The sequence below is a fragment of the Onychomys torridus genome, chromosome 13, assembly GCF_903995425.1.
Source record: "Onychomys torridus chromosome 13, mOncTor1.1, whole genome shotgun sequence".
In the NCBI taxonomy this organism is placed as follows: domain Eukaryota; kingdom Metazoa; phylum Chordata; class Mammalia; order Rodentia; family Cricetidae; genus Onychomys; species Onychomys torridus.
In genome coordinates, this window is record NC_050455.1 from 56,134,149 (window position 1) to 56,278,318 (window position 144,170).

General features: G+C 41.9%; 2 protein-coding genes, 1 non-coding gene and 1 pseudogene across 5 annotated transcripts; 3 read left to right on the top strand and 1 right to left on the bottom strand.

The window, feature by feature from the left end:
• The first annotated feature begins 1,516 nt into the window (after positions 1–1,516).
• On the top strand, positions 1,517–26,628 carry Seh1l (SEH1 like nucleoporin). Of its 3 annotated transcripts, none has more exons than XM_036205128.1 (9): positions 1,517–1,816; positions 6,138–6,188; positions 11,794–11,940; positions 13,684–13,895; positions 16,394–16,492; positions 20,934–21,074; positions 21,540–21,697; positions 22,906–23,056; positions 24,303–25,721. In XM_036205128.1, exons 1-9 carry the CDS (start codon positions 1,706–1,708, stop codon positions 24,313–24,315), a joined length of 1,083 nt encoding a protein of 360 aa, XP_036061021.1. In that variant the 5' UTR covers positions 1,517–1,705; the 3' UTR covers positions 24,316–25,721. The 3 variants fall into 3 exon arrangements, with proteins under 3 accessions (XP_036061021.1, XP_036061020.1, XP_036061019.1); XM_036205126.1 differs by lacking the exon at positions 24,303–25,721 and adding an exon at positions 25,847–26,628 and having other exon boundaries at positions 1,521–1,816; XM_036205127.1 differs by lacking the exons at positions 6,138–6,188; positions 24,303–25,721 and adding an exon at positions 25,847–26,525 and having other exon boundaries at positions 1,520–1,816.
• Positions 26,629–30,562: 3,934 nt separating this feature from the next.
• Cep192 (centrosomal protein 192) lies at positions 30,563–117,784 on the top strand. Its single transcript, XM_036204906.1, is given in 47 exon segments — positions 30,563–30,641; positions 31,050–31,220; positions 38,675–38,842; positions 40,256–40,384; positions 42,352–42,503; positions 44,136–44,188; positions 45,051–45,171; positions 47,056–47,183; positions 49,161–49,302; positions 49,913–50,040; positions 51,396–51,756; positions 52,949–53,092; positions 55,929–55,993; positions 57,356–57,565; positions 63,230–63,353; positions 64,828–64,958; positions 69,317–70,139; positions 70,229–70,349; positions 73,585–73,744; positions 75,968–76,874; positions 78,064–78,212; positions 81,323–81,553; positions 82,966–83,091; positions 83,271–83,414; positions 83,540–83,600; positions 84,143–84,282; positions 84,381–84,473; positions 85,080–85,198; positions 86,298–86,474; positions 87,542–87,632; positions 88,672–88,848; positions 93,043–93,195; positions 93,197–93,304; positions 93,664–93,779; positions 95,524–95,633; positions 97,690–97,840; positions 101,258–101,460; positions 101,887–102,010; positions 103,834–103,939; positions 104,712–104,916; positions 106,810–106,889; positions 107,485–107,580; positions 111,041–111,160; positions 111,615–111,736; positions 113,271–113,397; positions 113,981–114,039; positions 117,356–117,784. Coding segments are annotated over 46 exon segments (7,704 nt in total). The 5' UTR covers positions 30,563–30,641; positions 31,050–31,110; the 3' UTR covers positions 117,495–117,784.
• On the bottom strand, positions 68,370–68,473 carry LOC118595069. The gene has a single exon (XR_004946447.1). It is a non-coding gene; the product is annotated as a U6 spliceosomal RNA (small nuclear RNA).
• Positions 117,785–137,752: 19,968 nt separating the features above from the next.
• LOC118594839 lies at positions 137,753–139,314 on the top strand (annotated as a pseudogene).
• Positions 139,315–144,170: the final 4,856 nt, after the last annotated feature.

Below are 144,170 nucleotides of genomic sequence, written 5' to 3' on the forward strand. Positions count from 1 at the left end.
AGCTCAAAAAAAAAAAAAAAAAAAAAAAAAGATAAACTCACTGGGTGATGGTGGCGCATGCCTTTAATCTCAGCACTTGGGAGGCAGAGGCAGGCAGATCTCTGTGAGTTCGAGGACAGCCTGGTCTACAAAGCGAGATCCAAGACAGCCAGGAATGTTACACAGAGGAACCCTGTCTTGAGGAAAAAAAAAAAAAAAAAAAAAAAAAGAAGATAAATTTGGCCAGGTGATGGTGGTGCATGCACGCCTTTAATACCAGCACTAGAGAGGGAGAGGCAGGTGGATCTTGGTGAGTTCAAGAGGCCAGTCAGCAGTGGTGCATGCCTTTAATCCCAGCACTCAGGAGCCAGCCTCGTCTACAGAGCTGAGATCCAGGACAGGCATCAAAACTACAGAAAAACCCTGTCTCAAAAACATCAAGAAAAAAAAAAAAAAAAAAAAGTATCTCTTGTGCTTTTATATAGTGGTTTTTTTTTTCTCGGAATGTCTCAGGACTTAGAGGTTACAGTTATTAGTTTTATGTGCAACTGATGGACTTGGAGTGTACCTCTAAAATAGGAATAAAGTATTTAAAAATAATTACTTTTGTTTTTAAGTCTCTCTGTGTGCATGTGTATCTGTTATGTGCTGGAGAGTGCAGGTCTTCATGGAAGCTGTTTCAGATTCTCCGAAGTCCAAGTCGTCTCTCCACCCCAAATCTTTTTAATTTAAAGAAGGCTAAGGAAAATTTCAGACTGGTAAGATCATTTCAGACCTGTCTCTGCGGGTTTCTGTACAAATCCATCAGAGAACAACTGGGACTAATAATTTTGAGAACTTTTTAACCTCCTTTTTAACACGACTCACATTCTTTTTGAAAATGTTTATTTTTATGTGCATGCATGTTTCACCTGTATTTATATCTGTGCGCCACATGCATCCCCATGCCCATGAAAGCCAGGAGCGGATGTTGGATCCCATGAGAATTAAAGATGACAACCTACCTCCCAGCTAAAACCTGAGAAGAATGAATCAATGTTCCACTACTTCCTAGATTTGACTGAACCCAGATTTGAGCACTTTCTATCACAGGCTTCTCTCTGCGAGCTATTTTTATTTCACTTACTTCTCCATTAAAGACTAGCTCCAAAGCAAGTCAATTCTGAACATCATTTTGGGTCTTGCCCTTCCTCCAGCTGACTTAAATTTCTATTTCCTCACTCTGGTTTTGCTGACCCTCGAGCCTGTCCTACTGGTAACATCTCTCGGCACTGACCACTGTTTTAGGTCCTCCACTCCTCCGGTCTCCACTCCATCCTTCCGGCGGCACTTCGTGCACGCTCAGCGGGACTCCCTAAGCCACCTCTTTGGGCGTCTCCATCTTTCCGGGGAAAGCTCTCGTGAAAAGCGGCTGAGCTCCGGGTTCAGATCTGCAGCGGGACGTCTCTACTCGCTCGGGGCACCGATCACGTGCTTACGAGCAGCCCACCTCCAGGTCTGACTCCGGAAGGAGCATTCACTTTTCCACCGTCCTTCTCCGGGGGCGGCGGCGGCGGCCGCAGCGAGGTCTGGGCACAGGCTCCGCCCGCGCAGGGCGTGTCCCTCGGGGCGTGGCGTGCCGGGGCGACGCGGGCCGACGTGCCGTACGCGCCTCCCCGCGGCGGTCCGGGGACTGCTGGCCCCAGCGCCGGCCTCTCGGAGGCGGGCCGGGCAGACGGCGGCGGCCATGTTTGTGGCGCGCAGCATCGCGGCGGACCACAAGGACCTCATCCACGATGTGTCTTTCGACTTCCACGGGCGCCGGATGGCCACCTGCTCCAGCGACCAGAGCGTCAAGGTGCGCGCGGCGCGCTCGGCTGCCCGGGGCTCGGCACGGAGGGGAGGGACGGACGGCACAGGAGGGAGGGAGGCGGCGCGGAACGGACCAGTCCCGACCGAGACGCACGCGACCCGCGGGCCCCGGACGCCGCCGCCCCGGAAGCGGCGAGAGCCCTCCCCCGCCGGCGGGTTGTGGGGTCACGGCCGTCCGCGCTCGCGGCGCGCTCCTCCTGCTGCGCCTGCGCGGGAGGGCTCCCGGCTTCGGGGTGCTGAGCGCACGCGCGTGCCGAGTTTCCGGAGTGGGTCCTGGTTGGGCCCCGGTTGGGGGCTCCCGCGCTTGTGCGGACCCGTGGCTGCCCGTGGAGATGTCTTTTTATTTTTTCTTCCCTCTGGCAGCGTGTGTCTCAGTCCCGTGGGCCTCGCCTGTGTTCCTTTGCCGGGGACACTTCCCCCGATGGGAGTCCCGTGGAGGGAAACTACACACAAGGCAGTCCTGTTCTTTTTGAGACTGTCTCAGTTTTGTCCTCCAGTCTCCGCTTCAGCCATGCTGGGGTTACAAGCATGAGCTCCGGCACGACGCCAGAATAGCCGGAAACCGGACAGTTTTTTTTTTTTTTTTTTCCTTGTTCATGTTCAAGTGGTCTCTGAAGATAGTTATAACAAGTGTCCGTTGACTATGATAAGATGCATTAATTTTTGGAGGCCAGTCTCAAGTCTGTAGTCCACCCCCGGTGATCTACCTGCTTCTGCCGGGAGTATTGCAATTAGAGATGTGCGCCGCCAGGCACGGCTATGCCCCTCCCACACCTCAGTTTTAAAGATTTATTTTGCTTTGTATGAGTGTTCTGTCTGCATTGTATGTATGTGCACCGCCTGGTGTCTAGGCAGGTCGAAAGAGGGCGTCTGATCCCTTGGAGTTAAGGTTGTGATTCATCTTGTTGGGAGAACGGAGCCTTGGGTCCCTTGGAGCCCTTAAGGGCCGGGCCAACTATTGGCCAAGTTGGACAGGTAACAGACATCAGTTAAGCCCTTAGGAATGGTGTTTACTAAGATAATGTGGCAATATTGGGAGAGAACGTAATTCTGCATGCAGAATTTACATGTATACACTACCATGACAGTCAGCAAAGGGGCTGCTTCAACTGTCAAGTTACCACACTGCTTTGCCACTTTTACAGCGTAGTCACTGGACTGCTAATCTGGGTGCCTCGGCTGTCTCTGATGACTGTTACCGCTTCTGCCCCATGCTGCCTGAAGCAGGCAAGAAATGACCATCTGGGAAGCCTTTTATTAGGCATAATGTTGTCACATAAGGAGAGACAGGACAGGAGAGTGACCTCCAACTGACTGACTCAGTGATTCTGAGCAGCCTGCTTATACAACCAGAGAATGGAGGTTTCTGAACCACCTTTAGCATCTGTTTACAACAATCCCTGCTAGGCCGAAAGGCCACCACCGCCCAGCTCAGTTAACTTTTTCTTTTCTTTTCTTTTTTTTTTTTTTTGGTTTTTCGAGATAGGATTTCTCCATGTAGTTTTGGTGCCTGCCCTGGAACTTGCTCTGTAGTCACAAAGGTCCACTTGGCTCTGCCTCCTTAGTGCTGGGATTAAAGGCATGTGCCACCACCGCCTGGCTATCAGTAATTTTTTCTAAGGAGAAAAATCTAACATTTGCACAGATTTAAAAAAAAAAAAGTGTGTATGAATACAAGGCTCTTCAGTAAGAAAAAGTAGTCTGGCCAAGTGTAGTGGCTCATGATTTCAGTCCTGGCACTGGGAGGCAGAGGCAGGTGGATCTCTGAGTTTAAGGTCAGCCTGGTCTACAGTGGGAGTTCCAGGACAGCCGGGGCTACAGAGAAATCCTGTCTCAGGAATTAAATAAATAAACAAACAAATAAATACATAAATAAAAGCATGCGCCACCACTACCTGATTTACACTGTCTTTTAAAGAATTTTGTCAAGGTGGGTGCGGAGTGTGGTTGCACACACCTTTAATTCCAATGTTTAAGAGGTAGAGGCGTGCAGATCTCTGAGTTCCAAGCCAGCTAGGTATGCTTAAGTGAGTTCCAGCATAGTCATGGCTGTGTAGAGACCCTGTAACCTCCCCCCCCCAAGAATTTTGTCAACATAGGTTCATTATGGGATAGCTGAATGTCAATGAAGACTCTATAAGGTTCATTACTTTTATATGTGTGTGTATGTGCACGCGCGCACTGGGTTTGGTCCTCAGCTCTGGGAAAAAAAAGTAGAACAGAGTGATATAAAAATCCATGGGCTGGAGAGATGGCTCAGAGGTTAAGAGCACTGGCAGCATGCTCTTCCAGAGGTCCTGAGTTCAATTCCCAGCAACCACGTGATGGCTCCCAACCATCTAATGTTTAGATAATGAGATCTGGTTCCCTCTTCTGGCCTGCAGGCATACATGCAGGCAGAACACTGTACATATAATAAATAAATGAATCTCAAAAAAAAAAAAAAAAAAAAGAATTGGCAAAGTGCTCTCCTGCACCCTTAATTTTACCATTTTCGTGTGTGCTGGGGCTCAGATTCAGGACCTTACATATGGTAGACAAGCAGCCTACCACTGAGCTATGTCCTTAGCCCAGTTTGTGCTGTGCTACATCGTGAGAGTAACAGTTTGATGGCATCATGGCGGGATTGGCGTTGTCATGACTGTGTGTGTGTGGTACTGGACGCCTAGCCCAGGCTTGGCAGATGCTTTGCTTCCAAGCTCTTGTCATTCGTTTTACTTTTTATTTTGATACGCGGTCTCCCTAAGTTACCCAGGCTGGCTTGTACTTGGGGTCCTCATCCCTCAGCTTCCTGAGTATCTGGGATCGCACATATGAACCACCAGGCTGGCATTTTTTTTTTCCCTTTGTGATACTAGGGGTTGTACTAAGCGTCTCAGGTACTAGGCAGCAGAGCATCCTCAGTCCTTAAGACATTTTTGACTGATTAAGTTTGAATTGTTTTTCTTTCTTTCTTTCTTTCTTTTTTTTTTTTTTTTTTCCGGAGCTGAGGACTGAACCCAGGACTAAATCCCCAACTGGTTTATAATTTTTTTGGGGTGGCTATTTTAGCTTTTGTTGCTTATGGAGTTGATCAACATTATGTGTATGTTTATGTTTAATTTTATGTGAATGGATGATCTGTTGGCCCATATATCTGTGTGACCACCAGATGTCAAAAGAGGGTGTGGGGTACTGAGAATTTGAACCTTGGTCCTGTGGAAGAGCAGCCAGTGAGTGCTCTTATCCACTGAGCCATCTATCGAACTGATGGCTGCTATTTTTTTTTTTTTTTTTTTTTTATTTTGCCTCATTAAAATTTGTTACCTCTAAGTGAATACCCATTGTGCTCCTCCTTCCCCTCAAGCTGATCTAGAACTCATTATGTAGACCAGGCTGGCCCGGAACTTAGAGATCCACTTGCCTCTGCCTCCCATGAGTTGGATTAAAAGCATGAGCCCCACTGTGCTTTTTGAGTCATTTACCAAGAATATGGGATGGCCATCTACCTGTAGAATATTCTCATTCTAAATTGGCACTGTGTCCAGTAACTCCCCATCCCTGTCTCCCTAGGGTTCCTGGTTACACCTTCCCAGCTTAGATGGAACAGTATGACTGTCTTTATTTGGCTCATACAGTAAGCAAATTCTTTTTCAGAGCCCACTTAGTGCCATGGTTTGTACATTTATTCTTGTCCTCATGTTGGTGAATTCACAGCTTAAAATGGTTTTTGCTGCAATGCTTTCCAGTGTTCTGAAGCACAAGAAAGTTGTGTTGTGGTTTAGAAAATGTGTTAGGTAAGTGCCCTTCAGGCATGATTACCGTGCTGCTGGCTGCTGGGTAGAAGCAGACGAATTGCCAGTTTGTATCAAATAAAGTGTCTGTAAACCGAGATACACACTAAAATCGGTTATGTGGTGTTGATTGGTGAAAAGGATCCACCAGATACAGGGACCTAAACTGCTATAAACAATGTTTCAGTAGTCAAAGTTACTTATTAAGGGGAATTGGGGGTATTACTCAGGACTGTCTTAGTACTACACTTGGCAGGCACAAGACTCTGGGCTCAGTCTTCAGTATATCACCAGCACCAAAAAAAAAAAAACAAAACAAAAAACAAAAACCAAAAAACACAGGAATGTGTTGTGTTGACTCTATCTGTTAGTGCTCAGCCTCTGGGTGCCTTAGAACCTGGCCCAACTCTGCACACGAATTCTAGGGAACATTGGTTTAAGACAGGAACGATTCTTTATGCTGCTTCCTGTGGAGTTAACATTTTCCTTGTGCTTAATGCTCATTTGCCTTTTTTTGTTTGTTTGTTTTTATAGGTCTGGGATAAAAGTGAAAGCGGAGATTGGCACTGTACTGCTAGTTGGAAGGTTAGTTTTTATTTTCACATGGTTTGAGAAAATTGAAATGTTTGCTATTTTAGTATTAATGACTAATATTGGTATTCAGCTTTGAGAAAATGATAAAATTGATATGGTATTCTTTCCTGGAAAGATAATTTCTGGCTTATTAAATTATTTTATTATTAAAGCAATAGGAAATTTGAGAATAAGAAAATTTGTAGGTTTGGCCAGGTATGGGATCCTAGTGCTTTGGGAGACTGAGGCAGGAGATTGCCCTAAGTTAGAGGCCAGCCTAAATTACTGAGTGAGACCCCGTCTCAAAAAAAAAAAAAAAAAACCAAAAAACCACCACCACCACCACCACCCCCTAAGAATGGAAAAATAGTATTTTTGTTGCATTCTCTAACTATTAGGATTTCAGCATATTTCATGTTTTTTTCCCTCCTCATTAGCCACCCTACTTTATGTTCTTTTTCCCCTCAAACAAAAACAAAAGACAAGAAACAAAACAACAACCCCCCCCCCCCAAATGTCTATAAAACCACAAAAATGAAATGTAAAACAAGCAAAAGACCATAGGACAAAAAGTACCAAACGAAAGCAGAATAAAACAAAACCCCATGAAATTACCACTGAGGTCTTTTTGTGTTGGCTACTCCTGGGTGTGGGGCCTGCCCTGAGGTGTGGTTGACAGACTCAGAGAGACTCCATTGGAGAAAACTGACTTTTTTCCTTTGCCAACAAGTACCGATTGCAGATAGCTTCTTGGTTAGGGGTGGGACTCTGTCCAATTCTCCCTCTCAGCCCTGGGACGCCTCTGCCTTGAACCCGTGCATGCTGCTGTAGTCTCTGAGTTGTGCATGAGTCCTGTTGGGCTGGAAGACACGATTTCCTTGGAGTGTCCATCACCTCGGGCTCCTAAAGTCTTTCCACTTTGTCTTCCGCATAGGTCCCTGAGCCTCGAGGGGAGGGTTTTGATGAAAACATCCCATTTAGGACCAAGTGCTGCAAAGTCTGTCACTCTGCACATTGTCCAGTTGTGGTCCTTTGTGTTAGTTCCCATCTACTACAAGAAGCAGCTTCTCTGATGTGGGTTGAGCAGCTATGAGTATAGCAGTAGTCATTAGGAGCCTTTATTACTGTGTTCCTTTAGCAGAATAATAGGAGTAGGTGACCTGTCTAGTCACAGCTTCTTGGCCACTTTAGCAGTGTCAGATATGAGTTCTGTTTCATGGAGTGGGCCTTAAATCCAATCAGAAAGTGGTTGGTTTCTCCCAAAATATCTTAGCCACTACTGCTTCCATATATTTTGCTGAGGGGTCACTTGTAAATCACAGGGTTTGTAGCTGGGTGACCCCAACTGTGACTTTGAGGTACTAACATCAGTTGTAGGTTTAAATCATTGTCTCGAGTTCTGTGAGTGGGTCTAAGAGGTCTTATGACTGTCATTGCTTGAGGGTCAATCTGGTCCTCCTCAATCTGGTCCTCACAGAATCTTTACTTCTGCTTATAGGTGCAGCTTTATCTTTACTTTTAATTGATTGCCCTTTAGTGTGGGCTGGTCGGTCCTCTAATTGGCTTTTCCCATAAATAACCCCAGGTGACTACAGGTTTAGTGAGAACAGTGATTTCTTTCCATGGCTTCAGCCTGGAAAGGGGGATGAGATGAGTTAAGACAGCTGTTCCTTAAGTGATTAGCATGCCTATGTAGAGCAGGGTAGCCCCCTCAGCTGCTTATAAAATAATCATTCAGGGGTTGGGGATTTAGCTCAGTGGTAGAGCGCTTGCCTAGCAAGCATAAGGCCCTGGGTTCGATCCTCAGCTCCCCCCACCCCCCAAAAAAATCATTCAGAGGCATATTATTTATAACTGCTCGGCCTTAGCTCAGGCTTATTACTGACTAGCTCTTACACTTAAATTAACCCATAATTCTTATCTATGTTTAGCCACGTGGCTTGGTACCTTTTCTCAGTTCTGCCTTGTTATCTTGCCTCCTCTGTGTCTGGCTGACTCCTCTTGCCAGAATTCTCCAGGCCTGCTTGCCCCGCCTATACTTCCTGCCTGGCTACTGGCCAATCAGTGTTTTATTAAACCAGCGTGCAACAGCATTATTCCATAGCAGAGCAACAGGAGTTTGACCGTACCGATGAAGGCACAGGTGCTGGTTTCTCATCCTGTGTTCAGTTGTCTTTGTGGACCTGTCAGGAGTCCATGGCTTTTAGCCAAAGCAGTTTCTGAGTGTTGGTTATGAAACCATATGTTGCAGCAGCCCTGGTTTCTCCTGGCCTCCCATGACTCCCGCCATCATAAAGCTGAGTTGCCCTGGTGACCCCCAGAATGCCCTGGCCCCGCAGTCACAGTAAGGGAAGGAGTAGACAGCACAGTGACGGCTAACTCGATGCTAATGGTAGAGGTTATAGAGCTAGCTGCTCACGTGCTGTCTCAAAGGGAGATGGGGAAGGGTCCGCAGATCCCCTCGAGACTCTCGTCCCCGCTCCTTTCTGCTCTAGCCACATATGGTCTTGGGTGTCACTTGGTAATGCAGTTCCTTTTTGTTTGTGGTGATCCATTCTCCAGGAAAGTCGTCGGTCCACTCAGCTAGACTCGGATAGACTCTGTTGGGCAGAATTCTATTTGGATTCTCTCTCGGAAAAGTCACACAACACCGTAATAGCTTATATAGTCATATATATATGACTATATAATTATATAGCTATAGTATCTGCCTAGATTCCCTTAGCCATTTTTGTTTTGTTTTTGTTTTTTCGACACAGGATCTCTCTGTGTAGTTTGGTGCCTGTCATGGATCTCGCTCTGTAGACCCTGCTGGCCTCGAACTCACAGAGATCCACCGGGCTCTGCCTCCCGAGTGCTGGGATTAAAGGCATGTCTCACTGCCTGGCTCTCTTAGCGTATTTTTGAGGTTCATCCATGTTGTGTTTTATGTTTTTTCTTTGAGACAAGTTCTCACTATGTAGTCCTGGCTGTCCTAGAACTCAGCCTAGACTAGGTTGGCCTCAAACTCAGATCCACCTCCTTCTCTCTCCGAAGTGCTGGTGTTAAAGATGTGTGCCACCACACCAGCATTATTTGTTTTTTATGCAATGCTGAGCAGTCCCAATGTGTAGATAAGCCACATTTGTTTATCCACTCACCTGCCAATGGGCATTTGAGTTCCTTGTAGTTTTTCAGTGTTAGAAGTGTTTGTTGCCTTTCTGTCTCTGTGACAGATTACAGGTGTGTTAGCAGCATGCCATGTGCAAAGGGAACCCTTCTCTCTTGCTTCTTAGTACTTACTGTCCTATGACTTCAGAGGCTGTGTAGAAACATCCAGTAGCTATTCTGTGGAGATTCAAAATTTTGTTTTTGTTTGTTTGTTTGAGATAGCCTGGAACTTGGTATGTAAAACAAGCAGACTGCCCTTAGAGTTGTGACTTTTTTTTCTTTTGGTTTTTCGAGACAGGGTTTCTCTGTGTAGCTTTGCGCCTTTCCTGGAACTCACTTTGGAGACCAGGCTGGCCTCGAACTCACAGAGATCTGCCTGCCTCTGCCTCCCGAGTGCTGGGATTAAAGGCGTGGGCCACCACCACCCGGTGTGACATTTTTTTCTGTTACCTATCTTCCAACTGCTAGGATTACAAACACCTACCACCACACCTGGCTATTTATTTAATTTTATTTTCTTTTTGAGACAGTTTCCTGGCTGTTCTGGAATTCACTTTGTTGAACAATCTTGTCTTGAACTCACAGAGATCCTGCTTGCCTCTCAAGTGCTGAGATTAAAGGCATATACCACTTCTGCTTTAATTAAGAATTCTTGCTGGGCGGTGGTGGCACACTCCTGTAATCCCAGCACTCGGGAGGCAGAGGCAGGTGGATCTCTGTGAGTTTGAGGCCAGCCTGGTCTACAGAGCTAGTCCAGGACAGGCACCAAAGCTACAGAGAAACCCTGTCAAGAAAACCAAAAAAAGATGTGAAGTTAATAAACAAGGTACTGTCTTATGGACAGAGGCACTGAGTGCAAATTTAAGAGGCTCAAATCCCGGCTAACTTCATGTCTTTTAATCACTTTGTTGCCACTCTTCTGTCTATTGTTAGCGATTAAGATTTTATTTCTTGTGTTTTGAGTCCTCCTGCATGTACATGTGCATCAAGTGCTTGCAGTGAACCTCAGGCCAATGAGAGCATCATATCCCCTGGAACTGGAGTTACAGATGTTTTTGAGCTCCCATGTGGGTGCTGGGAACTGAGCCCAGTCTTCTGCAAGAACAGCCAGTGGTCTTACCTGCTGAGCCATCTCTCTAGCTACCTGTGTTAGCTCTTGAAGTGAATAAAATACTCTATATTTTTGCAGTGTATATATTTTCATACTTATTAGAACTGCATGTCCCACTCCAAATAATTGTTTAAAGCACTATAGTACCTTTTTGAGTTATAACTTAATGTCATATTTACCCCTTTTAAAGAATAATTTTTTCCTTCTTTCTTTTTGGTTTTTCAAGGCAGGGTTTCTCTGTGTAACAGCTTTGACTGTCCTGGAACCTTGCTTTGTAGATCAGGCTGACCTTGAACTCATAGAGAACCTGCCTCTGTCTCCCGAGTGCTGGGATTATAGGCATGTGCTGCCACCACCACCCAGCAGAACAATTTACTCTAAAAGTTGTGTGCCCATCTCCTGTGTAATCTAGAACATTTTCATGCGCTAACACACAAACCCTGTATTCTTCATCCAGAAGTCATTTCTGTTCCTGCCTCTTCTCATCCCTGGCAACCATGAATCTACTTCTGTCTCTGGGCTGTGAAGCAGATAATCTTGACTAATCTTATTTATTTGACTAGGTGGATGCTTTCTGTACAAATATTTTGCAAATAAGGACTGGCGAGATGGCTCAGAGGTTAAGAGCACTGGCAGCTCTTCCAGAGGTCCTGAGTTCAATTCCCAGCAACCACATGGTAGCTCACAGCCATCTATAATGAGATCTGGGTGCCCTCTTCTGGGGTGTAGGGATATATGCAGACAGAACATTGTATACATAATAAATAAACAAAACTTTAAAAAAAGTATTTTGCAAATAAAAAGAAAAAGGTGAACTTCATTGATTGGTTAGGCTAAATTACAAAGTAGATCTCCTATATTGGAAATCAAAAACATCAACTGGCTTTGTCATTCTTAATGTATGTTTGGATGGCTTCATTATAGGGGCTGGAGAGGTGGGCCAGTTGGTAAAGTGGCTGTGCAACTGTGAGGACCCGAGTTTGGAACCGACTTAAAATGTTGTGTGTGGTGGCAGCATGTGCTTGTAATCCTAGTGCTGGCATGGTGGAGACTGGAGGAGTTAGCTGGTCAGCCAGTCTAGCCAGGTGGTGAGCTCTAAGTTCAGTGAGAGAGATGGAGAACACACATGTCTGCGCACACACATTCAAAATCAAAAGTAATTTAAAAGTGTTAACAACGCCAGAAGTCCACAATCCTAAAAGTTCGAAGTTTTAGAAGTTAACTTTTTATTAAAATGTTAAGTTGGTATCTTTCTCTTCTAACTGAAGTAAAACTGCTCATGTTCTATTTTATTTTCTCAAGTAAAACTGTATGTGTGAAGTGAGTAAACTCAGTTTTGTTTTTTAAATTCCCCAGACACACAGTGGATCTGTATGGCGCGTGACGTGGGCTCATCCTGAGTTTGGACAAGTTTTGGCTTCCTGTTCTTTTGACCGAACAGCAGCTGTCTGGGAAGAAATAGTAGGAGAATCAAATGACAAACTTCGAGGACAGAGTCACTGGGTGAGACATTTAGTGTCGCACAGAAAAGCAAAGGTGTGAGCTATCAGGCCATTAGTGTACCTAAGAACGCCCAGGCCCGGGCTCACTGTGCACTGCCCTGCGTTCTGCACGCTTTCTGACGCATTTTCTCCTGTTTACTTCTGTTTGCTTGGCTCGGGCCATCATTATCCCACTGATGAACCCAGGGGATTTGCTTTGCACCCAATTTTATCTATTTGTTAATTTTACATGATTCTAGTGTGGTGGTTAGTAGACTTTAGACTTCTGATTTGTGGTTATTTTGCACTCCTGGGATTGAACCCAGGGCCTCTATCAATGATATCACTGAGCTACACTCCGAGCTTCCCTTATCTGCGTCTACAGTAAGTTCTACCTCAGCCTTTATTGAATGATTGGTTTGGGGCAGCAATAGTATCCCTGTGCTGCTCACATTCCTTATCTATAAAAGTAGAGAACTGAACTAGATTATAAGACCTTTCCACTACTGTTGAAGTTTATCATGTCAAGTATTTTATTTTCCTTTCAATTTATTTTTCTTAATAATCACACAGTATAGAATTGAAAGCTGTAAAAGGATGTGTGTAGTGAGATCTTGCTCTCCTCCTGGTTCTGCCGTAAGGTAGACTAGTCTGCAGATGTTTGTCTCTTTTATGCAGTCCATTCCTTTACTGATGTTGATAAACACTGCAGTCCTTACATTTACTATTTAAGGATCCTAGTTCACTTGATTTACTACTTGTAGCATGCTTTGTATGATAAAGCTGTGTGTATAAAAATTCTGACATTTTCTGGTCTGGGGACCAGTCTGTTTAGTGAGTGGTCTTTTATTATTATTATTATTGTTATTATTATTATTTTATTTTATTTTATTTTGTTAGCTGAAGATCAAACCTAGGGCCTTGTGCTTGCCAGGCAAGCGCTCTACCACTAAGCTAAACCCCCAACCCAAGTGTTTTATTATTATTTAGTGAGTGAGTTAGGGTTTTTATTGCTGTGAAGAGATACCACGAAAGCTCTTATAAAGTAAAACATTTAATTGACGGGGCTCACTTAGTGAGGTTTAGTCCATTATCATCCTGGGAGGAGTATGATATCATGCAGGCAGACATGGTGCTGGAGGAATAGCTGAGCATCCTTTATCTTGCAGGCAATAGGAAGTCAACTGTCACACTGGGTATAGCTTGAGTATAGGAGACCTCAAAACCCACCCCCACAGTGACATACTTCCTCCAACAAGGCCACACATTCCCTTTGGGGCCATTTTCTTTCAAACCATTACAGCGAGATTCCTAACATACATTATCCTTTCTAAAGGCAGACTTTATTCTGTCTTAAAGGCAACAGTTAATTACAGCTGATTTTTTTTTTTTAAGATTTTATTTATTTATTGCATATACAGTGTTCTGCCTGCAAGGAAGAGGGCACCAGATCTCTCATTGTAGATGGTTGTGAGCCACCATGCGGTTGCTGGGAATTGAACTCAGGACCTCTGGAAGAGCAGTCAGTGCTCTTAACCACTGAGCCATCTCTCCAGCCCCTTAGTGATTGTTATTTAAGCAGAGTGCGTCATTGGAAATAGACACCAAAAGAGGCTTTAAGTAACTCAAGGATAAACACCTAGTCGATGACAGAGATGTCTCTGTGATTCTAAAACATTTTATTTTTCAGATCCATCATCACTTTTTTTGTGTGTATGACTTAAATCACACACACACATATATATATATATATTTCTTTTTTCAGGTGAAGAGGACAACTCTAGTGGATAGCAGAACATCTGTTACTGATGTGAAATTTGCTCCCAAACACATGGGTCTGATGTTAGCAACCTGTTCAGCAGATGGTATAGTAAGAATATATGAGGCCCCAGATGTTATGAATCTCAGCCAGTGGTCTCTACAGCATGAAATCTCCTGTAAGCTGAGCTGTAGTTGTATTTCTTGGAACCCGTCCAGGTAAGTGTTCATAGCAAACCTTTGATAACTCTACCAAAACAGGCGAGCAGTTTTCCAACTAAGAATTTAATTTCCTAGGCGCTTTCTGTAACTAGACAATATTATTTGTCTGGGCATGTATCCTGTCTCTAGTTTCACTCCACAGTTGAACCCATCCATTATCAATAGTTTGGTGAGACCCTTTTCTATGTATATAAAAATAAATTAGGATATTCCCAAGAGTTAGATGTATGCAAACATAATCAGATAGGCACCAACACAAATAAACATGGTATACCCCTACATGTATAAAACTCATATATTTTCCTTGAAATTTCTTTTCTCACAGAAAAATATTTTGTATTATGTATTTCTACACACACACACACACACACACACACACACACACACACACAGACACACTCAAGACAGGGTTTCTCTGGTAGTTTTGATGCCTGTCCTGGATCTCACTCTGTAGACCAGGCTGGCCTTGAACTCACAGAGATCCGCCTGCCTCTGCCTCCCAAGTGCTGGGGTTAAAGGTGTGCACCACCACCACCCAACGTCTTCACATATTAGTATATAATTCATAGGATTTCTTTTAAAGTGGTTCACTCATTCATTCATTCATTCATTTGAGAGACTTGCTGTTTTGCCTTCGCTGGGTTAGAACTTGCTGTGTAATCAGCCAGCACTGGTGTTGAGCTTGCTGTCCTGCCTCTCCTCCTGAGTGCTGAGTTAATAATGAGGTCACTATACCTGTGTAAACATCCTGTATAAACATCCTTCCGGTTTAAATGCTCCATATTGAGTATGGTTGTATGAGTATGTATGAGTGTGAATAGGCCATGGTTTCTTTTAAAAGATTTTTTTTTTTGGAAGCTGAGGATCGAACCCAGGGCCTTCTGCTTGCTAGGCAAGCACTCTACCTCTGTGCTAAATCCCCAACCCTAAAGGAATTTTTTAAAAGAACTTGTTTTATGTGTATGGGTGTTTTGCTTGCATGTATGTCTGTGTATCCCATGTGTCGTCTGGTGCCCTTGGAGGCATGAAGAGGGTGATGGGTCCCTGGAACTGGAGTTATAGACTGTTGTGAGTCACCATGTGAATGCCTGGAGTTGAACCTGGGTCCTCTGGAGGAGCAACAAGTGATCTTAACCACTGAGCCATCTCTCCGGCTCTCTCTAGTGTTTGCTGTTTTTTTTTTTTTTAAATCATTTGGTAAGAAAAAATGCAAATATATTTAGAGAAGTAGAAAATAAAACTGAAAGTTCTTTTTTTCTAAACGTAAATGCTGTCACTAGTTTAATTCCTAGATTTTAATTATGCTAGCCACTGTTACATATGTAGATGACTTATACTGTTGGTTCTTGCTCTCTTAGATCTAAACGGTTTATAGTCACTGATCAAATAGTTCATTCATTCATAAATGACTAGTAGGTATTTTTTTGTGGTAATCTTTATAGTTGTTGTGTTAGTCATTGATCTGTACTTAATTGGTTTATTCTTATATTATATGATTCCTCTTACATTTTTTTAAACTTTTAACATTTTATGTGTCTTGGTATTTTGCCTGCTTATATGTTTGTGCTGTAACTGTGTTACTGTGGAAGCCAGAAAAAGGCATTTAGCTTTCCTGGGCCTAGAGTTCTAGAACATTGTGAGCTATCTACCACATATGTGGGAGCTGGGACTCAAACCTGGGTCTTATGGAAGAGTGTCTAGTGCTCTTAACCCCTTAGCCATTTATCTACCCCAAAGATTTTCCTCCTAAAAAAGACAAAATTAGCTAGGTGGTCGTAGTGCATTCCTTTAATCCCAGCACTCCGGAGGCAGAGGCAGGTGGATCTCTGTGAGTTTGAAGCCAGCCTGGTCTATAGAGCTAGTTCCAGACAACCAGGGCTACACACCGAGAAACTCTGTCTTGAAAAACAGAGAGAAAGAGAGAGAGGGAGATAGATAGAGATAGCTTATGCTTATTTTGCTTCTGTTTCATACTGAGCCTTATCTTTTATATTCATTTCTGTTACATGAGTATTTATAACATCTGGAATCTGTAATATTTAGCATATGTATAGGTATTTTGTCTGTGAACACTAGTTCACTCTGAAATTTAGCTAGCAGCTAGGTTATGTGAATATTTGTTGATAGATACACTCTCATGAACCTGCTATTTAATGAGAACCTGCTATTTACATAGAACAATCTCTCCTTCCTGTCATCACATAGCTCTCTGTAGTTCATCTGAGTTTTTCTGATTAGTGGATCTGAATGTGTGAAGTGTTCGTAACAAAGCTTTAGTAAGCTTTAATAATAAAGAACGCCATTTTTCCTGTTGCTGATGTTCGTAGGAAGAAGGTATGGCAGGTGTCATTTTTAACCTGCTAGTTGTTTGAATGCCCTCTGTTGGAAGAAGCTTCTGTTTAAGTCATAGTGTGTGTGTGAAGGTCTGTGGTGGACATGCAGATGTGGGAAAGGACAGGCTAACTTGTGGTCACTTGTCCCCTTGCTTCCCCCAGCTCTCGTGCTCACTCGCCCATGATCGCCGTGGGAAGTGATGACAGCAGCCCCAATGCAATGGCCAAGGTGCAGATATTCGAGTACAATGAGAACACCAGGTCAGTGCTGCTCTGTTCAGCACCGCGGTTGCTTTTACATTATTCTTCCTTTATTCTTTGCCTGCATTGTACATCCTTCGTGGTGTGGTCACTGATTTCCCGTGATATATCAAGTTCTGTGCTATGCTTTCCTGGGTGGGTTTGGTCTTTTGTTTTTTGCTTTTTAAAAAAAGATTTTATTTTCTGAGTGCTTTGCCTACATATATGTCTGTGTACCATGTGGATGCCCGGTCATTGGCTCCTCCAGCACTGTAGTTGTGGATGGTTGGGGACCCCATGTGGTGCTGGGAATAGAGCTCAGGTTCCCTGCAGGAGCAGCAGTGCGCCAAGCTGCTGAGCCATCTCTCCAGCCCCATTGTTTTTCCCTTTTTGAGACAGTCTCGTGTCACCCTAGTTAGTCTTGAACAAGTTCAATTGATCTTCCTGTTTCAGCCTTCTGAGTAGCTGATACCTAAGGCATGTGCTCTGTTTGCCAATAAGTATGGTGGAAGAGAAGGTAACTAACTGGTAGCTCAGTATATATATCATCTTGTAGAGGAAATGGAAAATAATACTAAGAACTAAAAGATTCAGGAGTTTGAAGAGTTTTCTACCTGAGGAACCTGGTCCGAGGATTAGGTTAGTGATGTTCACTTAGAGGAGGACCAGTAGGGTGAGGATCAGTTAGCTTAGATGGAGGGCAGACGCCTTCTGTGGGAAGGAGATGGTAACTGGTGAGACCTGGGAACAAGACACAGTCACCACCGCGGTAAATGGAGTGCGATGGATAAGCACGACTCAAGAGCCTGTGCCACCACTGTAATGTCACCTTACTGGCCAGTGAGTGCAGGCTTAACTCTTCCACAGATGTGACACATCTGTTAGAAGGAGCATCAGTGGATTCAGGGTGAGTGACGATGCTGTCCCAGTGGTCCAGTTGGGCGATGGTAGTGGGTTTGGCATAAAGTAAGGACAGAAAGGAGGAAGATAGCAGGATAATCCAGGTCTGTACATTTACATAGGTGATAAGAAGTCTGAATATAAGAAGCCGTTAAAAAGCTTTGATATTAGCATTGTTTTACAATTGAGCAGACCAACAACCTGTGATCAAGTCCAAGGTCAAATATCAAGAGTCAGGACAAGTTAGACAACCTATGCCTCCCTGTGTTCTGACAGTCTCACATATGGCAGGCCTTATATGTGCTGTGATTCTCCTGTTCTCCTGCCTCTCCCAAATACCATGTGTGTACCTCCACCAAGGCCTATCAGGTGCCCTCTTCCTCTTAAAAAAATCAAGTGGACTTGATCACTGAGGCTGACATGTTGCTACTCTATCAACTGCTTTGATAATTTTTATTGAAATCTGATTTTTCTCAGTTAAGGAAGAAAATTCTTATTTTTGAGTATTTCATAAGTATCAGTAGGAATATTAAGTGCTGAAGAAAACAACATGAATATGGCCTTTGTGCTGGCTCACACTCCTTTAATCTCAGCACTATAGGGAGGTAGAGGCAGGCGGATCTCTGAGTTGGGGGGGAGGCCAACCTGGTCTACATAGTGAGTGCCAGGACAGCCAGGGCTATGCAGACAGTGTCTCAAAAAACAAAAACATGAATACAGTAGCTATAGTACAATACTGTAGCTATTACCATGTAACACTTTTTTTTTTTTTTTTTTTTTTTTGGTTTTTCGAGACAATGTTTCTCTGTGTACTTTTGTGCCTTTCCTGGCACTCGCTTTGTAGACCAGGCTGGCCTCGAACTCACAGAGATCCACCTGCCTCTGCCTCCCGAGTGCTAACATTTTCTATATGTAATATTTTCTCTGTGTAAGCATAGTAACTTTTGATAGAACTAGGTAGAGTACTGAGTAGTACTTCATTACTGAGCCTTCATTTTGAGAGTGTTCTGTAGGTGGGGCAGGGGCACAGCATAGAGAGGTGTTCTCCAGGCTGCTGAGACCACACAGAGGCAAGAATGGGGTGAGATGGCTGAAGTGATTGTATGGGGTGAGGAAAGTTGAGATGAACTCTTTGAGTAGGTATTCCGGAGAGTGAAGAGACAGTCGAGAATGTGATGGGGAGGCAGGCCGGGGGACTCGCTGCCCTCTTTTCTTACCCTCAGGGTTGGTTGGCTTTAGATATGTCCGTGCTGTTGAAGACCTTAAGAAGAACCTAAACTCTGACGTGCTTTCCCCCCTTTAAAATTTTGTTTGTTGAGACACAATCTTACGTAGCCCTAGCTGCTCTGACCCTGCTGTGTAGATCAGGCTGGCCTGAAACCCTGGGAATCCTCTGGAATACTGGGGTTCAGGTTGTGTCCCACCATGCCCGACTCCATTTTCATCTTAGTCTCTGTTCACTGATACAGAACAGAATGTGAGGGTAAGATACTGCAGTCGCCTTTTGTTTCTTGCTCATGCTTGGCAGGTTCTCTGCTGTTAGGTCCTTGGCTTTCTGGGACAGGGTCTTGCTGTGTAATTCCGGCAGGCCTTGGCTTGCACTCATGATCTCCCTGCTTGGATTAGGTGTATACCACCATACCCAGGTTGGTCACTACTTAAACATGCCAGTTCTTGTTGCTATCAACTTTCTTTTTAATTTATATTCATTCAGGACTTTATTTTTAACTTTTTTTTTTTTTGGGATACAGTTTCTTTTTTCTGTGTAGTTTTGGACACTGACACTGTCTTGGAACTTTGTAGCCCAGGCTGGCCTTGAACTCACAGAGATCCGCCTGCTTCTGCCTCCCAAGGGCTGGGATTAAAGGCGTGCGCAACCACTCACTTGGTAGCCCAGGCTGGCTCTGCCTTTTGAGTGCTGGGATTAAAGGTGTGCACCACTACCGCCCGGCTTCTTATGTACTTCTTAAGTGCTGAGGTTACAGGTGTATACCATCATGCCAACTAACTCCTTCCCTCCCTTTCTCCCTCCCTTCCTCCTTCTTTCTGGTTTGAGATTGTGTGTGGCCTTGGTTGGCCAGGAACTCACTATGTAGATCAGGGAGTTCTACCTACTGAGTGTTGTTGGGATTAAAGGCATGAATCATCATGCCTAGCCCTTATTTCCCTCCCCCCCTCCCCATTTCCCTGTGTAGTTTTGGTGCCTGTCCTGGAACTTGCTCTGTAGACCAGGCTGACCTCGACCTCATAGAGATCTGCCTGGCTCTGCCTCCTGAATGCTGGGATTAAAGGTGTGTACCACCACTACAAATTACTAGTCTAGAGATTAAAATTTAAGGTATAGTTTCTACTTAATATATAAGTGTAGCTTCTGAGGAATAGAACAAATAGTTTGTATATGTTGAGCTCCTGTACAGTGTTAGATTATTTTGACATAAGTGTCTAGATGTATGCATTCATATATATATCCTACACTCCCTAATCATTCGGCACCACCACTGCCTGGCATGCCCTTTGCCTTGACTTAAACAAACAAACAGAAAACCACTAGTAAACCCAGATTTTATTCTAGCTTAGTTTTGATTAAGTATTTTAAGATACACTTACATTGTAACACTGGGCCTTATAATGGTTCTTGGGCTAGCCCAACAGAAAGTTTTTCACCTACAGGTCTGGAGGCCAGAGATCTAAAATCAAATGTTGGCTTGGCTGTGCTTCTTGAAATCTTCTTGGCTCTTCTAGTTTTCATCGCCAGGCGCTCCTGGGCTTACGGCCGCATGACTTCGGGCTTCTTCACTGCTTTGTCTTTTCTAAGTCAGTCCTGCCCTAGTGACAGTGAATAAGAACAGATACATACATTTTTTTCTCTTGGAATAACGTCATATTTATAGGCTCCAGTTTGGGCTTAGGAGTTAGTTTATCATCGGGGGTCCACTATTCAGTGTCTTCCAAAGGCAAGTGCTTCCTGTGAGCAGAATGAAAAAAATTAACATATATTGATGAAGTTGTTAGAAAAGTTTTATTTCACTGGGCGGTGGTGGCGCACGCCTTTAATTCCAGCACTCGGGAGGCAGAGGCAGGCGGGTCTCTGTGAGTTCGAGGCCAGCCAGGGCTACCAAGTGAGTTCCAGGAAAGGCGCAAAGCTACACAGAGAAACCCTGTCTCAAACGCCCCCCCCCCCCAAAAAAAGTTTTATTTATTTATTTTAAGAACAGGGTCTCTGTATGTAGCCCCAGCTGGCCTCAAATTCAGCGAAGATTCTCTTGCCTTCAGAGTGCGGAAGTGCCACCAAGCCTGGCTCAGGTTGTTTTTATTTTAAAGATTTGTTTTTATTTATATGTAGATGTATACGTGAGTTTATGCCTCATGTGTGCAGGTGCCTACATAGGCCTGAGGAGAACATTTGTATCTCCCGAAGCTGGAGTTATAGGCAGTGGTGAGCCACCTGATGTAGGTGTTGAAAATCCAGCTGTGGCCCAGGAAGAACAGCAAATGCTCTTAACTATGAAGCCATCTCTCCATCTTATTTCCAAAATTTCTAATTAATTTTTCTCTGAATTAGGAAATATGCAAAAGCGGAAACCCTTATGACCGTCACAGATCCTGTTCATGATATTGCATTTGCTCCAAATTTGGGAAGATCTTTTCATATCCTGGCAATAGCAACCAAAGATGTAAGAATTTTCACATTAAAACCTGTAAGGTGAGTTGTAGAAAAATCAGGAATTTGAAAGTGCACCTTCCTTTTGAGGATAGTAGTGGGACAGGGCTGAGTATTGCATCCTATTGTGAATATTTGATGTGACTTTTGTAGTGAGGATTTCATTTGTTTGAGGTCCTTTCTGGCTTCTGTACGTCCTGTGCGCTACTCGGTCTATTGGAATCTGGACCTTGTTTTGGGGGACTAATGTGCTTAATTGTTTCTTCCAAAAAAAAGTCACTGAGCACCATCTGTGGGGTGAAATAAGTCCAGGTGGTGGAGGATCCTCATGGAAGTGGCACTTTCAGGGCCACAGGGCTGAGTGTTGGTGGGGGACATAGGTGCGCATGTTAGGGGAAAATACGGGAAGCATATTTATTTGTATTTCTTACTTAAAATGTGTGTTTATGTGTGAGAGTGTGTGTATACACACATTTTTCTTGAAAACTTTGTTAATCTTTTTTTTAGGAAAGAACTTACTTCTTCTGGTGGTCCCACAAAATTTGAAATCCACATTGTGGCTCAGTTTGATAATCATAATTCTCAGGTCTGGAGGGTGAGTTGGAACATAACAGGAACAGTACTCGCATCCTCAGGTGATGACGGCTGTGTGAGGTTGTGGAAAGGTAAGGTTTTTAGTGGAGGAGTAGTAGTTACTTCTATTTACTTTTCACTTAGAAGTGTAAACTCTGAAATACATAAACATTATATATATATGTATGTATATACATATATATATACATACACACACACACACAAACACACACACACACACACATATATGATAAGGTTTCTGTGTGTATCCCTGGCTGTCCTAGAACTCACTACTGAAATACATTTTTAAAAATTGTCTTTAATATTGTCTAAAAATAATAATCTTATTTGTACTGTTTTGAAATATCAGATTACCTAGTTTGTAGAAGTTAATGGCCAATTGAAATGTTTTATTTCTGTGTGGAAGAAGTTCCGTTTTAAAACTAACTAGAATATTCAGCCTCTCCAGCAAAAGCTAACTTGTGTAACTGACCCCAGCAGAGGCTGGTGGTCTTCGATAAAAGTGTTGGCCTTAAATGAGTTTGAATCCCCAGAACTCACCTAACAACAGGCACATAGCTCAGGTGTGCTCCTTTAGGGACCTGGGAGGCAGAGAGAGGAGAGTCCTAAGTTCAGGGGTCCGTACCCTGGTAAGTGCAGCACATGGAAGAACAGCAGTGCCTCTTTGTAAACTAATTAGCAGATGAGGGCTGACAGCTGAAGCTGACCTCTGCAAGAGTGCTGCCGCACTCCTGTACCCGAATTCATCCTCCCCCCCCCTCTTTCTCTCTCTCTCTCTCTCTCTCTCTCTCTCTCTCTCTCTCTCTCTCTCTCACACACACACACACACACACACACACACACACACACACACACACTACCCAGCTGACCTTCCTCCTCCGCCGTCGTCCCTAAAGCCTCTCTCCCTTACCCTCTCAGTCAGATCTCCTCAAACTCTGCGCCCCTCCCTTCTGCTTCCTGTGTATCTCTGTCCGTCCTCTTGGCTCCCTCTCACTCCCTCTGCTTTTTTCTTGATAGTCATAGGTTCACTTCCTGGCAACTGGTGCTTGCTCTGCCTCTTGACCTGTGCTTGACTTTATTTAATCCTGTTGACAATATTAGCAGAAAGCCTTTGGGTTAAAGCTGTGTGCTAGGGCTGAGCCACACCACAACTAGAAACAGGTCTTTCCATAGATAATGCAACCTCAGGGTTCACAGTATGAGCAGATGTAACAGTGCAGTACATGTATTATGAATAGATATTAATCATATTAATGTATTCGGTTATTTTTTCTTTCAGCTAATTACATGGACAACTGGAAGTGTACTGGTATTTTGAAAGGTAACGGGAGCCCAGTAAATGGGAGTTCTCAGCTGGGAAGCTCAAATCCTTCACTAAGCTCAAATATTCCAAATCTTCAAAACTCATTAAATGGATCTTCTGCTGGCAGGTAGGCTCTTGTGTGGGAAAGAACCCCACCCCTGGGCACACTGTATTTTATGTGTATGGCTGTTTTGCCTCTTCGTATATCTGTGCACCACATTGTGCAGTGTTTGTGGAAGCCAGAAGAGTCAGGAACTGGAACTGGAGTTACGGATGTACGTGAGCCTTCATGTGGGTGCTGGGGATCAAACCTGGGTCCTCTGCAAGAGCAGCCAATGCTTTTAATTGCTGAGCCACCTCTCATGATAGTCACACTAAAAGGTGACTTTTAGGGTGGAATAAAGTAATTCACCAATAATTGTGACACCCTTGGTCTGTATTTAATGGCTTTCTTAGTATAGTTTGTACAATAGTTTGTACTATCACTAAGCTATATTCTGAAATTCAGTGGTCAGTAAAAATATTAATTGCTTTGTTCGTGATTCTGTGTTCTTTTCTGTAGCAGGGAGGGGAAGAGAAGATGTGGTTTAATAGGGTTGACTCTTAGATAAATAGCCTTTTTTTTTAGTGCTTGTGGGGGCTTTGCATCAGGTCACACTGACATTATATAAAGGACACAACCACAGCTTTATGAGAACAGAGAGTGAAACGATTGTCTTGTACTTGTTGTTGAGGAAATGATAAAATTTAAGGTTTTAACATTCAGACTATTCTGCATACATTTAAAGCAAAATTTGACATAGTCACTTTCATAGTCAAATTTCAAATATGTAAATTTGTGATATAAATTTATTTTAATATGCCTTTGGGCATAATTTGGAATACAGTTTAGAAAACTTCAGAATCTACCCCTAACTGGTCTGTGGTTATCCTGTTGACATCCTAAACAACAACAAAAAAATTACGTTTTAATTTTCCCAATTGTTTTGATACTATTTTTTTTTTTTTTTTTTGAGCTGAGGATTGAACCCAGGGCCTTGTGCTTGCTAGGCAAGCGCTCTACCGCTGAGCTAAATCCCCTACCCACTATTGTATTTTTTATAAAGAAATTTTCCTATTTGGTTTTGAGCTTTCAAGTATTTGCAACTACAGAAACAGTTTCCAGTTAACATAAAGGAGAGCAGATTATTTTCGAAGGAGAGCATATAGAGTTGATTTTCAAAATCTGGATTTAGGCTACAGCTTTTGTACTGGTTATTTTCTTCTGTAAATAGCTTTGATGGTTTGATCTGTTTTCTGATTGTGCCAATAACCATCTGTGTTGGATCTGTGATGCATTTTCCCTTTTCCATTTGTATTATGTCCTTTGACAGAAAGCACAGCTGAGCACAGCTAGCTGGAGTAACTTTGCTGTTTGCCTGCTTGTTGCATGCACACAGGAATGGAGACCGGGCTCCTTCCCCCTTCCCCAGCGCCGTTTGATCTCTCCCAAGATGCACCAGCAGCCTGCTCACTTCTAAACACAGTCCAAAAGGCCTTTAAAATTACAGCATATATGATTTTTTGTACTAGTCAGTTTGCTGACATTATAAATGGAAAGGCTTTTTGTTGAGACATCATCACCAAAACAATTTTTTGAAATGTTCTGGAGACTAACTTGGGTTTAAAAACTGAAAAGATTGCTACTATCCTCATAAAACTGTTGGGAGGAGGGAAAATATAATTTTATTTCCATTTGGAGAATATAGGGATATGTCTTTTATTTTCTACAACAATAAGCTAAAATGATGAGTTTTTATAATTTTAATTTGAAAATCAAATAAATATTTTTCATAAAGATTGTTTTGAGTGCTAATTTGTTTACCTTTTGTAGAATTGCTTTATAGGTGATATTATCCACACAACTGGTTGTAATTAAAAGTACTAGTAAAGAAGCAGATTTATTAATGTCGCACCAGAGTTGCGATAAAATAGCATTTGCTACCACTTTATCTGGTGGTAACATAGTGGAAGCACTTTTAAGTTCTCATCTCATACTCATATAGGAGACGGCTGTTTCTAACATGTGCATGAACATTTGTGGTGTGATGCTAGACAACTTGCTTTCCTTTAAGACATATTGGAAGCATAAGAAGAATTGACATTTTGCTGAAAATGTGCATGCAATCGAAATTCCATGTCTCAGGATTTTTAATGTGTTGTTTCAATGAATTCCTGTCTTCTGAAACTCTTGACTTTGACATAGTTATAAACCTTTTCATATACTAAATTGCATACAAATTACGGGTAAGTTATAAGATGGTAGAATAACAGGCTGTAATTCTTGGAGCCTTTTTACACACCAAAATTCTGTAGCTATTTTCAGTTTTTTGTTTTGCAGGAAACCACAACTGTCCAATGATTTTATTTTTCAAAAGCATGTTGCTGTAGCCAGCTTTTCAGTGTGCGAGTGTTGGGATTGGTTCTCAGTATCATGTGTGCACTCGGCAGTGTATGCCGGCTGCTGCGGCAAGTGCAGCCTTGCTCTAAGTGAAAAGCGTGTTAGCTCTGTAAATTGCAGTATCAAATGAGAGATCAGATAATGCTTTAAATTTATAAAATTAATTTCTCTGTAACATACGTACTGACAATTTTTTTGGCATTTTAACTTTAACAGATTTCTTTCCAAAGTTTTATACTTGCTTAAGCAACCTTGATTTGAGTGAGAGTCTTGATTTGTACTATTATGTTCTATTGGTTTTGGCATGAATATACAAGCTTTTTTTTTTTCTTTTCTTTTCTTTTTTTGTTCTTCCAGCATGTTTTCTCTTCTTTGGTTCTCTTTGTATTTACTGCTTTCTCTTTTTCTTCTGTTTCCCTCCCTCCTTCCCCCTGTTGTTTTTGTTTTGGTGTTTTGTTCCTGTCTTCATTATTTCAGGTATTTCTTTCCCCCTCTGGATTCCCCACGGGCTGGATCAAGATGGTCCAGCTGTGCCCAGCTTCTTCCTCCTCCTGCTCCTCTGGTAGAGCGCTCTTGCGATGCCGACACTGCCAACCTCCAGTACCCCCCTCGCAGAGGGGGCCTCTCCCGGCCTCTTAATCCCTTACCCGAGAACGAAGGGGTTTAAAACACTGGTTTACAGGCCTCGTTCAGATGCTTGTCGATGCTTTTATTCCGGGCTGCTTTTTTTGGTTTTCTTCATTTTCTTTCAGAAGATTCTTCTTACTTAGGGCATGTCTTGCATGTATCACACCTGAAGTGTTTGCAACCAAACCTGTTTGTACTTCTGCACCAGGAAACCCTGGCTTCACTAGTGGGTTACCTCTGGTGACATGAGCTTCAGAAAAGCAACGTTAACTGTGAAAGACTCCCAGTATCAAATTCAAAGTGCCTGTCTTGTAAATTCTGTGTGGACTTGTCATAGTGTTCAGTTTTGCCTGTTTATAGACAGCTTCGTGCGAAAGCATATCATTGTGAATGTCACTCTGCATTTCAGACATTAAAAAAAAGTTTTGAATTTTATAGGCTGATGTTACAAATGACTGTAAAATAAATCATTCCTGTGTATAAAGCAGCAAATCATAAGGATATTTTTGTTTTTGTTTTTGTTTTTTTTTTTTTAAATAAAAATGCCTTTCACTACTTGGAATTAACTGCTTAAAGCTTTTGTAATTATTCTCCAAGTAGATTATTTAATAAAAACATTTTAAAAGATATGAGTCTCTTGTCTTACAGAATCTGTATGTACTTGGATTTTCTTGTTTGTTGGTTTCTTTTGAGACAAAGTCTGTGTAGGCTGGCCTGGAACTGGCTATGTAGCTTAGGATGACTTTGAACTCCTGACACACCTGCCTCCACCTCCACCTCCAAGGTGCTGGGATTACAAGATTACACTACCACACCTGGCTAAAATAGAATATTCTTTATTGAAGATAGTTTAGTCTTAGTTTCCTTTTACCATGTCACAAAACCAAAAAACTGAAAAATAAATAAATAGTTGTTTGTTTATCAGGGGATAAATAAATGTTACATAAAAAGGGCAATACCAGGAGAGACAGCTCTGGGTAAAGATGCCTACCACCGAACCTGACCACCAGAATGCATTCCCCAGCAACCACATGGTGGCGGGAGAGAACCAGAGAACCAGTCTTTGACTCCACACAAAGACTGTATTGAGAATGAGTTTGCACACTCACACACAATAGAAATGTCATTAAAACAGAGAATGTCAATATGTAAGTTAACATTCAGAACAGACAAATGTTGACTTCAATCACAGTACTCAGCATTGTTGTTAGTTTTTTGGGGGGTAGGGAGGACAACGACATACCCTTGCTGTCTTGGGACTCACTATGTAGACCAGGCTGCCTTTGAACTCAGAAATCCGTTTGTTTCTGTTTCACAAGTGCTAGGATCAAGAGCATATGCCACCATGCTTGTCTCAGTGCTAATTTGTAGTCAGAAAGCAAGTTTTATTTGAATATGCTTAAATGATAAAAACCATGGAGCTAGTCATCTTATTTTGGCCTAGTTTTAGGAATTGTTGAGGATTTACCTTTTAAGGCAAAAAGATGTCTTTAAAAAAAGATTCTGTTTTTAATTATGTTTATTGTGAGTGCATGCATTCATGAATTCAGGAGCTATTGGAGTCCAGAAGATATTCCCTGGAGCTGGCGTTACAGGCGTTACAGGCATCTGTGAGTTACTAGACACTGGTGCTGGGAACCTAACTTGGGTCTTCACCTAGAGTCATTTCTCCAGCCCAAAGGGATGTATTTTAAAAAGCATTTCATGTGTGCAAATATGTTTTTCACACCTGTGACCATAATTGTTATGACCTTGTATGTAGAGCATTATAGATTGGAGAGGATAAAGATTAGATAGGATAGTGCCTATTTTAATTAAAGAGACATTTGAGTTGTGTTTAATCATGTCAAGTAAGCCAGACATGGTGGTGCATGTCTGTAATCCCAGCAGTTGGGATGTTGAGGCAGGAAGATTTTCATGAGTTGGAGGCCAGCCTGGCCTGCATAGCAAGACCTATCACTAAAAGGCAAAAAATACTGCCTTTAAAATTAGCATTGCAATGTGAATAGAAATTCTTTTAAATAATTCCTAAGAGTTTTGTTCAAGGGGTGAATTATAGACTTAAGTAGGATTAAAGCAAGGTGTCTAAAGATAATTTTATTTCACAATTAACAGTTCATGTGGTAGAGATTTCAGATTTAGAGTTAGAATAAGATGAGACTTGAGAACCATTCTCCAATTTAATTTAGTGTAATGTACTAATGCTGTATGCTGGAGGATATGTGAAAAAAGGAAATCAATGAGCCCACAAGTTCAGTTTAGTGAGAAAACATTTCTAAAGTACATCAAATAGTGCGTTCTGACATACAAAATAGTGACTGCATGGTAAGTATAAAAGCCACTGACCTGCTTTAGCTGGCAGAATTTGGAAGAGATGTGGCATTTTCATGGATTGAACAGTTGATCGGGGGAACAATAGGGTTCTTTTCAGAGAACATGGTTTTTAAGAAAGTGAGATTAATCTAAATTCATATCTTGTAACTGGGATTGGATATTGACAGGCATTCCACTGAAAGCAATTGGTACAGGAGCATCAGGCTTTTTAATTTTGTTCTGGATAGGCGTCACTTCTTTGGAAGGCACCGCTGGTTGTAGGGCCTCTACTGGCTCTTAAGTTCTAAAACGATTTGTATAAGTTACATTGGGAATTCCATTTGTCTTTATAGTTGGCAGGTAAGATAAGATACTGGTGTAAGACAATTGTTCCTACCTGTTGGTTTCTTTGAGTACCAAGTGCGTCCGTGCACCAGCGCTTTCCCAGGTACGTGAATTGAACCATACAGTTAGTTCCATTTTACAAATGAGGAACTGATACAGTTCCCATCTAGGCCTTAGAGTTCAGGCCTTTTTTTTTTTTTTTTTTTTTAAACCTGCAATTCCATTGATATATTTATCTCTGTCACCAGGGAATCAACAGGTTGCTGAGTGTTTTGGGGCTAGTTCTGGTGACTTTAGGATTGTGGCTATTTTTTTGGGAACTCAGTAGTACAGGGTGAAGGACTCGAGACACATTGCACAGCTAACCTCCAATTGGGTTAAGATCCTCTGTGAAAGAAGGGAAGTTTTATCAATTCCTTTGAGGCCCAGCTGAGCAGTTTGGAAAGTCCTGGCTGTCTTGGAACTCACTTTGTTGATCAGGCTGGCCTTGATCACATATCCTCCTACCTCTGCTTCCTGAGTGGTGCTGGGATTAAAGGCATTGTGCCACCACCGCTTGGCAGGCTTTTTTTTTTTTTTTTTTAATTTTGTGTGAATGGTACACAAGTACCACAAAAGGGAAAAAAAGTTTGATGAGACAGCATAGTAAATAAAACACCACTCATTTTTTAAAATAAGCCCCGGTTTTCTAAGGCAGAGTCTTAGTATTGTAAAGGCTGGGGGGCCTTGGGCTCTGTATCCCACTTCCTGAGCCAGCTAAACGCAGGAATCATGGGTGTGCGCCATTAATAGGCATTGTTTCCGGAAAGTAACCCTCAAGAGGTTAGCCAAGAGTGACCACCCAGGAAGCTTTGGGGTGGAAAATTATCAAGTAAATAGATATCTTTTCTGACAAGGCTAACCTCAGGTACAGCAACTGTTGACTTTGTATTTACTTTCTCTATGTTTAAGGTTTTTGTTTTTTGTTTTTTCTAGACAGAGTTTCTGTGTGTACCGCTGGCACTCTGTAGCCCAGGCTGGCCTTGAACTCAAGAGATCCGCCTGCCTCTGCTTCCAGAGTGCTGGGATTAAAGATGTGAGCCACCACTGCCCTACATTTAATTCTTTCTTAAAAAGATAAAAAACAGTTGAAGTTAAGGACTTAGCTTAGGAAAAGAGAGAGCCCCTTCCCCTTTAAGACTGTGTTTGATTTTTTTTTTTTTTTGGTTTTTAGATAAAGGGTTTCTCTGTGTAGCTTTGCGCCTTTCCTGGATCTCGCTCGGTAGCCCAGGCTGGCCTTGAACTCACAAAGATCCGCCTGGCTCTGCCTCCCGAGTGCTGGGATTAAAGGCGTGTGCCACCACCGCCCGGCGTGTTTGATATTTTAAGATAGACTATATTATATTATTTTTCAGTTTGTGCTGGGCATAGGCAATGATGGGATTTGTGTGATCTATGAAGAATGGCAGCTAAGGAAGAATTTTCTTCCCCTGCTTGGTACCAGCTCTATCCTAGGCGATTAGGTGTAACTAGTAACTAGCTGTCGTGACACGTGTATCCCAAGGAATGACTTGTTGAAAAGTAAACCATAAAGTCTCTGCATCTACCAAATGGCGGTATGAAAAAAACAGCGGGGACATTTCGGCCGGCTTTTTCCCTTGTGTGTAAGGTGACTTTCGGTGCCTCGGGGCGATCTCAAACTGAGTAATGCATTTCAAGACTTGGAAGGCGGCGCCTAGTAGAAAGCTGCTCCGAGCCCAGGCTGCGCGGCTTCGGGCCTTCAAATCGAGGGACGCGCGGTCTCCACCAATCACAGGCTTCTGCCGGCCCCTTCCCGACGCCTAGCCCAATCCGGTGCGGGCTCTGAGGCCACGCCCCTCGCTTCCCGAGGGAGGGGCACCTCGCGGGCTTCCGCGGCGCGCGCATGCGCACTCGCAGCGCCGCGGAGCCGCCCCTTCCGCGGACGTTTTGCGGGCGCTCGTGATTCTGGAGCGGGGGTCGTGGCCCGGTGAGGAGGGTCGTCGGTGCGGCGGGCCTGGGGGGCGGCGGAGACGGCCCGGCCTGGTGGGGACATGGGCTGGAGGCAGCTCTGTGAGATCAGGTGCCCGCGAGGGGCCCGGGCTCCCGGCCTGGCCGTCGGGCGAGGGACTGCCCGCTGGGACCCAGGGCCTCTGCGCTTTGCGGTGTGTCCTTGCAAAGTGCTCTGGCGACTGCTTTACTCTGTGGTGATGGGCGGTCCTGTCCTTTTGACTGACTTTCACCCTGGAGGTAACGTTATTTGTTGGCTCTGAGGGGAGGGCCCTTATGTCAGCCGGTGTCTGCTAAGCTTCATTCACACTTTTTTTCTTCCTAACAGCTGATGCAGAATGAAAAGACCCTTTACCGCCCCCTCTTTTTGCTTTGCTCTTGATTTTAGACTTTGTGTGGTTAAGCATGAGGTCCCTTTGGACACAGTCGTTTGGAGGACAGCTGTGTATATGACAATACTTCCATTTGCAGTTACCATTTTGAGGTCATGCTTCTGGTATTCTCATTACTCCCGAACCAACTTTTTCTTCAAATTACAGCTCTGTGGGCCACGTTCACGGTAAGTTTTAAAAAGTTGTATACAAAATGTCTACCGAATTTTGACATGTATCACTGTGTGCTAATAGTTAATTGATGATTGCTGGCAACTGTGACTGTGTTTTCAGTTCCACAGGATGTACTTTTTAAATATAACTATATACATAGACCTGTAAAGACTACGGGAGGTAGTTTTTTATATGCCCACGAGTGTCATTTATTAAATACAAGTAAGCCCATACGTGAAAATTGAGGCCACTATACTCCTTTAAGAAAATAGCAAGTTGGCCAGCCTGGTCTACAAAGCAAGCTCCAGGACAGCTAAGGCTACACAGAGAAACCCTGTCTTGGAAAATCAAGGGAAAATAAAAGTAAAATAGCAAATGAAATTGTTAAGGTGGCTACTTGTTTGAAATACAATATTAGAATAGAATGGGTAGCATTGTATTGTCTTCACATTACATGGTGGGTAATGGATTACTGAGGCAGTTAGGGTATTTTCCCATGCAGGAAAGCTTTAGGAATGTGCTGTATGCACGAGTGGGGTTTTGTTTTGCTTAGTTTTGAAATTTTACTATCATTACATTATTTTGTGTGCATGCACATGTCAGAGGATAGACTGTGGGAGTTAGTTCCCTCCTATCATATAGGTCTTAGAGATCCAGCTTAGGTTGTCAGGCTTGGTGGCAAACACCTTTACCTGATGAGCCATGTGCTTTTTATTTGTTTGTTTCTTAAATTTTGTTTATACAGGATCTTCCTCGGTAGCTCTGTCTGGCATGGTACTGGCAGTGTAGCCCAGGCAGGTCTGAAACCTGAGGCAGTCCTGCTTCAGCCTCCTGGATTATTGGTGTATGAGACTAGACTTCGGCAGGATAGTTGGAACACTTGTGCAGTGGCTTAAATGTACCGAGCAGCATGCATTGGGAATCAGCAGTGAGTCTCAGCCCGGGAGAGACATTTGAAATTAGAAACATTCAAAGTTGATAACTGGGGCTGGAGAGATGGCTCAGCAGTCAAGAGCGCTGGTTCCTCTTCCAGAGGACCTGGGTTCAATTCCCAGCACCCACCTGGCAGCTCACAACTGTCCACAACTACAGTTTTAGGGGATCCAACACCCTCACACAGATATATGTGCAGACAAAACACCAGTGCATGTAAAAAAAATGAAACCATTAAAAAAAAAGAATAAATTGATAACTGTGATAGCAGGAGAGATTAGAATGATCGGATGTCTCCAGGTTGTGAAACCATGATGAAAAGGCTGTTGGGGCTGGGACTAAATTTGATTAGGGACCGCTTTTCTTAGAAGGTAACATTTAAGTTGAGGTCAAAGTCAGAGTATAGGTATGCACTTATCTGGGAGAAGAATAATGTACGCCCTGAGGTGCACATCGACTTGGGGAGTATTATAGGATGTGTGAACAAGCCTGAGTGGGGAGAGAGACCAGAAGGGAAAGTAAACCGTCTTTTAGTAGGGGAACTGTGGTCCTTTAAATTATTGTGTGTAAGGTGACAGGGATGACAGCGTGGAAACTGGAGGTCTCTAAGGTGGGTGGCAGTATTAGAGTCAGGTGTAAACTGTTTCAGGATAGCTTTTGGACACTGATTTTGCAGTCAGGAATGCACTGCAGCAGTTCATGTGGTTTGTTCGAGTACTCTATTGAATTTAATTGGCTTCAGGGGAGGTCTGTAACACCAGGTGATGGCCCTACTTTCTGACGGTGTTTACCCCAGAGGCATTTGGATTGAGACCTGTATCGTGTAATGTGTAACCTGTGTTTTATGAAGTCTGGAAACTAATGTATGAGGAGCAAAGAGAGGCAGAAGATGTCAGCCGAGGGAGAAGTAGTAACTGGGCAGTGGTCTCCTGGACACTTGGCTCTGAAGGGAGGTGAGAAGGTAGCCTGAAGTGCAGAGAAAGATCAGGCAGATTGTGTTCTTTTTGCCTTCCCGTTCTGATGTAGGAGCACTTTGAACATGCTTGTAGAAACGAAGACAGAAATGTCATTAGAAGAAAGGAACGAGTCACGTGTAGTGGTGTATGCCTGTAATAATCCTGGCACTTGGGAGGCTGGGCAGGAGGATGTGTGTTCCAGTCCAGATTGGGTTATATATAGTGAGACCCTGTCTTTTTAAAACAAACAAAGGAAATGACCAGCAGGGAGAGTAGAGACCTGGAAGAATGGCAGGATTCCGGTTGTGTTATTAAGTGTGGCCATTGAGATTTGATGAGGGATTGCATTTTGGGGGTTGAAGGTAGTGTCAAAGGATTCTGTGACCAAGGTTTTTGGTATAACTGACTAGGGGATGGAGTTGCCATTTTTTCTGGTTCAGAAGATTGAATAGATTTTTTTTTTTTTTTTTTTAAGGGATGAGGAGGAGATACAGAATCATGATTTATACTTTGGGTGCTTGTTAGGTATCTAATACCTAGGGCCTGTGGGAGGGACCCAGACTGGAGGTATACATCTCACATAGGATTTAAAGTTTTGAAACTGAAGGTAGATACTCAGAAAATGTAGGTGGAAGAGATGCAGGACTGTGCTCCCTCTGGAGTTATTGGAGATAAGGAGAAAGAAAAGGAGCAGCTGGGAGAGCAAGAGGAGAGCGGAAGCTGTGTCTCGAAAACCATGTGAAATAGTTTCTCAGTAAAGGAATAATCATCTGAATCCCCTTCTGTTAGGCTGAGGATGGTGAGGACTAAAACTTGCCTGCATTTTTTTAGGGTTCAGCAAAAGGGAGGTCACTGGTAAAATTGACAAGTACTGTTTGGATGGAGTGCATTAGGAGAGGACAGGGGTCCACCTGGTGCCAGGTGTGATCCCAATTAGGTAGTATGTAGTAAAGGGAGCATCGAGGGGTCGCATGGCAGCTAAGGGGTAGCAGGGAGTCGGGAGTAGAGGGAGGATCTTTTAAACAACCAACACTAGGTACAGCGACCAGCAGTAGGTAAAGTGTGGGAAGGAACATGCAGAGAGGCTTTGGTGAGAAGCGTTGGGATCAAAAGTAGAGGGAAAAGGAGAGCTTCAGGCAGGAGCTTAGACATGTAGAACCAAGTCGATTTTTATTTTATTTTATTTTTTTGGTTTTTCAAGACAGGGTTTCTCTGTAGCTTTGCGCCTTTCCTGGAACTCTCTTGGGAGACCAGGCTGGCCTCGAACTCACAGAGATCCACCTGCCTCTGCCTCCCGAGTGCTGGGATTAAAGGCGTGCCCCACCACTGCCCAGCCCAAGTCGATTTTTATAGCTCTTGAATGCTTTCTGCCTTGAAGAATGAGTAAATCAGTCAACACTGCCTAAAATCTATGCATTTGTCATCCGTCTCAGCATCATCTTTTATTACTACCAGAGCCCGGTCCCCAGACTCTTGTCAGTTGCAGGGTATAGACTCAAGTTTTCAGGTGATGGGGCTTGAATATTGGGCTTTGCTCACGTCAGGCAAATGATTTACTTCTAAGCCATCTCCCTAGGCCTCTTAATACTTGTTGTTTTGAGACAAGATCTCGAGAATTACCGTTATCCAGGCTGGCTTTGGCTGTGTGGTCATTCTGCCTTAGCCTCTGACTAGCTGGGCTGGCAGGCTGGCTTCTCAAGAGCCCAAACTTTTTTTTTTCTTTTTTTGGTTTTTTGAGACAGGGTTTCTCTATGTAGTTTTGGTGCCTGTCTTGGATCTTGCTCTGTAGACCAGGCTGGCCTCGAACTCACAGAGATTCACTTGGCTCTGCCTCCCGAGTGCTGGGATCAAAGGCGTGTGCCACCACTGCCTGGTGAGCCCAAACTTTTTGTACATCATTTGAAGCTCATTTCTGTTGTGTTAATGTCACTGAATGCAATTTTTTCCATCCAATACCACAATACATTGGAATAGTTGCAATTGTTATCATAAACTTAGAGGAAAATTTAAAATCAGAGTTGAGTTTGAATCTTAAAAATTGTACAAGTTTTGGAAATTTCAGTTTGTTCTCTCCAGTTTGTGTTTTCATTTGTAAAGTAGCATAGTACCCCTAGTCATAAAGCTTTCTGTGGATTCAATGAATTAAGGTAGTAGATGGCTGATGAATTTTAATTCTCTTTCTACTTTACTTCTGTTTGTCATCCTGAAAACCATCGCTCATGCTTGTTTTTCTCATTCATCAGCAAGTGCCAGAAGCCTCATTTTCAGAAGATTTATCTTTTTATCTCCTCTCATTATTTTCTTTAGTGAAATTCACACAGAGCTTATTTAGTAGGCACTCTGATTTTTTTAAATTAAAATTAAAATATAACTACATCATTTCCCTCTGTTCCTTTTCTACAACTTTTAAATTTCTCACTTCCTCTTCAGTTATAATTACACACACACACACACACACACACACACACACAGAGAGAGAGAGAGAGAGAGAGGGAGAGAGAGAGAGAGAGAGTGTGTGTGTGTGTGTGTGTGTGTGCGCGCGCGCGTGCGTGTGTGTGAGTGTCCATTCCGTGTTTCTTGTATGTATATGATTACAGGGCTGACCACTTGTATTAGATAACCAATGAGCAGACTCCTCTCTGGGGTAAGATTATTACTTCTGCTCTTAGCATCCCTTAGTTGCCTGTAGTTCTCTATGTAGGGTAGGGCCCCAGGAAACATCCCCCTTCACATTGTCTATTGGTGGTGTTCAAGTCTTGTTTCAGCAGCCATATTGTTGTGCTATCATGACTGAAGCTTTCCTGTCACTTTTAGTGGACAGAATCTTTTTTTTTCCCCCAAGACCGGGTTTCTTTGAGTAGCCCTGGCTATCCTGGAATTAACTCTTTAGACCAGGCTGGACTAGAATTCAAAGAAATCCGCCTGCCTCTGCCTCCCAAGTGCTGGGATTGAAAGCATGTACTACCACCAGTTTAGGAGACAGAGTGTTAGGCAGAGTTTCTGGTCTTCTGAGTCTCATTGTCTTTCCATTCCTCCTTCAGTGTTCCCTGAGGCTTAGGTTCAGGATGTGTTGTAGATATGACCATTGGGGCTGGGTACCCCATGATTAGTTTTCCCTGCATTTTGACTGTTTTCTGCTGGAAGGAGAAGCTTCTTTGGTGAAGATTGGGAGCTACACTTACCTGCAGGCGTGAGGATAAGTATTTAGAATGCAGTTAGAATTATGTTGGGTAGTAAAATCATGCTAGTAGATTCTTCTCTTAAGGTCCCATGACCCCACTACCCCCTAGTACTTGGGACCAGGAAAATTAGTCCTCATGGAGGAGGCTTCCCGTAAGATTTTTGAAATAAAATAGCATCAGAACACTGATCAGAGACAAGTTGAACAGGGGCCAATGTGAGCTTGTCTATTTTTACTGATTGAGATTTTGTGCCTGGGTCTTCTACACTTAGTGGTTTGTATGCCAGTTCTGTCATTCTGCCATGCCCATGTGCCAGCTGTTCTTTACTTGATACATAGTCCTTGAATGGGCTTATGTTTTAAGTGGTATTCAAGGGAACACAGCTCAGGTGAGTACAAGCGTGAATTCTGGATCCCAGGATCCACGTAAAGGCTGTCTGAGTGGTGTGTGGCTGTAACCGAAGCCCTGGGGGAAGGAAGCAGTGTTAAGGACAGGAGGAATCCGGGAGCTCATGACCAGTCAGCCTGGCTGACTTGGTGAGTTTTGGGTCAGTGAGAGATCCTATCTCAAAAAAAAAAAAAAAAAAAAAAAACCCAAGAGAGCAGCTGAGGAAGACCGATAGTGACTTCCGGCCTCTACATGCACTTGTGCTCACATCCACATCCACACACTATGTGTACACTCACAGGACTATGCATACACTCACCTGTGGATGTGTGTTCAAGCTGGGCATGGTGCTGCACCTACAATTCCAGCACTTGGGAAGCTGAGACAGCAGGATTGCTATGAGTTTGAGCCCAGCTTGGGCTACTTAGTAAGTGTAGGCCAACCAGCATTATATACCAAGTCTCAAAAACCAAAACCAAACAAATATAGAAACCTGTATATTTATTCTTGACACTTTGGTCATGAGCCTAGCCTTTAGCGGCTGAATCATCTCTCCAGCCCGGTTTAGTTATTCTTAAATCTATGACTGGAGTATGGCTCAGTAGTATATAACATGTATTTAACATGTACAAAGACCTGGGTTCAGTCCCTCACGCCTAAAATCTGACAAGACTTGGGGGACATGCATGTGCCACAATGTACGTATAGAAGTCACACGACAGTTTGTAGAAGTTCTCTCTACATCATGTAGATCCTGGGGATCAAACTTAGGTCATTAGATCATTTGGCAGCCAGTGACTCCATTCACTGACCCATCCCACTAGCCCAGGGCTAGATTTATATTTGTTCTTACTGTTTTTTTTAAGTGTTGAAAATGACTAAATGCCCACCTTTTTTTAAAATATAAGATCTTTATTGACAGATAATTCACATAGTATGCAATTTTCCTGTTTGCACTATTTGATAGACTTTAGTCCAGCATCCTCATAGGCCTATGACACTATCACCACTTCCTGTTTTAGAACATCGCTGTCTTCAATTTCTTTCTTTCTCTTTTTTTTTTTTTTTTTTAAATGCCAAATGCTGTTATTGAAGGAGGGAGGAGGTCTTAAATACAGGCTTACAGCACAATGTAAATGCTCACTTTAAAATCATTAAGATTGATTTTTTTTCCTTAAAAATTTATTTATTTAGTTTTTTTCTTTTTTTGAGACAAGGTTTCTCTGTGTAGCTTTGGTGACTTTCCTGGAACTCACTCTGTAGCCTAGGCTGGCCTTGAACTCAGAGATCTACTTGCCTCTGCCTCCCGAGGGCTGGGATTAAAGGCGTGTGCCACTACCACTTGGTTCCTTTTTATTTATTTACTTCTTCTATGTGTATATCTGAGTATATGCGTGGTTGTGGATATATGAGTGCCACAGCTCATTTGTAGCTATCAGAGGACAACTTATGGGAATTGATTATCTCCTTCCACCATGTAGGAATAAACTTAGATCATCAGGCTTGACAGTAAGCATCTCTACCCACTGGGCCATCTTGCCAGCTCTAAATCTCAAAATTCTAAACTTACCTTAAAAATCATTAGTCTTACCCATCTTTGCTTTCCTTACTGGTTAAGTTTATGGTAATTCATATACCTTCCTTCACTAAACCCTGGGTAAGTCCAACTTTTTTTTCTGTACTGTGTTGGTTCTAAGAAGGTAAGTTTAGTATTTGATGTGTTTAGTATATTATCCTCAACTGTAAGGTAGCAAGGTATTCTTTTTGTTTATTTTGTTTTGTTTTTTTGAGACAGTGCTTCTCTTGAGAAATAGCCCTGGCTGTCTTGAAACTCAAGTTGTAGACCAGGCTGGCTTTGAACTCACAGAGATCTGCCTGCCTCTGCCTCCCGAGTGCTGGGATTAAAGACTTGCGCCACCCCCCCCCCCCACCGAGACCTTGTTCTTTTGATCATTGGAAAATGGTATGGTAATAGAATATTGAACTTATTTAAAAATGCTGTTGTTGCAGTGAGATGGAAGATTTTCGAGGTATAGCAGAAGAGTCATTTCCAAGCTTTTTAACCAATTCACTCCTTGGTAATAGTGAGGTTTTGGAAAATGTCACTCTTTCATCAAATTTTGGCTTGCCCATTGCTGTTTCTACACTTGCCAGGAACAGACCCAGCATTGACAACAGGTAAGACTTACTTGAACATTTTTCTTGAACTTACTTGAACAAACCGTATGATGAACTGATACACAAGAGAGCTGGCTATGGAATGTGTTAGGACTCGAGTTTCTGGCTCCCTTCCTGCTTCTCTGGGTCGCTGTCATTCTTCTGTTTTCCCAGCTTACTGGTTTTAGATACTTTCCTGTTCATGTTCTAGAATATATCTGAAAAGACGTCTATGAATTGCGTTTTCTAGTTACACAAGGGGACTAATAAACTGTCTCTCAGCATCGATCTGGGATTGTGGCTTGGGATCACTGCATCTTCTTATGTGACAGTTTCCCTTTTCACTTCGTTTCAGCCAGCTTCGTGCTTTACTGTGTTTGTGTGGCTCCTTTTCTTCGCTAGCCAAGTTTATTGAATGCTTCTGATTCTTCGTTTCTGTACTGTGGATTGAACTTAGGGCCTTGTGTGTGTTAGGCATGCACTTCACTCACTGAAGTAACTCAGCTTTATATTCAAATCATTTTCAGTTCCTCAGCTCAAATTTCTTTTTTGGGGTGGGGTAGTTCGAAATAGGGTTTCTCTGTTTAACAGCGCTGGTTGTCCTGGAACTCTTTGTAGACCAGGCTGGCCTAAAATTTACAGAGATACCCTTGCTTCTACCTCCCAAGCGCTAGGATTAAAGGCATGTGCCACCACGCCTGGCCAGATCAAGTTTCTTATTCTTAGGAACCAAACCAACTTTTATTTTAGTTTTTCATTTTTCTTATTCTAGTTTTATAACTGAATAAGTACATGTTTGGCTAAGTACATTTTATTTATATCACTGTAGATGTGATGTGTGTTGTTTACACGCATGATTTCGTGTATGGTCTGGACAGTGTGTAAAATCTGACCATGCTTACACATCTGACCCCCTTCTCCTTCCAACCTTACTATATGATAAGGGATAGCTTTTACCTTTGGGACGAAGGGGCTATGGTAACTCTCCAAAAGATGATTTTGAGGGTTGGGGATTTAGCAAGGCCCTGGGTTCGGTCCTCAGCTCCAGGGGGAAAAAAAAAGATGATTTTGAACACCGGGGCTCCTGTGTAGTTTTATTTGATGGTGGCTGGTTTTATTATTGCATAACCTTATGACAGTAGTTCATTTTGAGACAGGTTTCATGTAGACTAGGTTGGCCTCAAACTTCCTGTAGCTCGGCATGACCCTGAATTCCTGGTCCTCCTATTTTACATAGGATTATAAGCTTCTGCCACCATGCTCAGAATATGTAGTGTTGGGGTCAAATCCAAGGTCTTGTGCATTTAGGCAGGTACTACAAAAAAAAAAAAAAAAAAAAAAAAACAACAACAACAAAACAACGAAAACTATATCTTTAGCCCAACAAACTGAGTTGTAATTGTAAATAATTTGGATATTAACCCTTTTGTATAGGTGTCCCGATGTCCAGGCGTCATACTTACTTGAAGGAAGGCTTTCACTTCCTTCTGTCTCATCTCCCAGTTGCCAGGGGGACAAGGCTGAACCAAGAGAAAGATTGCAGCTCAGCTTTCAGGGTGATGAGTAAGTTCTTGCCTTCATTTGCACTCTGCTCAAGGTACCCTTTGTCTTGGGGTGAATGAATGACTTTGTCTTTGAATACTACTACTTAACATCTGTAAGACCCTTCCTCCACATCCTTTAATTGCATTTTTAGTCTTTAACTTTTTTCTTTCTGACTGTAAATGAAACATACTCACTGAAACACGTAAAAAATATAGATGGTTATTAGGAAGGTCATCAGGGTCTATTATCTGCTAATTAAAGAACAGACACTGAATTACTTGTTCTTTTCCCTTTTTTTTTTTTTTGTTTTTTTTTTTTTTTTTTTTTTTGAGACAGAGTTTCTCTGTGTAGCCCTTGCTGTTCTGCTGGAACTTGCTCTGTAGAATTCAGAGATCTGCCTGCCTCTGTCTCCTGAGTGCTGAGAGATTAAAGGCATGCGCCACCACCACCCATCTGGCTTCTGTGTTCTTTTTGTTGACCTCCTGATGAAATTTAAGCTTGGCCCTTGGTCTCTATTGAAATGGTGTGTTTGTCACACTTTGGGATTTTTCCCTGTGGGTCTTTCTGCATCCTTTCCTGCTGTGGTGAACTTCTGTAGACCCACAAGCTAGAAGTAGGTTGGAAGGAAATTACTGTTATCATGAAATATTTCATCTGCATGCAAAATTGCAGAAGCAGATAGAAAGTTAGGTATGAGAACAGAAGTGGGAGTAGAGTTAAATTTGTGAAACCTTTATTTCCCAGGCATGGTGGCATACTATAATTCCATACTATATTCCCAGCACTTGGGAGGTAGATGCAGGAATATCAAAAGTCCAGGCTAGCTAGGTCTACATGCAAATTTTAAGGCAACCAAGAACCCAGTGAGACTCTTTATCATAACAAAAACAAAACAACTACAAAACCTTTATTAATTCAAAGATTTTGCTGTTTTGGCAAACATAGTATTCTGGTGTCTGTAAGTATATCTCAGTTTTAGAAAGCTGGGCTTTTTTGTTGGCATAATATGTGATGTGGAGTTCTTGTTTTTTTTTTTTTTTTAAAAAACTCTTTTGTGGGGTCCTCCACCCAGCTCCCAAATAAATCACACACAGAAGCTTATTCTGTTTTTTTTTTTTTTTTTTTTTGGTTTTTTGAGACAGGGTTTCTCTGTGTAGCTTTGTGCCTATCCTGGAACTCACTTGGTAGCCCAGGCTGGCCTCGAACTCACAGAGATCCGCCTGCCTCTGCCTCCTGAGTGCTGGGATTAAAAGTGTGTGCCACCACTGCCTGGCCTAGAAGCTTATTCTTAATAATGAATGCCTGGCCTTAGCTTGGCTTATTTTTTGCCAGCATTCCTTAACTTAGATTATCCCTTCTGCCTTTTGCTTATGGACTTTCCCATTCTCTTACTTCTGTGCATCTTACTCTTACTCCAGGCTGGCTGTGTAGCTGGGTGGCTGGCCCCTGGAGTCCTCCTCCTTCTCCAGCTCCTTCCTCTTTCACTCCTCCCTCTCTTCTAATTTCTCCTCCCAGATTTCTCTATTCTCCCTGCCTGCCAGCCCCGCCTATCTCTTCTCCTATCTTGCTGTTGGCTGTTCAGTTCTTTATTAGACCATCAGGTGTTTTAGACAGGCACAGTAACACAGCTTCACAGAGTTAAACAAATGCAACATAAACAAAAGTAACACACAAACAAAAGTAACACACCTTAAAATAATATACTACTGCAATGTGATAGATAAAAAATTTTTCTTTGGAGAGGCAGAGTAGCAGAGGAGATACTATCCTTAGATCTGGTGGACTGTGTGCCACAGGACCAGCATGCTTTTCTAGTCCCCAGAGTGCCTCTCCAGTCGCATTTTCTGGTTGGACTTAGTTTTTATTTCACTGTTTATATCTACTTTTGTTTTTGAAAGATGAAATATAGAACTGATTAATGGACATTTTATAGATGCATACCTAAGGTAACTAACATTTTGTCCTAATTCTACTCCCTCAAAAAGTTCTGCCTTAAGGACAAAGAACTACAGAGAAAGTCCACATTTGCCACTTGCTCTCACGAGACCAAGAACAGAAGAGAAGCAAGCTAACATTACAGCATCCATTCAGTGTCAGCGTTTTTTGGATGAAGTTTCCCCTCTGGAACAAGTACCAGGTATGAAATGTTAGAAATTATTTCATGCATACATTTTAATAGTTTTAATTTCCCTGTCCTTTGCTTGATGTCAGTCTTCCGTTTCTGTGCTGTGATAAAGAAGTGGATCTCTTTTGCCCTGGAAACCGTGCTATTGATATGACTAGCATGCTTATGTTAAGAGCAAAGAGCGTATTGCCGCTACTCTTTCCTTCCACCAACCGAAACTTATTTTTGTATTAATATAATGGATGAATTAGAAATTCTGAAATTATTATTCCTAAGATAATCAAGTTTATGCTTTTGAAATACTCAGATGAGTCATTTAAAATTCTTTTATTTACATAATGATATAATTTTATTTTTTAAAAACATATTTATTCTTCTCTTGTATGTTACCTACCAACTGCAGTTTCCCCTCCCCCCTTTTTTTTCTTTTTCTTTTTGTTCTGAGACAGGGTTTCTCTGTGTAGTTTTGCACCTTTCCTGGAACTCACTCTGTAGACCAGACTGGCCTCAAACTCACAGAGATCCTCCTGCCTCTGCCTCCCGAGTGCTGGGATTAAAGGCATGCACTACCACTGCCCACCTACCCTCCCTCTATAAAAATTTATTTTAAAGTAGATATTAAAATGCATACATGATGGTAGAAATGGAAAATGGTGGTTGAATGTGGTGATATACATCTGTAATTGAAGTATGAGGGAACAGAGGCAGAAGAATCTCTGAGTTTGAGGCCTGATGAGTCTATATAGCAAGTTCTAGAACAGCCAGGACTACATAGTAAGGCACTGTCTCAAGAAAGAAAATAAAACAAGCACCACCCCATCCCACCCCCAACCCCTTTCCCCCCACAAAAGAAAGAAAATGGTGCAGCTGCTTTGGAAGTCAGTTTGGTAGTACTCAAAACATTAAAGTAGACTTACATATATATCAAACTGTGATAAATGCCTGGAAAACCCTAAGTGGAGAAAGGATTGATTATAGCTTTTAGTTTCTGTGACCTTGTCCATGTTTGGCTGGTTGCACTGCTGTGGGCATTACTGTTGTGGTGGGAGAATATGGTGGAGCCAAACCTTTGACTCCTGGTCATGGGGCAGAGACAGAGTCCTGCTGCTTGGGGATCAGACTCACGGCCTAACACGCTCAGCAAGCACTGGCCATGGAGCTGTGCTCTTGTACTCTATTTATCGTGACTCTCCCTGACATTGTGAAATTTCAGGTGTTGTTTTCTTCTATATATTTTAGAGTACATCTCTAAATGTACTAACCTTTTCTTGTATGATCAGAGTGCTATTATCAGTTGGTCAACTTAAATCTTACTTTGTGCTCCAGCATGGCAACCCCTACTCATGTGCTTGAATTGAGGTCTGAGGATCATTTGTTTTGTCCTGTATGCCATGCCATTGAATAAGGGAGGCCTGCCGTTGATAGCTTATTTCTGTATTTGGACTTTGCTGCTTGCTTATGTGGAAATCATTTCTCCCCCCTTTACTAAATCTTATTCCTGTACTATATCATTCTTGTATTATCATCTGAACATGCTTCAATTCTGTTTCAAGATAAGAAAAAATGTTTAGTTCATTTATTTGTTGTTTTATGATTGTGTTGAATAATAATCTGACTCCTCATTTTTTGTTGTTTCTTCAATAGACTCAGCTCTTAATTTTCACTTAAAGTCATGGATGAATAACCAAGAACACAAGGTAAATTTTTATATTTGTTGTCAATGTCTGGAGTGCTGTAATGGAGTAGAAGTTCATATTCCTAGCACTTGGAAGACTGGCTGGAAGGGTGGCTGTGAGTTTGAGGCCAATTTGGGCTCTGTGGGGAGTCTCTGCCTTAGTTCCTTTCCTGTTGCTGTGTTCAACACCCCGAGGAAGACAAGAGAAAAAGGGTTAAGAGCATTTCTTGTAGCTCAAGTTCCACATTAGGGTCCATTTCACTGGGAGTTTACAGCAGCAGGAGCTTGAGTACCAGGTCTAGGAAACCCGTAATCGGGAACAGAGCAAGGAGTGCCGGCGTGCCCAGCTTTAGATTGCTTCCTCTGCTCTTTTTATCTTTTGAGACAAGGTCTCTCTGTAGTCCTGGCTGTCCTGGAACTTGCTGTGTAGAGCAGGTTGGCCTTGAATTCACAGAGATCTGCCTGCCTCTGCCTCGAGAGTGCTGGGACTAAAGGTGTGCGCCACCATGCCTGGCGCCTCTCCACTCTTAGGCAACCTTGGATTCCCTGCTTAGGGAATGGCGCCACCTACAGCAGGTGGGTCTTTTCACCTTAATTAATGTAATCAAAGTAATCAGCTTTCTTAGTGCATTCACTTGCTGTAGCAGGCCTCTCATTGCCCACGTCATTATGTGGTGTCTTACCTGTGTGACTAGCTCTGTAAGCTGCGGAGGCGGTTTGATGGCCACATTTGAAGGTGGGTCAGTGCGGGTGGGAGAGTAGGGCAGGAAGGGGTGACTAGTCCAGTAAAGCCTGGGATCCACTGACTGAACTGTCTTTTCCACTGATTAAGAATAAATAAATACTTGGTCTCTTGTCGCCTTCTGCCCTTTGTTTCCTTTTAGACCATCATGCATGATGCTAGGAAGCTTCTTGAAGACAAGACTCCAGACAGTGATTTCAGCCATACCAGCTTATTAGAAAACGAGAAACTTTTAACACTGACAAGCCTGGAAGACTCCTCTGGTACTACAGGATGGCTGTGTTTTCTGCCTGCCCTTTGCCACTTCACTTTCTGTCTGTGTTGTAGTAGTCCTTATACTTTGGTGGCTTATTCTCCCCGTCTTTTCTTTCTTCCTTTAACACTCTTTGGAGTGGCAGAGTTTATTATTTTTATTTTTATTTTTTTAATATATTTTTATTTATTAAAATTTTTTTCATTTTACATACCAACTCCAGTTCCCCCTCCCTTCCCTTCTCCCGCCTCCTCACCTCCTTCCCAATCTGCCCCCATCCACTCCTCAGAGTGGGTAAGACCTCCCATGGTAGTCAACAGTGTCTGGCATACCAAGTTGAAGGAGAGCCTAGCCCCTCCCCATTGTATCAAGGCTGAGCAAGGTATCCCATCACAGGGAATGGGCTCCAAAAAGTCAGTTCATGCACCTGGGATAAGTCCTGGTCCTACTGCCAGGGACCCCACAAACAGATCAAGCCACACAACTGTCACCCACATTCAGCGGGCCTAGTTCAGTCCCATGGAGGTTCCTGAGCTGTCAGTCCAGAGTCAGTGAGCTCCAACTAGCACAGGTCAGCTGTCTCTGTGGGTTTTCCCCATCATGATCTTGACTACTTCCTCTTCTCCTTCTCCTGCTCCTCCTCCTTCCTCCTCCTTCTTCTCCTTCTCCTCCTTTTTGAATGCCATTTTTTGAAGGAGGGAGGTCTTAAATACAGGCTTACAGCACAATGGGAGAACCTGGAGGGCAGAAGTTCGCTTCTGATTTTTTTTTTTTTTTAAGCTGAGGATCAAACCTTGGGCCTTGTGCTTGCTAGGCAAGTGTTCTACCACTGAGCTAAATCCCCCAACCCCACTTCTGATGTTTTACAATCTTGCTTCTAAGCTGTTAATGCCCGATATGCTGGATACACTGACAAGGAGCTTCCCTTAAGCATTCAGGAGGTGGAATCTCGTAGGGAATTAGCATAGGGAGGATATCAAGGTCAAAGTCGGCAAGCAAGGCAACAGTTACCCAAAACAGGGGCCAGGGACCTATAAGGCCCCCCCCCCTTTTTTACTAAAAAATGAGCTTCTGACGTAGGTTGCATGGGACGTCAGCAGGTCACCTTACCTGTCATGGAGACACCTGTCCAGGCCTCACAGGCGTTCTGTCTTAGGTTGGTGAGTGCCCCCCAGGCGGCAGAGTTTATTTTTAAGTTTTATTTCTTTTGGGACAGAGTCTCCCTACGTAGCTGGTCTAGATTCCATAGGTAGATCAGGCTGCCCAGAAACTCACCACTGATCTGCCTCCTGTGTGTTGGCATTAAAAGCATGGGCTAGCTATGTTGGTGTTAAAGACATGGGCTTCCACTCCCAGCATTATTTTTATTTAATTTTTGAGTGAAAAGGTCTTGCTGTGTAGCTCACACTGGCTTTGATCTCATGATCCTTCTGCTTCACAGATAATTATATCAGTTGATCTCTCTGTTTATCTCTTGCCTCTCTCTCTGCCTTCCTGATTTTTCTTTTCTTCTGTGGACCTGGGTCTTCAGTGCTGGACCTCCTACATGTTAGACAGATACTCTACCACTGAATTGTGTCCCAAGCCCTCCCCCAACTTCTCTCATTTCTTTTTGAGACAGACTTGTGTAGCTGTAACTATCCTGAAACTTGCTCTGTAGACTGGGGTGGCCTCGAATTTGCAATCTTTTTTTGTTCCTGCCTTCTACGTGCTAGGAATTTATAGGTATGCACTTCCTCACCTGGCTTTATGATAGTTTTGAAACTAAGCATGAAAACAAAATTATGTCATCCACTGCCCCGTTAATGTTTATTAGCCTTTGTGATTAAAAATTGTGTGTCATTCAGTTTCTACTTAAAAAGATATCTTATTTTTCATTCTACTTTATCAATAGATGATGATATAAATGATGAAGAATTTTATGATGATCATTTAGAAGCATATTTTGAACAACTGGCTATTCCAGGGATGATATATGAAGCAGGAGGACAGGAGTCACCAGAAAATGTTTTTAAGTTACCTGTAAGTGATTTCAGTCAAGTATGTCTAGTCTTTTTTTTTTTTTATTGTTGTTATTCATTTATTTACTTTTGAAATTTGATATTGTAAATTACTGTCTGTCTGGTTAGATTTTTTTTTTAATGTTGCTATTTTGAGATACAGTTTTGTGTAGACCATGATGGCCTCTACTTACTATGTAGCTGAGGATGACCTTGAACATCTCATCCATCTGCCTCTACCTCCCCAGTTGCTAGGATTAAAATTGTGTACCACCACATCTGGTTCATTTCATGTTAACATTAAACTTAAGACTGTGGTTTTCTGTGGACTTAAAAATTGATGAGAAATTTGATTTTTTTCTCTCTCTCTCCTCTTACTTTGCCCTCAACTAAGAAAGTAAAAGAGGAAGTTAAGAATTCCAGCACTTGGGAAACTGGATTAGGATTTCAAGGCCAATCTGGGTTATATGCAAGAAGGCAGAAAAATGAAGAAAGTATAGTCTATGGGCATCCTTTTTTGCATTGAGCAATTAATATTTTGCTGCCATAGCATTTTTTTCTCCCTCAAATCATTTGAAAACAAATTGCATTTGATTTGTGACTGTACACTGGAATTTATCACCAGTGAATAAGAGGCATTTCCCCACATAATCACAGTGCTGTTAATCTACCTTTGATGCAGTAGTTTAAAATTAAAATATATTTTATATGTATGGGTGTTTTGCCGGCATGTATATTTGTGGACTAATTGCATGCCTGGTGCCCTCAGAGGCCAGAAGAGGGTGTCAGATCCTTTGGGCCTGCAGTTACAGACGGTTGTAATCCACTGTGTGGGTTCTAGAACCAAACACAAATTCTCTAGAATAGCAGCCAGTATTCTTTGTAATCAGATGTTTCCCGTTCCTACCGACTAGTTCCAAATAATCACTTAGAGGCTTAATATTACTTATAAATGCTTGCCTAATAGCTCAGGCTTGTTACTAGCTAACTTTTACATTTATATTAACCCATTTCTATTAATCTATGTATTACCACGTGGCTTGTGCCTTTGCACCTTTCCTGGAACTCACTTGGTAGCCCAGGCTGGCCTCAAACAGAGATCCACCTGCCTCTGCCTCCCGAATGCTGGGATTAAAGGCGTGCCCTACCACCGCCCGGCATTACTGCATTTCTACAGTCCTGTTTTTTTCTGCGGTTGGCTGGCTGGCATCTTCTGACTCCGCACTCCTCCTTTCCATCATTTTCAGTGTGGTTTTCCTTCCTAATTTTCTGCCCAGCTACCGGCCTTTCAGCTTTTTATTAACCAATGAGAGTAATACATATTCATAATGAGAAAAGGATTGTTCCATAGCAGTTCTTAACCATTGAGCCATCTCTTCAGTGCCTGATACATTGTTTTAAATTAATATCCATATTCTAATTTGCCCAGTTATCTCTAAAATGTTCTTTATTTTTACTGTTTATGATTCATAATTTATTCTAACTTGGTAATTCTTTCATACATTAAGCATTTTATAAAATGTAGGCTCTTTGTTTTGTAGAATGACCCATAATCTGGAAACTTCTGATTACTATTTCCCCTGATTCGAATAGGTTAAACATTTGGGAGAATTCTAGTGATCCATTTTTCTCATGAGCACATTGATTAAACATATGTATGCAGTGGTGTTTCTACCATTTTTGTGTTTGATAATGTCATTGTTGGTCATATGTCTCTTGATGCAGATGCTTTTTCTTTTGTGATTAAATCATTTGTGTGATGACATATAAAGGCGTTGTAAACATCCTGTCTCTAGCAAAGTCTTCACGAACTGGTGGTAGTTTAATTGCTAAAGACTCTTGGAATAAAATACTAACTACATTGGTGGTTGCCATGGTGGTTTTTCTGATTTTTTTCCTCATTTTCTGTCTGGCATTCCTCAGTAAAGCAGACATTCTGTTCTCCATGTTTTCCTCAAAATGTTCTTTTTTAATTTAAAAGAGGATATTTTCTTAACAGGCAAATGAAAACAATATCTTAAACTGTGAGTTCCAGTTAGAAAATAACAGCTCTCTGATTTCCCATGATGCATGTACTTCAGGAAGTTCTGGAACAACTCACAGAGAGTCTGAGGAAGGCCATAGTTGTCTGTCTGGGACCAGTAAGTGTTGAAGTATGATTATTTTCTTTGCTTGTTTGAGACAAGGTTTCATATAGTAACCTAGGCTGGCTTGGGTCTTACGGTGTATTCCAGATGGACAAACTCATTGAAATCTTGCAGCCTTATCCTATTGATTTCTGAAATGTTAGGTATGAGCCTCCATGTCTGTCTCTCCTTTGTTCTTAAATTTGGATTTCAGTTTATCTTTTTAGAAAAAAAAAATCTTTCTTATGATTTGTTATCAAATAACTCATTTTCCCTTCAGACCTTCAGCCTAAAATCTTTGAGACGATTTTTAATACCTGAGCAGAAGAAATAGTTATAGTAGTGCCTGTGTGAATTGGCACTGCTAGAAGTTCAGTTACATGCTCTCTTTGGGTTGGGATTAAATGGTTGCGTACTACTCAGACATTTGTGAACTAGAAATCAACTTTCTGTATGCCACCCGGTTTCTGATGTGCATCCCCTTACTGATGCTTATTTTCACTAGTTTCCAGTTTTCTAAATTTGTCATATGAATACTAAGTATTAAGCTAAAAAGACAGAGTTATTACATTAGACTACCTAAACGTTGACATTGTTCCATTTAACCTGTTTTCTTTGTTTTCAGGTGGCTGTGCAGGTATTGTAGATAATATAAAGCAGGTAGATAGTGTGTTATCATTTTCTTCTCATACCTGGAGAACTGAGAAGGAGGGAGCACACAATTCGAAGGATATTGTTCCAGATCAAAGCAGAGTAAGTTGATGAGCATTGTATTTCAACTTCCTTCCAATCTCTCATGTTTGTATGATACCAGATTTTTAAAACAAGCAACCATTGTTAGCCTCTGAAAAATAAGAAAAATATAAAAATCACTTCTCATATGATTTGTGTTTGAGTATATGTATCTTTGGTATCACTAACATAAGCAACTGTATACATTTTTCTTAGATTTAAACCTCTGAAGTCATGCATTTAGGTTATTCATCATAACTATCACTTAATAAAGCACATAGCTGTGTCTGAGTGTGATAGTCTATGCATTGAATTCCAGCAGCCGTTAGAGGCAAATGGGTTGTAGCTTGAAGGTCAGAGCAGCTAGATGTTTCAGAACAGTCTGGGATACACAGGAACCTGACAAAAACAAACAAAACACTACCACCAAAGCAACCATTGTCTTACTTTGCTCAAGCATGTTTCTTTTCCTATGTTAGAGTTCTCTTTGTTCTGATGCCACCTGGTTTTTCCTGTCCTGAAACATGGTAGCATTTCTGACTTCTACCTTTTGGTGTGTGTCTGGTTTTCAGTAGTGTGTCTGTCTAGCTTAGCTCAGCTCCCTGCCTTCCCTCACCCGACTGAAATGGTCTTTCCAGTCTAAGGCTGTGTAGTAACTTATCCCTGACCTGACAGAGGCAGGTGAAGAAAGGAAGGATGGTTTTGTTTGGACAGTGGTTTGAGGAGATGCAGCCCACTGCTGGAAAACTTTTTTTTTTTTTTTTCCAAGATAGGGTTTCTCTGTGTAGTGTTCAATATCCTGGAAGGAAGTCCCTCTGTAGACCATGCTGGCCTTGAACTCAGAGATCTACCTGCCTCCAACTGAGAGCAAAGGTGTGTGCCTCCACACCCTTCTAATTGGTTTTAGAATCTTGAGTGCTTTGGTCCAGTTTTTTTTTTTTTTTCTTATTATCTTCTTTGTTTGAGGCTTCCTGACAGCATATTGGCAAGACATCATCTTCTTTAAAGAGATTGAAAGCTTTTGGATTCTGCTAGAGCTTTGGGCCCCAGCTGATGAGGCACAGTAATATCTGTTAGTCCATGAATATCCCCGCCCCCTCTTTCTTTCTCTCTCTTTTTAGTTACAACAACCAAGCTGAGAACACTTAGTATCTACAATGCATCTGTGAATAGACTTGAGCATGATCACATTTTAAAGTTGGTTTTAATAAAGTGCTTAAATTTGGCTCATACATGGTCCAGGATATACTGAATACTATATAGGCAGTTTATTTATATAATAAGCATTTTTTAGCAATTGCATTGCTTTCTCCATTAAGTGTTAAAATGAGTGTGAAAAACAAACTTTACTGTTGTTTCATTAATTATTTTTAAAGGAATGTGCAGGAGAGGATGTTCTGGGGGAAATGCTGCGTACTGTGGATGAGACGCTCAACCCTACTTATAGTCACAATGCAAATGATGTGAAAGGTGGCTTTGACCCGGCTGACTCCATAAAACAGGATTCAGAGTCTCCTCACCAAAATAAGCATTTGGCTTCAGATTTAGAAACAGTTTTGAATGTGGATAGATGCTTAAACATGGAGACTCCTACAGTGTTTGTTCAAAAAGTTGGGAGCACTGTGTCTCTGAAGACTGATGGTGACAATGGAGTTAGTTCTTCGGATTCTCTTTGGTCACCAACGTGTGAAAGGAGAGCATGTGAATTTTATGAGTCCGGTATGAAGCCTAATGACCGTAAGTGAACTATTTCATCAAAAGAAGAATTAAAGAAGTATATAAGATGTGTATATATTTAGAATAGGCTGAGCTGGGTTATTTATTATTATTATTATTCTTTCATATATACGTCCCGACCAGAGCCTCCTCTACCTTCACTCCTCCAGTCCTGCCCTGCTCCCACCTTTCTTCCTCCCCAGATTCACTGCTCCTCCATTTCCCTTTAGGAAAGAGTAGGCTCCCAGGGCTATCGGTATACGATAAAATATAACAGTAGACTGCATAACAGTCTACAAGAAGACAAAGCACAAACCCTCATATGAAGGCTGGACGAGGCAACCTCATGGGGAAAAGGGTCCTGAGAGCAGGAAAAAGAGTCAGAGACATCCTCACTCCCTCTGTTAGGAGTCCCACAAAACCCAAGTTCAACAGCCATTTAATACATTCTGGTCACATTCATCTCCACCCTCTCTTACCCTCCTCTCACCTACAAACTCCTCCCCATCAAGTCCCCATCTCACTTTGATGTCTTTTGTGTGTTTGTTTCTGCTTTGTGGCCCATTGGGTTTAACTAGAGCCAGTGCACATGGTTTTTAAGACTGTCTTCTGGAGTATAAATAACTCTGTAGTAGTTACTTCACTAAAAAAATAGTTTCCTCTCCCTGCATCAGCCCTTGACTGCTATTGGCTCCCCTGGGTTAGGCAGGACTCCATGAGCTCCTCCTTATGTTATTACGGATTTTAAAGATTTTTGAAATATACTAGTATTGCATGATTGTTGCTCAGAAATAATGTTAAGCAGACATCTAGTGCAAATATACCTTTTTTTTAAATATATATTTTATTTATAGTGTTCTGCCTGCAGGCCAGAAAAGTGCACCAGATCCCATTATAAATGGTTGTGAGCCACCATGTGGTTGCTGGGAATTGAATTCAGGACCTCTAGAAGAGCAGTCGGTGCTCTTAATTTCTGCACCATCTCTCCAGCTCTGCAAATGTACCTTTCTGAGTCTTTTTCCCTATTATGTTTCATCTTCCATTATAGACTTCTAGGTAAGCTTGGTGTGTTGCCATCAAAAAGATATTTTTCTTTTTGGGAAATGGATTTTCCTTTTTTTTTTTAAACCTATTTTGAGCAGACTTCAACGGTATTGTTAATTAAGTTAGTTGTTGTATGCACCATTCAGTGGTTTTGGAATTTACTTTTTAGAAACAGATCTCTCACAGAACGTAGTCTACCAAAATGAGGACGGCAAATGGGTCACTGACCTTGCATACTATACATCTTTTACTGATCAGCAAGATTTACAGATGTCTCCAAATAATGAAATGAATGAAGACTTCAGATCTGGTAGTAAGTATATAGATAACCAGTTTTATTGTGCCAGATTCATTGTTTATGATGATGTTTTGAGACTAGTCAACTTGTATTGGTCAGTCATGTAAAGTCCTTTCTGAAATATAATTGTTGCATTCTGGAAATGGTTTAGTATAAAGGATATAGAAGAGACAGTTACAAGGCTTGGTAGAAGGAAACAGGATACAGTTTTACATTACTCCTGTTTGTTGTCCTAACAAGTAAACATGTAAGGAAAGACATGAAGACTGCTTTAATGTTTAACCAGTGAAAAATTCAGGTGACAAACGAGATTATTATTTTAGGTTAGTTAATAACTATGTTTATATTTTTCTAAAAATAGGAAACTCTTCTTTCTTAATGTCCATGGCTGTTTTTTGAGAAGCAGAAAGGCAACACTAGAGTATTGGAGATAATTAACTGAGAAATCCCTTAGGAAAAGCACTTTGAAATGTAATAAGTAGTATTTTGATGTATCAATCCCATGATTTTTAAACACTCTGTAATGCTTAACTCATGCAAGCAAACCAAGGTTCTTCTGTGTTATCTTCCTGTGGACTGAGTTTCCTGTTTGCCTTTTCCTGACTGTTAGATTTGGTTGGTTGATGCTTTCACATTTTACAATAGTGTTTTTAGCTTTTTTTGAGTTTTAGATCCCAGAAACATGTCTGTGTAAATTACACTATCTGCATCTAATTTTTGGGGCTTGGTTCCCTTGATGTCCAGTCAGGTCCTCAGTTATGGTGATTGCTTCGGCAGACACATACCAGAATCATTCTGGCCACAGGAATTCTGAGCTGTGCTCAGCCCTCTGATTTTCCTTACTAGAAGCAGAACTCTGTTCTCATTTGTGTTTCAAGTTGTGAATGTGAGACTGTATACTTGTCCAGAAGGATAGTTTGGATCTAATTAGTTCTTTGGGGGCACATGAGAGGACAGTGTCCTTGCTTTGGCCATGAGTGGGCTCTTCTTCTAGTTCACTCTTCCCCTTTCTGTACAGTCTTGACGTAGCAGGACTACCTATTGCTGAGTTTTTCTGGAATGTGGGACTTTGTAAGTTTGGTACATTCCTGGCCACACATGGGTATTCTAGCAGTTTTCTTTGTAGCTAACGTGTAGAGAGGCTTTTAGTCAGATGAAATCCTGCGTATACACATAGACAAGTTTCTTTCTTTTTTCTTTTTTAAAAAGATGTATTTTTTAAATTATGTACTTATCTGTGTATAGGTATGTGCACATGAGTGCAGGTGCCTACAGAGGCCAGAGGAGTTGGATCTCACTAGAGTCGGAGTTACAGGTGATTGTGAATCATCTGATGGAGGTGCTGGGAATTGAATTCAGATCCTCAGGGAGAGTAGTGCATGCTGTTAACCACTGAGCCATCTCTCTAGCTCCAGACAGATTTCTTTTCTTTTTTTTCCCCTGTTGGCTTTTTGAGACATTGAGACAGGTTCCCTTTACATATCTCTGGCTCCTAGAACTCACTGTGTAGACTAGGCTGGCCTCAAACTCGGAGATCTGCCTGCTTCTGCCTTTCAAGTGCTGGCATTCAAGGCTGCCTGCCCCACCACCTTCCTAGACAAACTTTTTTTTTTTGAGCTGAGGATCAAACCCAGGGTCTTGTACTTGCTAGGCAAGCGCTCTACCACTGAGCTAAATCCCCAACCCTGACAAACATTCTTAATTTGCATGTTTTCAACTGTTTAAAGCTAAAATAATTGGAGCCTTGATTAATTTAAAGAATGAGTATTTAATTATTTTATTTGTGTGAGTGTTGTATGTATGACATGTGACTGTAGCGTGCATATGCAGGAAGACATGCAGTTGTTGCATCTTGTGCATCGTGTGTGGGGATCAGAACAACCTCAGATGCTTGTCCTTTCTTTTTTCTTTTTTTCTTTTTGAGATAAGATTTCCTCTTATTAACTGCTGTGCTGGCCCATGAGCTTCCAGATTCTCCTTTCTCCCGCTGTCGTATTCCTGCAGGTCACAGGGATTGTAGACTTGTGTGCTACCATGTCTGTGTTTTACATGGGTTCTGGGGATTTGAACTTGGGTTCTTCTGCTTGCTTGGGAAGTGTTTTACCTGCTTAGCCATTTCCTGAGTCTGGAAATTTTCTTATTATGGATAGAACCCTGCTATGTTATCCAGTTTGGCCTTAAGGCCCTGGGCTCAAGTGATTCTCCTGCCTCAGCTTCCTTAATAGGTGGTACTGTAGGTACATGACATCGTGCTTGCATTCAATTAGAATTATGTGTAAATGCCTTTCCAAAATTAGTTAGGGCGAATTGTTGATGAAATTAGTTACAATTGTGCATTTTAGTGGAAATTTGACAACCTTGCATACTTAACGTAATTATATAAGTCATGTGGATGGAATTTTTACATACTTAAAATATATTTCAGAACTAGAGAGTTGGCTCAGTGGATAAAAGTGTTTGTTGTACAAGCATGAGGGCCTGAGTTCTGATTCATAGTGTTGATATAAGACTGGGGTCAAAGGTGGTGGGTGGTTTGTGCTTGTAACCCTAGTGCAGGGTTGGAGGGAAAACAGACAGATGGTAGGTAGAGGACTTGCTAGCCATTGTAGTGGAAAAGTGAACTCCAGGTTCAGCAAGAGACCTTGTCCCAAAAAAGGAGGTTTGGATCAATAGAAGACATCCGAAGTTGATTGCTGGCCTCCATACCAGACAAGGGTACCTGCAGAGGTGCACCCCCCAACATGTCCATCTATCCCCATGAAAAAAAAAGTTTCCTTAGTATTTCATTTCCTTAATTTGCTTTTTGTGTGTGCTAATATAATGTAATTATATAAACTTGTTTCTTTTTAAGATGAAGTATTGGATTTAATTGCAAAAGATGAAGAAGAATTCAATAAAGAGCATCCATTTATACAGGTTTGTGATTACTTGTTCTCACCTAGATTTAATTTTCTTCTTGTATTAATTTAAATTTGGACCAAAAAAAAACCCCCAAAAAACAAAAAAAAAAAAAAAACCAAAAACACCTCCTCCCCCAGCAGTTACTGTAGAATTATTTCACTTTTTTTCATTTTATGACAACTTCTACTTGTTTGTTCTAAATTATTAGTTGAAAACTGAGACAGTAAAATACACCTTTGGAGGGAGTGCAGGTGTAGTGCATGCCTGGCCCATGAAACTGCACTGTATTTCTAGTGTTGTATGGAACAGGAGTAACAACACAAAAACCACAAACAGTTTGTGTTTATGTATTCATTCATTGTGTGTCTGTGGTAGGGACTACTTAGGGCCACCATGTGTGTACCATGGCTCGTGGTACATTTTCTCCTTCCACCGTGTGTCCTGGTGAGTAAGCTCAGGTAGTCAAGCTGCTGGCCTATTTTCCTTCTTTTGGTTTTTTTTTTTGAGACACTATTTCTCTGTGTAGCCCTTGCTATCCTGGAACTCACTCTGTAGACCAGGCTGGCCTTGAACTCACTGAAATCCGCCTGCCTCTGCCTCCTGAGTGCTGGGATTAAAGGCGTGAGCCATCACTGCCTGGCTTGGCCTAAAATTTTTAAAAAGAATTAGTTTTCATGATGTGTATGTATGTTTAAGTATTTGCATGTGAGTGCAGGTAACCGCAGAGCCCACAGGTATCAGATCTTGTGAAGCTATAATTGCAGGCAGTGAGGCATCAGGTGTGGGTGCTGGGAGTGGTTTTGGGGGTCCTCTGGAGGAGTAGTATACACTCTTAACCATTGAACCATTTCTCTGGCCCAAACTTATCTTTAATTTACTTAAAATTGTTTCTAAAGTTTCCATGGATATCTCTGTGCTTTTAAAAAATGTTTTAAGAAAAGTAATTCTCTTTATGTTTGGTAAAGATGTGTATATTCGACAGGCGATGGTGGTGTACACGCCTTTAATCCCAGCACTTGGAGGCAGAGGCAGGTGGATATCTGAGTTCAAGGCCAGCCTAGGCTAAAGAGCAAGTTCTAGGACAGGCTCAAGAGCTACACAGAGAAACCCTGTCTTGAAAAACCAAAAGAAAAAAAAATGTATATATTTGTGACAGTTTGTGTTTGATTAATATATTCAGACAGTGCATATTGTAACATGTATACAAAAATGAGTCCTTCTATAGACTTCAGTAACTGCTCATCCTTATGTTTATCTAAATGTTTTGGGCCACATTTTGAAAAAGTTAATTTTTAAGTTTTCTTAGTTCTTTTACTTTTAGTTTCACACATTAGGAGAACAAGAAGGAAATGGAACAATAACTTGATTCTTTTCTAGGATGAAAAAATAGATGTTCAGAATACTTCAGTTGCACTTGGTGATACGTCCTGGGTGGCTACAGTTAATTACCATTTGTTGAGAAAATCACTTGGCACGTCAGAGTTCGACAAAGATGATGCCAGTTACCTACGTCTGTCATTAGGAGAGTTCTTTGCAGAAAGATCTGAAGCTCTTGGTTGCCTTGGTGGTGGTAACGATGTGAAAAGAGTAAGTGTGGAATGTGTTGAATGTGGTAGAAGTCACTCAGGTCCACTTCCTGTTGCTGTAGCACAGTACCCAGGACTGGACAGGGAGTACCGAAAGGCTTGTTTTTGGATCCCACTTCTGGAGGCTGGGATGTCCAGGATCAGATGGGCACATCTGGTCAACTGCTGGTGAAGGTCCTGTGCTGTTGTAGCAGCTCGTAATGGAGAAATGCCTGTGTGTGAAAGGGGTATGTGTGTAAGAGAAACCAAAGAGAAGCAAACTCACTTTAAAGAATCCACTTTGGCCTTACTTAACTTGACCACTTTTCTGAGAGCTAACCTAATGTCTTCATTAGGGTACATTCCTTTTAGACCAAAAAGCCTCTGACAGACCCCACCACCTCACAATACCATTCAGTTGGGGAGCACATTTCAGTATCAGTTTTGGTGGGGGAACCACAGTACCAGGTTTTTACTTTGAATGTTATGATGGTATAGTTTAGAACATAGCAACTTTAGGGCAGAGACAACCTAGAAACTTGGTAGAATAGTGGTTAAAAGCTTATATTTTATGACCAGTCAGACCTGGCTTCAGTTCTGGTTCTGCTTTTTAACTAGCTCTATGACACTGAACAACTGTGTTCTATGCCTTCATTTTTCCATTTCTAAAGTGTAGTGCTGTTTTATAGGATGTTGTAAGATTGCAGTGTATTGCTACATATGAAGCAGATAACACAAGTAAACACTGGGTAACCTTTGGTATTGTTGTATGGTTGATTGGTAGGAAGAATTCTGGGATTCATTATTCTACTCATCTGCAAAGATGTTTTCAAATGTTGGAATGTTTTGCTTTAAACTATGTGGTAGGTATAGAGATTTTAGAATGCAAGCAGTTCATACAGTGGTAAGTACTTAAGAGAATGACGGAGTAGAAAGCTGCTTCATTGTGCAGTGCAGAATCGTGTTCCAGGGGATGACATTGAACTGGCATCAAACGATGACAAAGGGATCCACAGAACCAGTGTTCCTGGTAAAGGAGAACCATTTGTGTGAGGCCCAGAGGCAGGTATCGAGTCGTCCATCAAAGGCAGATAGGACTAAATGTGAGAGTCCAGGGTGAAGGTAGGCATGGTAGGATATTAAAAGAATACAAGTCTTTTAAGTCCGGCACTGGGGAAAGTGGGGGTCCCAAATTGAAAGCCAGGGTGATATGAGCCACATGAAATCATCCAAAAGAGTAAATAAACAACAAGGACCTGATCATTAGGGCTTTCCTGTGGGGTTGGTAGGATCTCAGATGAACTTCCAGGAAGGATTAGGAGGCAGAGAATAGCTCGGTCATGTTGTCTGGGTCAGTTCCATGTTGCTCCTACCTTTGCCAGAGGCCTGCATGGGGGAGAGCCACTAAAACACAGGAGGAACAGAAGCAGACATAGACTTAAGTAAGTGGGAAGACAGGTGGTGAAGTGGGGACAAGTATGACCTCTTGAAACTTGAAAGGTGCAGGGATTCAAGATTTGTTTTACATAGGGAATGTGAGTTACAACTGAATTTTTAAAATTTGTAATGTGGGTGTTTATTAAGGCTGAGGGCCTGTGTTAGCTTCCTAGTAAGATGGTAGTAAAATGGCTAAGATCCATTTAAAGAAAGCAGGGTTTGAGCCATGACTTGCTCCATGGTGGTTTGGCTGTTACTGTGAGCCTGTGTTAGCAGGAGTGCGGCAGAGGGAACTACCTCATAGCATCTAGGAGTCATAGAAGGGGAGAGGAAAAGAGGAGAGGTAGGAGAGCAAAGAGGGCAGAGGAGGGGAGAGAGAGACGAGGAAGGAAGTGACTGGGTGCCAACATCCCCTTCAAAGAAATAAATGCACTCAGTGATACCACTTCCTTCTCAAGGAACTACCTCCTAAAGATTCTGCCACCTTCCAGTAGTGACACAGGCTGGTCACTAGGTCCTTAGTATATAGGCCTTTGGGGACACTCTAGATTCAAACTATGGCACAGTATAATGAAATCACAGTTTGTTTTTGTTTTTTTTTCAAGACAAGAGTTTCTCTGTAGTTTTGGAGCCTGTCTTGAATCTCTCGCTGTAGCCCAGGCTGGCCTTGAACTCATGGAGATTGGCCTGGCTCTGCCTCCCGAGTGCTGGGATTAAAGTCGTGCATCACTGCTGCCTGATGAAATCACAGCTTCTTAAACTTGAGTACAATATAAAAAAAATTAAGAAAATTTATTTATTTATTTTACATTAGTGAGTGTTTTGCCTTTATGTGTGTATGTGCACAGTGTGCATGCATGGTGCTTGAGGAAGTCAGAAGAGGAAGTTAGAGCCCCCGGAACTGAAGTTACAGATAGTCGTGAGCCATCAGGTAGGTGCTAGAAATTGAGCCTGGGTCCCCTGGAAGAGCAGTCGTTCCTCTTCATTATTGAGCCATCTCTCTAGCCCCTAAATTAATTTTTAAAAATTATGTGTACATGCATGTGTCTGTGTGGATTTGTACACACTGGAGGGCCAGCCCCCAGGCAGCACCAGGGAATGCAAAAAACAACAACAAAACCCATGAATGTGGTGAAAGCTAGACTTTTTCTGAGGGGAAACAAGGAATAACACTTTCTGATGCTAACTTTCTCTTTTACTCCATCTTGAAAAAAATCCTCTGAAAATCTCCCTTGCTCTCTCTCCTACCTAACTGCTCATCCTCCCTCCTTAGCTCTCTCTGCATACCCAGCTACATCTCCCTTTCAGCTCTCTCTCTCTCTCTCTCTCTCTCTCACTCACTCACTTACTCACTCATTCACTCACTCCCTCCTCATCAGCCAAACTCTGAGCAATTATATGTTACATTTTCAGGGACCAACCCATTCTCTTAACACATGATATAAGTCACATAGTTTCTCTCAGGCTAGAGATGTCACACTGACCAGCCAGTGAGTGATGCTTGGCCATGCACGTAGCCTTAGTGGTCAGGGTTCCCAGACAGAAAGTAAACAGTTAGTTGGCTGAACCTTGAGTGCTAAGGGTACCTGCAGAAGGCCCATTACTGCAGAGGGTTATGTCTACCAAAGTTGCTTCATGCCTGGCCTTGATTCAACAGACTCTTGGGAACTTGTGCTTGTGTATTCTCTTCAGGGGCGGCTAGTCTGTTTTGAATTTGTTCTGAAGTCAAAAATTAGCTGTCTTTGTAACTGAGAATACTGTTACTTTCCTATTTATGAAAAATATCCCAGCATTGTTCCTATTTATCAGAGTTATACAGCTTAAACAGAAATCATCTTCCAGGGCTGGAGAGATGGCTCAGCAGTTAGGAGTACCAGCTGTTCTTCCAAAGGACCCAGGTTCAATTCCCAGTACCCATATGACAGCTCACAACTGTCTGTAACTCTAGTTTCAGGGGACCCATCACCTTTACAGAGACATACATGCAGGCAAAACATGAATGTACATGAAAGAAAAAGAAATTAAAAAAAAAAAAAAAAGAAATCCTCTTCCTGACCATCTACAGCTCCTTTTGTGCCCAATAGATGGAGAATATATACACGAGATAAACCCACAGGCAGTGGGAAACACCCATAGCTGTTATGCGGGAAGGAATGTAGTAGCACATGAGAGAAATTACAGACAGGAGCAGCCAGTCAATTAGTCAGTGACCCCATGGCTTTGCCAGATGGGACACCCCATCAGGGAATTATTCATCTAGTGGGTTGACCTGCTGAACACTAGTTGTCACCTGCTGTATACTTACATGGTCTCTGGTAAAGCCATTGCTACCAGCAGCTTTCAGCAGTACACATCCATATAGTGCTTGCAGAGGCCGGAAGTGGGTGCAAGCTGCCCAATGTGGACGCTGGGACCTGAACCTAGGTCCTGTGTAGGAGTAGTGCACACTTGTAACTACTGAGCCATTTCTCCAGCCCCTTAGAACTTAAATAAGAAACCATACTTATTATTATTATTATTATTATTATTTTGGTGTTTCAGGACAGGGTCTCTCTGTGTAGCCCTGGCTGTCCTGGATCTAGCTTTGTAGCTCAGGCAGTCCTCAAACTCAGATCCTCCTGCCTTTCCCTCCTGAGTGTTTGGAAACTGTTCTTTTAACAACTGTCTTAATCCATGCAGTGAATTGAAAAATGAAATGCTTGAGGGGTTGGGGATTTAGCTCAGTGGTAGAGTGCTTGCCTAGCAAGCGCAAGGCCCTGGGTTCAATCCTCAGCTCAAAAAAAAAAAAAAAAGGTGGATTGATTGGTTTTTTTGTGATTATGAAAGAACTGGAGAAGTAACCATTCTTTTTTGCCTTGTCTTCTTTTTGAAACAATGTCTCACTATGTAGCCCAGGCTGGCCTTGAACTTGTAGTTTTCCTATCTCACTCTGTTCAGAGTGTAGCTGTGTGCCATGGCTCTGAATTCTCATTCTCTCTCTCTCTCTCTCTCTCTCTCTCTCTCTCTCTCTCTTCATATAGGGGATGTAGTTAGTCCTAGCTAACCTGAAAATTGTAGACCAAACTGACCTTGACATCATAGAGATCTGTCTTGTCTTTCCTTTTAAGTGTTGGGGTTACAAGCATGTGCCGCATGCATAGCTTTCTGAACTCCTTCCTAAACAGAGGAACACAAGCAGTAGATCTTAGGAAAAGAGGTCTGACTCAGAATTTTTATTTTGGGATTAGGAAGTGTAGTTGGAGTTTTCCTGCCTGGCCCAGTCAGGACAAATCTCTCTTACCTGCCAGTCTCACAGTCGCTCAGACCCAACCAAGAAAGCACACAGAAACTTACATTGTTTACAAACTGTATGGCCGTGGCAGGCGTCTTGTTATCTACTTCTTCTATCTTAAATTAACCCATTTCTGTTAGTCTATACTTTGCCACATGGCTTGTGGCTTACCAGTGTCTTTACACGTTGCTTCTCATGGCGGCAGCTGGCAGTCTCTCTCTCCAGCCTTCTACTTCCCAGAATTCTCTTCTCTCTTGTCCCGCCTATACTTCCTGCCTGGCCACTGGCCAATCAGAACTTTATTTACACAGAGCGATATCCACAGCAAGGAAGTTTTATACATTCAATTTACTGGGTCAAGGGAAGAAACTTCCAAGAGGATATAAACCAGAAATGGAATTCATATTTTAGATCTGTGATATTGAAGTCGTGTAAGAAAAGTACAAATTCAGTTCTTTTTAACAAGCTCCTTGAGCCTAGATCTTTCTGAAACTTCCATGAAAGTCAGTGGGAGTATGCTTAATCTCAAGGCATGTTTTCTGCAGACTAATCTATAGAACAAAATATGCTATATTTAAGTTCTACCCCTCTCCCACTCCGCTCCCCATTCAGAATAGTGCCTAATAGTGAACGTTTGTCACTGTTAATGAAGACTGAGGTGTCACTTCTGGATTGTTCTGAGTTTTCGGAAGGCTTACCTAATGACGTTAGGACAGTGATTCTGTGACAGCTAGGACTGAAGAAAGAAAAGACTTTGTCTGAAGCTTCTCCTTCTCTCCCATGTTGGATGTAGAACCCAGGTCTTTCCATGGGCGCAGCAGGGACTGCCATGGAGAACCAGCCCAAAGGTTCTGTCTGGACTTGAAGTCAAATGGCAAGAATAGATTGTTGAAGTCACTTTAATGTTTTAGTAGCATTAGATTAGATAATCTAGAGCTTTTCCAAAGAAGATTCACTTGTGTTTAATTACTTTTGCAGCCATCATTTGGTTATTTTATTAGATCACCAGAGGAGAGAGAACCTTTCGCATTACTGAAATCTGATGTGTCAAGAAGTAATTTGGAAAAAGAAGTGACTCATCTTCACCACGATTTAATTTCAGGTAGTGGATTAAGTGAAAGACTTCAAGGAACTTTTGTCTGAACGTGTAGTCATGGGAATCACATGATCATAGCTCTGTGGGTGAATGTATACATTGCTCTGTAACTATTCAACATTGGTTGCAGATTTGATTTTTTGTTGTCTTTTTTTTTTTTTTTTTTTTTTCTGAGACAGACTTTCTCTGTGTAACAGTCTTGGCTGTCCTGAAACTCATGCTCTAGACCAGGCTGGCCTCAAAGTAGCTCACAGAGATCCTCCTGCCTCTGCTTCCTGAGTGCTGGGGTTAAAGGTGTGCGCCACCACCTTCTGGCGTAGATTTGATTTTTATATAACCTCACATTTTCTTTTCAATTGAAAGTAGATAGCCAAAATCCACCCAGATTTTTGTATAAACTACTGTAGCAAATGAAAATAACTTCAAATGACCTAGTAAAATTTGGCTTATTAAATTATTGCTGTTAAGGAATAATAGGAATTATATTTATTATTTAGATAGATTTTGAAGAGATATTTTGAATTTTATAGTATAATAGTCTACATATAACCTAACATTCCTGCAATATCTATGGAAAGTTGTTTTTTTTTTTCCCCCCCTGGAGCTGAGGACCGAACTCAGGGCCCTGTGCTTGCTAGGCAAGCATTCTACCACTGAACTAAATCCCCAACTTTTTTTTTTTTGAGACAGAGTTTCTGTATGTAGCCCTGGTTGACCTGGCCTCACTCTGTAGACCAGGTTGGCCTTGAACTTAGATATGCTCAAGGTGTGTATCATCATTCCTGGCTAATAGAAGATACCTTGTTAGACTTTCTTGTTTAGCTAAGTTGTTAGCTAACCCAATGTCTTTTACTGCATGAATATGAAGTTGAATAATATGTGCTCCATTCTTTTAAAAAAATTACTATTTTATTTTGTATGTATGGTTGTTTTGTCTTATGTATGTCTGTGCACCATATGCATGCCTAGTGCCTGTGGAGGCCAGAAAATGGCATCAGATCCTCTAGACCTAGAGTTATAGACAGTTGTGAGCTGCCATGTGGGTGCTGAGGATTGAATCCAGGTCCTCTGGAAGGACAGCCAGTGCTGTAATCATTGAACCATCTCTATAACCCCAAGATTTGTTCCATTCTTAAAGCGCCTGTGTCCCGACACAGGACTTAGGATAAAGGGCCCGTGTGTGTAGTTAATTTTTATCATTCTGAAGGAGTGTATAAATTTGAACTCAGTATTTGAAGCCAAAATACATTAAATTAGTTTTTGTGAATGTTTGTAGGGGAGATTAAAATCCAGAGATTTCCATCAAAGCCTGTCCTTTGTCTGGATGTCTGTCATTTAAGCAGTCTGACTGAGGACAACTTATGTTTGCAGCACAAAGATACTTTCCTTGACAATTTTCGTTTTGACTGGTACTTTCTTATCTCAGATTATTTGAGGGGTAATACATGCCTTTAAGTTGACTATTGTTTATCTTCTATAGGAAATTTAAATGAACAGTCCCAGACACAGCTAAGTGAAGGATCAGTTACACTTCAGGCTGAAGAACTGCAGAGTTCGTCAGAGGTGGATGGAAATGATGTGACACTAACTGCTAACAAAAGCAAGACAGAGGTAGCTCAAGCTTTTCCTACAGGGATTCTTGTACTATCTTGATATGGCTTTCAAATCAGATGGACCAAGGACACTTGTGAAAATGTATGGCCTGAGTTTTGTGGCTTCAATTTTGTTTCAGTGTCCTTTCAATGAGAAACATTGTAAAATCAATTTATAATGTACATACAGAAGAATATATGAGGACTTAACAATGAATGAGTTATTACAATTTGTGTGTTCCAGATGAAGAAAAAGAACAGTGTGATGTATCCATACACGGTTTGTTCTTCCTGTCTGGTGTGTTACATCTTTCTTGACTTGGCCAGTAGGAAGTCTGTCAACTTCTACCTCCAGAACCAAAAAACAAAAGTTGCCAATGATTCAGAATTCTTTTTTAAAACCTTTTCTAAACAGTACTTATTACTAGTGTCCAGGATACTGTATTCTTTGGCCTGTTTTGAACTTGATATAAAGGAAACTATGTAGTGTGTCCTTTTCTTTGACTGCTTTTGCCTCAGCTTTTACTCGGGAGAGGGATGTAATAGAAGGTCATTTTACTTAGTATGGGCTGTTCTACTACATGAGTGCTAGTGCATGTGTGTTGTAAACAGCCTAGTACCTTTGCCTTGTTGGCCGACACCCCCGCACTCTTCTGTGTCTTGTCTATGTTGAGTGTAACTGATGGTTCACGCATGTTGGTGGCTTCCACTGAAGTACCTTTGGCCTAGTGTTTGGAGTAGGTGCCCAACGTAGATGTCTCCAGTGTTCTGTAATAATTCATGCTAACACATGACCTCTCCTCACAGAATGGGCTTACTAAACATTTGAGTAGCTCTGTAGTGGTACTTCTTTGTATTAATTTGTACTCCTCTGAATGATCACTAATGAAGTTAAGTACTTTTATACTTTAACTGGTCTTTTAGGTAGTTTCTTAGATGAAATTACATTTGTAGGATTTCTCTGGTAGGAACTTTTGGTCGGTCATGAAAATTTCACCTATCTTCCATTTTGTGACTTACCCCTCTCCCCTCCAAGATAGGGCCTCACCGTGTGGTACAAGTTAGTCTTAGAGGAACTGTGTCATCCAGGCTGGGCTCAGACTCTGTCAGTCTTCTGTGTCAGCCTCCTTGAGTGATTACACAGAGTAGCCACCGGGCCTGGCTTAGCCTTTTCACTCCTAAGAGTATCTGCTTTTTTAAAAATTAGTTCATGCTTTCTCTATTCCGCTAATGTGCTGACTTTATAATAATAAATCAGATCTGAAAGATAATGTTTCTTCAGTCTTGTCTGTGTTATATCACTTGTAAATATTGTTCTTGATAGTAAATCTTGGCATCTACTAAAATCATTTCCATAATTTTCTTATATACCAAACAACTAACCCGCCAACAACCTTATTATATTTATTCTATAGAACAGTAAAATTCAAATCTCTGTAATACTGAATCTTCATATTTATTGTAATTTTCCTCTACATTTAATGATTGGACAGATTTTCCTTCTCTTTTGTTAGTTTTTTTTCTAAAGTAGTTGAAACATTTTATTTTATTTTATTTTATTTATTTTTTTTGGTTTTTCGAGACAGGATTTCTCTGTGTAGTTTTGCGCCTTTCCTGAAACTCACTCTGTAGCCCAGGCTGGCCTCAAACTCACAGAGATACGCCTGGCTCTGCCTCCCCAGTGCTGGGATTACAGGCGTGTGCCACCCCCGCCCTGCAGTTGAAACATTTTAATAGTTTTTTTCCCCCTTTTGGGACAGGTCTCATTATGTTGCCCTAGCTGTCCTAGAACTCACTATATAGACCAGGCTTTTCTTGAACTCACCAACATCTGCCTGTCTCAGCTTCCCTAGTGCTGGGTTTTAAAGGTGTCTGGCATTATTTTATTAATTTTTTTTTAGAAAAGGACTCATTGTGTAGCTTAGACTGGCCTTGAGCTGTTTTTTTTTTTTCTTTTCTAACATCCTGGGATGAATGTGTAGCTCACTGATTCTTTTTTTTTTTACTGAATTTTCTGTCTTGTTTTCCTAATATGAACATTATCTAGTGGTATGAATTTTCCATCGAACACAGTTTTTGCTGAAACCCGTGTTTTGTCTTCCATTTCATGTTTGATCCATCATATTGTCAGTATTCAGTTTCCTTCCTCACCCCCAGTCTACCTGTATCAACACTTTTCTCCCTGTCTCCTGCCCGTCCTCCTTCCTGTTCTGCCTGTGCTGGAAATTGAACCCCTAGCCTCACACATCCTTAGGCAAGCATTCTTCTACTCATTGATATCCCTCATCCCTGGTCAATGTATTTTCTGATTCCTTAGGCCCATGAATTTTTGCCTTTTGAAAAAAATTATCTTGCTTAGTTTTCAAACATTTATGAGATTTTCCAGATTTTTAAAAAATTATTTTTATTATTTTAAATGATTTATTATTTTTCATTATATGTATATGAGGGTAGGAACTGTACATATGTGTGTGGGTACCTACTCCTGGACTTGGAGTTGTGGGCAGTTGTGAACCACCTGTTGTGGGTGCCGGGAACTGAACTCAGGCCCTTTGTCAGAATAATATATGCTCTTATCCACTGAGCTGTCTTTCCAGATTTTAAAATATTTGGTTTTAGATTAATTGTTCAGTGTTCAATATTTTTGCTCTTAGTCATTTGAATTTTACCAAAACATACATGAAATGGATCTGGATTTGTTCAGTTTTAAAAACGCATCTTGTTGGCTTGAAGGGAACACCTGCTGCATAACTATTGCCTGCTTTTGTTTCTGTTTCATTAATGTGAACTTCGCTAAACAGAATGCTAAAGTTGATTTCATGTTAAAATTATTTTGCTGTTCCTTCAGTCATTTAGGTTTTAATACCACACACCATGACTGTATGTTACTCATTATGAGTCTGTTTTTGCTTTGAATTTTTTGAGGCTATAGTTTTAGGTCCATACAAATCCAAATTGTTGGGCTAATTAACTTTTATCGTTGCACACGTCTTCCTCTATTCCTGTTGTTTTGTTACCCCTAAGGTTGGTATCAACCGTGTAAATACGAACTTTCCCCCTAGGGTTGTGTTGTCATGCTGTGTTTTACCCATGACTTTTTATAGTTAAGAACAGCACAGCTGTTTATCTGTGTTCCTATTCATGTTTCTCAGAGTGTGTGTAAAGGTCAGAGGACAACGTGTAGGAGTCAGTTCTCTTCTGCTGTGTGCCATGTGGGTCTCCAGGTATTGAATGTAGGTCATCAGGCTTCACGGCAATTGCCTTTACCCACTGAGCCATCTTGCTGGCCCTTTACTTTTAATCTTCCCTTGTTCTTATTTTGGATGCTTCTCATTTAAGAATATAGAAAGAGACTTTTCTTATCTTTTTTTTTTAAATCAGTTTCACAGCCTTTGTACACTGCTTTTTTCTTTTTTCTTTTATTTATTTTTAAAATATGGAACACTTCACGAATTTGCGTGTCATCCTTGCTTAGGAACCATGCTAATCTCTGTATCGTTCCAGTTTTAGTCTGTGTGCTACCAAAGTGAGCACTGTACATTTCTTTTATGCAATTACTAGTCCATGACCATTTGAATATTTTCTCTTTATTTGTTGCTTGTTTTCTCTGATCTTTATTCTTTTTCTTTGGTTATTCTTTTGGATTGTATTTTATATGAATGTGTTTTCTTTTTTCTATTAATTTCATACATTTTTTTCTGTATTAGTGATTATCTAAGAAATTATGACCTGTCTCCTTGATTGACTTTCATAAAACTTTTTGTTCCTTTCTTTCTTTCCTTCATTCTTTCCTTTCTTCTGTCTACCCATCCTCCCTTCCTTCCTATTTGTTTGTTTGTTTGTTTGTTTGAGACAGTGTCTCTTGTAGCCCAGGCTGCCTTGAATCCATGCATAACTGAGAATAATTATTCTCCTGACCCTCCTGCCTGTTCTTGCCATGTGGAGATTATACACATGTGCCAGCACACTGAGCAAAGGGGGTGCTGTGAAATATGCTGTTGGTTCCGCTGCCTGTCCTGGTGTCAGCCGAGGTAGATGTTTTAATGTGTTTACCATAAATAGTAATGTATAGTTTTTGCTCTTGGGCCCATCTCAGTTTTATACTGTGGTTCCCATTGTGTTTTTTGTGCCCAATTTATAAATTAAGTTTTGTCATAGGCATGTATGTTGTTTAGGAGTGGAATAAGGGGTGTGTGTGTGTGTGTGTGTGTGTGTGTGTCTGTCTGTCTGTCTGTGTGTCTGTGTGCCCATGTGTAGTTTAGTGTGCTGTCTGTGCTTTCAGAATAAGCGAAGACTACACTTAATAAAGATTAAACTAATCTGTACTTATCCTTGTAAGTAGAGTGAGTCATTTAATAAATGTTTTCTTATGTCTAGGACACTTTCTGCATTACTAACAGACTTGAAGACCACCAGAACACACTGTCTGGTGGTGGAGATTCTGTACTTAGAATAAGCACCATTGCTTCAGCCATTGCAGATGTGTCAGTGAGTACTGATCCTGCCCAGCTTGTTGCCATGATGAAGGGACTTACAAATAAAAGAAGAGGCCAGACTCTCCAGGATGATGATGCAGAAGAGGACTGTTCCACCACGTCTCATTTCCTAATTAATGATGTAGAAAAAAGTAACAGGTCCAATGCATTTGATATGGAGAAATACCTTACAAAAACAGAAATTAGTAGCTGTGAAGGTGCTCGGGAACCGTTTTTGAGAGCAGGCACGTCTGACATTTGGGATGTATGTTTGTCCAAACAGCAGACTCTTCAAGACAAAGGTATGGTGAATGCTGCTGCTACTAATACAAGGGAACCTAAAGGAGATTCAGCAGCTATTTTCTATGGGGAAAATACAGAGAGTCAGACTCAAGAATCACTTAGAACAATAACCTCTTCAAACTCGGTTCTTACAAACACCAGAGAGAATAGAGACCCAGCCACAGGGAGGAAGACATGCTCCATTGACGAATTACCAGATGTGCAGAACAATGAGAAAGCTGCCTCGGTTTCCATTCCAACACCCAGTAGTTACTCATCGATGAGGGACTCCAGAGTACCATGCCTTCGCCTTTTAGAAGAAGGTGAAGAAATACAAGATAATAGAGAACACCAAAGGAAAAAGGAATGTGTCAGTGAGGCAAGCAGCAGTGACAAGCACGTCACTTTTGAAGAAGATTGTAGAGTCTTATTTAAAAGTGTTGGTAAGTATCAGTGATCCATCGCATGTAAATTGTGTGGCTTTTGTTATTGTTGTTTTCTGTTCTTATTGGAGAATACACCTTTGTAATAGATGTGAAAAATGCCTTTCCCAAGAGTGGTGGATCTGGCTTTGAAGAGCAGGGGAGCTTCAGACTGTCTACTTCACCACTCAGCCGTTCTTCTCCTAGTGAGACTTCTGGAAGCTTATCAGGGTGAGTGCTTGCTTAACTTTATTTTTGTTTATTGCCATTATTTGAGAATTTCATGCAGGCATATAATGTGATTTGATTAGATATGTCCCACCTTGATTATTAAGTTTTAAAAACTTGTGCTTGCTATCTATCTATCTATGAAAATTAAATTGTAAAAAATCATAAAAGAGGAAAAATCATTTTTAGGTTCATCTCTTTTTGTTGTTTTTGTTTGTTTTGCTTTTTTTTTTTTTTTTTTTTTTTTTTTGACAGGGTTTCTCTGTAGCCCTGGCTGCTCTGAGACTGGCCTCAAACTCAAGAGATCCATCTGCCTCTGCCTCTTGAGTGCTGGAATTAAAGGTGTGCACCACCACTGCCTGGCTAGGTTCATCTCTTAAAAGGCTGTCACTAAATACCTTTTTAATTTCTTTACTTTTTATTTTTTGAAATAAGGTCTCTGTGTGGCCTTGAATTCAACAGAGATCCACCTGCCTCTGTCTCCCCAGTGCTATTGTTTCCCACTGAATCTTATATTGAGAAAGGAACTTTGACCATCTGCAACTCACCCGTTTTTCTATCCAAGCCAGGAAGCTTTGACCGCAAGCCCCTTAGATTCTTCTCTCTCCAGTCCCATGCTGGCATTATAGATACACACGGCCCCAGCTGCTGGACTTGTCTGTTTGTTTGCTTTTGTTGTTGTTTTTCTTTACCTGGATACTGGACATTCAAACTCAGTTCCTCAGGATTGGCTGTCAGCACTTTACCCACTGAACCATCTCCCCAGATCCTATATTCTGCTTTTCCTTTTTTGTTAAAAAACAACAACAACAACAACAACAAAACTCAACATGAAAAGTAGTAATATTTTAGAACACATAATGGGCCTGCTTTAGTTTTCTTTCTCTGGCTGTGATAAAACACCATGACCAAAAGCAGCTTAGGGGAGGACAGAGTTTATTCCAGCTTACACTGCCAGGTCACAGTCTATCACTGAGAGATACCAGGGCAGGAACTCAAGGCAGGAACCTTGGGAATGCTGCTTGATGGCTTGCCCTCTGACTCAGAGTCATGCTTAGCTAGCCTTCATAATACCGTCCATGCCTAAGGATGGTGCCACTCAAGACAGCCAAGGAAATCCTTCACTGATATGCCCACATACCAACCTGATAAAGACAGTAAAGACTTTTTTTCAGGTGATTCTAGGCTGTGTCAAGTTGACAGTTTAATGCTAACCAGGATAGGACTTTCATGGTTTATTCAGTCTAGTATCGTTTAGTATATTATGTTTTACTATCTTTTAATCGTGTATGATATTTTGCCCACATATATGTAAGTGTTCCATGTGTGTGCCTGGTGTCTGAGGAGGCCAGAAGACATTGGATGCCCTGTGGAGTTACAGACAGTTGTGAGCTGCCATGTGGGTGCTGGGAATTGAATCCAGGTCCTCTGCAAGAAAAGCCACTGTCCTTAACCTCTGGGCCATCTCTCCAGCCTCCTGTTTTGCTATTTTAATAACATAGAAATTAATAATTTTCATTTATTTATTTATCTATCCATTCATCCATCCATTCATTCATTCATCCATTTATTATTATTATTATTTTTTTTTTTTTGAGGCAGGATTTCTCTGTGTAGCTTTGTACCTTTCCTGGAACTTGCTTTGTAGACCAGTCTGGTCTCGAACTCACAGAGATCTGCCTGACTCTGCCTCCTGAGTGCTGGGATTAAAGGTGTGTGCCATCACTGCCCGACAATTTTCTTTTAATTTTTAATACTGCAAATGTTCTCTTTTTGTGGCTTCATAAGATATCATTCAGATGTTTCTCTGAAAGATTTAAATGAACAAATTTGAGTAGTTACTGAAATGATTGAAAATGTTATGGTTTAGAAAATAGTTGATTTCAGAGCTATTTACTAACTTTCCCAAGCTGCCTCTTTTTTAGCTGTGTGAATTCAGGCATTATTTCTGAAAAATAATTTTCTTGTTTCATTGCCTTCTGCTCTTAGGAGGGAACTCTGTGATATACTTGTGGAATATATTCTTAAAATTACATGTCTTTGTGTGTATCTGGAGCATGCGTAGGTGTCTGTGATTGTACTCACACTCATGAAGATGCATATACTTCAGTGCCTGTTTAGAGGTCAGAGGACAGAGAGCCTGTAGGAATTGGTTTTCTCTCTCCTTCCACTGTGTGATTCCTGGGACTCAACGCCGGTCCTCAGGTCTGGTGGCAAACGCCTCAGCAGCCTCCCTACGCTGAGGTATTGAGCGTGCTTCTCTTCTTCCAGATCTGGCTGGAGGCTCTGATGGCTGCTGAAAAACAAAACATGCTAGAAGTAACACCAGTTGTATGTGTGTGTGTGTGTGTGTGTGTGTGTGTGTGTGTTTGTGGTAAATAGATGTGAGTTCCATCGCAAAGGCTGTTTTTTCATTTTGCTTTTTTATGTATTTTTTGTATTGGTACTAGGGATTGATACCCAGGTTTTTGGGCATGATCTGCCACATTTAGCCTTCATTGAATTTCGTTTTTGTTTTTGTTTTACTTAATATATTGTAAATATCTTTCTGAGCCAGAGCATAGTATTCAGCAGCATGGTTTGGGGTTCTTGTTTTTGTTATGTTAGCAATGCTAACAAGCATTCTGCCACCGAGCTCTATTCTCAGCCCTCACAGCATGGTTTATAGTGGTTAGAGTGTTGCTGCATGCTTGTGCCCTGCAGAAGCTCCTCTTGTATGGCGATTGAGCTTCCTACTTTATTATCAGTAAACATACCTTTTATGAAGTGTTATTATTTATCATTTTTTTTCTCTCTAGATGAATTTCTCAGGTATAGAATATTTGAGTCAATGAGCTTTTTCTAGGTGCTGCTTAATTGCTCAGCCAAAAGTTACTCACTTTACCATTTGATTAGCAGTACGTGGGCATTTTATTGCCTTATCTACATAGTTTTGTGATGCTTTTGCTCTTTGAGGATAGGGATTTTTTTTTAAGTGATTTTATTAACTGCTATATGTCAGATACTCAATACATTTTTATTGGATAAATAATTGTTATGTGTCTGAATATGGTGTTTACTAATGAAAATGAGACAACCTTTTCTTTAATGGTAGCTACCAAGTAGCTCATCAGCAGAAATGTAATTGATTATTTTAATTAAAGATGGTAAGTCTGTGGTTGTGTTACTTCAAGTTTATAGATAGTTGTGGTCATTTTCTTATACAGATTCTAACACCATGCTCCTCTTTCTCTTTCAGGTGTGCTCTAGAGTCTCTTGATTTAGCTCACCCCCAGAAGCCCCACTTGGAGTGTGGGTTGTCAGAGTCGACATGTTCCCATGCTGATCTGAGCAGGCTGACTTATGTGTCTGAACGGGAAAGCACGTTTCCTGTCAGAGCTGCTGCTGAGGGCCACAAGGTGGGTGCTGCTTGGACTGTTTCTTCATGGAGGCTTCAGGACCAAGTGTTAGTGATGCTTGACTCGAACTGGAACCCTGGCCTGTTTAACTTCTGTGTTTGCTGTTCTGTGTCTTTAGGATGAATTGATGTATGTGTATATTTGTACTTAAGTCTTTACATTGACTCTTGCCCACTTCAAAAAGAAGCATCTTTGACCAAGGATGAGAGTAGCATTGATTTACAGGTGTAAACCTAAATATTTAGGAGATGGGCTGGAGGGATAGCTCAGCTGTTAAAGGCTAGGCTCACAACCAAAAATAAATATTTAGGAGATACTTTGACTACATGCGCTTTTAGCAAAACAATAGTAGTAGGTTCCCCTAGGGTCTGTGACCTCCCTAGCCATGGGCTTTTGACCAGGTTTACAGTATCAGGTATGAGTTCCTTCCCATGGAGCAACTCTCAAATGCAGTCAGAAAGCAGTTGGTTACCTCAGTAATTACTAATCATGCCAGTATTGCCCCAGTGAGTGCATCTGTCTTGGCAGATCAGTATTGCAGCATGCATGGTCCAACACTGTGTAAGTCCATTGATAACTTCTCCTGTGGTCAGCATAGCAGCTTTCAGTGTTGTGAAGGCTAGCCAGCAGGGAGGGAGTTTTTGGTTCTGGTAAGCTTGATTTCCCTAGGCTCTGCAACCAAAGTGTGCTCTGTCTTTTTTTTTTTTTTTTTTTTTTTTTTTTTCCTTCCTGTTTTTCGTGACAAGGTTTCTCTGTGAAGCTTTGTACCATTCCTGGAACTCACTTGGTAGCCCAGGCTGGCCTCGAACTCACAGAGATCCGCCTGGCTCTGCCTCCCGAGTGCTGGGATTAAAGGCGAGCACCACCATCACCCGGCTTGTGCTGTGTCTTTAATAGGTTCTTACCATTTAGTTCTGGTGAGCACCCAAGAGCAGTGGCAGTAGTCTTTGTTGTTTTGGGGGTCTCTAGGATCTTTCTGACCATTAGCTCATAGGGAGGTATTCTGTACCTGGCACTGGAATTTCCAAACTCATATCTTCTAGGTACCTCCATTCAAACTCCTTTTAAAACATTACATTTTTAATTAGCTTACAAAGTAGTGGGGTTCCATGAGGCTTTTTGTTATATATTCTTAGTTTAAATTAACCCACTTCTGTCCCCCCTCCCCTGAGCCTGTTTTCTTAGCATAGTGTTGAACTGCTGAATGATGGAGCCTGCTGCTTTCTTGGATTACTAGCCTTCCTTAATCCTATTTTCTGCACCTTTGTGAAGGCTTGTGCATGAAGTTAGTGCTTATCACTTAGTAATTAAAGCCTGAGGACATATTTGTTTGTTACCATTAGTCTCTGTTTACTATATCTTTCTTTTTTTTGTCTTTTTTTTTTTTCTTCTTTTCCTTTTGAGACAGGGTTTCTCTGTGTAGCCTTGGCTGTCCTGGAACTCACTCTGTAGACCAGGCTGGCCTTCAAACTCATAGAGATCCACCTGCCTCTGCCTCTCAATACTGGGATTAAAGGCGTGTACCATCACCACCACCACCACTTGGCTTATATCTTTGTTTCTAAAACTTTGGTTCAGTATAAACTTCCAGTACAAACAAAAATAATAAATGAAGCTAAGTGTGATCTTGTGTGTGCTAGTTCTAGACTGTTCATCTTGCAGGCCTATAGCTGTTACTCTTCAAGCTTGTGCCTTATAAAGAAATAATGAAAAAGAACCATAACATCGTTTAGAAATTGGAAAATGCTTAGTACTCAAAATATCATATATTCTTATCATATTTCATATAGTGTAGACAAATAATGGACATGAGAGGGCCTGGGAGCTGGCTTTGTACCGACTCTAACCTCATGTCCATATCATTTGATAGCTTGTCTGCCCCTTACACTTTTATTTACTAATTTATATTATTTTATAAAGTTTACAAAGAATCCTTTAATTTAAATGTTAGCTGACTTTGGTTCTTTATTGAAGTGTTTTAGATGCAATTGGTGTTTACCTTTTGTTTCCCTTCTACCATAAGACTTTTATAAAACAGTGGGTGCAGTTTTCATGTATAAGCCTGCATTTCATATTTGCGTTTGTTTTCCTTTGTACACTCTGTGTTTCAGGACACCATATAGATTTCATGTTAGTTGAGATTTATACTAGCATTGTTTGATTGATTCTGTTATATTTTGTTTAATCTATGAATTATTAAAAAACAAAATTTGTCATCCTTAGAGTGATCTCACCGGTGAGTTGAGCACCACAGTTGTGGGAGCCAGTCCAGCGCCATCAGAGGAGCGAACTGTGGAGAAGCTAAGAGACAAATTTCCGGGTCAGAATGCAGAAAAAGTAGCAGCGCCTTATATTGTCCGGGTTGAGTCTCGTTTAGGAAAAGTGACAGAAACTCCTTCTCTGAGTAGCGGATTTGAAGATGGAGACCCTAATTTTACACCGAGTCAAGATATTTCTTCCAAAAGTGAAGATCACTTGGAAGCCAGTAAAGTAGATTCAACATCTGGCCCCAGTGAACAGGACCTGATTGGCCAGGCTCTCCTGAACAAGCCAGGTCTGAGCCACTGGTCTGGGCCAGCCATACCAAGCCCCCCTGTATTGAGCCAGAAAGCTGTGGACCAAGGTCAAAGGTTAATGTCTACTGGTCTGTCAACTGCCAGCAGTGAATCTAGCAGCCAGATTCCTAATCTGGGCAGCTCTGCAAACCAGCACAATCCTACTCCCCACATCTCAGCTCATGCTTCTGTTGCTAAGGTGCAGAACCAGCCTGCTCTGTGCCCTGCACTCTGGACTGGACAGTCTCTCTACACAGCTCCTGTGGCCCAGCAGTATTTGGGGCCAGTCCCTTCATCTGGGAGTGCCACCTTGCCTCAGTGCATTGCAGGCATGCAGGTCTTTGGGATTTCAGGATGTTCTTCTTATCCTCCTGTTGCACCAGAACATATGGCTTCTGGAATGTGTTTAGGACCAAATCTTGCCTCTGGAATGATGGGTACCTCTTCTCTTTATAACCTGTGTCCTAATGCTGGACACCAGAACTTGCTGAATACAGCAAAGCCATTTCCTATGCAGTCTGTTGGTGTAAACTGTGAAACCGAACCATGGGACTCAGGGATGATGTCTGGATTTGGTAAGATGACTTTTCTTGTCATAGTTTTTGTTTTGTAAAGGTTGAATTTCCACAAATGGGTCCACAATGCTAGTTTGTTCCAAAGAAACATTGGTTGAAATGAGTTTCTTTTTAAATTTTTCACATTTACCTGTGTTTGTCTTTATGAATGTATGCACACACACATGTGCAAGTGCCCATGGAGGCTGAAGGAGGGTGTTGGATTTCTTGGGGGCTGGAGTTGCAGTTGGCTGTGGGCTGCTTTATACAGGTGCTGGGATTTGAACTTAGGTTGTCATTATTGAGCAACAAGTTCTCTTAACTGCTGAGCCATTTCTTTAGACCCTCTCTTTTATTTTATTTGTCTTTTTATTTTTTTTAAATCAGGACCCTGATTGGCCTCACTCATACTTACTATGTAGGGAAAACGACCTTTAAGCTTTTGATCCTCGTGCCTGCACCTCCCAAGTGCTAGGATTATAGGTGTGCTTTCTTACAAGCTCTTCCTTTGTCTTTTTTTGAGAGCATCAGAATGTTTCTATGAAGGGGTTACTGAACTTGGCTTAGAACCGTGGTAAACTGTATGCTGATAGTTTTCTGGGTCTTTGTCCTGATGCTTCTTTTCCTCTGCGCTTGATGTTTGCTATTCTTTTACTTAGGAAATGGGCTACCTTCCCCTGGTGCTTCAGGGTGTTGTGTGATGATAGTGAGGAGCAGAACTCTGCCCTTACCCACAGCATGCTTTCCCTGATGACAGACGTCCGCTCTGTGGAGCTGGGGCTTGTACAATAGACCACCTGAATGTGAGGATGAGGAGGAGGTGTGGGACAGTGCTGCGAAGACACTATGTAGCCAGGCACACCTGGAAGTAGAGCCTCTGGAGCTCCTCCTTACAGCTGTCAGTGGCTTAAACTCGGGAGAGAGAAGGGGCATGATAGCAACAACGAAGATTTGAGTTGCTGGAAGTTCTGATTCGATTAGCTTTATGTAGGTTGTAGTGTTCCTTTTTCTCAGAGCTGTATAGAAGAGACAGGAGCTGTTGGCAGCTTCCCCTGAGACTTGTCATGTCAAGGACTCTTACACTTGTAGGGCATTTATTCTGTAGATCGTGGGTAAAATCGGACACTCCTGCATAATGGTTTCCTTCTAACCAGGGGTCCTTTTAGTCAGGTGTTTAGTGTGACTCCCGTTTTGACTTTGTCTTATGCAGGGAATGCCAGAGTACCTGAGGAGCTGAGGTTTCCTCACGCCTGCTGTGTAGGCATTGCTTCTCAGACCCTCCTGAGTGTCCTCAACCCAACTGACCGTTGGCTACAAGTCAGCCTCAGAGTCCTCAGTATCTGTGTGGATGGCGAGAAGGTGAGTTGTCTCACTGGGCGTCACAGGTGCACTTTAACAAAGTACTCGACTTCCTTTACTCCCCTTTAAAAATAGTATAATTTAATATACACATGCTATGTATTTTAGTCCCTTTTCCCTAACTACTCCTAGATCCACCGCTTTTTTTTCTTCCTTTTTCTGATTAAATTGTTCTTTTGAAAGTTTTTTTTTTTTTTTTTTTTAAGATTTATTTATTTTTATGTATGTGAGTGTTTGCCCACAAGTGTGTAGTGCCCACAGAGGACAGAAAGAGGACAGAAGAGGGTGCCAGATCCCTTGGACCTGGAGTTGTAGACAGCTCTGAGCTGTCATGTAGGTGCTTGGAACTGAACCTGAGTCTGCTGCAGGAGTGTTCGTAGCCTCGGAGACATCACTCCAGCCCCACTTTTGGGAAGGTTTTGTAGGGGCATGTCTGGAAGATAGTATTTTATCAGCTTTTCTTCCAACTTCCAGCTTTTACATTTTCTCTGCTTCCTATTTCTCAATGTTCCCTGAACCTTAGAGGGATTGGTACAAATGTCCTCTCTGTTTAGGGCCGAGAACTCAGCCATCTTTTATTCTTAGTCACTGTCCCCCTGCCAAGAAGAGTGTCTCTAAGTAAGACTGAGGATAGCATTTGTCTTTGGATTTAAACCTACATATTTAGCATGTAGTTTGGTATCACGTTAGTTTAGCTCGACAGTAGTAGTGAGTTTCCCCAGGAGGACCCATGACCTCCCTCAGTCATGAGTTTAGCTGGTGCACAGTACAGGGTTTGAATGCCTTCTATTAAGTGGGCCTCAGATCCCATCTGAAAGTGGTTGTCACCTGCCAACAGTCATGCCACTGTTGCATGAGTGGCCGGCCACATCTTCAGCTTGTGCTCAAGTGCCCTTACCCACGAAACCATCTTACTGGCTTCCTGTTTGTTTTTGTGTCTTTTTATATTTAAACAGACTGCCTATGTCTGCAACTTGCTGTCTAGATTGGACTGCCCTGATTTTTTTGTGGTTATCCTTTTGTGTCTACCTTCCAAGTACTAGAACTATAGGCATATGCCACCATGCCTGGCTTTTTCACTCCCTTGTTTATATCTAGTCTATTGACACCTTTCTAACATATATAGAAATACAAGTAAGGTTCTTTTTTTCCTGTTTATAAATGGTGGGTATGTGCAGAGCCATTGCATATAGCAGACACATGCACTGCTGCAATGAATTCCTTTGTTTATTTGTTTTGAGGCTGGGTCTCATGTAACTCAGGGCAGCTCAGACTTGCTAAGTAGCCAAGGATGACTGTAGACTCTTGATCCCCTCCTCTCCACCTCTAAAGTGCGGTGATTCATATGTAGACATTACTATGCCCAGCTTTTTTTTTTCTTCTTTTTAAATCTTCGTTGCTCTCACAGGACTTAATAGTTACCCAGCTAAACAATTTTGGAATGGGGTCTTTTGTTGTTGTTGTTTTGTTTGTTTGGTTTTTGTTTGTTTGTTTGTTTGTTTCTCTGTGTAGCTTTGGAGCCTGTCCTAGATCTTGCTCTGTAGACCAGGTTGGACTCAAATTCACAGAGATTTGCCTGGCTCTACCTCCCGAGTGCTGGGATCAAAGGCGCGTGCCTCCACCGCCCGGCGGAATGGGGTCTTTTTTAAGCCCCTGGTTGTTATAGTGTTTTCAGTGTAAGACATGAAATCTGAATATTTTACATTTTGTATCAGTTTTAACATTTATTAATCATTATTATTTATATATAAAGCCATGTTATTTTGCCTTTAGCATAGTGAGTTCCTGGTTTTACTAAATACTGTTGACTATAAGCTATTGTCATGTATCAAGAAAAGACAAAAAAACTAAGTTACTCATTTGGACCAAGTCTTCATTTGGAAAGAGGAATATTATTAATCTGTTAATTTTATTATATGATCTTTTGAAATCCATGGAAACAATAGCTTTAATGTTTAGCAAGGCTCTCATATGATCAACTACAGTTGCTATCAGAGACTGTAAATTTTTCTTCACTTTGATAACCATGTGGGAGTTGTGAGTAGGGTCAGAAACTCCTGCTGTGACATGTCCAGGCTTTGTGACTGCTACTTACCAGCCAACACAGAATGGTTTTATTCTCTTTCTTCTCTCAACATCCTGGTAAAATATTATTGTCTCTATCTTAGTTTCTTTTCCTATTGCTGTGATAAAATATTCTTGACATCGGCAGTAGAGAAAGAGTTAGCTCTGGTTCACAGTCCAGGAGTGTAGGCCATCATGGCATTGAAATCAAGGCAGTAGGAGCTTAAAGCAGCTGGCTACATCATAGTCCCAATCAGCAACCAAAGAGCACTGGATGCTGCTGCTCCTCAACCTCCGCCTTCCACACAGAGTCCAGGATCCCAGCTAGGGAATGACACCACTCACAGTGGGTGGGTCTTTCCACTGCAAATGAAGCAATCCAGAAAATCCCCACAGGCACGTCCAGAGGCCCAGCTCCCAGGGGATTGTAGATGTTGTAGTTGACAGTTAACATTCTCCATCACTTCTCTGCTATCTCTTATTTTCTTCACTTTCCCATCTGTTACCAGATCATTAAATGAGGTAAAAATAAAACAACTGGAGGAAGGCATTGTGGGTTGAAGGTAGGATCTGACACAGCATGTAGAACTAGAAATCATCCTAGACAGGTTTCTAGAGCTGTGAAGTACTTCGTGTTCAGTGTCCTTTTTAGAAGAGTGAGGGTCTAGGTCAATATGTTTGATCATTTTAAAATCTACTAGGAGTGCACACAGCCTGTATGTAGTGAGAATTACTTGTTTAGTTTTTGCTTACATGTGTGGGCATTGGTTTTCTCCTTTACCATGTGAGTTCCAGGGTTCAAACTCAGTCTGTCAAGTTTGGCATCAAGTACTTTTTACCTACAAGCCATCTCTCCAGCCATCAAAAAGTGTTTTGCTTTTGGATTGGTGATACTTTCAAATAATGAGTTACAAGAGTTGACTATTTTTTAACATGCAACAAACGTCTAGATTTCCTAGTTTAACTGGGAAAAGGAATCTTAAACTAGATGATTAGCCTTGAAAGGTAGATCCATTTCTAACACACTATCTTGCTCTTATTTATAGGTGGATCTTTCAACACAAACATGTTTAGTTTTCAAGAATAAAGTTGTTATAAGACCTCGCTCCACAGAAGAGATAAAAATTCTTTTTATACCCACAAATTCTGGAATTTTCAGATGTACGTTTAGTGTTGCTTCGTGGCCCTTTTCAGCAGATGCTGATACAGTAGTGCAAGCAGAAGCTTTGGGAAACAGAGTCACTCTCACTGCTATTGCCGAGACCCCCGTCATCGAGGTAACTGTAAAGTAGTGTCATTTGCTACAGGAAGAATTTGTGGGCAGATGTGCCCCAGTGTTTGAAGCTAAATCTTAGCTGTTTCTTACAATATTTTCTTTTAGTTTTATTTGCTTTTATGTGTATAGTGTATGTCTGCATGTACAAATGTGTACCACATGTGTGCCTGTGTAGGTCATAGGAGAGTGTTTGGATGTGGTAGTCAGTGTAAACTAGGCCATTATAGTTGTCTTCTTAGACAGCTGGAACTGAGAACTGGGCCATTCTTTCATCCCTTTTGTTTAAAGTCTGTTCTGGACAGTGCTGATCTTTCTATGGCATCTCTCTTTTGTTAATGGATTCCAATTTCTTTAACATCTTTTTGTTATAATGTCTCTTTATTTAGCCCAAAATTTTCCTTCCTTTCATGTGTCCTCATTACCCTGAGAGCATCCTGTGGAAATGCAAAGAAGGCATGCAAGGCTCAGTGAGTCTCAGTTGGAGCTCCATGCCAGTGCTGGTGTGGCCTAGACTCAAGTCTTGCAACAGTCTTTCCAAATGTCCCCATCCCTGGGAAGGTCCCCTGTTGTTTTTTGAACACAGGGTAGTTTGTCAGATGTTTTGTTTGTTTTTGTTCTTTAATATTCTTAGAAAGGACACTGCATTCCAGGACTTTATGTATGGTGTTTACATTCTCTTCCAGCTTTGCCCTGCCCACAAGGAGCCTGAAATTTACTACCTTTGGAAAGAGTCAAACCTCAACTATCTTGGGGGTTAATTTGGACCCCTGACCTTCAGTGGCCATTATAGAATTCAGCTCCTACTTGCTAATATGTCTTTGCTTTCCTTGTAGTTTCATAAACTATGAAAGTTTGTGTGTTTTAAAAATTGTGTAAATTTTCACATGTGTGGCTATCAGGGTGAGTCTGTTAGATTGCTCTCCAGTGTTTAAAGACATACCAGTCTAACACATAGTACACACTTATCTTTACCCTTTGATATGTCTGTTTGACATCATTTTAAATACTGTTTTTGTATCAGACTGAATCTGAAATAGACCAAGATCTTCATGAAGCTGTGGAAGGAATTAAGGAATTGAAAGTCTAATGATAGGATTAATTAAGAGGAGATTTCTGTTTTCTAAAACGATTGGCTTCAACTTAAGATCTAATAGTGTTTGCAGAGTCGCAGTAGCCACTTTGCCTTGTTCTGTAGTATGTTTGAGTGCTTAGCCTGCTTTAAAAGAAGACTTTCTTTCACACAGTTTTATAGACAACAATAAAATAAAATGGAAAATAAAATAGAATGGGAAGACCTAGGTCTAAGTTTACCTGTCATGTGGACTCTGAACTGTTGCTAAAAGAAGCACATAGCTAAGATAGTTATTAATCATAGATTGCTTTAGGTCACTCAGTCCTTTTTTTCATACTTAGGTAGAAACGGAAAAGAGAGGTGTTCTGGATTTTGGTGACTTGACCTATGATGGCTGGAGAGCTCTCCCACTCAAGCTAATAAACAAGACACATGCTACTGTGCCAATCAGACTGATTATTAATGCTGTAAGTACTGACCTAGAGTTTCCGAGAGACTGCCTACAGAATATAGTGATTTGAAGTGATAGGCAATGCTAATAGTCTTGGTTAAGTTTTCCTTGTTAAGTAAATTAAATTGCTAAAGAGCCTATTAACAAATGTACTGCTATGACTTTGCTGAAACTGACTCTTCTGTTTCTAAACAGAATGCCTTAGCCTGGCGCTGCTTCACATTTTCCAAAGAACCCATCCATGCGTCTCTGAAAACAGCTCCTTTCTCTGATGTGATTGCTCAGCTGGTGTCCCCATCCGTAGTTAGTCATGTGATCCCTGCCAGTTATGATGGACAGGTAAGTTGGGTCAGTTTAACAAAACTGGTTTAGAAGTAAAGAACAAGTTTCCAAACTACTTTTAGCTCATTGGGATTTCAGTCTTAACATCAATATACATTAAAATTTTGTTTTTCCTTTAATAGGATCCAGAATTTCTGATAGTTTGGGTTATTTTCCATAGCCCAAAGAAACTCCTCACTTCAGGTATTATACATATATATTTTGAATTATCCTATTCTGTAATTAAACTTGATATTTACAGGTTTTTTTTTATTAATTAAATGACAATATTTTGGGTCATTGTCAGAAATTTTATGTTTGGAAAATGGAGAAGATGGTATGATACTGGGGTTAAACTTACGGAAGTGTAGGTGGTCTAAGCAAGTGCTGCAGAAAACTCATTTCCTCTGCTGGTCTCTCTAGACGTACCTAGGTTTGGGTTGTTTTAAAAGTCTTGACTGGGTTTTCTTTTCTTTTTAATTAATTTATTATTGTTGTGTACCTATGTGGGCGTTTGTGTGACGATCACTAGACAGTTTTACGAAGTTGGATTTCTCCTTCTACCTTTCCGTGGATTCTGAGGGTCACACTCAGATCGTCATTCTTGCACTGCAAGCACCGTTTGCCCACTGAGTCATCTCCCTGGCCCCTGAATTTTCTTTGGATCCCTGAGGACATCCTTTTGGATAACTGGTGAAATTTGGGATTAAATATCTGTTTACTAAAGTAAAAGTAAACTTCTATAGAAATTCTAGGCTCAGCAGAAGAATTCGTGGCCAGAGTGGATATAGAAGTTGACAGCCCAAACCCTATACCAGTTCTTAGAAGTGTGGACCTCCGAGCAAGAGCAGGAATAGCTAGGATTCATGCCCCCAGGGACTTACAGGTATCCTCATCTTTTCTCTGTTGTTACTCTGTGGTGTTCTGGTCGATAGTTCTTTAATTGTGATTACTTTTTTAATGCATCTTTACCCTACCCCACAGACTATGTATTTGTTGGCCGATGTAAATTCCTCAACAAAGCAGCCCTTGCCTTTGAAAAATGCTGGGAATATTGAAGTTTATCTAGATATCAAGGTAAGAACTTTTGAAAGAATGATGTAGTATTTCTGATGGCTCCTATATTGGGAGCCTTGTTAGGATGTTATGAGGACTGAGCTGGGAATCACCGAGAGTGTTGTCGAGAGTCACACTAGCCCCAAGTATAAGCTTGGTTAATGTTGAAGCCTTGGATATAAGAATTCTTGAATAGTTCCTTAGAAGTTTGTGTGGCATCTGTGGGTATGTAGAATTGGAAGAGAGTAGTCTACATATAGAGGTTTTATTTCTGAGATCCTTAAGTGATGAGATCATGGTAGTTATTTATTAGCAATTGGAGATGGGGCAGGAAAAAAATTGAAATGGAAGAGGAAGGAAATATCCTTTTGACAAGGAGCAAGAGGGATGGTAGTGGTTCACACACCTTTAATCTCAGCACTTGGGAGGCAGAGGCAGGCAGATCTCTATGAGTTTGAGACCAGTCTGGTCTACAGAGAGTTCCGGGACAGCTAGGGCTACTACATACACAAAGAAACTCTTTCAAAAAACAAAAAAGCAAACAAAAATTTAAAAATAGCATAGAAAAGCACAGAATACAAGGAAACAGGCTTGCAGGAGTTAAGTTGTAGTTATGTAATTTCTTAGGTTGCAGAACAAGGAAGTCAGTTTTCAGTGGATCCAGAGAGTCTATTTCTCAAGCCTGGAGAAGAACATGAAGTTATAGTTTCATTTACACCAAAGGATCCCAAAGCATATGAAGAAAGGTAATATGAAAATATTTATAATGATCACTTGCTTAGATAATTTTCACTCATGTACAGGTACCTATTTTACTTCACCTAATATGTGAAATAATGATATAACTAACTGTGCTTTAATCTTTTCAGTTACCATATATGTACACACACACACACACACACACACACACACACGTGTATGTATATGTGTGTATGTGTATATGTACATATGTAATTTATAGTATCACTGTTGTGTGTACGATGTGTTTGGTATGGGTGTCACATGCCATGGCGCATGAATGGAGATCAGAGGACATTCTCAGTAGTTGTTTCTCCTTCCACCAAAGGTTTGGGGATCAAATTCACATCCTCAGGCCTGCTCAGCAAGAGCTTTTACCCACTGGCCCATCTCACTGGCCCATCTTTTTTGTTAGTAAAATGCTTCTCTTAATCCAACTGAATCTAAGTTAAGAAGTTGCTATTTTCTGATAAATTCTGATAAAAGTAAATAATAAAGCATGCATTTTGGTATTCCTCTTTAACTTTTTTCTTCCAGAAAATTTTTACTTCAGTTTTTTATTTGTTGCTTTACAATTCTTCCCCAGTCTCTTCCAGGACCTGTGACTTTGACATCTAAGTCATAAGTAACTTTCAGTCAGAATATCGTTCTTGTTGTGTTTGAACCTGACTGCATGGAGCTAGCTTAGTATATGTCATAGAAGCACCCACCCAGGCCCCACCGCTTGTCCCCAGCGTGGAGTATAGAGTGCCTACATCTAGTTAGCTCATACGAGACCCCTGAAAACCAGACACTAGTTGAAGTACTTGTTTAAGCCTCAAGTACTTTTCCTCAACCCTGTGCTGACTTCTTCTGTGACCTTCAGCTTTTCCTAAATTCCTCATGAAGAAAGCCCTGTGAAACTTCTCTTGTGCTATACCGTGTAGACATTATTGTGATTATTCTTTTGTGTGTGCTTTCTCCCAGAATGTAAGCCTTTGATAGATAGATAGAAATGCTGGGTTTTCTTCACAGATTCAGTATCTCGGACAAAGGGAGTGGATAGGATATAGTGGGCAAAGGAACTGACTATGGGACACTTGACTTATATTTTCTTCTCTGGTTTAGGATCCTGAAAATATTTGTGCAGCCCTTAGGACCTCAGTATGAGGTAGTGTTAAAAGGTGAAGTCATTTCTTCTGGGAGCAAACCTCTGCCACCCGGACCTCATTGCTCAGAAACTCCGCTGATTCTGTCCAATAAGCAGTTTCTGACTTGGGGAGGTATCCCTCTTGGCAGGACACAGTGAGTATTCACAGCAGCCATCAAGAGTACTGGGATTTTGTTGTCCAGTTAACTAATGTTGTTCTCTCAGGTGTTAAATATGCCTGTATTATTCTCTTTAGATTGGAGATAAAGCTATCATATATATAATCTTCATAAAAGAGTAAACTGTATAAAAAAATTTATAATGTCTCATTTTTAAAATGCATCTCAAACTGCCTTTTATTTTCTTAGGCTTTTTGGTGAGTTCTCTGTTGGTTAAGCATTTAGAGAATGAGGGCTCCTTTTATGGAAAGGCAGAGAGAAGGTAATTGAGGCACTGTATCTTGTTTAGGGAGATTGCAATCTAGTTGATAAATTCTTAGGACAAACTTCAAATTAAGTGATAGTGGTCTTCATTTTTGTGCACAACAGGGATTTCTTATTTTGTATTAAGTGAAGAAAGGAATTTGTTTCAAAGATCCAGGGTTTTTCATATTAGCAACCTGCTATTTATATGTCCACTTTATTTATATTCTAATATCTTTAAAAAGTGAATTAACTCAGCATATTGCTGAAAAGACTACTTTGTACAAATGAGCCTGGTAGCTTTGACCCTCTTGTTTTCCAAAGAGTCCAGTCCCTTAAAAGATCTGATCCACACACACAAATTCATATATATATATTATATATGAATAAGACCATCTGAGAAGATAAATTAGAGAGTGATATTAAGCTAAAAATCTTCCCTGTTGAGTCTTTTTTTTTGTTTTGTTTTTTCAAGACAGGGTTTCTCTGTAGCTTTGGAGCCTTTCCTGGAACTCACTTGGTAGCCCAGGCTGGCCTTGAACTCACAGAGATCCACCTGCCTCTGCCTCCCGAGTGCTGGGATTACAGGCGTGCACCACCACTCGGCTCCCTGTCGAGTCTTAATAAGCCTCGCATTTCCAGAAACAAATTCCATAATTGTGGAGAGATGACTCCAGCCTATTAATGAGTTGTACAGTCAACCTATCTTTAGACTGTGGTCAGGTGCAGTTGGCTTCATTTTTGTCACTATAGAAATATCCATGGAAAAGAAGACATTTAAAATGTGTGATTGTTTTTAGGCTCCAGAAGCTAGTTTTAAGAAACAGTTCTACAACTACAGCCCAAAACTTGCGACTGCTCATTAAAGGACAGGATCAGGATTGCTTTCAGGTTCGTACTACAGTCTTTGTTTAAACACTTTTTAAAAATTATTTCATTTCATATTTTGTTTTGTTTATTCAACAGGGTCTCACTGTATATATAGCCTAGGCTGGCCTGAAACTCATGATCCTATTGCCTCCCACAGGCCTGTACCACCACACATGGCTTCTGATTTTTTTTTTTTTTTTTTTTGAGTACAGAACACTTAATAACTTAATATATGTAGACTATTTGTTGTTGTATTTGTCTGAAATCAGTCTTATGCTGGAGCTCTGGCTGACCTGGGATTCGCTATATAGACCAAGCTGGCCTTCAGCTCACAGGGAGCTCTGCCTCTGCCTCCCAAAGGTGATTATAGATGTATGCCTCCACACTCAGCCTAGACCAAGTGGTTTTGATTCTGGTTTTTTCAGTGTTGGGGATAGAACCCAGAGTCTTGTACATGCTAGGCAAACTCTACTATTGGGGTGTCTCCTCATCTAGACCAGCTGATTTTTTGATTGTAGGTTTTAAAAGTTTTTTTTTTTTTTTTTTAGAGTAACAGGTACTCTTTTTTTTTTTAAAGATTTATTTATTTATTATATATACACAGTGTTCTGTCTGTGTATACACTTGTAGGCCAGAAGAGGGCACCAGATCTCATTATTGATGGTTGTGAGCCACCGTGCGGTTGCTGGGAATTGAACTCAGGACCTCTGGAAGAACAGCCAGTGCTCTTAACCTCTGAGCCATCTCTCCAGCCCTTAAAAGATTTTTAAAATTTTGTTTTATATGTATGAGTATTTGCCTGCATATATGTTTATGCAGCTTGTGCATGCCTGGTGCCCATAGAGTTCTGAAGAAGATGTCAGACTCTGGGACTGGAGTTAGACATGCTTGTGAGTGCCATGTAGGTATCGAGAACTTAACCTGGGTCCTCTACAAGAGCAGTGCTCTTAATTGCTGAGCCATCTTTCAGCCTCCAAGACTCACTGTAAGAGTTTGTGTTAATGTGTGTTTCATTTGTGCCTGTATTTGAGTTTATATAGTGGTTATTTTTAAATTGTAGATTAAGAACACTTTTGGCTCAGAAGAGAGATTGACCAGTAACTGTGAAATCAGAATTTGCCCAGGAGAGGATTATGTAATCTCTGTGTTATTTGCACCTACTCGATTATCTTGTATGTTGGCTAAACTAGAAATCAAACAGCTTGGAAATCGTTCACAGCCAGGCATTAAGTTTATGGTAAGAGAAGTTCACTGCTTTTTTCTTTCCATAGAGTTCATGTTAGGTAATAACCATTGCCTTAATATTGGTAAATTATATATTATGGTTTTTATAGACTTACAAACAAATTACAAGGTAACTATCAAGTCATTAAAAGCAACCATTGTGAGAATCATATAATCACCATGTATCCTAAAGCTTTTATATTTTTATTTCAGCTTGAGAAATTTGAAACATACCTAACATAAACACATTTTGGGTAAATCCAGAGAGAGCTATTCAACTCAGCAAACTATTGTCTTAGCACATTTGGTCCATATAAACAACAGATACCACAAGCTAGAGAATTATTTTATTATTTCATCTGTAGAAGTGTTTTGCTTACATGTCACTGTACCTCGTGTGCGTCTGGTGCCCTTGGATACCAGAAGAGGGTGTTGAGTCCCCTGGAACTAGAATTACAGACTATTATAAGCTGCCATATGGGTGCCAGGAATTGAACCTTGGTTCTTTGGAAGAGAAGCCAGTGCTGTTAACTGCTGAGCCATCTGTCCAGCCCCACACTGGATAATTTTTAAACATTTGTTGCTCATAATTCTCAAGTTGAGAGTCCTAAATCAATGTGCCAGCAGATTCACTATCTAGCAAGGAGTTGCACTTGGTTTCAAAGATGACACTTACTTTTGGTGCAAGAATGATTCACTCTCTTCACCTTTTTTGCTGTTTTTTATTTGTTTGTTTGTTTGTTTTTGTTTTTTTTTCGAGACAAGGTTCCTCTGTGTAGCACTGGCTGTCCTGGAATTCACTCTGTAGACCAGGCTGGCCTTGAACTCACAGAGGCCTACCTGCCTCTGCCTCCCTGAGTGCTGGAATTACAAGTGTGCACCACCACCACCCGGCCCTAATTCTACTTTTGAAAGCAGGGCTGTCATGACTTCGGCACTTTCTATTAGTCCTGCTCTCTAATGCTGTTATGTTGGGATTATTTCATCATATGGATTTTGTGAGACACCAACATTCAGATCGTGGCAAATATCTCTTGATACAGTTTTCTAGACTATGTTCCAGATAGTTGGTCTACAAAGACAGATTTTTAAAAATTGATTTAAAACCATTTGCACAAATATATTCAGAACTACAGATAAAAGGTGTAAATCACTGAGGAAAGAGAATAAGGGCAGTGCAGTTGGATGACACCAGCTACGCAGAAGTGAACCCTTCAGACTGTACACTTCTCTGGCAGGGAGGCCAGAGCGGAAATGCGTGCTCTGCTTCCTAGTGTCAGGTAGGAGCTCGGCCCAGACAGCTTGTCTGACACAGGGTCAGTGTCTGCAAATGCTTGCTTGGCCTGCTGCCAGCCAGCCTGTTTGAATAGGTACGTGGTCGTTCTTAGAACTTGTGACAGAGCTTCAATGTATGGGTGCATAGCACTGGGATCTAGTTTCCTATAAAAGTACAATCTGCGTTTGTGGATAGGACTAAATGGGCTTGTGTCCCTCACGCTATTTTTAGTACAGTGTGATTACTTCCAGGCCTTTGGCTGATATTTGAGGTTGTAGATCTTTGCCCTAACAGTCCATAGTCCTGGTTGCCTGCACCCTCTTAAACTGACCAGGCTTAGTGCAGTTCCTGCCTGTGTAGATGCTATGGAGCTGGGCAGGGCGCGTTTTCTGTGATTCCCCAGTTCAAAATGGCTCGTCTTTCAGGAGAAGACTTAGACTGTTAAAGTTAAAATAGCCCGGTGAAGTGGTGGGGAACTGGAGGGAATCCAGAGAGTCAGCCTTGTCTCTGTCATCTACACTCCCTCTGGATTAGCACTTCAGGACTTTACCTATGACATGCAGCTTCTTGCTGTCCCCAGTGTTGTGGTTGGGTTCTGAGGAATGAATGGGATGTTCTGTGCTCATGATGGACTGAAATAAAAAGTACTTGATCTTTTTGCATGTTGAATACACATTAAACATCATGGTTAACTGGTAGGTGGAATATCATATTTTATTTTCAAAATAGCCTGAGATAAAACTGGTCTCTCCGTTCTACATAGGTCAGCTAAGGCTACATAAGTGTGGAGCCCTCATTGGTTTCTATGCAGTCCCTGTGGTGCTGAAGAACAGCTCTGTTTTGTAGTCTTTGAGAGCAGTGGTTCTCCACCCAAGGCTCTGTTGCTTCCAGAGACTTTAGGCAGTATCTGGAGGAATTTTTGATTGCCTTAATTGAAACTAGGACAAGAGTATTATTGCCACATGCTACACACACACACTCTCACCTCACCAAACATCTGGCTCAAAATGCCGATAGTATTGAGTTTAAGAAACCCTCCTTTAGAGCAATAGTTAATCTATGGACCTATTGGTCAAGTCAGGTTGGTGGTTTTTTTGTTTTGGTTTTTTTTGAGACAGGGTTTCTCTGTGTAGCTTTGCGCCTTTCCTGGAACTCACTTGGTAGCCCAGGCTGGCCTGGGACTCACAGAGATCCGCCTGCCTCTGCCTCTTGAGTTCAGGGATTAAAGGTGTGCACCACCACTGCCGGTGTCAGGTTGGTTTTAATTACAATTTTTGCTTTTGTGTTTTAGCATGTGTGTGTGATGTGTACATATATGTGCAAGTGTGTGTGTGCATGTGTATGTTTGGATAGCCAGCTTCCCTAGTGCTTTTGTTTATAGTTACTGAGTACTGGGTTACGGGAGGATCTGAACTCAGGCCTCATGCCTGTGTAGCAAGAACTCTAGCCATAAATTCTTGAAAAGAACTGTATCTGTACAGAGCATGTATACTGTTTGTTTTGATAGTATCTTCTAAACAGTCCAATAGTTATTTATATTATATTGCATGTTGTATCCTCTAAAGGTGTTCCAAAGGGTATGTGGGGATGTACGTAGGTCATATATAACAACCACGCCAGGGTTGGGGATTTAGCTCAGTGGTAGAGCACTTGCCTAGCAAGCGCAAGGCCCTGGGTTTGATCCTCAGCTCCACATAAAAACAAAAAGCAGAAAAAACCAACCACACCATTCCAAATAAAGGACCTGAGTATGACAGAATCGGTATTCATGGGTCTGGGAGGCTGTCCTAGAACAGATCTCCGAGGACAGAGGGACAGATGCTCAGAAAGAACACTTACATTGAGGATTTCCCTTTATCATTTTCCGTGTAATTTCATGCGGCTAATTTACTCAAAAGTATAAAAAGCAAAAAAAAAAAAAAAAAAAAAAAGTTGAAGTATTTTTGGCTCTTGTAACTATAGGAAGTAATTTTAAATGATAAGATTTCTAGGTTTCTGCTCTGGAGGTCTTGGAAATGTTATTTTATAATAAAGCAATTTATGAGGAACCTAAGTTTAGTTTTTAATGTTGTTTTGATGAGGCACATAAGGCAAATCAAAATCAATTGTTACTTTTCCCATATTCTCAAGGGACTATTTGGAGCCTGTCAAAGATAGGTTTTAGAGATGCCTGTTGTCCAGCATAGAACATTATTTTCTAGCAAGGTAACTGTTTCTCTTACTTTCTTTATAATGGAGGTATCTGTGAGCCTTTTCCTGTTTGTTTGTTTTTTTTTTTTTTCCCCTTTAAAGGCTCCACTTCTGTAAATACTATAGCAAGCATCTCTCAAACCTGGCTTCTGTCTCAGCTTCCAAATCCCTGCCTTGCTTGTGCTGAGAGTTTTGAGTACTGGTAGTCAGTTTAGTCCTGTTTGACCGCTTCTCTCTGCTGATAGCTCTACTAAAGGACTATGAGAGGGTAGGCTTTTTCCCCTGCTAAAGTTCTCTATTATGACAATTTTTCTGATTTGCTGAGAAGTTGAAAAACTACCACTGAGATTCTACAGTTTATGCTTTGGTGTATTTCTTACCACAAAGCTGACCACCTACTAGTGTATCTGTGTTTTTAGGCATTTCAAAATTAAATTACAATTGTATGCTTTACCTTACAAATGTATGCAAGTGTCGTTATACTAGTTTTTATTGTTCTTTGGTTAAGTTTGGCTCATGCAACAGGAAATGGTTGATCTTTCTATAGTCAGATGCAGTTTGGAAGTGCTGCGTATATAATATATGCAAACAAATGGTAGACTAAAAGTTGGGTAATTTCTAGCCCAAGGATACAAACACTAAAACTTTAATTGTACTAAATCTATGTTTCCTTCTGATATAATAAATTTTCTGCTTTCTTATATAAAATAAATTTTGATGTGTCTATTTTTTTTTCCTTAGATACCTTTGTCTGGATATGGAGGAACAAGTAATCTTATTTTAGAAGATGTTAAAAAATTATCTGACAGTTACTTGGTAACAGTGAACGGCTTAATTCCTGGCAAAGAAAGTAAAGTTACTTTTTCTGTTCTCAACACTGGCTCCAGAGCAGCCTTTTGTTAAAGCAGTTTGTTTTAAAGATTCTCAAAGAAAAGTTTTGCTGGATCCTAAAATAATGAGGATCTTTCCAGATAAATTTGTGCTTAAGGAAAGAACCCAAAAAGTAAGTATAAAATCTCTGCCCTAAAAACTAAAGTTATGTTTTGATTAATATTAATTATGTATTTTATGGCCAAGGGCTAAAATCTTGTTAGAAAGGAGTAAGGAATAGAAGTACTTACTTACCTAGTTTTTCTGAAGACCTGTGCTCCCCACCCACCGACCCCTGCCCGACAGCTCTGGCTGTCCTGGAACTGTTGACCAGGCTGACCTCGCCCACAGAGATTTCCCTGCCTCTGCCTTCCAGTGTGCTGGTTCTTGTGCCTGTGTTCTGTTTAGTATGCAAGACTGTTCACTCGGAGTGAGATGACTACTGAGGAAAATACTGACTGTTGGTACTTGTGGTTTTCTTTTGTGTATCAGGATGTTACTTTGCTGTATAGTCCATCAGACAGACAGAGTGACAGCAGACCCTCAACACAACTGCTAACTGTCTACTTCTTTGGTGGTGACGAAATCTCCAGACAGCAGTATCGAAGGTACAGACTTTGTTCAGACAGTGTTGGGAACTGGTCAATGAAAGCAAGGAGAGTTAATGATTTGGAAGTTTTAGAACATACCTCACTATTTACTAGTCAACTGATGGGCGAAGAAAACATTGGTAAATTGGTGTGGCTCTTAAGTTGGCATAATGTGAGTTAGAAATACTTGGAGGAAACACCTCTATTTTCCTGCATTCCGTTTTCTTTCTTGACTTAGGGAATATGCCTCTTTTTCCTTATCCAATAGGACCATCATACTTTACACTAGGACATACTTAAAAATATATCGGATCAGATTTTAAGAACTACTGACAGATTATATTATATAAATCTACATGATTAACTTAGAATATTTCTAGAAAGGCTAAAATTACTGGAAAATATAATTGTATTTTTAAAATGTGTAGGATGGTTTAACTTACAGATACTTTATAAAATTTGATACATCTAATGTAAATGATTTAATATACTGAGTTGGAAAGTTTGGAATATTGCTGTAGGTCAAGTGTGATTAAAAAAACGGTACAATGTATGGGGCTGGAGAGATGGCTCAGAGGTTAAGAGCACTGGCTGCTCTTCCAGAGGTCCTGAATTCAATTCCCAGCAACCACATGGTGGCTCACAACCATCTGTAATGAGATCTGGCGCCCTCTTCTGTATACATAATAAATAAATAAATCTTAAAAAAAAAAAAAAAAATGGTACATTGCAGCCGGGTGGTGGGGGCACACACCTTTAAGCCCAGCACTTGGGAGGCAGAGGCAGGCGGATCTCTGTGAGTTCGAGGCCAGCCTGGTTTCCAAAGCGAGTTCCAGGACAGGCGCAAAGCTATACAGAGAAACCCTGTCTCAAAAAAAAAAAAAAAGGTGCATTGTTATGTGATAGATTCTGGATGCTTCTTGTTATAAAGCTGAGCTCTTTGGCTAGAGAAGCTACAGAGGAAGTCCATGATGAGAGCGGAAGCTCACTGTGATCTTTGAACCTGGCTTTTTTATTTGGTGAGACAGGGTCTCTGCACAGCCCTGCCTGTCCTGGAACTCACTCTGTAGACCAGGCTGGCTTCAAACTCACAGAGATCCACCTGCCTCTGCCCCCTGAGTGCTGGGATTACAGGTGTGGACCACCAAGCACGACTGAACTGGGCTTCTTAATTAGTTTAGAATAATTTGAAGAAATCAGATCATCACATATCCTGTTTCCTTTCCTCTCTACTGAAACATGAAGAATACAGTGTATTGTTTCATAACTCCTATTTATCACAAACTTATGGTGCTGAATTTCCTGTGGCTATGAACATTTGAGAATTACAGAGATGTTTATGGTTTGTTTTTCACTGCAGAGAGATCCTTTGGAAGATGCTTATTTCTACAGTAATCATGTGGTTACTTAAATATTTCCCTAAACAGCTTATCCTTATTTATTTATATATTTTTTTTTGCCTCCCCCTGAGGCAAGTTTTATGACCAAATTATCACAAATAATGAAAACATAGGCCTTCAGAAGGATCTGTCCTTCTTTCTTCTCTTACATTAAAGAGCTCTTACTTTGATATTACTATTGAGCTAAAACTAATGATTTCACTACCATTTCAGCTGAACTTCTGAAAACAGGTTTGGCTCTAACAAGTACTTATATTATGACTTAAGATATATGCTCTATGAATGAATGTACCATGCTGCTAGTGGAAAAATCTGATGTAAGTCACTTTATGTATAAAGTGAATAAAGATCTCTTCTGGCAGAGCCCTGCTGCATAAACCAGGAGTCACAAAACAGATACTTCCGGAACATAGTGTGCTACAGAACATCGACTTCGCTCAAGTATTTCAGGATGAGCTACTCATAGATGAAGGTAAAAACTGTAACATCTTTCATCTTTTGGGTCTTTTGTGGTATTATCTGGGATGGGGTGTGAACAGGAAAGTGGTTAGTTTAGATGTGGTTAGCTGAATCTGAGCTGTCTGAACCTCTGACTTTAAAGACTATCAGTGAGTTCAGTGTCCTCTATGGAATGGGAATGGCATCTACTTTTCATCCTTAAGGGTTTTGAAAATCAGATGGAAGAACTTCGCTTTATAAATATTTTTGGTTTCAGTAATGCATGTCCGTAAAGAGTAGGCTCATGAGTGGAAGGAGGATGGGGCCATTATTACACTCACTTTATGCTGTTGGAGATTTCTTGATCATGTTTAGAGATGTAGTGGTGTCCAAGACATCCCAAACACACATGCAGAGTATAGGACAGATGCTTAAGCTCACTCGAGAGAAACAGTTCAAATATTTAATTGTGTTTGTTTATCCGTACAAAATAAATACACCAAGATGTAAAAATGCATATATAATTTTTATACCATAATAATTTTTCTAGTGTTGTTGATAGCAGTAAGAAGTGAGAAGTACCCTAAATGTCCAAGCATATATAGCAGAATATTTATAGCCATTAGAACAGTGATACAAATTTGTGATAAATGTCATTTAATGAAAGTCTTCATTTATTAAGAAAATATCATTTAAAATTTTCATAGCAAAGTATCATTTTGGTAAAATAATATGTAAATATTTATGTAAAATCACACATGAATATTCACATTTAGGTTAAGGTCCATCTTTGCTACTTTAGAACATCATCCCTTCCTCAGAGGAAAGTTCTAGCTAAGAGCTAAACTGCATTTTGATGTGGATGTACATAGTAAGTAACATTGCAGCTGCGGTGAAGATGTGAATAAAAGCAGGTGGCGTTTGCAGTGGTTCGGAAGTTGGCATAATTCCACCAGCTAGTGATAGTCCATTCGAAAGAGAGATGGTACCAGCTGTGTGGACACTAGAATGCAGTCCTTCCCCTGAAGGACTGGCAGATGTAGAGGACAGATGTAGGGAAGACTAAAGTGTGTTGTGAGGAGTGGAGCACTGGAGTGTGTTTAGGAATGGGCGAGCAGTCACTGAGAATGACTTGACTGTCAAAATATACTTGAAGAACAGGAAATGTAGACAAAGTGGAAAAGATGGACCAGGATGAAGAAAGATGCTCCAGGGTAGCTCCTTGTCCAGAAATTCCAGAAGTGTGTTGTAAGAAGCATTGTTTTGATAAACCTATTAATAAATAAGCAACTACTCTCATAATTTATAGTCATGGCATAGTTACTAATAAATTTAAATTTACTACCTGGCATGATGATACATGAATGTGATGCAAGCATTTGGGAGTGGATTCAGGAGGATCAGAAGTACAGGACCAGCCTTGGCTATATGAGATCCTGTCTCAAAAAAAACAAAACCAATTTCCTGTGTTATATTTTGATTTCCATTTAAAATGTATAATTTTTAAAGGATAATAGAATGAAATATACTCCCAAGAGATGTTCATGATGCTCCCCCCTTTTTAATTAATCTAGAAACATTTAGTAATGCTAATAGTGACTGGTTCCTAGATTTGCTGAACTATGAAACTTGCCTTTAGTCTTTCTGCGCTTCAGATTCCTCCTTTTAAAGTGCACCTCATAATACCTACCTCAAAGAGTCACTCTGGAAATTTAGTTAACCTGAAGAACTAGAAGAGTGCCTCGCTCACCATATATGCTTTGGGCCATACATATCTTGAAAAATGTTCATGTTTTAAGACTCATGGTGTCCCTGAGATAGATGAGCACTGCTGTTCCAGATAATATTGAAGGGAATTAAAGCTCAGAGGAGTTTATCAAGTTGCCAAGGGTTACGGATTAGCAATGATGATCATTCATATTTGGGTCATAGTTTGTCAGCTCTGGTGGTGGACAGTCTGTTCCAGTGTTCCAGATAGTTGAGATGCTTCCTACCCCAACCTAAGGCAATAATATGGCTACATGTAAATGTACTGTTTCGTGCTGTGCTTGCATGAGAATTTATGGGTTTCAAAGTGTATTCTTTTGCAGCATGTGATCTTCCTCAGCGGCCTAATGATATTCAGCTCTTTTATGGAAGCATGCGTAAAATTACCCTGTCAGTAATTGGAGAATTCAGAGATTCTGTTTCTAGCAGAGAATTTCTTCAGCCTTCTTCCAGTGCTAGGTTGGAATCTAAAAGGTAAAACAAATACATAAACAAATCTTTTGCTAGATTTCATGACTTCATACTGCAGCTCATCTTACTAGGCCATGTTATTTTTTTTCTCATTTTTCCTACTTTTAAAGCTTAATTTGATTATTTAAAGCGCCTAGAAAAGTTCAAAAATAATAGTGCAGACAACTTCTGAAAACTCAGTACTCAGATTTCCTAGTTGTTAACATATTTATGTTGCTATCTCTTTTTTATAGAAATTTTTGTCTTAGTCATATGGCAGTGAACTGCAGGCCTGAGTAACCCTGAGTTACTAAAATTAGTCCCCATAGTTAATCTCTCAGAGTCAGAACATTTACAGTGATATCCGTAGTGCATGGACTCAGTTTATACATCTCTGTTAAAAATAAATCTCCCCAGTTAAACTATGGAAGAAGATCCTCTTTTCTCTTGTCTAGAATCCAAGTTTATATTACATTTTGATGAACTGTCTCCTCAGTAATGAGCTGTCCTTCCTTACCATTCATAGATGAGAGAGTATGAATGGATTATCAAATCAGAACCTCAGTCAAAGAATTCATAGTTAGGCTTTGCTGGTAATTTGAGATCAGTTATCTGTGGTGCTTCCTATTTACTTTTGGTATTAATACTTGTGTTCTAGGCCAGTCTTACACAGATTTTCTGTATTGAGCATGTGGCAAAAGGGAGCTATTTTAAGCATTGTAGTTTGGTAATTAAATAATTTATATGATAATTTTCAAAGAGCTATATCCCATAGGCTCATAAATTTCAGGTTTCTTTCCCACAGACAGTTGTAAGCAGATGATACACTAAACATGCTATTACAGCAGTCTGTAGACAGGGATTAGCATGCTGCCTGTGAGATTACCACATCTGCTCTTTTTCCTGAGTTTTCCCAGTAAATGCAAGAAAATAGTTTACAGACCAGGTGCTGACCATTTTCCTACCAATGACTTTTCAGTTTGCAAATTCAGCTTTGATGCTTTCAGCAGAACAAAGAAATGATGCTGTTTCCTTTTTTTCCCCTGCGTCTCACAGGTGGTATATGATGTTGACCCATTCTGGTGGTGGTTTTGTTTTGAACTGTGTAAACCACGCTGGCCTTGAATTCAGAGATTTACCTGCCTCTAACTCCTGAGTTCTGTTATTAGAAGCATGTGCCACTGTGCTCAGCAGTAGTAATATTCTTAACTTTTTTTTTTTTTTCAAGAGTTTCTCTGTGTAGTTTTGGTGCCTTTCCTTGATCTCACTCTGTAGCCCAGGCTGTCCTTGAACTCACAGAGATCCGCCTGGCTCTGCCTCCTGAGTGCTGGGATTAAAGATGTGCACCACCACCGCTCGAGTAATGTTCTTATTACTTGGTTAAAACTAGTGTTTGCAAGTTTTTCCACTACCAAGTTAATATCTTTCAAGCAAATATTCAGATATAGAGAATTATTTTTGTTACCAAATTTTTTTACATCTGTTGGTAATTGTTGCCTGATTTATGTTATTGCTATCATGGTCTTTTTATTCTTTTTATATTCTATAGTTGGGTGTCCACTGTGAAGAAGAGCCTTTTGTTTGCACTTCCTAATAGCAGGGTGTGCTTAGAGAGTCAGTGTGACTCTTGGTTCTCTCCTCTCACTCTGGTTCACTATTACTTTTGATGGGTCTCCCATCAGGCCTTGAGTAGTTTCTTACTCATTAGCACAGCAAGGTAGTCAAAGCTTGTCTGACCTTACCCTTCCCAGCTTTACAATGCTCATTTCTCTTAGAAGTACCTTTGTTTAGAAAATGACATTGGAAACCAGGGAATATCATTGGGTGTGCCCATTGTATTGTAGTGGAAGACCTAAGAAATGTGTGGATTCATGTGTAAATCCACATGTTTTTGTATCTATTTCTGTTCATAAACATGTCAAAAAAGCAAACACGAGTTAATATCAATGCCTCCAGTTCCTATCTAATGCTATAGTATATTTTCCCCATAGTTATGTTGTTCTCTGATTAGTCCCATTACCCTCTTTTGCCTTAAGGTTTCACTCAGTCTCTCAGTGTCAACCAATGCCATTGTATTTTGTTTCCTGGGCCCAGCGCTGCAGTGCATACGGGCTTAGTATCCCTATGTGTTCAGTACCATAGCCCACCCCCGCTGCCAGTAACCCTTCCACCTGCCTGGCACCTTCCCTCCTCTCTGTTCCTATTCCTTTGCTTTAGTTCTGATAATTTTCAAAGGCATTTAAAAGAATAATTAAATATAGCAGTTACATATATCACATAGTAAGGAATCGTTATCAGTAAGTAGAAATGCCAAGAACCAACACTTGTTTCACCTGGTTCTGACTGTGCCAATGCCTCTCCAATGCCTTTCTTGTTTCTCTGCTGCCATGCAGTCTGATTGAAACCAAGGTGAGCATGTGCTGGTAAGAAGAGGAGGCAGGGATTCCCTCTGATTTTCTGTTCAATGTTGATTGTAAATAAAGCTGCAGTTCATGTGTGGGGGCAGAATTGGACACTGTGCATTAAAACTTCAATTATGATTTGTGCTTTTGCGATTACAAACTAGGTTTGACCTAGAATTGTTTCTAAGGCTTACTAGAAAATAGTACGAGTCTTCCTGACTGTATTAGCATTTTTCCCTAAGTCTTTGCTGGTTAAATGGGTTTTGTTATCACTGTTGTGAAACCAGTTGTCATTATGCAGTTAGAGATATGTTAAAAAATAATTTGGTTTTTCTTTTTTTTTCTCTTTCTTCCTCCTCTTCCTTCCTTCTTTTCTCTTCCCTTCCTTCCTTCCTTCCTCCCTCCCTCCCTTCCTTTCTTCCTTCTTTTCTTCCTTCCTTCCTCCTTCCCTTCCTCCCTTCCTTCCTTCCTCCCTTCCTCCCTTCCTTTCTTCCTCTCTTCCTTCTTTTCTTTCTTCCTTCCTTCCTTCCTTCCTTTGATAGGGTCTGACTGTGTAACCCTGGCTGGCCTGCAATGCCTGTGTGGACCAGGATAGGATAGCCTCCAACTCACTGAAAACTGCCCATCTCAGTCCCAAGGTGCTGAGATTAAAGGCGTATTGAACCATGCTTAGTGAATTTGGTTTTTCTCTCTATTGGGCCATTTCCCAGTAAATTGTTTAAGAGATTTTTGATACAGAAGTCATGCAGAAAAAAAAAAAGAGATGTGGATTTTAAGTCTCTGTCTTTTCTCTCCTGTAGTACTAGGGTCAGACCCCAAGGCATTGTCATGCTTGGCCAGCACTCTATCTCAGAGCTACATCCCAAGCCCTATAAAGTACTTTTAAGTATATAAAATATGGAGACTTCATGTTTACTGAACTATATATGGCATATCACACCCTTTACTTGTGTCATCTTTTTTATTTTATGAAGCTCTGGTATAAATGTGAAATGTTTAGATTTGTTAGTATTTTTCATGTCTCTTTTCTGTTTTTAAGTGATTTTCCCAGTGAATCTGGAACTTCTGGAAAACAAGGTGGCAATGTCTCTTTGGATGTTTTACCGGTTAAAGGCCCTCAAGGTCCTCCTTTTCTCTCACAAATGGCCCACCCAGCTCAGGACACACCAGCCTCTGAAGAAGGGTGGTCTGTCCATCCGGAACACTTGATTCTGGTAGCTCCTCCTTCTTGTGAATACTTGGGTAAGAACTTCTCAGAAGTGCATTTAGGAGTCAGGGTTTGCATCTCTGTAGCTGCAGCTCCCACTCCTGAGATCCGACAGTTGACCAGCGCTCCACCTAAGGAGCTCTATCTGCTACTTGTCGATGGAACCCTGAAAACTGGTTCTGGGCAGGAACAAATGGTGAATCCATGTTTCCCAGAGTGAAATCAGAAGAGAGCCTTTTAGGTTACAGTCTCCAACCTGGCTCAGCGCAGCCAGTGTCTTTGTAGTTTCTAGGAGTTATTAGAAGACACTTTAACACAGACTGGAAATTCCTATAATCGAACTGTTGAGACAAGCAAAATAAGCTGTTGTTACTCAAGTGCATTTACTCAGGATTCGTGTTACTAATGTTTGTCTTCCACTATGGCTAAATGGAGTTAATATTCTTTATCTGTTATGGTAGGAGACATGGCAAAAACTGGACGTTTCCAGATTATAAACAACACTGTTAGGGTACTGAGATTTGAGCTATACTGGCCAGCACATTGCCTGACAGTCACACCACAACATGGATTTATCACACCAGAGTAAGTATGTTTTTTTTTTTTCTTCTTCTTTTTTCTGTGTTATTATTCAGATGCCATCATGGAGGCTTCTCTGCCCACCCCCCACCCCCCCCACCTTGAGACAGGGTTTCTCTCTGTAGCTCTGGCTGTCCTGGAACTCACTCTGTAAACCAGGCTGGCCTCAAACTCACAGATCCATCTGCTTCTGCCTCCCAAATGCTGGGATTAAAGACATGTGCCACCATGTCTGGCTTTTTGCATGCCTTTTAAAACAAGGTATTAGTTATATATAATGAATATAGAACATTGTCATACATGTGTAAATATCTTACACATTTATTTTGACCTTATTTCCCTTCTGTTCCCACTCCCACTGATTTCTTCCCTCATCTCAACTGAAGGACCAGGTTATCTTACACATCTGTGTTCAGGGTTCAGTTGTAGAGCTCTTGCCTAGCATGTGTGAGGCCCTGGTTTCTGTTCCCAGAACTGCAGAAATAAGCAAATAAAGTTAATCGGTAGAGATCTGCCCTGTGCTAACAAAGAACACATCTTACTTTGTGACACACAGTTTAAGAGATCATACACACAGCTAGATAGGGGTACCCTAAGATGGAAAAGAGACGTGATTGGTGAGGAACAGAGACCCTGCAATGGAAGACATCAAAATGTTTCTGACACACTATTCTCACAAAATCACAATGTAGGGAATAAAGCCAGGTGTGTGATGAGGGTTGGCAGTCTCTCTCAAAGCCTAGCTGTTTTGCTTTCTCTCTCCTTGGTTTGAAATGTGCATTGTTTTTTGTTTGTTGTATTTTTTTCTGAAGACTTTTTTCGTATTAGTTATGGAAAATCATTTTGCTATGCTATTTTTGATTTTTTTCCATAGACACAAGTCTGATCTCTTCATTTAAGCTTACCTTTAGGTCTTGGAAGAGAAATTTGAGAACAGAGAATATCAATAACTGGCTAATTAATAACCCCCTCTCCATTTTCCTCTCATACTTTCTTCCAGTTTACTGGAAAGTTAATTTGCTGTGTGCTGTAACCATATCATCCCTAAATATCAAGTGGCTCAGAGTTTGTGTAGTATGAATCTGTCTGGAATTGATTCTGAGGTGATACTTCTATTCAATGTTTTATACTAGAAAGAGTTTTTCCTGGGGCTAAGGGATTTGTATCAGTATACTTTTTGTTTGCCATTGTTGGGTATTGAGGCTAGATGAACCATATGAAAAAGTTGGGGCAAGAGCTAACCACATTCTTTGTTTTTTCCCAGCCACAGGAAATGATTGATATAGATGAATTTCTAAACGGTCTTATTAAATATGAAACACAGAGCCAAATATAGGGGTGAAAGCCTTAGAGATCAGGGAAATACTGAGAGACACCAATCTTACCTCTCCAGCTCTGCAGCTACCAAAAGGGAGCTACTTCCTTTCTAACCTGCACCTTTATTGCCTTGCTGTTCTGCCCTCTCATTGGCTCTTAGCCCAGCTACCTCACTTTCTTGTCAGTGCCTGTCTGTACAGACCTCCAGGTCTCTGTGGTTGGTACCGGGATTAAATGAGTGTGTCACCATGCTTGGCTGTTCCCTAGTGTGTCCTTGAACACACAGAGACCCTGCCTGCCACGTGATAAGATTAAGGGCGTATGCTACCACTGCCTGATTTTTGTGTTAATGGCTTTCTGTGTCCTCTGATCTCCAGGCAAACTTTATTTATTAACATACAAATAAAATATCACCACAGATTGGTTATTGTAGAACAGTATTTGTAACTTGTCTTTACTACTGTAGAAGTGAAGAGTATTCTCAGTGTTCATTATTTAATTTTTTTTTAAAGGAGTAAAATACAAATTCTTGTGAGTCCCAATTCTTCCCTGTCCACAAAACAATCAATGTTCCCATGGGCCGGCTTGATCTACGTACACTGTGATAATGGAGAGAAGGTAGGTCTAAGTTATTTTTCTGAGCAGCATTCCTTTTATTTTGTAGCTTCAGTTTCACAGTCCTTATTAACTTTCACATTTCAGAAGTCAAATGAAACCCAAGTAGGTATACTTCTCAGGGCATTTCATACAGAATTTTGCTCTTAGTGATCTGAACAGTTTTATTGGGAGACGGGGATGGAAAATAAGGACCTAGAAACTATTGCAAATTATTTGCTTTAAAATCAAGAAGGAAGGAAGGAGGGAGGGAGGCAGGGAGGTGACACAGTGGGTAAGCACTTGCCTTCCAGGTGTCAGGACCCGAGTTCAGAGCCCCAGAGCCTGTGTAAAGACAGACACAGGAGTGTGCATCTGCTGGTCCAAGGGCTCCCATAGCAGGATGCAAGGCAGACAGGAGAATCCCTGGAAACTCACTGGCTTCTTAGCCAGTGTACACAGTGACAAATAAGAGGCCTTACTCAAAACAAGACAGAAGAGGACTAGCAACACCCCTGTGAGTGCTCAGATACAGGTGCACGCACACTCCCATGCACGCACGCACGCACGCACGCACATGCAGAGACAGTAGAAGGGAGGAGGGAGTGAAGAAAAGCTAATGCTGAGAGAGGAGCTAGAACCAAAGGATTTACTTCGTTGAGATCTGAATAAACTTTTATTTCTAAATTCATCGGTGTTTCATTTGTTTGGAATCTCTTTACTGTAATTTAAAAACCAGAATGTGCTTTTTAAACTGGTAGTTACTTATGTGTCTTATTCATTTGACCTATTTCAGAAAATGGTAAAGGTTCAAATTCGAGAAGATTTGACTCAAGAGCCTTTACCTCATTTGGCCTCCAGTACGTTTGGAAATCTTGCCCGAGGACCTGAACCTTCCATTAGCCATTTGACAAAACCAATAACAAAACCACCTTCCACAAAAGTTGAAATTAGAAGCAAGACAGTGATTTTTCCTCCAACAGAACCTGGTAAAACCTCAGGTATTGTATCACAAAGTTAGGTTGGTCAGATGCCAGCTGCTGCATGTCGTCTATTGCTTTGCTTTTAATATAGCTGTGCATTTGTATACTAGGTTTCAAAACCAGGGCGTCACACATGTTAGTGCTTTGTGCTGGAAGTTCATCTTAAGTAAATACATACAAAATTTACTCCTTATACTTAAGGAGAAAATTATGGAGTCATTGGCAGTCATTTCAGTAATGGGATGGATTTGGAAATACAGTCTTAAACTCTGAAGCCTAGGCTCAAATAAATATGTATTTCTGGTATTTAGGTATTATTGGATGTTCATTGCTATCCTGTTCCAACCAGATCTCTAACCTAGTAATTGAAGAAGAAATGAGATGGGTGTCTTAGGGTTCTTTTGCTGTGAAGAGACACTATGACCACTGGGGCTGGCTTACAGTTCAGAGGTTTAGTCCATTATTATCATGTTAAGAAGCATGGTGACGCACAGACAGACATGCTGTTGGAGAGGTAGCTGAGAGTTCTCTATCTGGATTGGCAGGCAGCAGGAAGAGAGAGTGCTCCTGGGCCTGGCTTGGGCTTCTGAAACCTGAAAGCCCAGCCTCAAGGACACACCTCCTCCAACAAGACCACACCTCCCAGTAGTGGCACTTTCTGTGAGCCTGTTGGGGGCCATTTTCACACCACACCACAGTGTCTCCAGACCATCCTGTCTTTCCCCTGCTTCGGGTGTTTCAGTCTTTCCAACCTTGTTGAAGTCTCCATTCCAAGGTCCACAACCTTCATGGCCTTACCATGAAGTCTTTTCTTAGACTCCTTGAGTCTTATGGCCTATCCTGATAACCATAGCCTTCCCCGCTTCCCTTGACTCCTGTGCCTTCTTGTTAAACCTTGGTCAAACCTAGCTGTCTAGCCACTCATGCCCCCACTCCAGCGAGTGTCAGGGCATTACTGGGCAAAACCATATAGGCTTTGCGGACAGATTCATTGTCCCAGATGTCCCTTTATCCTGTGTTCTCACCAGCAGTCCATGTCCCAGCTCTTCCCTGACTTTGCCTCACACATAGAGAAGGCATCAGGCTAAATGCAATCTGTTTTCTATCATAAAGGAAGCCTTCTGTTTTTAAATCTAGTTAAAGCCATCTACTCTGTTTTCTCAGGACCCTCCCTGCCCCCACCCTTTCTTCTTGCCCTCCTTTTCTCCTTTGTTGGCTCCTTTCCATGAGCCCACAGTGTGCTGCTGTCACAGACACCTTTGCCCCACCCCTCATCTTTCTCCATAACCGCTGCCTTTCTCAGCACTCTCTGCTGGAAGGGCCCCGCTCCCTGCCTCCCTTTCTTAGTTTGATTTAGTGCCATCGTGATGCCTGGACAGCTTGATCAGAGCTGTTTGCTGGATCCATAGCTTCTTAGGTGATGCTGCCCCTTCCTCCATGAGCTTTTCACACCTAGGGTGCTGATGCTCCTGGATTTTCCTGCTTTGTTCCTTTTGGAATTTCTTGAGACTATTGTATCCCGGCTTCTGAAGTTACATCTGAGCCCTGGGTCCACTTACACCCTGCTGCCACCCATGCCCTTCCCCTTCTTTCTAGTCTCTCTGAGCAGTGGCCTGCTCTTTGCTCAGATGATGTGTTCTTAGTGGTGTCGACCCAGGACAGAGCTTTCATCTCTCTCGTCTCACCGTGTGAGTCATTGACACCTGTCTTCCCATTGTGTTATAATTGTGTTCTCTTGTTTCAGCCCTTCAATATCTTTGCATTTTTCCCTGAAGAAAAAAAAATCCAAAACAGGATCTCTGATTCTCTAGAAACTTCTGGAGTTTCTACTTGACTTGATTCGTGCTACAGTTTCACGGAGCTGCTTGCCACTAGCCTCTCAGAATACAAATGCGCATTTTTTCTTTTCAGAGAACTCTCTGGAACTGGAGAATTGCGGCCCCACAAGTGTGAAGTGGCACCTGTCATCTTTTGCTCCCCCGTATGTCAAGGTCAGTCATCTCAACTGTTCAGCCGTGGGCTGTTTCAAACCCTGACTACAAGTACAGGTTGAGATGCTGGTTGTTCATCCCACCACTTTATTTACTGGTGTTTTTCTGTAGGCGGGGATGGCCTGTACCCATGCTTTTTCACCAGATAATTCTGAGTGTCAAATTAGAAAGCTTTTTTTAAAGTGTGAAACATACAAAAATGCTTATTCCATTTAATTTTCCTAGTTCTGATTTTTATCTCAAATAAATTAGTTTGAGAAATGTTACGGGTTTAATTATTGAGCCCCACGTGTACACACCCTGCTTCCTTTCCATGCGCACTGTGTTTTGTGTTCACTCATCGCTGTCCATCTGTCATGTGTCAGCCCCTGGGAGCTGCTGACATAATGGCATGGGCGGAGCTCAGCTGGGAGAAGGTCCTTTCCTAGGAATGTACTGATGGTTCTTGACCTGTTTTTGAGATGGATTTGTCCTGTCCTTCATTGCTAAAGGAATAATGGGATCCTTTTTATTAATTTATTGTATTATGAGATTCTTTTATCATTTGAATAGTAATTAAATAGCCATTTGATTATTTAAAATGATTATTTTCCAGGGAGTTGATGAAACTGGAGATGTTTTTAGAGCTACCTACACAGCATTCAGATGTAAACCTATTTCTGGCACACTGGAAGGCCATGGAATCCAAAAGGTGAGTTCTGGAAGTTTTTCATAGACAGCTGGTAAGAACATGATCTTATTCTACGAGTAATGAATCACGTGACCTGGTCACTAAAGACCAGAGCTGGCCTCAGAGCCAGCTGTCCACTGGAGAAGAGGTCTGCTGGTACAAACACACTTCTGTTATGCTGTGGTGGGAAGTCTACTGAGCAGCATCCAGTTTGCTGACAGGGATTACAGCTGCGAGCGTTCTCTCAAGACAGTACTTCTATCTGCCACCCATGGCCATTGAAACCCAATTTAGCATTCACAGCATAGTTATCAGGATGTTTTCATGGGCAGCAAATCCTTCAGGCTGTTGTGAGCTTTTATTATTTTCAAAGTGATTTTTTAGAATTATTTCTTTTATTTTTGAGATAATATACTTACATCATTTCCTTCTTCCCCTCCTCCCTCCAAAACCTCCATTACTCCTTCTTACTCTCTTTCAAATTCATGACCTCTTTTTTCATTATTTGCTACATACATAATCCTACTCAAAACCCTAGCTAGCGGTCCAGAGAAATGGCTCGGAGGTTAGGAGCACTTCTTGCTCAACAGAGGACCCAAGCTTATTTGCCAGCAAACATGTCAGGTGGCTTGTAACTGCCTGTATCTCCAGCTTCAAGGGACCCTCCAGAGACGTCCTATTTGTGACTGAGCACTCCCTGGATAATTACTCCTGGCATTCTGACCATTTGTGAATTTCTGTAGTAACCACCGTCCGCTGCCCAAAGCAACTTCTCAGATGAGGTCTCGGGGCTAGAGAGCCAAGAGTTCTTATTTATTTGTTTGTATTTACTTAGAAATGTAAGCTCCGTGGTGTTTTTTATTTTATATTTTGCTGTTGTGTGACTTTTCCTAGGGAAATGTGAACAAATAGACTTTCAGTCTAGGGAGGACACTGACAATAAATAATTGTACCTAGTCTAGTCTGGTGAATTGAGTTACTAAATAGGAATATAGGGTGACTCCTGAGTAGCTGCATCATGGAAAAATAGCAGTTGTGTGCAGTAGACTTTTGGAGTATTGACCACTGTGATATAAGAATCGAATGAGGTAATAAACATGAAAGTTTTCAGGGTGTGTATTGAGTGTGTGGTGTGCTGTAATGCTGGTTTTTTTTTCCTCTTTGTTTTGCTTTGAATTTAATTTTTAAAGAGGCATGACTCTCAGTGTTCCAGAGCAGTTGCCTGTTTTGTACCTATACAGGATGTCATTGTTTTCAAGCTTGTCCCCTCCTCCTCATTGTGTTCAACCCCCTGGACAGGTGCTCTCTCCTGAGCCTCTTCTGCCCGTCCATCGAAGCCTCAGATCTGGGTTATTATCCTTATGCTCTGCAAGGCAGGAATGAGGTCACTTACATGTTTTAATGTTTGACTCAGAGACACTAACTCATTGGTGATCACTGTTCTTTGATAAAGCCAAGGCACTGATTTTTATAAAGCACTGATTTAAAATATTGTCACATGGTTATAGTGAGATGGTTAAGTTCTCTTGTCCCAGGATATCTAAGAATGAAGTGGGCCAACAGTGGAGGAAATCAGGGGCTCAGAGGGAGCTTTATTTGCCACATGGGAGCAACAACTTCAGTGGGAATGTGGACTGCAGCCCTGTGCACTAGATAAGGTACCAGCTCAGAGACGTACCAAGTGTTACAGTTGAAGCCTTCAGAGGGTCTCGGGATGCCAACCAACAGCAATTCCATGCAGAGCAAATCTGCAGAAAGCAGGTCACAGCTGCAGAAATGGATTCCTGTTTGAGTCTTGGGGGCTAAGGCAAGAACAGGTCCCCTACCTGCAGTTGCAGGTTGAATCTTGGAGGGCAGAGCATTAGGAGTCCCTCACTTGAAGCAGAAACTGCCGTTGCAGCAAGCCAGTGATGGGTCGGTCTGGATGGCAGTCTTCCCTGGCTGCAGAGCAGGCTGAGTGGATTCTGACTGGGAGCCGGGCTCTGAGGTCTTCCTTCTCTTCCTCCTCAGGCAATCTTAAATATATATATATATATATATATATATATATATATATATATATATATGACTCTCTTGAGCTCTCCCTCCCATCAAACCCAGGAGGAGAAAGAGAAAGCATACCAAAACTCAAGGGTATACTCAGTCAGGTCAGTAGGCTCTGTTCCCTGCCACTGAGGTGGTAGGGAAGCACATACTTAGCTGTCAAGGGGCACACCTAGTTTTCTTCAGCTGTAGGGGGTTAATGACCTTTGCAGAGAGAGTGGGGCAGCTCCTGCGTTCTCCACCAGGAGCCATTTTATTGCTGTTGCCATGGTGGTGGTGGTAGTCCTTCGCAGACAGTGGTCAGATCTTCACCCGAGGGGGATGCAGCCTGTACTCACTCCAGCTACATTTGTCAGTTTTTGTTCAGTAGGGTTTGCCTTATTCCTAGCTGCCACTGCAGTGTCCCTGGGACTTTCCCCACCTCGTCAGGCTGCCAAACATAGCTTGCTGCTCTGGAGGATTCTTGCATGGGTTCAGCAGCAGCTGGGGTTTCTGTATGTGCGCTTCATTTCCCTTGCTGCTTTAGCAACTGTAGGGGAGCCAGCACCTGATGGTTGGAAGGTGGCAGCTCAGTTTGTTGGTCGCTGGGTTCCATCCAGCCAGTTGTGACCGAGGGCTGCCTTTGGACACAGCCTGTAAGAAGAGAAGCAGGGGTTTTGTGGTTGCTGCTGTGAAGGGTGTCTTCAGACCCCGGGTACTGGATACTGTTTGAAGCCTTCCTCCTACTGTCACCAGCCAGCATTGCCTCTGGGGGTCCCTTAAGCCTGATCAGTTGAACATGACAGGTTGTGCATGTGTATACACATGGATGTATACCTAAGCTCTGTAAGCAGGACAGCCAGCTCCGACTAGCACTCTGAATTACTTACTGTACAGGCTGTTCTAATGGAGCACCATTTGCTTTATTGTGCTGCTCACCCTAACCTTCCACTGTTCTCATGTCTGCCATGAGAAGGCCTCGGTGATAAGAATAGATTGAAAGAATAGATTGTTTCCATGGTGAGATTTTCCTCCACAAAAGTGTATACTGCACATTTGAGGGAAATGTTATATATAGCTTTAAAAGTTACATATTTTGGATATCTTATACTATGATAAAATTGTCAAATCCTTCTTTTAAAAGTATTGTATTAGTTTATGTATATGAGTGTTTTTGTTTATATTTGTGTACCATGTGCATGCAGTGCCTGAGGAAGCCAGAAGAGGGCACCAGATCCTCTAGAACAAGAGTTATGGATGGTTGTGAGCCATCACATGGGTACTGAGAATGGAACCTGAGTTCTCTGCAGGAGCCCTGAGCCACCTTTCTAGCCCTCAAACCCACTTTTTCCTAGGCGGAATACTAGCTAATATAAATGTATTTGCTCTTTTGCTTGGTTTACAATAAACTTTAAACTCCTATTCTTTGTTTAAAGTTGGGATCTTGTATGTTATGTAGGTCTCCATCATGTTTCTGCCCAGAGACAGAGGGGATTATGCCCAGTTTTGGGATGTTGAGTGCCACCCTGCTAAAGAGCCTCACATGAAACACACATTGAGATTCCAGCTCTCTGGACAGGTGAGTATTGTCCTAGATACAATAAGCGATGATTGTATATATTAAAAACCCTAAGTGGAAAAACATCTGAAAATACATAATAATTTCCTGTGATATAGTTTCATTTTCAGTAATTTGTTGTAGCCTCGTATCCTAAGTTTCTTGTCAGTCTTTATCAACTGACATTTTGCAGTCAGCTTTTGGGTCTGTTGTCTATACTGCACATGAACTCATGTTTGACTTTGTTATGTAAGTTGCTGTCTGTGTGTGTGTGTGTGCGCATGTGTGCGTGCGTGCATTTGCATTGGGGGCAGCAGAATTAGACAGTATGCAGAGCAGAGTTTGCAGTTCAAGGGATTTAAAAATATTCATGTCTTTACAGTTTTTTAAAGAAAATAATTCCCATAAGGAAATGTCCTTGCTTTCTGGAGTATTCACTTTTCTCCTCCCACTTGGTGATTATTTTTCTGCACAGAGCATCAGAGCAGGAAATGGTTCTGAAGACTCATACTCCTCTGGAGATACCCTCATTAAAGTAGATCCTGCAGTCATGTCCCGGAGGCTTGCTGTGTCTGAGACAACCACTCGCATCCCTGGGTATGTACATTGTGTCCATCCTGAGAGTTTCTGCCTGAGTCAGTGAGATAAAGGTGTAGCACTAACATCCTTTGTGCTTCTGAGAGTCACCTCCACTCTTTTCTGTTTGTTTGTATCTCTGTGCAGCCCTCTGTCCTGGAATTCACAGATCCTCCTGCCTATCTGCCTGTCGAGTCCTGGGATTAAAGGCGTGCGCCACTGTACCTGACTTTCATGTACATTTCTGAGGATAAATATTTTTATTCATTTTGGATAAAAATAACTAATTATTACCCCAAATTGCTGGATCACATGATAAGCATGTTTAACTTTAAAACAAGTCGGCAAATAGTTTCCCCCCAAATATTTTATATTCCCGTAAGAAGAGTATGAGAGTAGCTTCTGGGGCTGGAGAGATGGCTCAGCAGCCAAGAGCACTTGCTGTTCTTGCAGGGGACTGGAGTATAGTTCTCAGCTCCCTTGTCAGTGCCTCTCTTGTCAGTGCCTCCATGGGTACTGCACACACAGGCCCTGACATAGACATAGACATATGCACACAAATAAAAACAATCAAATTCTTAAGAAAGTCGGGGTTTTTTTGTTTGTTTGTTTTGGCCAGGCTAGCCTATATTTGCTGTGTAACTGAGGATGATATTAAACTTCTCATCTCTTACCTCCACCTCCTAAGAAGTGGGGTTACAGCCATCACACCCATATTGAAAGTTCTTCATCATCATTATTTTTTTTAAGATTTATGTTATTTTTATTTGATGAATATGTGTGCTTGTGTGAGTTTTTGCCACTTAAGTGCAGGTGTTCTTGGACTCCAGAATAAGGCATCACGTCCCTTAGAACTGAGTTACTAGGCAGTTGTAAACTACCATGTGGTTGCTAAGAACAAACTCAGATCCTCTATCAGAGCAGGAAGTGCTCCTAACTACCGAGCCCTATCTCCAGCCCTGAAAGTGCATCGTCTTTCTGCTGCCCGCTTCTCTGTTCATCTCGTTTTCTTTGAACTCTGATGCTAAACAGTGCTAAAGATGGCGGTAGGGTGATGGTGGGTTGCTTTGGTCTTGCCTCCACAGTTTTCAAATGGGGAAGACGGGCTGACAGTCCTGTCTTCACATTGGTGAGTTGGATCATAAGCCCCAAGAAGTCCTTGGGGAAGTAAACAGGAAAGATGGCAGACAGCTGCTGGGGACAGTGTCATGCTAGCAGATTGAAGTCCAGAGAGAGGTAGAAAGTCAGTGTATAGAATCAGGACTGAAACAGATACAGTACCCCCATTTCCATGGGAAAGGCCAAGGGTCTCAGAGAGGTCAGCGTCTTTGGACGTATGAGTGGTCCAGGTGACCAGAACTGAAGCGGAAATGAGGAAGAAGGCACCTTCCCGGTGCCTCTAACCCAGCACTCCTGGAAGATCTCCCTGTGGCGATATTGCTAGACTAGATGAGCTCCAGTACAAGAGTCTCTGAGTTACTCCATAATGTAGTGCATGGAAACATTGCTACAGACTGAATAATGGCTTGTCATTGTAACCCTGTTCCCAAAGCAGGCAGCTTGACTCAAGTCACTGTGGAGTCTATGCCCCGAAGGATGTCTACATGTTCCTGCCAACCAAACTTGGGGAATCAAGGACCCTGAAAGTCAATTTGCGAAATAATTCTTTTTTAACTCATAAAGTAAGTTGAAAATGTTATTGTGGGCTTCCAAAAGGTCATTTTTTAATGCTTAGAAATATATTCTATAATATTTTAATTGTAATGCATTACTTTTTAAAAATGCTTTAATACCGTCTCTGAAATGAAATTCATTTGTTTTTGGTTTTTTGAGACAGGGTTTCTCTGTAGCTTTGGAGCCTGTCCTGGACTAGCTCTGTAGACCAGGCTGGCCTCGAACTCACAGAGATCCACCTGCCTCTGCCTCCCGAGTGCTGGGATTACAGGCGTGTGCCACCACCACCTGGCTCATGATCTTTTATTTGAAAATCAAATTTAAAGAATTTTAACCTTTTGTTTTTCTTCTGTATCCTCTACCACACAGTACATTTCTAGGTAACATTTACATTAGTCAGAACTGGAGAAAATTCATGTTAAAAACTCTTTTAAAAATGTGTTTCTATTTACGTAACTCTCTGTTGTCCTGCCTAATTTTTTTTGGCTGAATCTAAATTTATGCAGTTTATCTTTGAAGCAAAGCCAAGTTTTATGTATGACAAATACCAAATTTTCCTACTGTCACAAAATATTCCCTGTTCATTTTCAGCTGAAGTTCTTGAGCCCCAGAGAGCCTTTCTACATCAAACATTCCAAATACTCTTTGAGGTGAGTTTATCGAGAAAGCACCATGTTCTTCTGAGGGCACAGGGCCTGCTTTGGGGGTTGAGGGCAGGAGGAGGTTTCTCTTTACAGCTTCTCTTCCTCGGTGCTGCCACAAGGACTTTCTGCTCCCTTTCACAAGTAGCCAGGGAAGTGGAGACTCCTGCCTGGGTGTGTCCTTGGTCCCTGTGGGTCATGGGACAGTGGGGTGGCCCCGCAGGCACTGCTCCGCCGCTACTCCCTCTGTAGAAGAGGCCCTGCTTCAGGTGTTGTTTTCACTGGCCAGCTCTGAGGCCATGAGTTCAAGTTTGTGTTTGTGTTTGTTTTTGAGCCATTATAGGTGTAAGACAAGCTTTTAAGGGTAGGGTCATAGGCATTCAGTCTGTTCCTGGTAATAGAATGTTATCTTTGAAACACTACATATTCATAAGTATTGACATCACCTAAATTCCAATGTAATTTTGACAGTTGAAATGTCAGATGATTTCATGTTTTTGCTTCATCTCAAATTTTAACAAGATGTAGTTTATCTGTGTAGCTACCTGGAATCAGGCGTCACTTTGCTGCTGCTTTTAGATTCTTGTAGATTGCACTCTAGCAGCCACGGTAGGAAATAATGAGAAATACGTATGTTTATATAAGATAGCATTTTACTCAGCTTCCAAAAACCAGGTTTTAAAATGTAGGAAGTGTAGACAGTTGTAGTGGCATCCACTGTCATATCTTGTACCTTGAGAGCTGCAGCAGATGGAAGCTTGTTCTGGACTGTGCCAGGTCTAAGACAGACATGACAAGACTCTGTCCTTTAAAAAAAAAAGTGTACATTGTTAACACAGGTAAAAGTAACATTATAATTGAGGTGATTTGTGTTGTGGACTTGTTGTCCTAGAGCTAGAAGATGACATAGTTGAACCCCACATTTGTATACAAGCTGGGGGTCTTAGTTACTTCTTTCCTAGCTAAAACAAAACACCTAACAACATGGCAGTTGAAGAAGGCAGGGCTCACTTCACCTCACAGAGGCAGGATTGTGAGGTAGAGCTAGTCACACAGCACCTGCAGTCATTAAGCCAGAAAAGAGATGACAGCTGGTGCTCAGCTTGCTTGCTTGTTACTCGCTCCAGGATCCTAGCCCATGGATTGATGCTGTGCAGAATTCGTGTGGGTCTTCCCATCTAAGGCTACCCCATCCTGTCAGATTGACAGCGTTAACCATCCCATCATACTGGATCTAAAGAAACTTAGAAACATGAGATAGTATACCAGTTTTTTTTAAGGCTAATTTTATTTGTAATTATGTATATGGGGAGGGGCTCACCATGCACTGGTGTGGGTGTGTGCATACACTACACATGGAAATAAGAGGACAACTTTTTAGCAACTAGTTCTCTCCTCCTACTTTCTAAAAAGATTGATTTATTTACATTTTCTGTGTATGGATCCTTGCCTGCATGTGTAACTTGTGTGCCTGGGACCAACTAATGCAGAGGAGGGCATTAGATCCCCTGGAATTGGTGTTACAGATGTTATGAGCCTCCATATGGGTGCTGGGAACTGAACCTGGGTCTGCTGCAAGAGGCAGCAGGTACTTTTAACCACTGAGCTATCTCTCCAGCCCAGCATGCTCTTCTGCATCCGAAAGCCAGTAGTGGGTTTCATTAGGAAGACATTGTTAGTGAGAGTCTGTGCTGTTTCTGATCACCAAACTTCAAAGCTTGCCACTGGGAAGTGACGAGGATGAATGGCCTTTCCATGAGGGAAAGTCTGAAAAGCTCCCAACTTAGAGTGATTAAACCAAAAGCTGGTGGCTGCATGTGGCCATGCTGTGCATAAAGAGCAGATAGATCATTCACCACAGCCAAAGAGTATATCCGCAGACACAGTTTTGTTTGGTTTTAGTTTTAGGTTTTTGTTTTTTGAGACAGGGTTTCTCTGTGTAACATCCCTGGCTGTCCTGGAACTCGCTCTGTAGACCAGACTGGCCTTGAACTCACAGAGATCCTGCCTCCCCAGTGCTGGGTTTAAAGGCGTGTGCCACCGCTGCTGGGCTAGGGGGACACAGTTTTATGGACAAGAACAAGCCTCCATGACTAATGCTCTTAAAACATAGGCCCTCTTAGCCAGTCTATAGAATCTGAAAATAAAGCTTCCAAGAATAATTTTTTATAAAGGTATCAGATTTTAGAGCAAAATTGCACAGCAGTGTTGATAAGAATGGGTCAGGTTTTCAATTCTTTACAGTACAATATACTGCCTGAATTAAGTAAAGCCAGGAGTTTTAGTTTTTTTTTCCTCACTTGTAGGTAGATAGTGACTTATGTTAGTATATGGGGTACAGAAAAGCAATGTACATTCCCTTTCCTGTTTTGATTTGGTAGCCAGAGATAAAATCCCAATATTGTGTTAATCTAATTTGAGTGTTTTGATTTCCATTTTGTTTGTTTTAGGGCTGGGGTGTAGCTCAGTTGGGAAGAGTGCTTACCTCTATCAGGCATGAAGCCCTGGGGCCATCCCAGAATTCTAGTTTGGGAGGTATAGGTAAGGGAATTTAAAGTTCAAGGTCATTCTTGGCTATACAGCAAGTTTGAGAAAAGCATTTTGAGCTGTATGAGAACCTTGTCTCAAGGGAACAAAAACAGTGCTTGAGATTAGACCACAGGCCTCAGGCATGATAGGCAGACACTGCACTTGAGATTAGACCACAGGCCTCAGGCATGATAGGCAGACACTGCACTTGGGATTAGACCACAGGCCTCAGGCATGATAGGCAGACACTGCACTTGGGATTAGACCACAGGCCTCAGGCATGATAGGCAGACACTGCACTTGGGATTAGACCACAGGCCTCAGGCATGATAGGCAGACACTGCACTTGTACTATCTCGATTTTAGATTTTCCTTGACTTTCTGTCATCATCCTGTTAGTATTAAAAAGTTAGAAATAGGGTTGGGGATTTCAGTGGTAGAGCACTTGCCTAGCAAGCACAAGGCCCTGGGTTCCTCAGCTCAAAAAAACAAAAACAAAAAAACAAAACAAAACAGAAATAGGCTGAGTGTGGTGGCATAGGACTTTAATCTTAGCACTCAGAAGGTAGAGGCAGACGAATCTTTGTGAGTTCAAGGCCAGCCTGGTCTACAGAGGGAGTTCTAGGACAGCCACAGCTATACAGAGAAACCCTGTCTGTAAAACCAAAAGAATAGAAAGAAGAATTATAAATAGGATTCTGTGCTTCTTGACTCATTAAGCCTGTGCCAGCACTGGGCTGTGGCAGGTGACTGTTGATGACGGTCACTTCACACCCTCCATTTCCTTTCTCCACAGAGCCCGGCATTACATCCACATCCCCGTGCACTTCAGACCAGAGTCAGTGGGCAAATTTGAAGCTCTGCTTGTGATCCAGACAGATGAAGGCAAGAGTATTGCTCTTCGACTAATTGGTGAAGCCCTTGGAAAAAGTTAACTAGAATACATTTTGTGTGAATGACCTGGTATATTTTGGCAATCTCATTTTTCTACACCAAAGTTATGCTGTTGTATATATTTTGTATATGAATTCAATATGTATAAAGTATAGATTTGTTTTTAAAGAATTCAGTCCCAAAGCCCTGACTAAATATCATGTATCTAAGCTCACAGTGTTAACATTTACAGGGGAGAAGTTCTATTTTTGCATTGATTATGACATTCTGAATAAATACAGCATATGTTTTAATGTGGTGTATTCAGAAATAAACTTGAGTTTTTCACTGAGCTTGTCTTTCTATATGATGTCACATTATAAAAATTAGAATATGGCTTTATCCTTCTAATTGTTCCCAATCTTCAGAGTATGTTCTGATTTCTTCTCCTCCATCACATTGTTTCCTTTCCCCTAAGAAATTTCTTCTCTCTGTTAGCTGGTTGCCAAGATAGGGTCTTCCTGTTCTCTGTAAAGACAGTGGAAAGCTGGTTTGTCTCCTCGTGTTGCTTACTGTATTTAGCTATGGACACGGCAGCTGCTCCTGGGTGCAGTTTGGACATGACCTTTGCAGGCATGACAGGATGAGGGGAGTTCTGTGACGCTCAAAAGGGGATGGGAAGGACCTCCTACAGGAGGAATTAAAGGCAGTACATATGAGGTCAGGAAGGCAGCATGCCACCCAGAAGGTGTAAGGTGAGGGACTGCGTTGTGGTTAGTCATGGCGCATCTCCTGAGCATGGTCACAGGCCCAGCCTTCTGAGAAGCATCGGTGTTGGTGCCCAGTGGATCTGGGATTTTGTCTGGGTAGCATTTTAAGTTTGGATTACTTAAACCCAACTACAGTTCAAAGGTATGATTGTGAGTCTGACAGAAAAGCAAATCTCTGCGTTCTCATTTTTCTCTTGCCTAGAGAGCAGACTTGTAAAGCCAGATATGATATTCATGCCTGTGGTGCTGGCACTCAGGAACCTAATGCAAGAGGATTGGCATGAGAAGCCAGCCTGGGATGGAGTGAGAACCAGGATAAAGACAAAGAGAAGGAAGAAGGGTGGACTTTGGCAAATGTTCTGTTGTTTCTTTGTTTTATTTTGCTTTTTGAGATGGCGTCTCTATGTAGCCTTGGCTCTCTCACTGTGTAGACCAGGCTGGCTTTGAACTCATAGAGCTCAACCTGCCTCTGCTTCCCAAGTTCTGGGATTAAAGGCGTGCGCCCCCACACTTGGCCCTCTGCAAAAGGTTTCCAGATAAGCAGGTAGTACATTTCCCGACCCAGCTTACTACAGATTTCATCTGTCACATGTCATGTCACTTCACATTTGTATGGGCATGTGACCACACTCACTTCAGAAAATTTAAAATAGTGCATGTTTTGTCATGTTCTTTCTGGTCCTTCGTTTCCTGAGGGTTTGTTTCTGTGAAACTACTGCTTTGCCTTTATGTTATACTCAAGAGAAAAAGTGTGGAAACAAATGGAACACTTTAAAATAACTCTACCTCCTACTTCTTCTGGATATTCAGTTCCTGTGCCTCATTATTGTCTTGGAAACATGACGTCTGGGGGTCTTTAGGTCTCTGTGTAGCTTTGGAGCCTTTCCTGGAACTCCCTCTGCAGCTCCTGCTGGCCTTGAACTCATAGAGATCCACCTGCCTCTGCCTCCCGAGTGCTGGGACTAAAGGTGAGCACCACCACTGCCTGGCTAGACAGCTGCTTTAATGGCCCGTAATACCCCCAGCTGCCTACTGTTACAGCCTTATGTAACTCCTTCCCAGGGTTGACTGTTTTCCCTCTAGTAGTCATGTCCCCAAAAGTACTGATGACTTGCTAACAGACTCCTTGGAGGCCTTAGGGAAGCCAGTTGCTATCTTGGGAGGATTGTGGGTGGCCTGTGACTACTAGATCGGCCAGTAAGTGAACTTCCTTGATGGGCATTCAGGTGAGACTTCAGTCTTAGGCAATGCCATGTTTACAGCCTTGCAGGAGAGCCCCGAGCAGTGCCCAGCCAAACTGCTCAAATTCTTGTCCACAGAAATAATAAGTAATTGTTTTAAACCATGATGTCTATGGTAATTTGCTCTGCAGCACTAGATAACACAGTGGCTACTTATTTTAAAATAAAAACTAGTTACACTGCAGATTTAACCAAGCATAGCGTCAGACACCCTATAAAGAATTATATGTAAAAATCTGGTGATAACCCAACAATGATTGATGCTTCTATGAGTAAAGAATCCTCATTTAGGTTGTAGGAAGAGCACATGTTTAGTATGTAAAAGATCCTGGGTTTAGTCCTCAACACCAGAACATAAACAAAACAAAAACTGAAAAACTTACTGTGGAACAACCTTTGTACACTGTAAATGTACATTGCTTTCATTGTTAATAAAAAGCTAATTGGCCTATAGCTAGCTGGGTAGGAAGAGATTGGGTGAGAAGAGAATTCTGGGAGGAAGAAGGGCAGAGTCAGAGGAGTCACCAGCTAGATGCAGAAGGAGCAGGAGATGAATGTGCCATGCTAATAAAGGTACCACTATGTGGCAAAGTGTAAATAAGGAATATGGTAATAAGGAATAAGAGTTAGCTAGTAACAAGCCTGAGCTATTGGCTGAGCATTCACAATTCATATTCAGTCTCTGAGTTGGTTATTTGGGACTGGGTGGTTGGGACAGGAAACGTCTGTTTACAAGAACTCTTTTGGACACTCAGTCTTTTTTAAAAGATGTTTAATTTATACCTAGGTAAAAATCTGGAACAAAGAGCTCTGTGAGTTGGTTTTAAATGAGCCCTAATTTAAGGCCTGTAGACATTGCATGCTTACTAAAAACAAGAGCAATCACAGTATGAACATAAATGCCGCTGTCTTTTGGCCCAGAAGGGTTAGACTGTGCAGACAGGAGATGTATACAGATGCCCACACTCTGGCAGTCTGCCTCTCAGAGGCAGCCATTTCAGCTCCTGAAGCTGAAAGCTATGCAGCACAGGCTTTGAGGATGATGGCACTGCTTTAGTCTATTTACTGTTACTGTAGCAGAATCCCTGAGACTGGGAACGTTATAAAGGAAAATTGTAGAATTAATTTTAACAGGTCTTATTAATAAAATCAAACCTGAGGCTAGGTATTGTGGTGAATGCTGGAAGATCAGAGAAGCAGAACAAGCCACAACTTCCTCACCTCGCCAATTCCTCGGCTGATCCTGTTTCCTCAGTCTGGATGCCTCCCAGCTGAACTGTGCTGCTCAAAAGCCTAAAAACTTAAGCAGCCAAATGCTTCTAGTTTCTGGTCTACACGCCTTATATACCTTTCTGCTTCCTGCCATCGCTTCTTGGGATTAAAGGTGTGTGTCACCATGCCTGGCAGTTTCTAATGTGGCCTTGAACTCACAGAGATCCAGAGGGATCTCTTCCTCTGGAATGCTAGGATTAAAGGTGTGAGTGCCACCATTTTCTAGCCTCTGTATCTAGTGGCTGTTCTGTTCTTTGACCCCAGATAAGTTTATTAGGGTGCACAATATTTTGGGGAACACAACACCACCATAGAAAATAATTTATTTCCTAGAGTTAGGAGCATTGAGAAGGCCAAAGTCAGGAAGCTACATTCAATGAATGCCTTCTTGTTGGTGAGAACCCTGTAGTACCAAGAGAACATCTAAGAGACAACCAGACTGGCATTCGTGCACCCATCTGGAGATGGTCCATTAACCATAAGTGGAGTAGTCTACTAGTGAGGATGGACCCTCAGGACCTAAGTACCTTTGATAGTTTGAACGTAATTGACCCCAAAAATCTCATAGGGAGTGGCACTATTAGGAGACGTGGCTTTGTTGGAGTGGGTATGGTCTTGTTGGAGGAAGTGTGTCACTGTGGGGGTGGGCTTTCCTAGGCGCAGGAAACCACCTAGTCAACTTCCTGTTGCCTGCAAGATGTAGGGCTCATCTACTACTGCAGCACCATGTCTGCCTGCACACTGCCATGCTCCCTGTCATGACGATAATGGATTAAACCTCTGAAACTGAAAGCGAGCCACCCCAATTAAGTGTTTTACTTTATAGGAGTTGCTGTGGTCATGGTGTCTCTTCACAGTAATATAAACCTTAAGATGGCACCTATCAATGGCCCTACTCAGGGACCAACTTTCAACATGAGCAGTCGGAGGGAAAAGAAGTAAGTCAAAGAAACTTTAATCTTCTTTGGAAATCTTTTTTGGGGACAGAGTTCCTCAGTGTTCTCTGTCACCCATGTTACTGGTAGGACCTTCTCCTTTTCCTCTCCCTTGGGCACCTCAACCTCCTCAGTACTGTAAAATCAGTCAAGAACCCGTTCCTTCCTAAGGAGTGTGTAATCCCTATAGGAAAACACAGTTTTGTTGTTTATTTGAATTGACAGCATCTAAACATATTTATATTCATAAACAAATGCCTTGATCAGAGAAGCCTCTCTGCAATCGACAGCCTTTTCCATGCTTTTTTTAAATGTGTAAATTTCATGGTTCTTTAAGTTTCAAACAAAGTTGGCAATAGTGTAAAAGATGTTTTTCTCACCAAAATGCTTTCTTCTAAGATTGTAAAACCTCTTCGGTTTTCTTTTCTCTACACTTCCCATTTCTGCCTGGCCAACCCCCACCCATCTATTTTTCGAGGCCGGTTACCATCCTGACAGAAATGAAGATATTCTAGAGTCCCTTGTGTCCCTCCTCAGGCTAGCACGTTATTGCAATTGCAGAGCCTAAGAAACTGGGATTTTCCTAGGAATTTGATGCCAGAAGGAAAATGCTTGATGCCCATTGAAGGGGCAGCTTGTCTCGTGAGAAGAGATGTACAGTCCTAAAGCCTGTCAGATCATGCCAGGAGAGACTGGAGCCCAGTGATAACTGTGGCATTGAATAGTAATGTGAATTGCTTAGCTATTATGATGGATGATCTTAGTTACCAACTACATTTTGATCAACTACAACCCAAGCTGCTGGGCATACCTGTGAGCGATTTTCTTAAATCAGGTTGTTTGAATTTCGGAGACACACTATAAATCTGGACCACGTTTTCTGGTGGCAGGCCATATGAAAAGGCACAGAAGAAGGAAGCTTTGGTGTTTGCCTCTTAGCCTTCACTCTTGCTGGTGAGTTCATCTATCCTGTTTCTACGGCTAGTATTAAAATGAACTTTCTCAGAATTCCAACCTAGACTGAAAAACAGCATCTCTCCAGGAATCCTCATGGATTCCAGTACCGGATTGGGATTGCAGAGATGTCAGACCTTGTGTACTGAACAGCTTCTGAATTCTTAGCCTTTCGGTAGCCAATAGTTTGATTGGATGGTCAGGGACTTGGAAAGAGCATGATCAGAAAACCAGTGAGAATGACGTCTGCGGAAGAAGTACCTGGGTAGATCGCTTCAAATGGGCAAAAGGTGTGAAGGTACTTGTGTCCCATGTCACTGCTCATCAGAAGGTGACTTCAGCTGAGGAGGAGTTCAGTGATCAAGTAGACAGGATGACCCATTCTGTGGACAGTCAGCCTCTTTCCCTAGCCATCCTGCCACTGCCCAATGGACTCATGAATGAAGCGGCCATGGTGGCAAAGATGGAGGCTATGCCTGGGCTTGATGACATGGACTGCCACTCACCAAAGCTGACCTGGCTGCAGCTGCTGCTGAGTTCTAGATCTGCCAGCAGCAGAGACCAACACTGAGCCTCTGATATAGCACCATTCTCTGGGGTGACCAACCAGTGACCTGGTTGACTATGTTATTTGTGGGAAGGACAACACCGTGTCCTTTCTGAGGTAGATAATTATTCTGGTTGTGGATTTGCTTTTCCTGAGTTCAATGCTTCTGCCCAAACCACCATCCATGGTCTTATAGAACACCTCATCTGCTGTCATAGTACTCCACACAGCATTGCTTCTGACCAAGAAACTCACTCCATAGCCACAGAAGAACAGCAGAGGGCCCATGCTCATAGAATCCTCTGGTCTTACCATGTTTCCCACCATCCTGAAGCAGCTGGCTTGATAGGACAGTGGAATGGCCTTTTGAAGTGTAGGGGGAGGGTTCCTCAAGAGGCTGTATGCTTTATATATTTTTTAACCGGCATCTATCATATGGTATGGTTTCTCCCATGGCTGGGGCCCATGTGTCCAGGAATCAAGGGGTGGTAAAGGAAATAGTTCCACTCCCTATCGCCCCTAGCGACCCATTAGGAAAATTTCGCTTCCTTTTTAGCAAACTTAAGTTCTGCTGGTCTAGAAGTTGTGGTTTCTAGATGGAGAGCGCTGCTGTCTGGAGATACAACAAACATTCCATTGAGCAGGAGCCATTGACTATCAAAACCCCCAGTGGCAGTCAAAATTGAGTTGTTGGTCAGGGGGACCCGAGGGACTCCCAAACACGCCAGTGTTCTGTGAACTAATGAGAACATGTCACTGGTGTTGAAGCATTTGTCTGGATTGTTCAAATGCTGCCTGTTGGTGATGATGTTTCTTGAAAGGCTTTGGAAGTGGCATTGACTGGTGAAGTTCTAAGGTAGTTTTCTTGAGTCTGGAACATTTATTCTCAGAGTCACCTCCTCATACTTAGTTCAGGAGATGGAAATGGCTGAGTGCACTCAGTGGTGGTTCCTGTCAGGGCTAGCCACCCAGAGATGTCCCAGGAAGAGAGACCAGCAGGGGTCCCTGGTACCTACCTGCCTTATTGGAAAACTAAATTGCAACCATGCTTGGCTGCTTTAAGGGCGTGGTGGCTCACTGCTACCTACACAGTGAAACAAGTTTGTTTTTACTTCTGCTCTCTAAATCAATCTTAAAGCAACATAAGAAGTTTTAAACATTCTGGTTATTTAAATCTTGAAACTACAAATAAAGCCATTGGGGTTGGGGATTTAGCTCAGTGGCAGAGCGCTTTCCCTGGGTTCGGTCCTCAGCTCTGAAAAAAATAAAAATAAAAAATAAATAAATAAAGCCGTTGTTCTCCTGAGTACTGACTGGGATGGCAGGCACAGGTTCCTTGTAGAGTGAGCGCAGGCCACTGAAGCCTTGTGCTCATGGCCAAGAGAAAATGAAAGAAAATGGTGCACTATGGGATCCTTTCCTGCAAGGAACACTGCTCATGCTGGATGTCAGTGAATGTGATGGAGCCTCTTCTCAGGGACCAGTCTCTGCCCTGACAGAAGGTTGCCTGTGGGAAGGCAGATCAAGGGAATGTCTGATGTTTGCACACTCACCACCATCACGTTTATCTCTCTGATAGTGAATATATGTGGCCTGAAAAGTGTGAAGAAGGTCAGTGTGACCAAACCAGTGCACCAGAGGCTTTCAAAAGTCTGAAGCTAGGGTTGTTCTGAGGGCTGGGACAGAGACTAGAATCTAAATCAGACTCTAGTACTGTGCCTTCTTTGAGGGGCTCAGTCCATATACTGCTAACATGGCCTGTATGCACTGTGTCTGTCCAGGATATGTCTACATATTGCATATTTCCACAGGCCATGCTTGTGCAAAGCATGCCTGCACATGGTACTCCTGCATAGGGTCGGTGTGCACAGGACTTGCCAGTGTGTAGTTTGTCTGCACCCAGTGCCCCTGTACACAAGGCGCACTGGCACTCTGCTAGGGAAAATGAAGCCGCCCACCCAGCTTGAAAAGTACAGGTCACGTGATGAGCCTTAAGGAGGCTGACAGGTACACGGCCCATGGAGGCAGATCAGCCGCCCTAGGGTTACTGTTTGGGCAACAATGGAGGCATCAGGCAAGATGCTCCAGGTGTTCCTATTCCCTGCTCTCATGGGCTCTCAAGTTAAAAGCAAGATCCCGCAAAGGTGAGGATGGAGTATCTGTATCACACTTTCCTGTTCTCACCTTCCTGTCCCTTCCCAGGGAGACCATAGTGGGTGGGACTCATCCCGCCGAAGCTGTCCCACATTGTAACCACCCTGTCACCAGCCAGAGCTGTCAATCATGCTGCTTTGTGACCATGTCACCAGCATAATCAGCAAGATTAGGTGTCCGGCAAAGAGATCCGTGAATGAGGTGGTAATTGCGTTAAACGGAAAAAGTGGACGAATTTCCTTTTTCACCAGGGCCATGAAAGAAGTGACAGCTAATATTTTAAGGTTGGAACAAGATAATTGTGGTAGGAGATCTTTGTATGTTCTCAGAAAAAAAGAAAGAAAGAAAGAAAAAAAGCTGTGTGCTCATAATAAATATTCAAAGCTCGTTTTGTGTCATGAATACCAGATAACTATTTTCTAGCGAGACCATTTACATGGGCCTTTTTGAGACATTGCAGCCCCAGCCTGTGGCTGTCAGAATGAGCCCAACCATGCAATCCACTGAGACCAGTATACTAACCTGAGCCACTTTGCAGACATCAGGAGGCTGCTCCAGGCCCCTGCAGGACACCCTACTTTCACGGAAGCAGCCAAAGCCTCAGGTATGTGCTCCCTGCTTCCACACTCACCCAACCAAAGGAACATGCTTGGTGGTGGTGTTGGGAGAGGGGGTGGTTTCCAAGAAAGGGTAAGTGAAGGAATTAACAAATACAAAAACAGCCTGCCGCCGACTGGCCACCGCCAGAAAGCCCACTGAACCCATTTCCTGGCATTAAGTGTAAAATCACTCACAGAAAGATGCCTGGGCTTTCAGAACTAAAATCTCTTCCTGTTCCTGTCTCACTGAGAAAAGATCCAATTGTGCTTTCTATGACTGGGTCAATGGTCTGTCCTCAGTTGTGAGTGACACATGTCTGCCTACCCAGATGGGTTCTGACTGTGTCACAGGCCATTCCTGCCACTCTGGGTGCCACAGGAGAAACCAGACCCACACGGCGGCACCAAGGGGCCACTCTTGGCCTCTGGCTTGATTTTGTGGATTTCGGTGAATACCCTAATTGCAGCCTTTGGACACACGGACAGCTGACAGTCCTTGGTCCCCTTGAGGCTTTTTCTTTCCTTTTCTTACTTCGGAGTTGGACACTTAAGAGTTTCTGGTGGCTGAACTCAAGCCTCAAAACCACACACAGACTCGGTGAGCCAGGGAGCCGGCTGCACAAATGCCTGGGAGTTTTATAGGCTTTTATTCTCTGCAGGTTTTACAGACAAAACCCCACAGGGGTCCCATTTAGGGCTTTGTAGCAGTGTTCAGACAGGAGGGATGGCTTTTCCTGCTGTAGGGCCCTCCTCTGCGAGCTAAGGGGACCCTGCTTACTGTCTGCCCATGGGGTAGAAGGGCCGGAGCAAGATGACCATGACCTGGGTGCCTGTCCAGTCTCCCAGGGTTTATCATTCTAGCTAAAATGGCTCTGACTTTCTGATATGAAGTGTATTGGGACTCACCAGACCACAAAATATGTCCCTGTGTCCTGCTTCAGTGAAACCCCACCACAGATGAGCCTTAGACAAGCAGAGGAAAACCAGCCCTCAGTGGGAACGGCTTGCATCTGCAGCAGGGCCCGTTCCCAACCCATAATGAGAGAGACTGTCTCAATCTGAAGGCTGGAAGCCGACTTAGCTTGGGGCTACACTGCAGGGATCCCATGGCAAGAAGCCAGAGCTTCTTAGTTTTTCCATAGCGCCAGAGTACGTCAGACTCAGGGGCTAGCAGGGAAGACAAGCTAAGGCCAGGAGACCGTTTTCAAGGTGGTGAGAGGAGAGGACTGGTGTATCCTGGTTAGCTTTCTGTTACTGGGATAAAACACTGACCAAAAGCAACTTGGGCAGGAAAGAGGTTTTTTTTTTTTTTGTTTTGTTTTTTTGGGTTTTTTTTTTTTTTGGCTTACTGATTACCGCATCATTGAGGGAAACCAAGGCAGGAGCTGATGCAGAGACCATAGAGGAACTCTGCTTATGGGCTTGCTTACCTTTCTTCTACAGCCTAGGTCCACCTACCTAGAGCTGGCCTGGCCCACCACGGGCCGGGTCCTTCGCTATCAATCAACAACAATCACGAAATGTCCCATAGACATAAGCATCAGCCAATCTGATGGAGTTGCTCTCTTCCTGGGTGACTCTGGTTTGTGTCAAGTTGCCCCAAACTCTAACCAGTGCAGGGTGGAAGGCAGAGAGAATGCTCCTTTTTGTGGGCCTGTTGAGTTTTATGAATGACTGGATTGGAAAGCTAGTTCTCACTTCTTCCTCATTTAATCCTTGAACTTTGAAAAGGGGTAAGAAGATCTCCCCCATTTATCAGCTGCATTTTAGCTAAAAGCATTTTGACCTTCCTGCAGCTGCTGCATAGGTAAGGCAAGGCATGACCAAGATACAAAAATGTTTTGCCAAGCTTGGCTAGTCTGGGATGCTGCAGAGGCTGTGCTGGCCCTGGGGCACTTTGTGTTTGGAACTCTGCCACCATGCTGGTTTTCAATCTGGCCTGAAGCAGAGGCTCTGGGAGGAGGGAGGAGAGAAGAGGAAGGAAGGGCCTCCTGCCTCCCAGAAGGTACGGTGCCAGGTGCTAGTGGCCAACGTGTACCTGAGGTTTCAAGCTCTATAAACCTCAAAATGACCCTTACGGAATCATTAAAGGGGCTGTCATGATAAAGCCTGCACATGGATTTCAAGGGCTCAGAGGTATGTGATTTGAATAACAAGATCATTGTTTCTCAGCCTTAGCAGCTAGCCAAACTCACACATTGTTCAGACAACAGAAGCAGACGCGCGCGCGCGCGTACACACACACACACACACACACACACACACACACACACACACGCGCGCGTGCATGCACACATATAAAATTATATATTTTTTGTTTTTAGTCTGCTTTATCATTTAAAAGTAGCTATTCTTAGCACATTGTATTTAGGAATAACTTTTAAAGGCAGTAAGTTTAAAATAATTACCAAGACTTGAAACTGGATAGAATCTGGAAGGGGTCAGTGACTTATTTTATTCATCTGTGTGTCTTCAGGGCCATCTGTGCAGACACTGAACAATTTCCTCACATTGATTTCATTATTTGTCACAGCTGGAAATGATGTCACAGTCTAAAACAATGACATCTCCTTGTTCTTTTCTCCCCTTTTAAGCCAAGCCTTCCCACTTTCATTTACTTAAGACTAAATTACGACCACTGGCTTAAGTATTGTTGCTTGAATTTGGACTAGCTCTGGGTTTGCCTCCTTCAAAGTTCATGAGATTCTTTCTGTCCAGATAGATGGCTCAGTGGTTAAGAGTGCTTCCTGCTCTTGTAGAGGACCTCAGTTAAGTTCCCGGCACCCAGGTCAGACAGCTAACAACTGCTTATAACTCCTGCTTCAGGAGAATCTGATGCCCTCTGCTGGCTTTCTCAGTACTTAATCACATGTCACACACACACACACACACACACACACACACACACACACACACACACTTTAAAAAGTTTATAAGATTATTTAATGATGGCAAATGTTGGCAAGGATGTGGGGAAAAGGAAACCTTATTCCCTGTGGGTGGGAATGCAGACTGGTACAATTACTATGGAAGTGGATCCTCAGAAAACTCAAAATAGTACTACCATGTGACCCACCTAGACCACTCCCAGGCATATGCTCAAAGGATTCTGTATCTTACTACAGAGATGCTTGTTCATCTGTGTTCCTTGTAGCCCTAGTTACAATAGAAAGTGGAATCAGCACAGATGTTCATCAACTGATAATAAAAATACCCCACAAATATACAACAGAATTTTATTAAGCTATAAGCAAAATGAAACTTTTAGGAAAATTGATGGAACGGGAAAAAAATTGTACAAAGTGAGGAATCCAGGCTTAGGAAGACAAACAACATATTTTCTTTCTTCCTTTTTTTTGGAGACAGGGTTTCTCTGTGTAGCCATGGCTGTCCTGGAACTCACTCTGTAGACCAGGTTGGTCTTGAACTCACAGAGGATACACCCACCTCTGCCTCCTGAGGGCTGGGATCAAAGGTGTGCGCCACCACGACCAACTAATATGTTCTTTCTTATATGTGGGTTTCTATATTTAAATTGGAATGAGTGGAGAGGCCAGGTATACTGGCTGGCTTTGTGTGTCACCTTGACACAAGCTAGAGCCATCAGAGAGGAAGGAGCCTCAGCTGAGGAACTGCCTCCTTGAGATCCAGCTGTAAGGCACTTTCTCAATTAGTGACCAATAAGGAAGTGCCCAGCCCATGGTAGGTGGGCCATCCCCAGGCTGGAGGTCCTGGGTTCTATCAGAAAGTAGACTGAGCAAGCCATGGGAAGCAAGCCAGTAAGCAGCACCCCTCCATGGCCTCTGCATCAGCTCCTGCCTCCAGATCCTGCCCTGACTTCCTTCAGTGATGAACAGCAATGTGGAAGTGTAAGCCCAATAAACCCTTTCCTCCCCAGCTTGCTGTTTTGGTCATGGTGTTTCTGTCACAGTGATAGAAACCCTAAGACACCAAGAAATAAGAAAGGAATGGTGGAGGAAAGGAGAAGCCACAGGTCGGGGGAGCAGGGGCAGTAAAACACAAGAGAGAGAGAGAAGCAGGGCAGAAGGAAACCCCAGTTAAGAAAAGGTGAAGTGCGTTTGGAGTGGGAGGACTGGGAAATGTGGAGGAACAGAGGAGAGTTAATGAAAACTTTGGGTGCATGAAAAGCCATAAAGAGAAACATATTGTTTTATAGACTGAGAAATAACTTATTGTTTTATAGACTGAGAAATAATTAAAATGAAGATAGCAGTAACAGTAAGAAGAGTTTGAAACGGTAGTATCCTTCAGTGGTGGCTAATGCATCTCCCAGAAGGCACAGGCTTTTAAATGAAAAGTGTCAGGTGCAGAATACCTCCTTATGAGTTGTTATCCAAAGGGTTCCAATGGTCTCCAAAACAACACAGAGTATTGGCATCTCTCTTAATTGACCACCAAAACTAGATATCGAGACCCTACTACTGAAGACACCATACAACTTTGGCTATAGGACACAGATAAATCAAGTTAGAACTGAACTGGAAATGCCTTTTCTGCTTGCTTGCTTGCTTGCTTGCTTGCTTGCTTGATTGCTTTCAGACTACTGGGTTAAAAAAAAAGCTTCAATGGTTTCATCCAGCTGTAGGCCATGCTAGCTACAATACTGACTCGCCAGGCAAGTGCAATAGTGGCATTACTATATTGGGGTTAACCAACCAATTTGTGATTGCTGTAGAAGAGGGAATATATATCTAGTACCACAAACCTGGTCAAAAGCCTACAACTGAGAAGATCTTGAGTCCAAGCAGAGATTATACTACCATTCTTTCTTTCTTTCTTTCTTTCTTTCTTTCTTTCTTTCTTTCTTTCTTTCTTTTTTTTTTTTTTTTTAATATTTTACCTTTATTTTATATGTGTTGGTGTGAAGGTGTCAGATCCTGGAGATCTGAACTTACAGACAGTTGTGAGCTGCCATGTGAGTGCTGGGTCCTCTGGAAGAGCAGCCCCTTAACCACTGGGCCATCTCTCCAGCCCCCCATTGTTTCTTTAGATGGATATGCTGTCCACCTTCCTTCTACATATCTGTGTTTAGACTCAAAGATGAATGCTGTTCTCAGGCTGGAGCAAAGAAGCTCCCTTTTGAAGAGAGAGATGATGAAATCCAAGACTCTTATCTGCTGAAAGTGCCGAGCGACTGTCAGGTGCTCAGCCCTAAATGGACACCTATGTCACATTCCCCTCTCCAAGGCCCAGGGAACATTTCAGAAGAGGGGGCAAAATTAAAACTTGAAAGGAGGGAAAGAAGGTCATGAAATGCTGTTGCAATCATGAACACACAGCAGCTATGGGTACCTGAGCAGGATTGTGCCCTTCAACATCCCATCATGGATACAGCAGGTGCCTACAAGGCCACAGCCCTTCCAAGGATCTGTTGACTGTTAATGTTTGCTATGGGAAGAGATGCCATTTCCTTCAATGGTGTAGAGAGTGGGGGACTAATTAGGAAGAAAGGGTTCTGAGGGAAAGGAAGGGAATACCAGAGGGTAACAGTAATTACAATATCACAATATATGGTGTATATGTATGAAACTGTAAAAATACATCCCTTTTGTCTGGTATCTTTTTGGCCATGTTTGCTCTTCTTTGCTTACTGTTCACATGATGATCTTTCCCATCCTTTTACTTTCAGTCCATTTATCCTTCTCTCTAAAGTCAGTCTCTTGTAGATAATATATCATGGCATCATATTTCCTTTAATCCATTCCACCGCTCTATTTTGATTGAAGATATTATTCACTTAAATTTTCAGTAGTAATATAGACCCTGTTGATGCTTTCTGTATGCTTGCTGTCTTATAGTTATTATGTTTTCCTTTCCCTCTCTTTGTGCCTTTCTTATGTTTTGTTGACTCTTATATAGCAGTATGTTTTGTACTCTGTTCAATAGGTATTTTCTTTGTGATGATCAGGAGGGTTACATTAAACCTCTTCTACAGGTTAGATACTTCCCTCAAAGGCCCATGTGTGAAAGGTTCGGTCCCTAGCCCATGAAGCTGCTAGAGCAGTGGAGTATTTAAGATGCAAGGCCTACTGGAAGTTTCCCGGTCAAATGGATATGACCTTGAAGGGGCTATTGTGACCCTTACTCCCTTTATTCTCTCTTTGCCTCTCAGTCACCGTGAAATGACTAGTTTCTTCACTACATGCTTCCACAGTGATGTCAGCTCCTCAAAGGTTCAAAAGCTCTGGGGCCAACCGACCATAGACTGAAACCTCCAAAGCATGAGTCTAAATAGACCCTTCCTCTTCTTAAGCTTATTTATCACAGATGTTTGTTATAGTGTTAGAAATCTAATTAATATGGCATCTTTTAGACAAGATCTTACCTTGTAGCCCAGGCAGGTCTTGAATTTATGATTCTCCTGCCACAGCCCTCTAAATGCTAGGATTATAAGCTTGCAATACCACACCCAGATTTAGTGCAAAATTTCGTAGTTGCAATAATCTGTTTTTAAAAGAAAACCATTTAATTGCAGTCACATACCAAAAATATTCTGTTCTCCTCCTCCTCCTCTTCATGTTATTAATATCACAAACTGGCCAAGTGTGGTGTCAAGTGCAGGTAATCCCAGGTCTTGGGAAGCAGAAGCAGATGGATCATGAGTTCAAAGTCATCCTTAGCCACATAGGGAGTTTGAGGTCAGCCTGGGCTACATGAGATCCCATCTTGGGAAAAAGAAAATCCCACACATTCTATCTTTCCATATTTGTACCAACTAACATAATTCTATAGTTATAGCTGTTTTGTATTTTTGTCTTCCAGTCAGAATCAAATGTTATTTATATACTACCATTATAGAATTATAGTAATCTGTACTTGTTCATATGTCGTCTATACATAACAAATATCCTTATATTTTTGTACTGCTATCATTTTAATTTGAGTACACTTTGGCAGTACTTGGCAGGAAGGACTAACAGTAATGGACACTCCCTTAGTTTATTTTCTAAGCTTTTTATTTTACCTTCTTTTTTATGTTCATTTCATTTTTAAAAAATTTATTTCTTTTCATGTGTATGGATGTTTTGTCTGTATACAAGTCTGTGCACCGTGTGTGTGCCATGCCCAAGGAGGCCCAGAGAGGGCCTTGGATCCCTTGGAACTGGAGTTACAGGTGGATGAAAGCACCTGGTGTGGGTTCTGGGAACTGAATTTCACTCCTCTGCAATGGCAGTTTGTGTTCTTACTGTGGAGGGGTCTTTCCAGCCCCTCTCTAATACTTCTGTTGAGAGACTTGCTGATAGTGTCCTGGAACTGTGTGGCGGTCATTCTCCCTTGATGTTTCCGACAGTCTCTCTTTGACTCTCCCTGATGACAATGTGTTTGACATGGGCCTTTGACTGTTCAATCCTCTCAGACGCCTTCAGACATTTTGGGTTTGGATGTCTATTTTCTCTCTGAGATTTGAGAAGTTTCTCGCAAGTCTTTCTCTAAATAAACTCTGTCCCTTCTCTCTCGTTTTGGTATGAGACTTCCACAATACACACACTGGTCTCTTAGCTGTTATTCTGAAATTGCCTTGGGTTTTCTTTGCTTCATTCATTTTTGTTTTTACTAAATGATTCCAAATGGCTTATTGGGAACTTTTCTGATGTTTTTCTTTTGTTGATTGGATGTGCTTCTGAAAACCTCACCGTGCAGGGTAAACCTCACTTTGGTTATAGAATTCAGTAGCTTAAGAATTCCTATTTCCTTCTTTTTTGGTACTCTCTGTCTCTGTAATAATAATCTCACTTTATTTTTCCATCATTTTATTTAGTTATTCATCTGTTTTCTCTTGCACATTGTGTGTCTTCAAAGCAAACATTTTGAAATGTCAAGTTCTTCACAGACCTGTGTGGTTAGGGTCTAGGGGCTAACTGGCTCCTGTAGTTCAGCTGTGTCTCCCTGCTACTTCCTGTGTCTTGTTTCTTGCTTTGCCTTAGGCTTTGGGAAGCCAGCCATCTCTCACCATCCTGAAGAGTAAGGAAAGGTCTTTACTGATCAACTCAGCTAGAAATGCTGGGTGACTTTTCGACCTTTTGGGGGTTGAATTATCCCTGGGTTTATGGTATCATTGTTTTATACCAGAGAATTTTACAGGCTTCTTTTTTAAGAGCATGTAACCGCTGGGTGGTGGTGGCGCACGCCTTTAATCCCAGCACTTGGGAGGCAGAGGCAGGTGGATCTCTGTGAGTTCGAGGCCAGCCTGGTCTACAAAGCGAGTTCCAGGAAAGGCACAAAGCTACACAGAGAAACTCTGTCTCGAAAAACCAAAACAAAACAAAAAAAAAACAAAAAAAAAAACACACACACACACACAAAAAAGCATGTAACCTCTTGCTCCCTCTGGTGTCTATTTGTGGTGCTACAAGTCTTTTGGGATAGAAAGCTCTGTGTTCTGTGTCCTCCAAGCACCCACAGTACAGACAGCCCCCAATTTACAAGGATTTGAGTGAAAATATCTCTACTAAGGTCTGAAAATGCTAGGCATTCTGTAAACCTTTGAATTGTGGCCTTTTTTCAGGGTAATGATATTCATTCAGGTGTTGTGGATATTAGTTGAAGATGTGTTATATTTGTTTATGCTGTGGAACATTTATTTAATGATGTAAAGATATGTTGCATTCTTTTCTGTTGCATTTGTTTAACACTGTGAAGCTTTGCCTGTCTGAAACACCTGATTGGTCTAATAAAGAACTGAATGGCCAATAGCAAGGCAGGAGAAAGGATAGGCGGGGCTGGCAGGCAGAGAGAATAAATAGAAGGAGAAATCTGGGAGGAAAAGAAGATAGGAGAGGGAGAAAAGGAGGAAAGGAGGATGCCAGGAGCCAGCCACACAGTCAGACACGGAATAAGAAGGAAAGAAAAGATGTTATAGAAATAGAGAAAGGTAAAAGTCCAGAGACAAAAGACAGTTGAGATAATTTAAGGAAAGCTGGCAGGAAACAAGCCAAACTAAGGCCAGACATTTATATGTAAGAATAAGACTCCACGTGATTTATTTGGGAGCTGGGTGATAGGTCCCCAAAGAACCAAAGAGTAACAAAACAAAACAAAACAAAACAAAACAAAACAAAACAGCCAACTGTAGTCCAGCACTAGTGACACTGGGCATGGTAGAGAGTCACATCCCTGTCTTTAGCTGTGTGATAACAGCAATAACCAAACAGTACTCTGCAATGTCCTGGGTAGCAAAGCTGTGCTGTTTGGTAGGTTAGAAGCACTGGATGAATGTGATAGTTAGTGCTGATTGCCAACTTGACAGAATCTGTAATCACCTAGAAGACAAGACTCTAGTCTCAGCAGTGAGGCACAGCTTCTGGTGATGTCTGTGCGGGGGGATTATACTGATTATGTTAACGGATGTGGAAAGAACCACACTAAAAGTGGGTGGCACTTTCCCTGAGCTTGGATCCTGAACTCCATCCAAAAAAGGCTAGCGAAGCGCAAGCGCCATCTCTCGGCTCCCTGGTAGTGGGTGGGACGTGACTGTTTCTGGCTCCCACTGCCTGTGGGATAAAATGAGCCCTTTCTTCCTTCAGTTGCTTTGTAAGCATATATATATATATATCAGGAAGAGAATGGTAACTTAGACAATGGACTTTCAAGTTATTACTGTAACTGTTCTGGACCATGTACCCTTATCAATCTGGGCTCAGCCACCCATCAGCAGACAGATCAAAGAGTCATAGTGAAGAGCAAAGAGTCGAGACGTGTTCAGTGTGGCTACAGTGTGAAGATGGATAAATAAAGAGACCCTGTGAACCCCCATGTGTATCTTCAGGGGTTTATGTTCAAATAGAGGGCGAGAGGTGTGCATAATCCGGCAGCTCTAGTCAAGGGGTGGTCCTACCCATCATTGACCCATCACTGTCTTCCGTTCCATTTGTCCTGCAAGTTGGTCTGACAAGCCAGACCTGTAAGACATCTCTTCCTTTGAGATGGTTCTCCTGCAGCTGGCACCAGGCTCAGCCCTTCCCTTCTTCCAGTGTGAGATCCCTGGCACTTCCAATTTCTTTGGGACTATTGTTTCAATAGTCTGATCACCAAAGGGAGAGCACAAGGGTCTCTCCATAGAATATCTGCAATTCTGCTGTTGTACAGAAACTGGGTTCTCTTTTGTAGCTTCTTATTCTCTGTGAATAAATAGATTTTGAAAATGGACTCAGGCTGGCTCAGTAGATAGAGGTGTTTGCTGCACAGGCCTGATGTGTACCAGGCTTTTTTCTTGTGGGCCACCAACCAGCTCCCAAATTATGACAAAGAGACTTCTTATTAGTTTTGAATGCTCGGTCTGCCTTAGGCTTGTTTCTGACTAGCTCTTTTAACTTAACCTGCTTTTCTTTATCTACCCTTTGCCTCGGGGCTTGTTACCTTTCTTACTTCTGTGTATCTTACTCTCACTGCTTCTCTATGTGTCTGTCTGTCTGGCAGCTCCTGGCTTCTGGCCCCAGGCATTTCCCTTGTTCTCTCCTCCCTTCTCTCGTTCTTCTCTCAAGCCTAGATTTCTCCCCCTGTTTATCTCTACCTGTCAGCCCCACCTATCCTTTCTCTGCTTAGCTATTGGTCATTCACCTCTTTGTTAGACCAATCAGGTGCCTTAGGCAGGCAAGGTGAAACAAATGCAACACATCTTTACATAATTAAACACACATCCTTACATCATTAAATGCAGCATAAACAAATGTACCACACTTTTACACAGTTAAAGGAATATTCTGCAGCATAAGCAATTGTAACACATCTTTATCTAGTTAAAATAATATTCCACAACACTGGTGACTTGAGTTCAATGCACAGAACCCACGTAACGGTGGAAAGAAATAATTGACTCCACAAAGTGCTATGAGCTGTAGGAATGTAGTAGGAATTCAGCTGTATATTGTAAAGCTGTATCTGGGAGAATCAAGGAATTCTTCCAGAGGAAAAGCCAAATCTCAAGGAGTATTTGGTGTTATTCAGCTTTTAATATATTAGCTGTTTCCTGCTATGAATTTCATGTACGTTCTCATAGCTTCCCCAAGAACTTCTAAGGTATTTGGATACAGTCACATAGGCAAGGTTTCCTGCCTCCAGACCTTCTGCTTTTCTTTTTTAGCATTAAAAACAGATATCTCCTTTAGCTAACATCCGAGGACAAAGCATTTCAGACCAACTGCTGGTCCCCTGAATGAAGGTAAACACCCATACAGAGACACAGAGACACCATCTGTCTCCTAGGCCAGGCTGATGTTAGGTATATAGCCTTGCTTCTTGTGCAAATTAAGCTCAGACCCTCCTTCCTCTCACAACCCAAAGTGGCAGCCTCGAGCAACTTACTTAGAACAAAAGGGCTTTTTGCATACAAGGGTGCAGTGAAGCTATGGGGCAGGTTTCCTAGTTCTGAGCAGAGTTATCCCACCCGACCAGAAAGCGGCAGGACAGAGTTTGTAGACTGGAGGTGTATTGAGACCAGTTCTTGGGGAGGAAAGATGAGGAGAAACAAAGATAGAGGGGAACGAAGATGAAGATGAAGATGAGACATAAAGAACCTACTTAGAGCTATGAGAGGGCAGGAGGTGAAGGGACAGAGAAGAGCTAAGTATGAGAACAGAATTGAAGCTGTGTAGATAGAATTTTGTCTCAGAGGAATAAAGGGAATGGACTGTAGAGCTCAGTGCCTTTAGATTTATTCCCTCAGATGATCTCTACCATTCATAGTGTCTTCCCCAGGACTCTGGGAGACAACTCTTCAGGGCAGCCCCCGAGAAAATTTCGATATAAGTGCATCTCCATCCATATTGTCCAGGTAGCTGTCCAGATTGGCAATGCCTGCTGGGAGCTCTACAGTCTGAAACATGGCATTCAGTCTGATGGCCAGATGCCAAGTATCAAGACCATAGTGGGAGGAGATGACTCCTTCAACACCTTCTTCAATGAGACAGGTGCTGGCAAGCATGTGCCCCAGACAGTGTTCACAGACCTGGAACCCACAGTTATTGATGAAGTTCACACTGGTACTTATTTCTAGGTCTTCTATCCTGAGCAGCTCATCACAGGCAAGAAAGATGCGGCCACTAACTATACCCATGGCCACTACACCATTGGCAAGGAGATCACTGACCTCGTCTTGGACTGAATTTATAAGCTGGCTGACCAGTACACAGGTCTTCAGGGCTTCTTGGTTTTCCACAGCTTTGGTGGGAGAACTGGCTCTGGGTTCACCTCCTTGCTGATGGAACAGCTCTCTGTTGATTATGGAAAGAAATCCAAGTTGGAATTCACCACTTATCCACCCCCCCACCCCATTTCTGCCAATGTTATTAAGCCCTATAATTCCTTCCTCACCACCCACACCACCTTGGAGCACTCTGACCATGCCTTTATGATAGACAGTGAGGGCATCTATATCTGTCACAGAAATCTTGATATTGAGTGCCCAATCTACACTAATCTTAACTGCCTTATTAGCCAGATTGTGTCTTCCATCACTGCTTTCCTCAGATTTTTATGGGGCCCTAAATGTTGATCTGACAGAATTCTAGACTAACCTGGTGCTTTACCTCCATATCCACTTTCCTCTGGCCACATATGCCCCTGTCATCTCTGTGGAGAAAGTGTACCATGAGCAGCTTTCTATAGCAGAGATCACCAATGCCTGCTTTGAGTCAGTCAACCAGATGGTGAAATGTGACTCTTGCTATGGTAAATACATGGCTCGCTGCCTGTTGTACCATGGTGATATGATTCCCAAAGATGTCAAAGCTGCCATTGCCATCATCAAGACTAAATACAGCATCCAGTTTGTGGACCCCACTGGCTTCAAGGTTGGCATTAATTACCAGCCTCCCACTGTGGTACCTGGTGGAGACCTGGCCAAGGCACAGAGAGAGCTGTGTGCATGCTGAGCAATACCACTGCCATCGCTGAGGTCTGAGCTTACCTAGACCATAAGTTTGACTTGATGTATGCCATGTGTGCCCTTGTGTACTGGTATGTAGGTGAGGGTGTAGTGCGAATCCTAAACCTAAAAACCTGGATCTAGATATCGGGGTAAGTGCTGAAAGATCAGAGAGACAAAGGAGCAAGCCACAGCTACTTCTTACCTGCCAACTTAGCCTGAAAGGGGGCCGAGCTCCTGTTTCCACTCTACCTTATCATTTCCTCTTTCCTCCTCCCAAGTGCTGGGATTAAAGGTGTGTGCCACCACTACTGGCCTCTATGGTTAACTAGTGGCTTAACTCTGCCCTCTGATCTCCAGGCAAGCTTTATTTTAGAGCACAAACAAAGTATCACCATAAGAGGGCATGGAGAAAGGGGAGTTAGTTCTCTGAAACCCGTGAGGACATGGCTGCCCTAGAGAAGGATGATGATGAGGTTGGTGTGGATTCCATTGAAGGAGAGGGTAAAGAAGGTGAGGAGTACTGACCCATTCCTTTGAGCCCCTGTAGCATGTCAAACTCCCAGAACTTCAGCTGCAATGTTAGCTGACAGGCTTGATGCTTCTAATTTATGGTCCTCCTTTCTCCCCCTTTTTTTCTGTGACCATGTCTCTCTTTTCAGTGTTTACCTGTAAGGTTTTTTTCCCCCATGGTGTCCCAAAGTAAAAACCTTTAAAAACCCGGGCGGTGGTGTCCCACACCTTTAATTCCAGCACTTGATAGGCAGAAGCAGGTGGATCTCTGTGAGTTAGAGGCCAGTCTGGTCTACAATTTGAATTCCAGGACAGCCAGGACTCTGTTACACAATAAAAACCCCATCTCTAAATACAAAAAACAAACAAACAAAAAATTAAGAACAAAACAAATAACAATAAAAACAATAACACTCAGGAGGAAGCCCAAGCACCATTTTGTTAGAGTTAGAAAGAAAAAAACAAAGCAGAGAAGAGGTGAATTTCAGCAGCTGTTGAGAGCAGGGAGTTGAAGACAAAGAGAGAGCCCTGAGTTTGAGATGCTTCTGGGAGCAGCTACATTGGGGTGCAGGGTGTCTTAAAGAAAAAATATGAAAATGCCCAGATTATCAAGTCAGGTATGCTTTAGGATGCTGATTGGTATCTGAAAAGGAGATAGAAAGAGGGAAGAGTTTCTCTTCTTGAACAAGAAGCTGGGAACCAGCCAAGAGCTTGGAGTGAAGATATACAGCAAGTGTGTGGAGGGTGTACATGTTACAGGATATTTCACTGTGAACTCTGAGGTTGTATTATTTACTGGAAAGATCTGTTTCTAGTTGTGGTGTTGTTCAGCCCTAGCACACATCTTTAATCCAAGACCTTTCTGCTTATTGTAAAAAGAATAAAATAAAAATAACATTCCATAGGTCAAAGGGCGGAGCAAGCAGCCAGTTGACAGGAAGTAACCATAGAGAGTGAGGGGAAGTTGGGAAGTGTGGGGAGAAAGAGGCACAGGAAATAGAAGGGCGGGGGATCTGATTGGAGGAGGTTTTGTTTCAGACAGCTTAGGAGAAGCAACAGCAGAAGAGGAAGGTCAGCTGGGTGCTTTTTCTGCTTCTCTGAGCTAGCAGGTTTTCATCCCAGCTTCTGGCTCCCAAGTCTTTATTGGTAAAATAGAATGATAGAGACTTAGTTAAACATTTAGACATCATTTGGCTCCCAACATGGAGGCAGTGCTGGTAGGTTGAGAAGACTCCCTGGGGCCTCAGTCTCATCAGCAAGGTGGTGGTAGGCTCAGCTATAGACAAAACAAGTACATAAGTACAAGATCTCATTAAGGGTGATGAGGACAAGGATACAGGTCTGCAATGTCTCCTGAAGAAACCTGAGGAGTTCTTTTCACAGTACACACTCAGAATTCTTTGCTTCAGTCAAGAAAAGAATTTCAAGATGAGCCAGTATGAAGTAGAGTTGGAGTTTATCCAAGGTAGAAAGCAAGGCCCTCAGGGAAAGAATAAAGCCATCTGGAGCTCATGAGCATGAACCTCCTTAAGAGTGAGTCACACTTCATTGTCTTTATAATAGCCATGTGTACCACAGTGGCAGGTTTTGAACTCTCTTATCCAAAGGATTACAGAGAACATACATGAAGCACAAGATGGTTCCTGAAGTGTTCCTGACTGTTGATGAGGTGAAACTGTAGGTCAGGACTGGCAAGATGGCTCAACTGTAGGGGTCCAAGAAAACAATGAAGGAAGACCCCAGACTCAAATAGTATGCAGGAACAAAGAGCGTTTATTACCAGCATGAGGGTTGAACATCTGTACAAAACGGCGATGACCCTGGGAGGAGCATGCAGGCTCCTTTTAAGCACAGCTAAGGGGAGTTCAGGAACAGTTAGGTCATCTCACATAATTGGTTAAGCAAGCACCAGTTACACTAGTATACTTTTAATTGGCCGAGGTTCAGTTTTGCCATTTTTGGATACACTTGAGCAAGTTTGGGTAAGTCCAAACATGACTCAGAAGAGGGTTTGCAGGATTTGTCCTTGAGACATTGTGGGGCCTGACTCAGACATTGTACATGCTCTCTCCCTTGTCCTTGACTGTAAGGGTGTTTGTTGATAAATGGCCCTTTGTTGAGAGAGAAACCTGTTTTTCTCCTCTCAAAGAACTGAAACATAAATTCAGTTGTAAAAGTGGGAAAGTTTAAATGCTTCACAACAGGGAAAGGTTTTTGCTGCCTGAAGACTTGAGTAAGATCCCACCAGTTTTTTGTTTGTTTGTTTGCTTGCTTGTTTGTTTTGTATTTGCTTTTATGGGCCAGTGGCATGAGGAAGTGGTCCTCTCAATGCTGTTACTGTGGGCTTCTTGGCACACAGATGGGTAGAAGGTAGAGGAGTTGGATTTAAAGACACGAAGAATAGGGTCAGCTAGTGACGCCTTGTTGGGAACAGTGAGGGACAAGAAGCCACCTCAGGACGTGGCCCAGATTTAATGATAAAATACCAAGATTCCTCTTACCCTACTGCTCTGATGACATCTGCCTGTCACTCTGCCCTACATATTGTCCTTCAAGGCAAATCATTTCCAGTACCTCTAGTGGCTCCCTACACGTATCCAACCTTTAGTGGCAACTCTAAGCACAGGCCAGGCCTTGGAGGCGCAGGTACTTCATCGGAAGTGCAACCTTTGTCCTTCAATGATACATTTGTCATAGTCTACCAAATGAAATTCACTCTCAGATACAATGCCACAGAAATATGAGCAGTTTGATCACAATCAATTTGTCCAATTATATCTTGACAAAAGGGAAGATGATTCTTATTGAACCTCTATGAACAGTGTCAATTAAAACAGAACTCAATAAAAACAATTGTTCATGAATCTTAAGAGATAATTAGGAGTACGATATCGAAGGGTGTTTTGTCCTGTGAAGCGTATTCTATTAAACTGAAGGGATGAGAGAGATGCAGAAGACAGAGAGAGGGCATTAGATACTGATCACATTACATCTTACAAAATTACATTCCCACCACTCATCTATCCAAGCCACTTACAAATATCTTTGCTTTTGAGGGCAGAAGGTAGGGTCTAGACATGTAACTCAGGAGGGCCTGAAGCTTGTGAGCCTCCAGCCTCCAGTTTCAGTACCCCCCCCCCCCACCAGTGTATCACCATACCTGACTAAACAGGACTTGGACCTGAAAGTTTTGGCTCTGAACTGAAGAGATTTCCAGAAAGTTCCCTGGCTCCAGCTACAAAGGTCTCAACAAGGTCAACCCAAGAACCTAGATACTCTTCCTTATTGTTTCCATGGCTTAGAATCCTGTTTGTAGTGCTCAGAAACTCTCCTCCATCCTTAAGATATGTATGTATTCTCTCTTGATTTCATGATTTCTGGTAACAGTGTCTCTGGTCTGTCCCCATCCCAGAGGACCAGCCTTGCAAACTTGTCCACCAGTTCCTCATGCTTCTGGAAACTCGAGCCTCAGTATCCACAGCTGGAGACTCCTGGGCCCCACACTCACTTCCTTCCGAGGCTGACTGGTCATGCCCTGATCTCAGTGCTGTTCTCAATCCTGATTCCCAAGATCACAAGTACCTTCTTCCTGCACACTCTCATGCACTCAGTAAAACACATGTGCACACAGTGTTCAGTACTCTGTCGCTTCTAGTTTATGAATGAAATAACTTCTCTGGCACTGAGTTTTCTAATGCAGTGATATTAGTGATCCATCATGATGCATTATTGTAGTGATTGAGTATTACTCTTTGAATGGCAGACTAGACAACCCAGGACCATTGGCCTTCTTAACAGAGAGACTAAATTCTAGTATGACGTTAATGTAGTGTTTGGCAGCAAGGGACTCACATGCTTTTGTTTTTTCTTATGAACAAATACATTCAAGTTGAATAAATTTTGTCACAATCTTAGTGCTTTTATTTCTTCTTAATTTGCAGGCATCTGGAACCAGAACAAATGATGATTACTTTCTTCAAACATTCAGTAACTTTCTATTTTCATTCAAGTTGTGTCTTTTATCATCTCTTTTCCCATTCAGGAGTCCCATTCTGAGCGTCTTTTTCCCTGGTAGCAAAGACACATTCTGGAAATGTACTGCCACAGTTCTTTGCCCCTGTTGCTTCTGACATCGTCTCAGTCACCAATGTTAATTATAACGTTAACCATAACCATTATCTTCCATTTCACAGAAGCGTTTTCAGAGAAGCCTGTCTTCTCTTAGACATTTAGGCATTTAGCAGATAGTTTCATATGGCTGTGGCATGTGGACATCTGGACATTGCAGACAAATTTCTAAATGGTCTTATTAAATAAAAACTCACAGAGCCAGATATAGGGGTGAAAACCTGAGAGGTCAGGGAAATAGGGAAAGCCACAGCTAACCTCACCTCACCAGCTTCCAAATGCAAGATACTTCCTGTCTACCCACGCCTATATGCCTTGCGGTTCCGCCATCCAATTTGCTCTCTCTGTCCAGCTACATCACTTCTTCCTGCCCAGTTCTGTCTCTTCCTGTACAGACCTCCAAACCTCCATGGTTAACTGGTGTTGGAATTTAAGGTATGTGATACCACACCTGGCTCTGTTTTCAGTGTGGCCTTGAACTCACAGAGATCCAGACAGATCCCTGCCTGCCAAGTGATAGGATTAAAGGTGTGTGCTACCCTTGCCTGACTTCTTTGTTTACTTACAATGGCTAGCCTCTTCCTCTGATCTCCAGGCAAGCTTTATTTATTAAAGTACAAATAAAATATCACCACATTTCAGCACAAATAAAATAGCACCACAGGACACAGTGGCTGAGATGGAACTAGGGGGCAGATGGAGTAAAACCCATAATCTGGGAGGAAAGACTGGGCAAAGCGTC

What these genes read in the sequence shown, in the direction of transcription:
- Seh1l (XM_036205126.1), top strand. Translation starts at nt 1,706, where the DNA reads ATGTTTGTGGCGCGCAGCATCGCGGCGGACCACAAGGACCTCATCCAC. An exon ending in TTCGAGGACAGAGTCACTGG is followed by an intron (nt 11,941 to 13,683) that starts GTGAGACATTTA and finishes TTCTTTTTTCAG; the next exon opens with GTGAAGAGGACAACTCTAGT. An exon ending in CTGTGTGAGGTTGTGGAAAG is followed by an intron (nt 21,698 to 22,905) that starts GTAAGGTTTTTA and finishes TTTTTCTTTCAG; the next exon opens with CTAATTACATGGACAACTGG.